General features: G+C 40.9%; 5 protein-coding genes, 1 non-coding gene and 1 pseudogene across 7 annotated transcripts in view; 3 read left to right on the top strand and 4 right to left on the bottom strand.

Annotated features, from left to right (window-relative positions):
• Positions 1-10,292: 10,292 nt before the first annotated feature.
• On the bottom strand, positions 10,293-11,581 carry OOEP (oocyte expressed protein). The gene is made up of 3 exons (XM_032410138.1): positions 11,344-11,581; positions 10,940-11,119; positions 10,293-10,582 (listed from the first exon to the last, which is right to left on the bottom strand). Exons 1-3 carry the CDS (start codon positions 11,531-11,533, stop codon positions 10,482-10,484), a joined length of 471 nt encoding a protein of 156 aa, XP_032266029.1. The 5' UTR covers positions 11,534-11,581; the 3' UTR covers positions 10,293-10,481.
• A 25,819-nt stretch (positions 11,582-37,400) lies between these two features.
• DDX43 (DEAD-box helicase 43) lies at positions 37,401-52,955 on the top strand. Its single transcript, XM_032409254.1, has 16 exons — positions 37,401-37,650; positions 39,699-39,754; positions 41,375-41,504; positions 42,690-42,818; positions 43,947-44,028; positions 44,966-45,122; positions 45,556-45,674; positions 46,309-46,416; positions 46,799-46,940; positions 47,730-47,830; positions 49,274-49,361; positions 50,573-50,700; positions 50,902-51,011; positions 51,508-51,646; positions 52,156-52,243; positions 52,839-52,955. The coding sequence occupies exons 1-16, from the start codon at positions 37,401-37,403 to the stop codon at positions 52,953-52,955; spliced, it is 1,944 nt and encodes a 647-aa protein (XP_032265145.1).
• Positions 52,956-64,461: 11,506 nt separating this feature from the next.
• LOC116635760 lies at positions 64,462-66,198 on the bottom strand (annotated as a pseudogene).
• A 1,544-nt stretch (positions 66,199-67,742) lies between these two features.
• Positions 67,743-93,360, bottom strand: CGAS (cyclic GMP-AMP synthase). Its single transcript, XM_032409461.1, has 5 exons — positions 92,591-93,360; positions 84,642-84,861; positions 79,310-79,552; positions 69,406-69,508; positions 67,743-68,601 (listed from the first exon to the last, which is right to left on the bottom strand). Exons 1-5 carry the CDS (start codon positions 93,239-93,241, stop codon positions 68,250-68,252), a joined length of 1,569 nt encoding a protein of 522 aa, XP_032265352.1. The 5' UTR covers positions 93,242-93,360; the 3' UTR covers positions 67,743-68,249.
• LOC116635925 lies at positions 84,452-84,554 on the top strand. Its single transcript, XR_004300236.1, has one exon. It is a non-coding gene; the product is annotated as a small nucleolar RNA U13 (small nucleolar RNA).
• Positions 93,361-98,974: 5,614 nt separating the features above from the next.
• On the top strand, positions 98,975-126,474 carry MTO1 (mitochondrial tRNA translation optimization 1). 2 transcript variants are annotated; one of them, XM_032409459.1, is made up of 12 exons: positions 98,975-99,282; positions 104,549-104,748; positions 104,833-104,950; positions 111,278-111,567; positions 113,655-113,767; positions 113,855-114,045; positions 114,276-114,406; positions 115,583-115,787; positions 115,869-116,040; positions 121,202-121,320; positions 124,970-125,130; positions 126,101-126,474. In XM_032409459.1, exons 1-12 carry the CDS (start codon positions 99,066-99,068, stop codon positions 126,260-126,262), a joined length of 2,079 nt encoding a protein of 692 aa, XP_032265350.1. In that variant the 5' UTR covers positions 98,975-99,065; the 3' UTR covers positions 126,263-126,474. The 2 variants fall into 2 exon arrangements, with proteins under 2 accessions (XP_032265350.1, XP_032265351.1); XM_032409460.1 differs by having other exon boundaries at positions 99,189-99,330.
• Positions 126,475-142,165: 15,691 nt separating this feature from the next.
• Positions 142,166-143,554, bottom strand: part of EEF1A1 (eukaryotic translation elongation factor 1 alpha 1) — a 3,573-nt gene continuing 2,184 nt past the window's right edge. The window contains exons 5-8 of the mRNA XM_032409458.1: positions 143,352-143,502; positions 143,002-143,258; positions 142,681-142,915; positions 142,166-142,588 (exon numbers count right to left, since the gene is read on the bottom strand). Of these exons, the coding sequence (XP_032265349.1) occupies positions 142,464-142,588; positions 142,681-142,915; positions 143,002-143,258; positions 143,352-143,502 (768 nt within the window). The 3' untranslated portion in view covers positions 142,166-142,463. The remainder of the gene's footprint in view (positions 142,589-142,680; positions 142,916-143,001; positions 143,259-143,351; positions 143,503-143,554) is intronic.

The following is a 143,554-nucleotide window of genomic DNA, read 5'->3' as shown; positions in this document are numbered from 1 at the left end:
ATAAGCACTTAGAAATAAAATGCAAAGCTGAATTTATAAGTTTATTAACTATTTTTAGAAGAAGCAAAGAAAAGCCTAGGTAGAGTGAACTTCAATCATTTAAGACTCAAAAACAATGCAGACTCAGTTTCAGTTGAAGTCACATCAGAGTAGAACGAAGACTCGATGTTGACTCTTTCCCCCTCTAAGTAGTACCCATAGGACCACAACGTCAGATTTTCTCCTTTACAAGAAAGATTACTGGCAGCAGATACAAGCCATAGGAGTCTATGACTATTCTGAAACTGAGACAAAAATATCCTATACATACACACAGAGACTTGTCTGAGATGATTTTGTGAAAGAAGAAAATGGTAAGATGGAGATTAGAACCAAGAAAAGAAGGGAGGTTGAACTTGAAATAAAAGCATTTAGGTGTGATGACACTTATGTAAAATTCTCTATGCATATCAGGGCGCCTGGGTGGCTCATTCGTTAAGTGTCTGCCTTCAGCTCAGGTCATGATCCCAGGGTCCTGGGATGGAGCCCCACATCGGGCTCCCTGCTCTGCGGGAAGTCTGCTTCTCCCTCTCCCAGTCCCCCTGCTTGTGTTCCCTCTCTCGCTGTGTCTCTCTCTGTCAAATAAATAAAATCTTTAAAAAAAAATTCTCTCTGCATATCAAGTGTTGGATTTTTAAAAAATCTATTATTTAATCCAGAAGGGCAATATCAGAGTAAATAAAGAACAAATGTTCAATTAAAAAAAGGAAGGGGGCGCCTGGGTGGCTCAGTCGTTAAGCGTCTGCCTTCGGCTCAGGTCATGATCCCAGGGTCCTGAGATCGAGCCCCGAATCGGGCTCCCTGCTCTGCGGGGAAGCCTGCTTCTCCCTCTCCCACTCCCCCTGCTTGTGTTCCCTCTCTCGCTGTGTCTCTCTCTGTCAAATAAATAAAACCTTTAAAAAAAAAAAAAAAAGGAAGAACCCTATTAGACTCCTCTCAAAGCAGGGCGTGAAGCAGTGCCACCTGAGTTTTCACCCAGTTTAAGGTTCCCAGAGCTCCCTATCTGCTCTTTTCAACCTATTCTCTTACAGGAAAACACTTTTAACAGTTTCACTAGTACTTTTACATAACTGCACATACTTTTTTTTTTCTTTCAGCAACTTGATTTTCCTCAGTAAGTGTACACTTTAATTTAACCCCTTCCTTGCTACTGGTTGATTAGTTTCCCAAATTTCTCAATTACAAACTGCTGCACTGACTTTCTACTTGTGTCTTCATGTCTATGTTGAAATATTTTTTTAAGATTTTATTTATTTGATAGAGACAGTGAGTGAGAGCACGAGTGGGAGTGGGGGGAGAGTGGAGGCAGAAGGAGAAAAGCAGCAGACTCCGGGCCCCACGTGAGGCTTGATCCCAGTACCCTGAGATCACGACCTGGGATGAAGGCAGACACTTAACCAACTGAGTCACCTAGGCTCCCTTATGTTGGAATATTCCTACAGAAATCTTTGTAGAAATAGAATTGCTGGGTTAAAGAATGAGCACTTCTAAAATTGAGATCATTCACTTGATCTCAGTTCAGGTCTTGATCTTGATCTTATTTATTTATAAATAAAATTAAATTGTTATATTGCCAAACTGCCCTACAAAATGACCATACCAATTTATTTTCCCACTACAAGCTATGAAGTTATTTTCACTATATTTACCCAAATTTAATGTTACCAATCTATTTTATGTACACACGTGTCACTTTTCTATTTTTTTCAATACCTATCCCACTGTTTTAACTATGTAACTTTATAGAATGTTTTAATATTTGAAAGGACAAGCTTACTCTCATTGTTCAATTTGCAGTCTTGGTCATTTGTTTTCCAGATGAAGCAACTTATTTATATTTTAATTTTAGTTAATATATAGGGCAATGTTGGTTTCAGAATTCAGTGATTCGTTACTTACATAAAACATCCAGTGCTCATCCCAGCAAGTGCCCTCCTTAATACCCATCACCCATCTAGCCCATCCCCCATCTCCACCACCTCCCTCCCAACCCTCAACCTTCAGTTTGTTCTCTATCATTAAGAGTCTCTCTCTCTTTTTCCTTCCCCCCCCTCATATGTTTATCAGTTTTGTTTCTTAAATTCCACATGTGAGTGAGATCATATGGTATTTGTGTTTCTCTGACTGACGTAGTCTGTTTAGCATAACACACTCTAGCTTCATCGATGTTGTTGCAAATGGCAAGATTTCAGTCTGATGGCTGGGTAATAGTCCATTCTGTATATATACCACATCTTCTTTATCCATTCATCTGTCAGTGGACATTGGGCTCTCTCCATAGTTTGGCTGTTGTTGATAATGTTGCTATAAACATTGGAGTGCATGTAGCCCTTCAAATCTGTATTTTTGTATCCTTTGGGTAAATACCTAGTAGTGCAATTGCAGGATCATAGGTAGTTCTATTTTTAACTTTTTGAGGAAACTCCATACTGTTTTCCAGAGTGGCTGCACCAGCTTGCATTCCCACCAACAGTGCAAGAGGGTTCCCCTTTTTCTGCATCCTCACCAATACCTGTTGTTTCTTGTGTTGTTAATTTTAGCCATTCTGACACATGTGAGGTGATATCTCATTGTAGATTTTATTTGCATTTTCCTGATGATGAGTGATGTTAAGCATCTTTTCATGTGTCTGTTGGCCATTTGTATGTATGTCTTCTTTGGAGAAATGTCTGTTCATGTCTTCTGCCCATTTCTTGACTGGATTATTTGTTTTTGGGGTATTGAGTTTGAGAAGTTCTTTACAGATTTTGGATACAAACCCTTTATCAGAAATGTCATTTGCAAATACCTTCTCCCATTCCGTACGCTGCCTTTTAGTTTTGTTGACTGTTTCCTTCTCTGTGAAGCTTTTTATCTTGATGAAGTCCCAACAGTTCATTTTTGCTTTTATCTCCCTTGCCTTGGGAGACGTGTCTAGTAAGAAGTTGCTATGGCCAAGGTCAAAGAGGTTGCTGCCTGTATTCTCCTCTGGGATTTTGATGGTTTCCTGTCTCACATTTAGGTCTTTCATTCGTTTCAAATTTATTTTTGTGTATGGTGTAAGAACGTGGTCCAGTTTCATCTGCATGTTGCTGTCCAGTTTTCGCTACACCATCTGTTGACGAGACTGTCTTTTTGCCATTGGATATTCTTTCCTGAAGATGAAGCAACTTACAAAAAACATAGAAAATTGGTTGAGGGAAAAGGCGTATACTTCCCAAATACTGGGTTTGTTCTATTAAGGTACACTGGAGTGCTCATTTCTTTCTTTAAACTCTATGCACATTATATTTGCATGAAAGAGTATATTTTAGGTGGTGAATTGGAAGGGAAGATCGTTTGGAAACTGAGACCCAAGGCAGTCAGTGAAAAGGTTGTCAAGGAACAAAAGCAAAACTACAGAAGTCTGGAAACAGTGACATTTGTTTGTACATTTTTGCAGGTAAACCTATTGAGGGCCAGTAAAGAGATCAGTCTGTACAGTTTTTGAATAGGCTGACTAGAGACATCAAAGAAAAAAGTTCATTGTTGATAGAATCCGTAGAAAACTTTTGAGGTTAGCTGTGGATCACACATGGTAGCCTATCGCAAGATCTTCCTGCAGCTCCACTTTAGTTAAGCCAGGTTGGCACTACTGATCAGAATCTCTCAATTTCACACTTTTGATCAAAACAATGCTTTTTTAAACATCACTAAGAGTGGGACAAACAAAACAAAACATGTGCCTCCTGATTTATCTAGTATTTTTGCTAAAAATACATAATCTAGAGCTCACATGAGGAAACATCAAAAACAAAAGCAGGATTTATAAGTGAGAGAAAGAGAAAACTGCAGACTGTCTGAGAACAGTGAATCCTGCTCACACATTTTGGGGGCAGGATAAACTGGTTGACAGCAAGTGGTTTAGCCTGGACAGTGTCTTTGAGTGAACTCACTAAGGTATAAAAGAATACAATTTCAGTTGTTTATGGATTCTCTGGAAAACCTTGAGAATTTAGCTGTGGAGCATATGAAACAGGCTATCTCTGTTATACCTGCCTATATACTTCTGTTAGTAATTTAAACTTAGTAAATATATAGCTTCACTATTTACCTCATCAGAATTTTTCACTAGACAGGCAGGAAAAACCTTATGTACAACCTTCCCAGATCCTTCTGAAGCACCTGTATAACCAGGCTTTAAGAACTCTCACCTTACAGTATCACCCCCTAAAAAAGTGGTTCTGACTATAATTGTAACTGCATTAGGTTTTTTATTTTTTAAAAGATTTTTATTTATTTGAGAGAGAGCACGAGAGAGAGCGTGTGCACACAAGCAGGGGGTAGGGACAGAGGGAGAGGGAGAAGCAGACTCCCCACTGAGCAGGGAGCCCGATGCAGGACTCAATCCCAGGACCCTGAGACCATGACCTGAGCCGAAGGCAGACACTTAACTGACTGAGCCACCCAGGCACCCCTGCATTTCTTTTTTTTTTTTTTAATTTTTTATTTTTTTAAAGATTTTATTTATTTGACAGAGAGAGACACAGCAAGAGAGGGAACACAAGCAGGGGGAGTGGGAGAGGGAGAAGCAGGCTTCCCGCTGAGCAGGGAGCCCGATGTGGGGCTCGAACCCAGGACCCTGGGATCACGACCTGAGCTGAAGGCAGATGCTTAACGACTGAGCCACCCAGGTGCCCGCCCCTGCATTTTTAGATTAATCTGAAAACTGACCACATCTATCAACACTAGGATTTTGCTATCTGAGAAGGTAGCATCTCTATTTATTCAGTCGTTATTCCTTCCTCCTTCTTTCCCTCTCCTCCAAGTGTCGTCATTGATTTTAGGCTTTGTCCTTTTTATGTTTAGTCATAGATATGTCAGTTAAAGGAATAAAGTTTCTCATTTTCTCAGAAATAAATTTTCATTAATCTGAAGTAGAATAAATTGGGATTTTATAACCCCTAAGGCAACAATAAAAATTTTTTAAAAAGTTATTTAAATGGCATATCAAAATTTATTTATATAACACAAGATGGAGGAAAAAAACAAAGACATAGGAAATAAATACCAAAATGGCAGACATAAATCCAATCATATTGATAATTATATTAAATTTAAGTAGACTAAATCCTCCAATCAAAACTCAGAGGTATTCCAACTAGAGAAGCCAGACTCAAAAGGCTACATTTTATATTATTCTATTTATACCAAATGTTCAGAGAAGGCAACTTTGCAGAGACAGAAAGTAGATTGTCTGAGGCTAGAGACAGTGATAACTGACTACAAAGGGGCAAAAGGGAATTTTCTGGAGTGAAGGAAATGTTCAAAAACTGCTCTGTGGTGATGGTGGAACAACTCACAAATTTACTAAAGAAAACTGAGTTGTCCATTCAAAATTTTATAGTATGTAAATTGTAACCATTAAGCAACTAATTTTTTTTTTAATTTAGTGCAATAGCACTAATACCCAAATTCTCCAAAATGAAAATTCTGACAGTTGACAAAGATGTAGAGCAATTCAAAATCTCATACATTGCTAGAAGGAATGTAAATTGGTTCAATCACCTTGGCAATTTGAACTTGTGCACGTCCTATAACCCAGCAATTCCAATCCTAGATATATACTCAATAGAAATGCATATATGCATGCACCAAGTCATGTATAAGAACTTTCAGAGTAGCACTCTTCATTATAAGCCTAAACAGGAAACAACCAAAATGTACACAGACAGAATAGAAAACTAAATTATGGTTTACTCATACAACACTCGTAACATGGATAAATCTTACAGTAATTCCATTTATATTTAAGTCAAAATAGTAGTTATCCCTGGGGAGGGTGCAAATGGAGGCTACTGGAGTACTGGTAGTTTCTTCTCTGGGTGCTGGCTAAATGGATGTGTTCCCTTTATATCGTCTGATGGATTTTTTCACACTTTGAATGTGTGTGTTTTTGTATGAATGCTATGTATCCATAAAATGTTTACTAAAATAATAGAAAAAAATAAAATAGAAAAATATTTGGAGTAATGGAAAGCTACTTGAAGGTAACATGGGCAGTGAGATTTTTAAGTAATTATTTTAATACTTTATATATTGCCTTATTTTTTAAAAATATTGAGCATGTAAGTACATTTACCATCAGAAAAGTCAATAATGGGACTACTGGGTGGCTCAGATGGTTAAACATCTGCCTTCGGCTCAGGTCATGATCCCAGAGTCCTGGGATGGAGTCCCACATGCATGCATGGGGCTCCTTGCTCAGTGGAGAGCCTGCTTCTCCCTCTGCCTGCTACCCCCCTGCTTGTACTCTCTCTCACAAATAAATAAATAAAATCTTAAAAAGAAAGAAAAGTCAATAATGCTGAGATGGTGTTCTGAACAAAAGATTCACAACAGCCGTGTTTCAGCTTTGAAAAGGAAAGAAAACTTTATTATTATTATAAAACCTAATAGAAACAGGAGAGGAAAGGAATCTACACATGGATGAGGGTAATAGTAGGCAATGAGTGAGAATAAGGCAAAGTTACATCAAATTGGGTACTTACAACATCCAACCTCCACAGCAAGGGAACCCGGTGGAAATAGTCAGGTTGGAGTCCCGATTGAGAGGCCTGGGCGGAGCATCCTCCCCTCAGGTGAGACTTCCAACTGACCATCCCCATAAGGGCCATATTTACAGGGCAAATAACAGGGTTTGAAATGAAACATTTGTTCACCTACGTGCAGTTTGGATCGAGCCTGCTTGGCATTTCTGGCCTAAGGCACCTCAGGGGTGATGGGACCAGGGCAGAGCCCCAGCACAGACAGACATGGGTACAGTCAAAGGGGAGGACCCAGGTGCTGGTGCTGGAGAGCCATGATCTTTGAGGATCTATGGGATGAGGATCAAATTGCATATATTAGTGGGAGAAAGTTTCTGTTGACATAGATAATGAAAGAATAACAAAGTCAAAAGAGAAAAACCAAGTTGTGGGTTTGGAGCTATCACACGTGAACAGAATAAAGCAAAAAAGTTATTTAAAAAAAGAAAAGTCAATAATGCTATTTTTATTTTGGATGTGGTACCAATAAATAGCTCTATTCTAGCAACTTGTTAGAAAAAAGTCTTGAATCATGAATAAATCTGTCCTGTTATGTATTTGTTTTTTTACCTCATCAGAGCCCCAGAATCATGAATAGAAAAAAGTCTTATCCCTTAATAGAAGAACAAATACTGTTCATTCTTTACAGTTAAGAGGTTTATTCCAATTCCTCTTAAAAAGAAATAAACACTTGGGGTGCCTGGGTGGCTCAGTCATTAAGTGGCTGCCTTCGGCTCAAGTCATGATCCCAGCATCCTGGGATCGAGCCCCGCATGGGGCTCCCTGCTCAGCGGGAGGCCTGCTTCTCCCTCTCCCACTCCCCCTGCTTGTGTTCCCTCTCTCACTGCGTCTCTCTCTGTCAAATAAATAAATAAAATTTAAAAAAAAAAAAAAAAGAAAAGAAAAACTATGATAAATGAGTCTAAATTTGGGTGTGGAAAAAAAGAGCCAGTGGGAAAGTATAAAGGATTTGGATCTTGGAATCAATGTTTTGGTTCAAATCTCACCCATCCATCCCCACATCCTAGCTCTGTGACCTTAGCAAGCTAATCATGTCCTATTTAGGTACTTGGCACAGGGCCTGGTATGGGATACAAATTCAAATAACTAGCTAATATTACCCCCAAATTCTGAAAAGTAGAATGACCGCGCTATTCTTTTTATTAAAAAGTTATGAAGGGGGACACCTGAGTGGCTCAGTTGGTTAAGCGTCTGCCTTTGGCTCAGGTCATGATCACAGGGTCCTGGGATCGAATCCTGCATTGGGCTCCCTGCTCAGGGGGTAAGCCTGCTTCTCCTTCTGCCTCTGCCCCTCCCCTGCTTGTACGCTCTCTCTCATATAAATCAAGTCCCACATCGGGCTCCTTGCTCAGCAAGGAGCCTGCTTCTCCCTCTGCCTGCCACTCCCCCTGCTTGTGCGCTTGCTCTCTCTCTCTCTCTCTGACAAATAAAATCTTTTTTTTTTTTTTAAAGATTTTATTTATTTGAGAGAGAGAGAGAGAGAAACAGCATGACAGGGGAGACGGTCAGAGGGAGAAGCAGACTTCCCGATGAGCCAGGAGCCCAATGTGGGACTCGATCCCAGGACTCTGGGATCATGACCTGAGCCACCCAGGCGCCCCCAAATAAATAAAATTTTAAAGAAAAAAGTTATGAAGGTAGTAAAAATGCTGTATCAGCACATGGTGAAAGGGAACACAGAAAAACCATACTAAATGTTGTTTTAGTTTGCTAGGGCTGCCATAACAAAGTAACAGACTGGGAGGCTGAAACAACAGATATTTATTTTCTCAAAGATATGGAGGCTGGAAGTTCAAAAATCAGGATGTCATCAGAGTTGGTTTCTTCTGAGGCCTCTCCCCTTCGCCGGCAGATGGCTGCCATCTTGCTGTCTCCTCACATGATCTTCTCCATGCACCCACCTATCTGTGTGCATATTTCCTCTTCCCATAAAGACCCCAGTCATATTTGAGAAGGGCCGACCCATAGGACCTTATTTCATTTTAATTACCTCTTTAAAGGCCTCTCCAAACACAGTCACATTCTGAGGTACTAGGGGTTAGGGTTTCAACATGTTAGTGCATATAAAGGATGAAAAACATGCAGGATAATTTAGTAATTTAATTCTGGATAATTTTTAGAAAATTAGAATGTTTTAAGCATAACCCTCTGCCTCCAAATAACAGTAAAACAATGTTCAATGGCTTTGTAGATTTCCCCCTAGAAATAACCTGTAGGAATATTTTGTCAAATTTCTGCAGAAGGAGAAAAAGCAGGAGTACCTAAGTTTAAAAGTAAGGGGTTGGGAGGAGGGGGAAATGACACAGAAAACATAATTAGTTTAACTACATAAAATGAAAATTCCTCATATATAAAAAATTTGAGAAGGAATGGGGTAGAAAATACCGGTTATAACGGACTAGTTGTTACAAAAGCTTGTACAGATAATAAAAATCCATATCTTCAAAGTTTAAAGAATATAGGAACGAATAAAGAAAAATGTAAAAGGATTTTATAAAAATGTGAAGCAAAGGGGCGCCTGGGTGGCTCAGTTGGTTGGGCGACTGCCTTCGGCTCAGGTCATGATCCCGGAGTCCTGGGATCGAGTCCCACATCGGGCTCCCGGCTCGGCGGGGAGCCTGCTTCTCCCTCTGGCCTTCTCCCCTCTCATGCTGTTTCTCTCTCCCTCTCTCAAATTAATAAATAAATAAATAAAATCTTTTAATAAAAAAAAATGTGAAGCAAAATAGGAAAATGTTCAATATCACTTGTAATCAAAGCAGCACATTTTAAAAGACTTGTACAGGGCACCTGGGTGGCTCAGTTGGTTAAGCCTCCGGGTTAATTTCGGGTCGTGATCTCAGGGTAGTGGGATCCAGCCCCAATTCTGTCTCTGCACAACTCAAGTCTCCTTGGGATTCATTCTCTCTCCCTCTGCACCCGCCTACCTGTGCACACACTCTAAACAAATAAATAAGTAAAATCTTTAAAATTAAAAGACTTGTTCATGTGTGTTTACAACCCTTGCAAACAGAATCTATTATGTATAGGGGTGAAGAAACTTCATGAGTTAAATCAATTCCAACTCTGTGCTGAAGCCATAGAGCTCTTGACAACCTCTGTCCCAAGAATCCTGCTTCCTGAAAGTGGAGACAGCAAGAGGTTGGGGCTGTTTTGCACAAATTAGTCATAGCATGGTAATGAGTAATGGAAAAACAGCCCAGTTCATGCAGGGCACCTGTGCAGGCCTCAGAGGAAAATGAGACAGCTGGCTTGGTGGCAGGATGCCTTCCAACACCCAAGCTGCCAAGGACCCTGCCTGCTCTCTGGTGAATCACAATGCTAACAGAATAAATAACTGATTGCCTCAGCTTTCGTGTTGGAGCACCCACCCATGTGCAGGGAGGAAGCCTCCACTCCAAGAAGAAAATTCACACTAGGTGCTACCCAGAGGCCAAACCACCAACTTCAAAGTGAGAGCCTCAGAGGAGAAACACTGGCATTACCTATGAGCTTATTAGAAATGCAAATTCATGGGCCTGTGCTTGAGGGCCTGACTCTGGCCATAAAATCATAAAAGGGTTAGTAGATTCAAAATGATAGAGGCAAAGGAAAAAACAAAAATAAAACCACTACCTATCAGCCTTTTACCCAGCCCTCACATCAAGGCATGAATGAACAGAATCAATCTTTTATATATTTGCTTAATTTTAAGTGATCAAAGATCTTTATGCCATTGGACAAAAAGGAAATTCATTTACTAGAATGGCACTACAAACTCACTTTTGCATCAAAATAATCAAAGCACTACCCATCAAGACACAGGAAAAAAAAGAATGCAGAGATTTATGGATACTTGCTTCTCTCCAACTTTAGTAGTAGAAGCAGGACTGTTTCTCACAATGCTCCTGAAAATACTGATGCAACAGGATGCTGGGGGGCCTGGGGACCTGATGCACCCGCCTTCAAGAACTCCTCAAGTTGTTTCATCTTCTCAGCTGGATAAGGAAAAATGCTTTCTGTTCCAAACTACTCCATCATTGAAAGGAGTGAGGGAGGAGGGGAGGGGCTAGCAGCATCACTTCTCAGGTGGAGGCTCTGAACCTGAGATCTGGAAACAGTGGTGAAACCAAGCTGAGGCTGCATGGGCAGTGAATGTGTGAGATCTGTTTACATTGCCAAGGTCCCACTTGGGACTCCTCTTACAAAGGGTTGCCCAGGGGCTGCATGCAGAACACTGCAGTTAGAAAACTGCAAAAAGTTTTGGTAAGGTAATAAAGGCTGATAGAAAGCCCGGTACAGCCAGGTGGTTCACTGGTGGCTCCCTCCACATGCAGGTTTTTAGAGACCCTCACCTCGGGCACGATGTTTCTGGTGCCAGGATGCCAGGCTCAGGAGCACGCTCTTCACCCGATTTTGTACACGGGGCCGTCCGAAGATGGTGATTTCAACCAAATCCCCAGAGTTAACTATGTCCACCGTCAGCAGGACTTGGCTCATCCACTCCATTTCTGGAATTATGGCTCGGTCTGGGCCTAAACAGGAAAAGAGAGACCCTGAGGGGAAGCATGGTCGAAGGGGAGTAGGAGCTAAATTTGAAGGGAATTTTGGCCGGAGAAGGGAAGAGCTGGAAGGTGGGCATCGTGGCGTCAAAGGTGGCCTGCAAATCGGGCAGAGACTGTTGAGAGTTGCTCTGCGGGGTTTCTCTCCTCTTGGACTGGAGGGGAGTCATACCACCAGCACCCCTGGGGTGGCTCACCGAAGATCGAGTCAGCCAGCCATGCCTCCAGGTAAAACACCAGCGGGTCTCTCAGTTCCTGCACAGGAAACCACCACGGCCGGGTGCGAATCCGCGGTGGTGGAAGTGGTGACCTGAGCAGCCTGTCCAGGGACTGGGCGGGCGTCCATTCGTCCCCCTGGGCCTTAGCAGCACCTACGTCGTCGACCATGCTAGGTCCCGCAGCCCAAGCAGAGCAACGTCCAGGGAGCGCCGGCGGAACTCCAGCGAGGCGCGAAGCCTGTGCCCCCTTTTACGGTTTCCGGCCAGCCCCGCCTCTTCCTGCGACTCCTCGCCGTCCGTTCCGGGTGAGTCGACCCAATTGACGCTGGGCGCCCTTCCCTGCTGGCGCTGGGGCGCCAGCCACCCGGGCTTCGTCCCGGATCCTGAACTAGCATTTATTTGAGTTTCAGCCGGCTCTCAGAGGCTATCCGTGATCATCTCCGCTGAGCCAGGTGGCACTTAGCCTCAAAGGTCCCTGCCCCAGCACACAGCTGATTGCCAGCGTGGTTTGGATTGGAGGCCTCGTTGACCCGGACTCACTTTCCGTGCCTGGGTTAAGGTTTCTGCGCCACCTTCCAGAGGTGGGTGGATCAGGCTGAGGGCAGGCTCCTCGAATCTACATTTTCTTCCTTCTGCTCCGTTGTCTCCCAACTCTCCGTTTGGTTAGTACTTCAAAATCCTTCAAGCAAGTGTGTCGTGTTTTAAAATATAAACGTCAGAGGTGGTCATTATAGAACACGTAGGGACTCTAGACAAATCCCGTTTATTTCCAACATCCTAAAACAACTAGTGTTGATGCACATATCTTCTCAATGTTATTAATTTTAGTTAAAACTGTAAATTAGGAAAGATTTCACACATTCAAAAAGTTATATAACCAATACCTATGTGACAACCCCACTATCGCCCCATTTAACAAGATGTTAACATTTTCCCACATTTGCCTCGCTTCTCTCTTCTTTAAAATAGATAGCACTTAAAGCATCTTTCCTTTCCTTCCCCACAGGAAATCATTGTCCTGAAGCTGGTGTGTATTATCCCATGCATGTTCTTCTACTTTTTCTAGTGCATTTCTAGAAATCTTGTTTGGTAGTTGTTCTAGAATAGATAGCATATGCTGTGCAAACTATTTTGTTCTTACAATTAGCAATGGTGTGTTTGTTTTAAAAATCTTTTTAATGGAAAATTTTGATCATTTACAGAAGGCTGATAGTATTAATATCCTGAATTCCCTCATCCACGTCATCTAGGCTTCGAAGGTTATCAGATAATCTCTATAAGAGGAGATATTGACTCTAACTTAAGTGGATATTTTTATTTCTTCAATTTAATTTTAAAAATCAACATAATATATGCACATTGCAAAACAAAAGTTCTCAAGGATATAAAATAATATATGAAAGTTCTCCCTTTCAAGTATTCTCCCTCACTCTCTTAGTAATCTTTTCCCAATTGTATGTATTGTGAATGTCTTCTTCTAGTTTAAATTGTTTTTTCACGTTAAGGAGTCTTTTGTTAAATAAAATTTTTAATTTCAATATAGTCAAGACTTGTAAGTCTTTATAGTAAGTGCATTCTGTGTCTTGCTTAAGAAATCCTTCTCTGGGGGCGCCTGGGTGGCTGAGTCGTTAAGCGTCTGCCTTTGGCTCAGGTCATGATCCCAGGGTCCTGGGATCAAGCCCATCGTTGGGCTCCCTGCTCAGCGGGAAGCCTGCTCCTCCCTCTCCCACTCCCCCTGCTTGTGTTCCTGCTCTATCTCTCCCTCTCTGTCAAATAAATAAATAAAATATTTAAAAAAAGAAAGAAAGAAATCCTTCTCTGCCCTGAGGTCTAAAGACACTCCTATACTTTTTACTAAGAATTCTGAAGTTTCTAGGTATGTAAATCCTTGAACCATCTGGGGTTAATTTTTTAAACTTTGGCATAAGGGATATAATTTCATCATTTCATAAATTGATAATTTTTTCCTTCAGCCATTCTCTTGAGGATGCATCCAACCTGAGGCCACTTCAAATGATCTTGAAATTTTTCAGACTCCTACATATAACATGAGTTAGCCACAAGGCTGGTTTGTAGTGATTAATTATTAGATCAAGAGAAAGGCAAGATCTAGACATGTTCCTTTGCCATTCCCATCTAGATGGCAAAGTTTATTTCTGATTTAGTTTTATTTTGGAAGTATAGCTATTAGGGGTCTTAGCTTTATGCAGAAACTCTATATTAAGTTTCGTACATCTAGCAAGCCCTGAGTTTTATTTGCTGACCTCATGCCAGCTTCAAACGGAATTTTTTGAAATTTAGCGAATCTGCCAAGATGAATCACTCTATTACCTCCAAGGTAATTTAACTTTGACAGGGACAGGGCATGATTTGAATACTGCTCCAATATTTTCTAGCTCTGGGGCTGAGTGCAAGTTATTTAAGCTCTCTGCACCCCATAAAGTAAAAAAATACTACCCAGAAGACGTCAGCAGACCACATGCTTTTACTTTCTTTGCTTAGCCCTGGAGGAACCAGTCTGAGGACCTTTGGGTTCAGACAATAAAGTATGTGAGTGAATTGATTCTCATTGAGAAACTTCACTCTTCATAACTTCACTTCTTGTAATCTTCAATCTTAAGAAATCTCTGTACAATGAAAAACATTACAAAGCCTAATGAAAACATAACACTGATTTTTTGCATCAAATAACATCAAAATATAGGTCACAGAGAGGAAAAATGGTTAAAATGAGGAAAATAAACTAGTAAAGAGATATTTAACAAATCACAAACAAGGAGCAATCATGCAGAAAAAGAATATAATAAAGGCCTAATAGTTCTGAATATAGGACAGTTTTCTAATGTTTAGGAGCATTTACAAACAGTAATTATATACCAGTTCCCTCGGATGGATGGATAGCTGGATAGATAAGGAGACATTATACCACACTACTAAATAATATTCAAATAAAGTAAGAAATGAAAATCATCACTGATAGGCTATTTAGAATATAAGACTAATTTAAAAGTACATTTCAAAAACATTATGGAAAATGTACATTCAGAAAAATCTAGTTTTCAGTCCCCTCTTGTTAATCCTGTCTTCTCCTCCCCAACAACTATTATTCATTTTTTGGATTATCCTTCCATTGCAACAAATGTAGATACAAGTATTTGGGAATTTTTGCTTTTTACTTTTTTGTAATATTACATGTATTTTATTGTACTCCTTTCCCACCAACTTTTTACTTTGAAAAAACGTATGGGAAACCTATGGGAAAATTTTAAGAATATTAAATTTACATTCTATACTTTTCAGTTTCACTAACATTTTCTTTCATTTATCTTATCTCTACCTTCATATAGTTTTTCATGAACTATTTGTAAGTTGCAAACACCATGACACTCTACCCCAAGTATTTCAACATTATCTCCTAAGAACAAAGACATTCTCCTACATAACCATATAAAAATTATTCAATCCAGGAAATATAACATTGATTCAATACTGTTGTCTAATATACAGTCCAATTTCAATGTCCCCAATTTTTCCAATAATGTACTTTATAGTTAATTTTAAAAAATCTACAGTCCAATCAAGGAGCATGCACTGCATTTACTTATCATGTCTCTAGTCTCTTTTTTTTTTTTAAGATTTTTTATTTATTTATTTGAGAGAGAGAGAATGAGAGACAGAGAGCATGAGAGGGAGGAGGGTCAGAGGGAGAAGCAGACTCCCTGCCGAGCAGGGAGCCCGATGCGGGACTCGATCCCGGGACTCCAGGATCATGACCTGAGCCGAAGGCAGTCGCTTAACCAACTGAGCCACCCAGGCGCCCGATGTCTCTAGTCTCTTAATCTAGAATCACTCTCTGTTGTTTAATTTAATCTTTAATGACACTGACATTTTAAAAATATTTTAAATTTTGTATTGTGAAAAATTCTAAACATATACAAAAGTATATCTGGCCATTGTTCATTTATATATTCAGTCTCTCAATTCCCACTTTTGGCCATTCTTTCATTTTTTTTTTTTTTAAGATTTTATTTATTTATTTGACAGACACAGCGAGAGAGGGAGCACAAGCAGGGGGAGTGGGAGAGGAGAAGCATGCTTCCCGAGGAGCAGGGAGCCCAATGCAGGGCTCGATCCCAGGACCCTGGGATCATGACCTGAGCCGAAGGCAGACGCTTAACGACTGAGCCACCCAGGTGCCCTCTTTCATTTTTTTTAAAGATTTTTTTTTTTTTTTTTTTGAGAGAGCATGAGTGGGGGGAGGATCAGAGGGAGAGGGAGAAGCAGACTCCCCGCTGAGCAAGGAGCCCGATGCAGGATCATGACCTGAGCCGAAGGCAGACACTTAACCAACTGAGCCACCCAGGCACCCCATTCTCTCATTTTTGAGGGGCTGACCAGTTCAGAGAAAACTAGAGATCACTGTTTGGAAAGCCTTCCGTTGTCTTCATAATCAACTGTATTGCAAGATCTTGTTGCCTTTTTTGTTCAGGGATCATCTTGGAGATCATCTGGTGAGAGAGTGTGTAGAAGCACAGGACCCTGGTAGAATGTGTCAAAAGAAAATTCAGAAAACTTTACATGGGACAAATATTTTGAGTGGGAAACAAACTGTTGGAAAATAGGGAGACTTCCAAACCAAAAGTAGCTTGAAACTCGGTTTATAAAGCATGAATGAAGTACCTTGTTTTGTGTTATGATTGGCTACTAGAAACATACATTCCTTTTAGGATAGTAGTACTACATAAGCTTACCTGTTTGTACCTGATTAGCTAGGAAGCTACCAGGTTATCTGACATGAAAAAAAAGCTTAGGTTTTGTTTCAGGGAAATCAGGATAGTTTTAAGTTTTGGTGACGTGACGATGAGATGTAGAGGTATATTTAAACTGTGGCCTCCTTTAACAAACGCAATATATCTGCAGGGCCATTATGACAAAAACAAGAACAATTAGTGATCCCTATGAAATACTTTGGAATCAGGAATCCTAATTGTCCCACCCAGGCCAAGAGAATGGATCCTGTAGACCATGAGCTTGTCCGGATCCTTCATGCAAAATTACATGAAATGACTTTTTGCAGTTAGTGATAACCTAGGGAAGGAGGCTGTCAGGAGCTCAGCTTAGCAGGGAGTGAGAACTGAGCTGCCAGGTGACGGAGTAGCCAATTAAAGCCACAAGCCAAAAATGAAAGAGTTAAACCTTTAGTCACTTACTGCAATTGTATGAGCAAGAGGCTAGAAGCAGAGGAAGCGCTGCCTCTCTCTGTTCCATTTTCTCTCCCAGAGTGTGGTCAGTACATAAACACGGACATAGGTGTCTCACAGTTGAGGGAAAACAAAAAGCTCTGGCAGTTTTATGGATCCTGAGGTGGTGGGGGCAGAGGAGGAGGGGAAGAAGGAAGGGCTCAGGGTGGGAAAGTACTAGCTACTGAGTCAGAGGGGGGAAAAATTTCTTCATGGTTTCCTCCTCCTTCCTCTCACTTCCCCTTCAACTCCTACTGAAAAAGATCTCTGACCAAGACCTTGGATAGAGACCTAGGAATGTAAATATTCAAAAGAGCTTGATGGGTCTGGAAGGGCCCGAGTCCTTGACTGCAACTCACTGCAGAGACTGCAATGCATTGGCTGCACATTCTCAGAAAGGAATCTTTTATCAGTTGACTTCTTTCGGTGGAATATATTCTCCTCTTCCTGGGAGGTAAATTTCTTGACAGTCTGCATGCCCAAAAATGTTTTAACATTCTCCATCTGTTCATAGTTTGGTTGGGTTATATTCTGAATTTTAAATAATTTTCCTTTACAATTTTTAAGGCAATTCTGCATTGTCTTCTGGCCTCTAACACTGCTAGAGAACTGAGATGCCATTCTGGTTTTCATTCCTTTTTATAGGATTATCTTTTTGAGCAGGTTTTGGTCCACAGCAAAATTGAGCTGTGAGTTCCCATATACCACCTTCCACCTTCACACAACACAGCATCCCCACGAGCAACATCTTGCATTGTTAACATTTGTTAACCATCAGTGACCCTACAACGACATATCACCCAAAGTCCATGGTTTACATTAGTGTTCACTCTTGTACATCCTATGGGTTTTAACAAATGTATGATATCCACCATTACAATATTACACAGAATAGGTTCCATTCTTTTTGCATGTCATTTTCTTTTCTGTCTCTGTCTGTAGGTGTTTTGGACCTTTTCTTTGTCCTTTAGTGTCCTGATGAAGTGTAATTTTTTCTGTGTAATTTTCTTTTATCCATTGTGTTGATCAGTCAGTGTGCCTTCAGTGTGCCTTCTCTTTCAGTTCTGGGAAGTTTTTTGAACTTTTTTTTTTTTAAGATTTTATTTATTTGAGAGAGAGAAAGAGAGCATGAGCAGGGGAGGCACAGAGGGAGAGGGAGAAGCAGGCTCCCCGCTGAGCAGGGAGCCCAATGCGGGGCTAAGTCCCACTACCCTGAGATCATGACCTGAGCAAAAGTTAGACACTTTAACCGACTGAGCCACCCAGGCACCCCTTTTCGAACTATTTCTTTGACAATTTCCTCCTCAACATTTTCTCTATTATTTCCTGAAACCTGTTAATTGATTGCTACATTTTATAATGGATCTTCTAGACTCTTCCCATATTTTTCTTACACTTTCTTTCCTATTTGACAAACCTCTTTTAGTCTTTGAATATTCTTTTTATAATCTGTTCTTATTTCATGAATTTAATGTCTTCTCTAATCTTTCAGATGATATTAATGCCTTTTCAAGTTTTCTTCTGTTTACTACATTGTTTCTGTTTTCAGATTTCTTTTTATCTTTTTCTCTTTCATATTAGAGATTTTCTTGGAACATTGCTCATTATGTATGGTTGTTCCTGTTTAAAAAACCTGACTGGCAGCTTTATGATCAGGGGTTTACTCAAGGGCTTCATTGTAAAATAAGCTGTCTCAATAGTTTGTAAACTTTAACTACAACAAAATCACCTAGAGGGCAAGTTAAAACACACATTACTGCCCCACCACCAACTCCTTATCTCCAGAGTGGGGTAGTTGTTTCTAAGGCTTGCTCCTCACATAGGAAACTCAGTGGGCAAGTCCTTCCTCCTCAGTATCAGGGTTTTGTGTTTGCGTTTTCTTGAACTAATCAATTTCACCTGAGAGGAGTTATCCACGTTTCTGCCTGGAAGGTGCAAACCTGTGTCCCAGGATTATGTGAGTCAAATAGGGACAGAGGAGTTGTATTAAACTCCTTATTTGCTTTTGCACCTCTTTACTCTTCTAGCATCTGTTGGCCCAGAGTCCAGAACCTTTCTGGATCTATACCAATCTCAAATACGCCTTCAATCAGTGTCGGGAACAGAATGCTAGAAGGAGGGCAATGCTTCTGCCCCTTATACAGACTTTAAACTAATTCTTCTTCCCTCATCCTCACTTTGAGAGGTACTTTGTGTCTCTCATTTCTGAGGCAGACTGAGATTCTACAGAAAAAAACAGCCTTTTTCAAGGCTTCGTTTGAAGAAGAAGGAGGGGGAGGGGGAGGGGGAGGAGGAAGAGGAAGGAGAAGAAAAAGAAGGTTAGCTTAGTATGAGAAAGAAAGTCTGCCCTGCCAATTAGCAGGCCAAGAGGACAGGCACTGATAAAGCGAGCTGCCGAGTTAACAACAGTGTTTCTCCCAAAGACATGCTGCACACATAAATTCATAAATTGTCATAATGATCTCCCCTCCCTCCTTTGAATGACTACTGCATTCTTACTAAATCAGAAACTTTGTTTTTGGGATGCCTGGGTGGCTCGGTCACTTAGGCTTAGGCGTCTGCCTTCAGCTCAGGTCATGATCTCAGGGTCCTGGGATCGAGCCCCACATCAGGCTCCCTGCTTAGCCGGGGAGTCTGCTTCTCCCTCTGCCTGCAGCTCCCCCTGCTTGTGCTCTGTCTCTCTCTCTGACATAAATAAATAAAATCTTTAAAAAAACAAACAAAAAAGAAACTTTGTTTTCTGAGATTATAGACTCAGAAACTTTGCCATTTGAAATCTGGTAAGTTAACAATGGAACATCCGACTCTTGCCTGGAGAAACTACTTCACTTTGACAGAGAAGCAGCCTTGATTTACAACTCAGCTGCAGAGTTTCAGTTAAGGGGTTACTGGATACAACATTCTAGGTGTATCTCAATTTTGTAGTTTCCAAGGAAATAGGACTCCACAGTTAAGATCTGATGTTGACCTTACACCCACATTCCAAAGCAACAGTTTTATTTAAAGATCAGCTATACTTCATTCTTCCCCAAAATCCTACAAAAAGAAAAAAAAAATTTTTTGTTGGTGAGATGCACCATGGTTTTCTGTTATGCACTGTTCCTCACAGGAATGAGTCAATAAAACTGGCTTTGTCAGACTACAGGTTTGTCCCCAACGGCCTTATACTGACTAGTATTTGGACTAGGATAATTTGGAGGGTCTGCTGAGGTTTGCCTGAGATCCTCACTGCCACAGACCGGAAACCTCCCCTCCACTCCGTAATAACGTATAACTCCAAGACCGAGGCCCTTATGTTTCACTTCCTGAGGACTTTCTTTCCCCAACTGTGTATTTGTTGTTTCTCCCTGATTCTGGACTCTTGATTATCTATTTAGCACTTCGATATCAAATTTATCTAGTGAGATTTGGGGCATCCTCTGGTGAAGTATGGCTTTCAACTTCATCTCCCTTCAATGTGCTTTACTACCATCTTGTATGTTGTCTCTCTATATTTCTTCAGTCTTGTCTGTGCATGAGAAATTAGTTTGGGAAAGAGCTTCTGTCAGTGTTCTGCCTCCTAGAAGGATGCTGATTTCTCGGGCCAGCAGCTGGGGTGGCATACCAGAACTAAAATGAGCTAAGTGAGGTGCCTAGGATGCCGAATTTAAGGAGGCAATCATCTTAGGGTCATGTAAGTGCAGTGACAATGTAGTTTTTTCCTAACTGATCAAATTTAAATTTTTCCAAGTGAGAGGAAAAGAGAGGGAGAGAAAGGAAGAGAGTAGTTTCAGATACATATGAAGTTATCATTGAAAAAGCCCAATTATCTTTTGTACTTTGTTCATCAGGAATAATCATAGTATATTTTATGATATAAATCTAAATCAAAAGGTCCTAGAGGTTTGTCAGTATCCTTTCTGTTCATAATATGTTGACTACAATCTTATAGGATTGTGTTACCATTACGATTCCGTTTCTTCCATTCTGATATCGCTGATTAACATAATGCCATTTTCCAGATGTATTTAGCCTTATTCTCATGGCAGAGATAAATCAACTACAGTGTTTTTTTTTTTTTAAGGTTTTATTTATTTATTTGAGAGAGAGTGAGCAAGAGAGGAGAGAACACAAGCCAGGGGAGGGGCAGAGGGAGAGGGAGGAACAGACTCCCAGCTGAGCAAGGAGCCCAATGGGGACTGGATGGACTGGACCCCCGGACACTGGGATCATGACCTGAGCCAAAGGCAAACACTTAACCGACTGAGCCACCCAGGTGCCCCAATCAACTATAGTCTTAAACCAGCCCTGGTGGGACGTTTTAAAGACATATCCAAAGAAGTTTCTAGTGATGTCCTCCTTGCTGACAACATAATCCAGTAAAAACTGTAAAAATGAAACAGAACCTGGAGCCAAAACATCAAGACCCCTTTAAACATCTCCATATGGTTTTTACTATGCTTCCTGCAGCACTAGGATTTAATGTTTAGTCATTACATGTCTATTTTTAGGACATATCAAAGCTTTTCCCAAAAAAAGTAGGGGTGTGTGTGTGTGTGTGTGTGTGTGTGTGTGAAGATGCTTGACTTTGTGTTTCCTGCCTAGGAAATCCTGAGTTCTATCTCCAGTGATAGAGACACTAGAATCATTATGAAGGGGCTTTGTAAGATACTACATTTTACTCATGATCTCCCTGTCCATCCCACCTTCACTCTTCAGGCATGATAGAGAGGATAAACAGAGGGGTGTCTGGGTGGCTCAGTCATTAAGCGTCTACCTTCGGGTCAGGTCATGATCCCAGGGTCCTGGGATCAAGCCCCGTATCAGGCTCCCTGCTCGGCGGGAGGCCTGCTTCTCCCTCTCCCACTGCCCCTGCTTGTGTTCCCTCTCTCGCTGTGTCTCTCTCTCTGTCAAATAAATAAATAAAAGTAAAAAAACTTAAAGTAAAAAGAAAGGATAAATAGAACCTTCAAACCTAAGCGAGGCAAACTTTCAGAAAATTCTAAATTTCTTTGGTATAAATTGTTAATGATAAGGACAACTCCCTTAGGAGCTCACTGATTTTCTCCCTATGAACTGATAACCAGGCTTTCCTTTGTGTCTGGAAAGACTGCCCCTAATCTCAGTGTTTACTGTATTTAGGCTAACATAACTAAATATTACAAGTACACATTGTGACAATAGGTACCAGAAGCATTTCTACAACATCCTCTCAAACAGCCACTTCACAATTTAAATCCTCTTCTAAAAGAGACATCAGAGATCCAAAGACCTTACCACACACCATTAACAACTACCACAACAGTAAAACTCCAGTGTTGATCCTTGAATCCATGTCTCAATTTAAATATATTTACCACCCTCAAATCACTGGAAGATCGGATCAGCTGGAGACCTCAAACTGGGAATTCTTAGCAATCCTTCAGAAGCAGATGATGGCATATGAGTGACCCCTTTCATCTAAAAAGGCTAGATGTGGTGACACTGATTGCAGTTCTTTGACACATTAGCAGTTTCTTTATGGAAACCACATGCCTGCTCATTTTATGAACATACCTGCATCCTGTGATTCAACAATTTTACTCCTAAGTCTACTACAACATGAGAAGTTAAAGAATACTGTATGATTCCATTTATATAAAGTTCAAAAACATGCAAGAGAAGGAAAGGTCCAAAGGACTCTGGTAATATTCTTTCATTTGATCTGGATGGTATTTACAGCAGTGCTACTTTGAAAATTCATTGAGCTTCAGCCTCGTGATTTATACATGTAAGTAGGTAAATTAAAGTTATTTTTTAAAAAGTTTAGAGATCTAGTGATCAAGTAAAATTAGCATGTAGTCAGGGTGCTTGGGTGGCTCAGTTGTTAAGCATCTGCCTTTGGCTCAGGTCATGATCCCAGGGTCCTGGGATCGAGTCCCACATCGGGCTCCTTGCTCAGCGGGAAGCCTGCTTCTCCCTCTCCCACTCCCCCTGCTTGTGTTCCCTCTCTCGCTGTCTCTCTCTGTTAAATAAATAAATAAAATCTTTAAAAAAATTTAAAACAATTAGCATGTAGTCTTAATAAATTCTGACTTATCTATAAAGTTGAAACATTATTGCACAGTTAAAACTTTATTGCACAGAGGCCAGAGAATACAGAGTTAAGTGCCTAGAACACAAGAGATAGCAGTGATCAAAAAAAGGAGAAAAGTAGACCCAGGTTTACAAACAAGATTTGGAAATCTGTCTGCTGGGTTTCAGTCTGAGTCTGAGTTCTGCCTTCAAGTATTGGACAACTTCACTCTGGATATGTAGGGTAAAAATAGCCCGTGGGAAGAGCTGAAGGCCAAAACCACACGTTGGCAAATCTGGCCATTGAAAATCATTAAAGAAAACGGGTCTTAGGGGAGGGAGGCAAGGTTGAGAAAGTGAATTCTCACTTTGTCAAAGGGTGCAGTGGTCCAGTAAAACAGCAGAATGTACTTCGAAGAAGGCTAAGGGTGAGCATGGGCTGAGGAATTTGGGGTTGCCATTGCAGACTTCTCGGTAGCCTGGGTGTTCAAGGAAAGAGACAGGGCAAATAGCACCTGAGGCCAGGGAAGGTTTTGACTTTTTTAGGGGAAAGATTTTCTTTGGCCCACCACTCAAGAGATTAATGGAAAGACTTGGGTCAAGTTGATCAGAAATAGGTGGCTCGATTAGTGCTGAAGAAAACCTGGAAGGACACCTGTAATTGTGAAGTAAAAGAAACCATCTATATGAAACGATATGCCCAATACATTTCTTAAGGGTGGGAATGTTAAGGGAATTGTATCAACTGCCTCTGTTTTCTTGATCAAGTAGTTTGTAAAATCACCTATGAGCTGGGGGGAGGGGCATGATCTTATTAGTGAGGAGTAAAAGTAACACAAACTGAAGGAAGGAAGTAATAAAGATTAAGAGTGAAAAAACTATGAAATAGAAAACAGAAAAAGTCGATAAAAAGTGGGTCCCTTTGCAAAGAAAAACAAGATTGACAAAGAATAAAATTTAAATTACTAAAATCAGGTAGGGGATGGGCTAGATGGGTGATGGGTATTAAGGAGAGCACTTGTGATGAGCACTAGGTGTTGTATGTAAGTGATGATCACTGAATTCTACCCCTGAAACCAATTACACTGTATGTTAACTGGAATTTAAATAAAAATTTGAAAAGAAAAAAATATTTAAAAAAAAATAAATTACTAAAATCAGAAATTAAAGAAGGGATGTTATCACTGACCTTACAAAAATAAAAATAATTGTAAGTGAATACTATGAACAAGTATATGCCAACAAATTAAGTGACCTGGATGAAATGGAAAAAGTCCTAGAAAACTACAAACTGCTGGGGCACCTGGCTGGCTCCGTTGGTAGAGCATGTGACTCGATCTCAGGGTCGTGAGTGTGAGCCCCACATTGGGCACAGAGATTACTTAAAAATAAATAAAATACAAACTGCTGGTACAGACTCAGGATAAACAAAATCTGTTTGGGTTTTTTTTAAGATTTTATTTATTTGTTAGAGAGAGGGAGAATGCACACAAGCAGGGGGGAGAAGCAGGCTCCCCACTGAGCAAGGACCCCAATGCAGGACTCAAGGGATCATGACCTGAGCCGAAGGCAGACGCTCAACTGACCAACTGAGGCACCCAGGCACCCCGAAATCTGAATAAACCTATAACAAGAGACCAAATTAGTAATGGAAAAAAAATAAACTTCACACAAAGAAAAGACCAAGTTCAGATTATTTTAGTAGTGAATTCTACCAAATATTTAAAAGAGAATCCATACCGACCGATACTTAAGCAAACTCTTAAAAAAAGAAAAAAAGATGAAGGAATGCTTCCCAACTCATTCTACGAGGCCAGCATTACCCTGGTACCATAATCAAAAATCTCACAAGAGGGGCGCCTGGGTGGCTCAGTCGGTTAAGCATCTGCCTTGGGCTCAGGTCATGATCCCAGGGTCCTGAGATGGAGCCCCGCATCGGGCTCCCTGCTCCGCAGGAGGCCTGCTTCTCCCTCTCCCACTCCCCCTGCTTGTGTTCCCTCTCTCACTGTGTCTCTCTCTGTCAAATAAATAAATAAAATCTTTAAAAAAAAAAAAAATCTCACAAGAAAACTACAGACCAATATACTTCATGAATATAGATGCAAACATCTTCAACAGGAAACTAGCAAATCAAATAAATCCAGCAACACTGAAAAATTATACACCACGAGCAAGTGAGATTTATCTCAAAAGTCAATTAATGTAGGGGCAACTGGTTGACTCAGTCAGAGGAGCGTGAAGCTCCTGATCTCCAGGTCTTAAGTTCAAGCCCCACATTGGAAGTAGAGATTACTTAAATAAATAAAAACATTTTTCAAAAGTCAATTAATGTAATATACAATGTTAATAGAATAAAGAACACATGATCATCTCAACAGATGCAGAAAATGTATTTGACAAAATCCAACATCCATTCATGATAAGAATACTACTAGGAATAGAAAGGAACTTCCTCAACCTAATAAAAGCCATTATCAAAAAATCCACAGCTAGCATCATATATCATAAGTAATGGTGAAACACTGATTTTTCCCCCCAAAGATCGGGAACAAGGTAATGATGGCTGCTCTGACTTTTATTTAACATTGTATTGAAAGTTCTAGCCAGTGCAATCAGGCAACAAAAAGAAAGAAAAGGCATGCATACCGGAAAAGTAAGATTGTCTTTGCTCACGAACAAAAAGATTTTGTATCGTAGGAAATCCTAAGGAATACACACACACACACTACTATAAAAAATGAGTTCAATAAGGTTACAGATGCAAGATCGATACGGACAAAAGTCAATTATATTTCTATATACTAGCAACAAACCTAAAAATGAAATTAAGAAAATTCCAGTCATAAAGAGCATTAAAAGATACTTAGGAATAAATTTAGTAAGTGCAGGACTTGTATACTGAAAACTACAAAACACTGCTTAAAGAAATTAAATATATAGGGGCGCCCTGGGTGGCTCAGGTCATGATCCCAGAGTCCTGGGATCAAGCCCCATGTTGGGCTCCCTGCTTGGTGGGAAGCCTGCTTCTCCCTCTGCCTCTGCAGCTCCCCCTGCTTGTACTTGCTCTCTCTCTCTCTAATAAAATCTTTAAAAAAATTTAAGTATCTAAATAAATGAAGGTATTTCGTGCATAGATTAGAAAACTCAAAATATGAATTTAGACCCTTACCTTAACTTAAAATATACACAAAAATTAATTTGGAAAAAGCCTGCAGACTTGAATGTAAGAGCTAAAACTATAAAAACTCTTAGAAAACATAAAAGTAAACTTTCATGACATTCGTTTAGGCAAAGATTTTTTTTTTAAGTAAGCTCTAAGCCCAACATGGGGCTCAAACTCAAAACCCTGAGATCAAGAGTCACATGCTCTACCAACTGAACCAGTCAGGCACCCCTAGGCAAAGATTTTTTTTAGACATAATACCAAAAGCAAAAGTGATAAAAAGTTGGTAAGTTGGAGTTCATCAAAATTAAACTTTGTACTTTAAAAGACACCATCAAGGGCGCCTGGGTGGCTCAGTTGGTTAAGCGACTGCCTTCGGCTCAGGTCATGATCCTGGAGTCCCGGGATCGAGTCCCGCATCAGGCTCCCTGCTCGGCAGGGAGCCTGCTTCTCTCTCTGACCCTCCCCCCTCTCATTGCTCTCTCTCTCATTCTCTCTGTCTCAAATAAATAAATAAAATCTTTAAAAAAAAAAAAAAGACACCATCAACAAAGTGAAGAGACAGGCCACACATTGGGAGAAATTACTTGCAAATCATATGTTCTACAAAGGATATATACATATATATATGTATATGTGTATATATATATGTATCTTACAACTCATTAAGACAACCAATTAGAAGTGGATAAAAGAAAAAAATGGATAAACGATATTAATAGATCTTTCACCATATTAATGGTCAATAAGCACATAAAAAGATCCTCTATATCATTAGTTATTAAGGAAAAGCAAATTAAAAGCACAAAATAGCATTACGGCACCAAGAAGGTCTATAACCAAAAAGACAATTACAGTGGCGCCTGGGTGGCTCAGTTAAATGTCTGCCTTACACTCAGGTCATGATTCTAGGGTCCTGGGATGGAGCCCCATGTCCTCGAGCTCCCTGCTTGGCGGGTGCTTCTCCCTCTCCTCCCCACTCTTGCTCTCTCTCAAATAAATAAAATCTTAAAAAGAAAAGAAAAGACAATTACAAGTATTGAGGATGTGGAGAAACTAGAACACTCATCATACACTTCTGGTGGGAATGTCAAAAGCCACCTTGGGAACGTTTGCCTGTTTCTTCATGACCATTCCCGGATATCCAAGAGAAATGAAAACAAAATCTTAAAAGCAAATGTTCATAGCATTTTCTCATGACATCCAAATGACAACAACCCAAATGTCCATTAATTAGTTAATGTATAAACAAAATGTACTATATCCATATAATGAAACACTGGTTGGCAATTAAAAGGGAGGATACTGTTGAATGCCATAGCAGGGATGAGCCCTGAAAACATTACACTAAATGAAAGAAGCCAGACACAGAAAGATAAGTATTATATGATATATAAAATCTTTTTTATATAAAAATTTTTTTTTATATAAAACCTTTATGGAGATGGAAAGATTGCCTGTGAATAGAGCTCGGAGTGACTGCAGATGGGCAGAAAGTTTCCTTTTGGTGGTAATGGAAATGTTCTAAAATTATATTACATTATATATTTCATGAAGAACTGCAGTCCAAAATATCTGTGCTAATAAGTATGTTGGCAAAACAAGAGTTATCTTCTCACTCAGTATTAAAGAAGTGCAATGTATTTTTGTGATTTTTTTTTTAATTATTTATTTAGTTATTTATTTGACAGTACGTGCGCCAGCGTGCACAAGCAGGGGGAGCGGCAGAGGGAGAGAGAGAAGCAGACTCTCCCCACTGAGCAGGGAATCCCATGTGGGGCTGGATCCCAGGACTCTGGGATCATGACCTGAGCCAAAGGCAGAAGACACTTAACCGACTGAGCCACCCAAGCACCCCTCCCCCATTTGTGATCTTTAAAACAAGTTTCTGTTAATAGCAAATGAAAGGTAACAGAATGACACCCCAAAATGACTGCAGGAGCTCAGTACGTGCCATCCCCAAATAAGCTGCTTTGATATATTTTGAGCTGTAGGTGCTTGAAAAACAGCAAATGCAGGGAGAGTCTTTCTCTGAACTCCTCTTTTCTGCCTGGAACTCAACTGGCATAAATCCCCTCTTTTCAAGGTTCCTCAACCAGGTAAGATTGATAAAAATGGACATGACACCCAGACAAACTGTCACAAATTATCGTACCTCCCATCTATTCTTCGAAGTGCCCATTCATCTTCCCTAAAAATGACTTAACTCTCCCCTAAGAGGCTTACATTCCTTCTCTTTCCCTATTAAAATTGCATTAAACCTGAATCCTAAGGGGGGGGGGGGCGGGGAGCGTTGCTTATTTTTCCCTGGATAGCTTTCTCTTGTTAATCTTTTATTACAGGGGTCTCAGCCAAGAACTCAGAAAGAGGAGAGGGCCAATTATCCCCACCAAAGCAGGACAGGCACATTCTGTGACAGAACTCCAAATTGATTCTAGGCCTCTTGGTGCCCACACTTGTGCACCCACACGGCCCACCCACCCTCACTTTGTGTTGAGGTGAGCATTCAGATTAAGGAAAGGCCCCGACATCCTAGAGTTTTCTCACCAGCAGCTAATATAGTGATCCTCATGGATTCCATCAGCTTCTTCTCTGCCTCTGAAAGGAAAAAAAATCCAACTGGATTTTTAGTAGTTCACAGGGCCACCCACAATCCTGGAACCATCATAAGTGGAACCAGAGGGAGCCTGCCCTGCTCTTTTTTCTTGGGGCTAAGTTGGGCATGTGTTGGGAACCCCTTGAGGTTAGGCGGGTACAGGGGATGCGGAGGATGACACCGATTTCTCCCCCTCCAACTAACCTCGCTAAAATCTTGAGGGCCCGAAGGATTGCGATTTCTCCATACAGAGTGGGCGGGACTCGGGCTCTAGAAAGCTCCCGAGGCCTTGCGGAAAGGCAAACTGCACTCCCCACCCAGGCCCGTGCCTGGATCCATCCCCACCCTGCCCTAGTACTCCGTCTTGCCCAGCTGCCCGGGACCCGCAGCGGTCCCTCCTATCCTCAGGCGACTCAAGGATGAGGAGTTGGCCCTCTTCTGCAGAGCATAATGGTTTAAAACTTTTCCTTGAGGGCGGTTGGAAGATGGAGATCCTAGCCGTAACCTTGGGGTCCAGAATTTGCGCTTGCAGCAGGAGCTCGGTCCATTGCTAGAAGTGTGGAATCTGGTGCCCGGGTTGTGCGCGCGGCGAGTTGGGGGCACGGAGTGGCTAGGCCCGAGCTGGCTGAGCGATAATACCAAAGGTGGCCGGAGGAGAGGGAGAGCGCCTAAGGAGGCCTGGTGGGGGGCGACCCCATCCAAGCACTCACCAAAGATCTTCTGACGCCTGCTCTAGGGGTAGGTCAAACACCACCGGCGTTGCAGGTGCTCCTCTTGAAACCAGTCGGGGAAAATGCGCAGATCGATGCGTCCAGGGCCTTACAGGTAAATCCTCCCCGCCCTCCGGGGCGAGGCCGCCGTGAGAGGCCGGAGGAAGCTGTAAGCCACAGCCCGCGGTAAACTGAGAAGCCCTGGGAGCGGCCGGGCGCGTTTCGGCGCAGTAGGCTAGGGCGGTGCTGGGGAGCCGCCCAATCCCGCAGCGGGGGGGGGGGGGGGGGGGGGCCTGCAGGCGAGATCCCGGCGCGCCCCGGGGGCCAGGATTCGCCGAGGGCGCGCCGCTGCGTCGGGTTGCGCGCTGCCGGGAGGCTTCCCCGAGGGCAGCTCAACGCACGCGCCCGCCGCCAGGGGCGGCCCTGGGGGCCCCGACGCTGGCGGCGAGGACCGGCCCGAGCGGCCCAATCTGGTGCTCTGGAAGGCTGCGGCGGCTTTCCAACCGCTGGGTTCCCCTCTGCCCACAGGCGCCGGCGGAGCGCCGCACCTTCAGCGTAAAGTAGCGTGACACAGGCAAGGCTCACAGGCTCAGTTGGGACCTCCGAAGGCAAAGTGATCGAAAGAACGGTTCGATCTGCTTTTGTTTGCTCAAATTCATTGAGAACGGGGACCAAGTCTTCTTTCTCTAGCTATTCCTAGCACAGAGTACTGCGCCTGGCACAAAATGTTTATGGAAGGAATAGAGAACTATGGATTTCAGCTCCAGCGTTGCCACTTACTGGATTTCTGGCTCTGAGCTGCTTATCGTAATTTCTTTGTCCCTCGATTTCCTCATCTATAAAATGTGAACCAATAAAAATAGTAGTACTTGTAGGATTGCTCGAGAGATTAAATTAATTGAATGCATGCAAGGAGCTCAGGACAATTTCCGGCTCATAGTATTTTCCTAATTCAATTAGCATTATACACCATGATGCACTGGCACGTTTAGGCTGTCTACGACATTAGGCCGTCAACAATAACTAGTTGCTCTGAATTCGGGAACCTGCTTTACTCCCTTTCTTTTCTCCCTTTCTACACTCCCTCCTCCACCACCACTAACTAGCTGTGTGTGACCTTGGGCAAGATGTCTAACCTCTCAGTTCCTCATTTTTCATCTGTACAACGGGGATGATAATAATAGTACCTTGATCCTAGAACTGTTTAAATGAGTTAATACATAATAAAGCCCTTAATTGTGCCAAGGAAGTAGAAAACACTCAATAATAAATATCAGCTGTTACTATCTGCATACATAAACTTGTTTTCACGTTATAAATATTTCCATTAAAAAAAGAACCTCAGGGAAAAAAACCTCAGATGTAGAATTCCTAGTTCAAAGATCACAAACTTTTTATTCTTCTTAGAGATTGCTTTTTTCTTTTGCAACTTTATTTGTATTAAACTACAAAGAATCATAGAGAAGAAAAATATTTACTATATCCAACTCCCCACCTGACACCTGCACTGTAATAGGTATCTCTCATTTAACCTACTCCCCACATTTCCCCTTCCTTAGTATTCTCCCTTTCAGTAAAGGCCACGACCATTCACCTGGTTGACTCTTCTCTTTGTGTCACATTTTACACCTATAAACAAATCCTGTCAGCTCTACCTTCAAAATATATCTGAAATAGAACTACTTTTTATGGCCTGCACTGCTAAGAAACTAGCAGTCCAAGCCATCACTATCCCTTGCCTCTGTAATAGCTTCCAAATGGTCTTACAGCTGCTTAAGTTATAACTTTTCCATGAGATCAAAATATTTCCCCTTTAACATTTATTTTCCTTACAGGGGCCGGAGTGGTCTTTTGAAAATTTGAGTTCATGTCAGTCTCCTTGTCTTTGTGGAACCGAAGAGGAAGTCCAGAAATAAAACAAACATAAACATATATACAAAATGGTATGGTATCTAATAAAATTATTATTTCAAAACAGTGACAGGGCACTGGGTATTTTGAAAACAAATTTGGATGGCTATCTGACATGCACATAAAAAATTTCCAGAAAGAGAATAAAAAATTTGCATTTTTAAAAAAGATTTATTTAGGGGTGCCTGGGTGGTTCAGTGGTTAAGCATCTGCCTTCGGCTCAGGTCATGATCCCAGACTCCTGGGATCAAGCCCCCGCATCGGGCTCCCTGCTCGGCAGGAAGCCTGCTTCTCCCTCTCCCACTCCCCCTGCTTGTGTTCTCTCTCGCTCTCGCTCTGTCTCTCTCTGTCAAATAAATAAATAAAATCTTTAAAAAAAGTTTTATCTATTTATTTGAGAGAGAGCGAGCACAAGGGCACAAGTGTGGGGAGGGGCTGAGGGAGAGAATCTTTTTTTTTTTTTAAAGATTTTATTTATTTGACAGAGAGAGCACAAGCAGAGGGAGAGAGAGGGAGAAGCAGTCTTCCTGCCGAGCAGGGAGTCCGATGTGGGACTCGATCCCAGGACCGAAGGTAGCTGCTTAACCTACTGAGCCACCCATGCGTCCTTTTTTTTTTTTTAAGATTTTATTTATTTGAGAGAGAACAAATGGGAGAGGGAGAAGCAGGGAGCCCTACTAGGGGCTTAATCCCAGGATCCTGGGATCATGACCTGAGCTGAAGGCAGACGCTTAACGACTGAGCCACCCAGGCGCCTGAGGGAGAGAATCTTCAAGCGGACTCCCTTCTGAGCACGAAGCCAACCTCACTCAGACCCATGAGATCAAGACATGAGCTGCAACCAAGAGTCAGAAGCTTAACTAACTGAGCCACCCAGGTGCCCCCCAAATTTTGCATCTTTTAAAAGGCAGTGCTGTTAGAATATATAGATCAATGTTTATATAATTTGAGGGTAAATAGAACCAGATCATAGCACCGAATGCTGTCACCAAGAACAATGATAGCTTTTTGCTGAATTAGAATGAAAGTTTCTTTTGATGGAAAAAAAAAATTCCCCTATGCCTTGCCCTACCAATGTGAAATAAAAAGACAACTTATAAACAGAGAACATACAGTATATAATAAAGAAATATATGTTTAACAACATAGGGAAGTGCCTATTTTATAAAATTTAAGGGTAAAAGTCAGACTACAAAACAACACATGGTAGGGGTCCTGGGTGGCTCAGATGGTTAAGCGCCAGCCTTGGACTCAGATCATGATCCCAACGTCCTGGGATTGAATCCAGCATCAGGCTCCTTGCTCAGTGGGGAGCCTGCTTCTCCCTCTCCCTCTGCCTGCAGCTCTGCCTGCTTGTTCTCCCTGCACCCACCCTCCCACCCCCCCAGCCCCCACCCCCCCACCCCCGCTTGCTATCTCTGTCAAATAAATAAAATCTTAAACAATTTTCCCTGGGAAAAAAATTGGGAGGAATAAATTTATATCTAGGTTATATTTTCATTTTTTTGAAATCACGTGAACACATATTAATTTTATAATCATCTTGAAGCTAAAGTTAACTATACTCACTGATGGGGAAATAGTTTTTTCTTGGTAGGGATTGCAGTTGGAACCTGAAATCCCCTTCCTTCTGGAAATGCGACCCTGGGTCCTTGAGAGGCAAACTGGTGCAGCAGAATATGCCTGGCTTTGGCATCACATCTACCCGGGTTCCCAAGCACAGTGGCTCCCTGACCTCAGTTTCTTCCTCTGTGAAATGGGGACACCCACACCACTTCACAGGAGTTTTCTAAAAATTCAATGAGAAGACGACCCTGGCTGGTTGTAGGGGTTCTACATAAGATAATGCCACCCTCCCTGACTCAGGTGACAAACCCTACAGGGTCTATTTTCCAAAATTAGGGTTCCCACTGAATTCACACCTTGATAAGTGCCTAAATTCAAGTTGAATTTGCTCATCCAGCTGCTTCCAGAGCCAAGGGAGCTGTTTGCTGCCTTCTTGCGGGATGGTAGTTCCCTGCCTGGTGGGGTGGGGATCATGGTACGTTCCTCAGATGACCGAGGGGGCCTCTAATCCCACCCCCACCGTGCCCCAGCCGTCGTTGCAACAAAAAGAGCCACCGCCGGGTAGGGACCTGGGCGGAGGCCTCTACTGGGTCGCACTGCCGGGGAAGCGGCGCCGAAGGGAGGGCGGGCCACTGAGCGCCTTCCCCGCTTGCGACCCGGGAGCTTCGACGCCCACCCGCAACCGCTGGCCGCGGGGAAAGGTCCGGGCTCGCGTTCTGAGGCTGGCGGGGTGCAGAGGAAATAGAGCTGCGGACTGGGGCTGATTCAGCTTCCGTCTCCAGAGCGGGGGCAGGCCCCCCTCTCTGCTCCAGAGCTGGTAGGCACACCCCTCCCGGAGGTAAAGGTGGGAGCGAGTGCAAACCTTTCAGTCTAAAGAAAGAAATCGCCAGCTCGAGGGGCCCTCCAGTCAAAGTCGCACTTGAATTCCGCCTTTTTATCTTTATCCGTGCCTGGAGGGGAAAAGTAGATGGTAGGCGGGACCTGAAAGCCCCACACCATCTTGATTTTCTACTTGCTTAGAGAATGTTCTAAATTCTAGTTGGGATCTAGAGTAAAAAGTTTCACTTTTTTTTTTTTTTCCCATCGCAAAAGACTTAATGTCACAGATTTTGGGGGACAGGGGATGCATTTTGCTCTAATTTAGGAATAATTTAAAATACAGAAAAGTACCTGTAATTACCATTTTAAAGTTGTTTTTTTTTTAAGATTTTATATTTATTTGACAGAGAGAGACACAGAGAGAGAGGGACCACAAGCAGGGGGAGTGGGAGAGGGAGAAGCAGGCTTCCCGCTGAGCAGGGAGCCTCGATCCCAGGACCCTGAGATCATGACCCGAGCCAAAGGCAGATGCTTAAGGACTGAGCCACCCAGGCGCCCCCCCTTTAATTACCATTTTAGTTATGCCTTTCCTCAGTACCTCTCACCAAGTGAGAAAATAGAATATTAGAATGTTAAATTATTTGTTGGTCAAGTGCCCAAGGGGCAAAAATTAGCCAATCAAATTAAAAACAAAACTAAAATGAAAAGCGTGACACAAAATTCCTCTTTTCAAAAATAAACTATTTTCATAAAGCAGTTTTAGGTTCATAGCAAAGTTGATCTGTAAGTCCACAGATTTCCTATATACTCCAACCACCTCCTCTCCCCCAACCCCCAATACACAGCCTTCCTCATCATCAACATCCGACCTCAGCATACTGGTACATTTGTTACTATGATGAAGCCACGTGGACACATCACTATCACTCAAAAGTCCACAGTTTACCTTAAGGTTCACTCCTGATGTTAGGGTAATTTTGACCTCATACAATGAGTTAGGAGGTATTCCCTCTGCTTCTATCTTCTGGAAGAGATTGTAGAGAATTGGTATAATTTCTTCCTTATATTTGGTAGAATTCACCTTTATGGGGCAGGATGAAGTGAAGGAAGTCCTTCAGAAAGTAGAACAATTCGGGGGGCGTCTGGCTGGCTCAGTTCATAGAGCATGCAACTCTTAATCTAGGGGTCGTGAGTTCAAGCCCCACATTGCATGTAGAGATTACTTAAAAAAATAAAAATAAAAAACAAAAACAAAAAAACCCCAACAAACAAAATAGAACAATACTGAAAAAAAACTTCTGCTCTGTGAAAGACACTTTTAAGAAAGTGAAAAGACAAGGGGCGCCTGGGTGGCTCAGTCAGTTAAGCAGCTCCCTTCGGCTCAGGCCGTGATGGGTCCTGGGATGGAGCCCACATCAGGCTCTCTGCTCAGCAGGAAGCCTGCTTCTCCCTCTCCCACTCCCCCTACTTGTGTTCCCTCTCTTGTTGTCTCCCTCTCTCTGTCAAATGAATAAATAAAATCTTTAAAAAAAAAAAAAAAGAGCAATAAAATAAAAAATTTCTAACCAGGCCAACAAAGAAAAAAAGAGACAAGACATAAATTACTAATATCAAAAATGAAAAAGGGGACATCACTACATATCCCAAGGACTTTAAAAAGATAATGAAGGGGTACTATGAACAACTCTATGTCCACAAATTTGACAATTTAGATGGAAGGGATCAATTCCTTGAAAGACACAATTTGCCAAAACTCATAAGAAGAAATCAACTGAATAGGAAAGAAATAAAGAAATTAAATCAACACTTAACAACTTTACAAAACAGAAAGCACCAGGCTCAGATGTGTTCACTGGTGATTTCTACAAAACATTTAAAGAAGAAGATATACCATATTGTAGCATTGTTCAAAATAGAAAAAAATTAGATATATAAAATTCCGCTCAAAGAAAGGACTGGTTAAAGAAGTGGTAGCAGGGGTGTTTGCAAAGTTTGATTTTTTTGACCTGGGTGGTGGTTACACAGGATTCATTGCATAATAATTATTTTTTTAAGTTTTATTTATTTTAGCAACCCCTAACCCAATGTGGGGCTCAAACTCATGACCGCAAGATCAAGTCGCACGCTCCCCCGACTGAGCCAACCAGGTTCCCCTCACTGGATAGTTATTTATTTATTATTTATTTATTTATTTATTTATTTTTAAAGATTTTATTTATTTGACAGAGAGAGACACAGCGAGAGAGGGAACACAAACAGGGGGAGTGGGAGAGGGAGAGGCAGGCTTCCCACAGAGCAGGGAGCCCGATGTGGGGCTCGATCCCAGGACCCTGGGATCATGACCTGAGCTGAAGGCAGACGCTTAACGACTGAGCCACCCAGGCTCCCCTGGATAGTTATTTATTAAGTTATATCTTTGTTCTATGTACTTTCTGTATGTATAATATATTTCACAATAAAAGTAGCTAAAATTAATAACATCTATGTTTAGGAATACTATGAAATACTATACAATCAGTAAGAGTATAGGGTAAACAAAAAAAAAAAAAGAGGAAGAAGAAGATATACCAATTTTCTACAATCTCTTCCAGAAAATAGAAGATAAAGGAAAACTTTCTAACTCATTAACCCCATACCAAAACCAAAGACACTGCATAATTACAGACCTCTTTCTCATGGACCTAGGTGCAAAAATCCTCAACAGAATATTAGGATTAGATTAGATTGGACTAAAATAGAATAGATTGGATTAGAAATCTAATCCAACAAAATTCCTCTCTAAAGATCATTAATACTATCCATTTCAGATTAAGGATTAGAGAATGGATATTAAATACGAGACACATTTATGTTTTTATCTATATTCTGGGTGCTTTAATAGCACTGTAATCCTATTTCTCCAGAGACGATTACATTAAAAGTTACAGTTAATCCCATGTGAGTTAACCCATTCAACCTGTATGGACCAGGTTTAGTTACGTTTTTTCTTTTCCTTTTTTTCATTCCTCAGCACAACATACTAGGTAACTTCTTTGTTTGATGGGTGAGTGAACTGAGATTTGTTTAGACAATTCAGAGATCCTAATCAAAGTAGGAGCACTCCTAGCTGGCTTACATCACTGAAATATTATGTCCAGCCACAGAGCCACCATGCAATGATAGGAGTTCTTTAAGCATTTATTAAGTTTATTTCATTAGCTCGAATACTACAGCAAACATTCAGGTCAAGTGTTGTGTGAAGCATTGAAGCAACATTTTTCAGCCCAGGGATTTTTAAGCTGTGGGTCATTTTATTTTGTGGATTACAACCAATATTTTTAAAAATGAATGTAGGTTTGGGCGCCTGGATGGCTCAGTTGGTTAAGCGACTGCCTTCCGCTCAGGCCATGATCCTGGAGTCACTGAATCGAGTCCGGCATCGGGCTCCCTGCTCGGCGGGGAGTCTGCTTCTCCCTCCGACCCTCCCCCTTCTCATGTGCTCTCTCTCAAATAAATAAAATCTTAAAAAAAAAATGAATGTAGGTTTAAGTATATCAAGTGCTGCTCTAATTGCAATAGTAAATGCAGTTTTGTCAACCTTCTGTTTCAAATTTTTTATGTATGTACTGGGTCATGTTGTAAAAGGGACTGATGTTTATGAGTCACTGAGATGGGGGTATTTGGGGTGGGAGTTCAGTAGGGCAAAGCACAAAGAGACCGGGGAGTCCCACACCTAAAAAAGAACTTAAAGCCGGCGCATTGACTCGTTCAAGGAGCGCCCACACGATAAAGAGAGTGGATTGGTCAAACCGTAAAGGTCCCGCCCACAACGCCTCATCCACCAATGGATGTGCGGCCAGGGCGGGGCGGGGCGGGGAAGGGGCGGGACGAACCTCGCGCGGGCTCCTTAAGTAGCGGCTGCGTGGATGCCCTAGTAGAAGACTCTACGACGGCACCGTGGAGTGGTGCAGAGCCAGACGGGAGCGACGTCGGACGCGCCGGATCTTCCTCACGGAACCATGTCGAAGCAAGAAGGAGGCGCCAACGCCTCCTCATGGGTCGTTGCTTCCCGGCGAAACTCGGCGGTGTCCCGTGCTCCGGAAAGGAGGCCGACGGAGGACCCGAATCGAAGAGGTCAGGAGGCCGGTAGGGGCGGCAGAGGTGGCGGCTGGAGGAACCCCTCTGGCCTCCAGCAACCTGTGGCCGCTGGCCTCCAAGAACCGCCGCTTTGCTTTGGATTGAATAACGTGTGGGTCGGCGCTGTGATCGGTGAGTGAAAGAGGATGGGTGTGCTGGGCAGGGTTGGGGCGGAGAATGGGTGGGGCCAGGGGCGGGGCCTGGGCAAGGGCATCCACGCCCCACTCTCCTCGCCTCCAATCAGCTGCCACCTAATGAGATTCAGGACTTTACTTGTGATATTCGTAAAACCTTCTGATGCCATAATTAGTCATTTAACGCACCTTTTGCTATTTCGTGGAGACGATATTTTGGGAGAACAAACTTCGATTTAGGAAATCTTTGTGATGAAAGGTCAGGTCTTTTCACAACTTATCCCAAAGGAACAACAAAGCAGTGCTGAGTACAATCTGTGTCTTTGAGCACCATTTAGAGCCATTAAAGAAGGTGTAGGATATTATAGGGTTGTTCAGAGCATTGACCATATCTTGCACTTAGTTTCTTTTATTGAATATAATTTTATCTGCTGAAAAACAGGATCTTTTTCTTAGTACATCTTGAGTCTTACAAATTCATTTTTGAAAAACAGGGCGCCTGGGTGGCTCAGTTGGTTGAGCGACTGCCTTCGGCTCAGGTCGTGATCCTGGAGTCCCGGGATCGAGTCCCGCATCGGGCTCCCTGCTCGGCAGGGAGTCTGCTTCTCCCTCTGACCCTCCCCCCTCTCATGTGCTCTCTCTCTCTCTCTCATTCTCTCTGTCTCAAATAAATAAATAAAAAAAATCTAAAAAAAAAAAAAAAAAAAAAAAACAAATTCATTTTTGAAAAACATTTAGAAACCATAGGAATAGAGATTTGCCCCATTTGTGGCCATTAAAACTGAGGATAAATTCCAACATTTTACCTATTAGGAATGGGAGCTAAAATTTTGTTTACCCTTTTTTAAACCTATTTTGAAAAACGATGACCACATTTTTTTAGGCAGCTATTAAATAGAACATTAGGAGACTAATTGCTAGACCAGCTAGAGATTCATTGTTCCCTCAAGAAGGCTCAGGCTAAAGATCTGAAGAGTGATGCACCATAAATGAAAGCCACTAGGTTTGCACTAAAAATCACACTCTCAACACTTAATTCAGCACCTGTGACAGTGCAGGCCCTGTGCTAGAGAGCACCCACTTAATGTTGGTCTGGAACCACTTTTTTTCCTTAGTGTGGTAAAAAATAAAAATTTAAGCATTATTAATTTTAGGTGTGCAGTGTGAGTACAGTACTGTTAACTATAAGAACAATGTTGTGTGACACATCTCTAGAATGTTTTCATTTTGCATGACTGAAACTACCCGTTAAACAATTCCCCATTTTCCCCTTTCCCTATCCCTGGCAAATAGCATTCTACTTTGTTTCTATGTTTGATTACATTAGACCCTCAAAGAAGGTCATGCCCTATTTGCTTTTTGTGAGTAGCTTATTTCATTTAGCATAACGTCCTCAAGGTTCATTCATGTTGCAAATGATAGAATTTCCTTTTTAAGGCTGAAATCTTCTCTAGCATATTTATACCATGTGTCTTCGTCCAATCATCTGTTGGTAGACATTTAGGTTGGTTCCACCTCATGACTATTGTGAATAATGCTGTAATGAACGTGGGAGTGTAGATGGCTCTTTGAGATAGTGGTTTTGTTTCCTTTGGATATATATCCATAAGCGGAATTGCTAAATCATATGGTAGTTGTTATTTTTAGTGTTTTGGGGAACCTCCATGCCTGCACCAATTTACATACCCACCAAGAGTACACAAGGCTTCCCTTTTCTTCACATTCTCACCAGCACTTATTTCATATATTTTTTAAGATTATTCATCTATTTGAGAGTGAGAGCAGAGTGAGAGTGCATATGAGGGGGGGGGGGGAGGGGCAGAGGGAGAAGCAGACTCCCCACTGAGTAGGGAGCCAGACAAAGGGGGGCTCGATCCCAGGACCCTGAGATCATGACTTGAGCCTGAAGGCAGGCACTTAACTGACTGAGCCACCCAGGTGCCCCGCCCCTCTTTGTGTTTTCGATAGCCATTCTACTAAGTATGAAGCAATACCCAGTTGTGATTTTGATTACAACTTTTAAAAAATTTTTATTTTTAAAAATAGGTCGTGGAGGGTCAAAAATAAAAGACATCCAAATTACAACAAACACGAAAATACAGGTAAGTGGTCTGCGATCTTAAATCCTCAAAGAGCATAGTTCATTTCTAACTCTAATTTCTGTTTAGCTGTTAACATACTATGGTAATTTAGAGAAGTCGCCAAAGCTCTTCAGACTGCTATTCTTTTCCAGGAATGGTTACATGCTGTGGTCCATTCCAGGTCTAGGTTTTGTGACTCCTGGAGGTAAAAATCTTTATAGAGATAATCTCCACTGACAAATGAGATCTTTGGGGGAATATTCATCATGCACTTCCCGACTCTCATCCCTCAAACCTTAACCTGCTCCTGTGTTCCCAAGTCTCAGCAGCAACATCATTCACCCAGTACCCAAGCCGGAAGTCTCAGATTACTTCTTCTCCTGCAACCAGTCCGTCACTGAGTCCTTTCTATTTCCTGTATTTCTTAAGGAGAATCACATCATTTGGGAGTGTTCTCCCCTAACCATCCATTCTGCTTCCAGTCTTACCCCCTCTAACCATTCTGTATTATGACCAGGGCAATAGTTCTAAAACACAAATTTTGTTCATAATTTGTTTTCTTTTCCTGCATAAAAATCTTTCATAATATCTCAGGCTCTTAAGAAGTTCAGACTTCTTAGCATGGTCCACTTGATCTGGCTCCTTTTCCTTCACTCCCTCCCCGAACTCCTCTTGAATGTCAGCAGCTGGACTCCTGCCACACTCCCTCCTATTTTAGCTGATAGAACTCCTGTCTAAGACCTCCTGCATCCCCATTCTATGTAGGTCTCTCTTTTCCATATTCTCAGCATCCGTTTCAGCCTCATTTAAGAACTTCTACAGAGTTGTCTAAACAGTGCAAATGGCAAGCTTTGAATCACCAGCCCAAGACAGCATTTGGTGTAGCAGTTTCTAGTTTTTATTGAATCAATGTGGGTATCTGAGATTATGTACATTGAAAGATGTGACTTGTAGATTCTGTCCTCCAAATGTCATCTCAGCCTTGTTGTAAGTTGCTTCCATTACCATATACATGGTGGAAGTAGAGCATCCCCTCAAGTTAAAAGTTCATGTAAGTAACCTGACAGCGCAATCAGCCGGTATTTATATAGCACATAGATTAAGCCCTACAGTTGTGTAAGATTTGCCAAAGCACTGTTTTACAGTTAAGAGGTCAGATTAACGCCTTGATCTTCTAAAACTAGTTGCTGAATTTATTCCCTAGTGGTCACGGTAGTTTTTATTTTTATTTTTTTAATTTTTTTAAGATTTTGAGAAAGTGAGGGAAAGGGTGAGGGAGAGTCTGAAGCCGACTCCACACTGAGCACAGAGCCTGGCGTGGGGCTCAATCCCACAATGGTGACATCATGACCTGAGCTGAAACCAAGAGTTGGGACGTTTAACTGACGGAGCCACCCAGGCGCCCCTGTCATGGTAGTTTTTAAATGTAGATTGTCCTGCTCCTTTTCATCCAACCAGGGGGTGAATCTCAGGATAAATTTGTTGAATGTAGAATGCCCTCAAAAATTAGAACTTAAGACACTGATTGATAGCAATACTATATTTACTTTAAATTTTTATAGTGTTTGAAGTTGAGTGATTTTTGGAGGGGGGGGCATGGTAAGGGGACTTCAGTCTCACCTATTTTTCCCCTGCATCTAGATAATAAAAGGTCACTCAGAAGAAGCGGAGGTCAGAATCTTTGGCAACAAGGTGATGCAGGCGAAGGCCAAAACAGTGATAGATAATCTTGTTAAAAAACAAGAAAATTACAATTCAAAACTCAGAACTGGTAAGTAATTTTTGCTTACTACAGCCTTGTAAAATTTGAAAAATTGCATTCAGTGTTATAAGGCATTATAGTTGATGCTTTCCTGACAACAGAGCTTCAGATTGCCATCATTAAGTCTTGTCTGTTAGGGATTTTTTTTCTTTGAAATCCCAAAATACTGTTTCCTCAAATTAAAAATGCTTAATTTCTGTGATTAAGCCTAGCAGTTTCACTTTTAGCCACAGATAGGTGAAAAAAAAAAAACTTTTAATACACTCACTATTAATGATAGAAGGATTAGTCCTGGCCTTCTGATTTTATGGTCTTCTCCCCTGGAATGTGACTGACTTTGAAAACTATCTAATTATTTAGTATTTAAAAAATCTCTGGGGTACCTGGCTTGCTCAGTCAGAGCATGAGATTCTTGATCTTCCCCAGGTCATGAGTTCAAGCCCCAGGCTGGGCATAGTTTACTTTTTAAAAATCTCAGATTTAGGGGCGCCCGGGTGGCTCAGTTGTTAAGCATTTGCCTTTGGCTCAGGTCATGATCCCAGGGTCCTGGGATTGAGCCCCGTGTCGGGCTCCCTGCTCCACGGAGAGCCTGCTTCCCTCTCTCCCACTCCCCCTGCTTGTGTTTCCTCTCTCGCTGTGTCTCTCTCTGTCAGATAGATAAATAAAATCTTAAAAAAATAAAATAAATAAAATAAATAAATCTACCCTTTAAAAAAATCTCAGTTTTAATTAAAACAACAAACCCAAAACTCAGACCTGCTTGGACTAGAGAAAAAGCCATTATTGAGTCATTTCCAGAAGCAATGTGGAAGTAAAAACAGCATGTGGGTTCAGATGGCAGCATTACCTCTTAGTGTTTCTTGGGAAAGGAACTCTAGGAAGCCTTTAAGACTCTTCATCTGTTAACCTGGGGTGACATCTGCCTCACAGGATTATTGTAAAGATTAACATGTGATTTATTAGCAAACACTAGGCTCTCATTATTTTTCTTCTCTTCAATAAATGTATTTTCCATCTCCTAAATCTGGTAACTGACAAATCTGGTATTGTCATAGCATTGTAGTACTAAAACCCACATCTTCTATTTTAAGCATTATTGTCTGTTTTTTAAACACAAAAGAATAAAGTGGTTTGGGGGAAATTTGTACAATTAGGATTTGTTTTGAAACTAATTCTGTAAAAATATTTTAACAGATATTGCATTCCAACCTTCTGTTGGAAGAGATGTAAAGACAGATAGTAATGTTACCGAGAATCAGCCATTGATTGATTGGGATCAAATTCGAGAAGATGCTTTGAAATGGGGGAAAAAAAAGTGGGAAGGTTAGTGCTATATCCTAACATTTACACGTGGTATTGATGTACCTCTTGAGGTGTTTTTTAACCTCTTGAGTTTTTTATTCTTTAAAATGTTGTCTTATTTCTAGTAATGAAATCGATTAGAAAAATGATAGTAAAATATGTGCTGCAATTAGTCTCTAGGGCAAGATTTGTTTCTATGTTGTCTGTGCTGTAATCTATGCTATAAGTGGGAAATTAAAATATTATACTTATATTTTGTCTTATTTGAGGTAACTCACAGCAGGAGTTTAATAAAATTGAAAGAAAATCGAGCATAAGGGGAAAACGAAGGCAATAAACATGCCAACCATAAGTGGTTTAACATTATTGGCTATGGTTGAGCAAAAATTGATCCTGGAGTGTCCTGGCTGATAGGGGCAAAATAAAAAGGGAAAACCATTTAATAAGAAAGAAATATGTAGTTGAGAAGAGCGGGGTTTTTTCATTTGCTTTAATTTTAAATGAGAGTCTCACCTGGAATTATTGCGGAGTGTAATGTTTCATGTCACATTCACTACTTTTCAGGGTAAATTCAGGTGCTAATTCTGGCTATCAAAGTGAGGCAGCAATACATTAAAACAGTGACAGATATTAACAATGATTAATTCAGTGGTCATTCTATCTGCATGTTGTTACCAGTGCCACCTTGACAGTACATGTAGTGGGGAGATTTGGAATGGGGGGCCAGAAAACAGATTTAAGTTTGGAGGAAGTATGCTAGGCATATAAGAAAACAAAGTAGTCTCAGGAAGTGGAATAAGAAATATTCTATTCCTAAACAGAAATGGGATGGACCTTCAAAGAAAAAAAATCAGTCTACCGTGTTTGAGAGATTCATCAGTTGGGATGATTGTAAAGCATACTTTTCTTTTATATTAAACTTAAATTCTTAAGGGTCTCTTTCTTGGGTAAAAAATGTACTCAAAAGGCAAACCAAAACAGGAGATCTCTTAGAGACTAGCATAAGCCTGACTGGCAAAGAACAACTATCTAAAACTGTAAGGTGAATTTAATAAATACTTTAGTTTGATTTCTGTTACTTTGAATAAGTTTCAATGAAATGTAAATTCTGATAATTTATCAAAGTTTTAATTTTCATCTTTGTCCCAGATTTACCACCAATTAAGAAAAACCTTTACGTGGAGTCAGAAGCAACAAGTTCAATGTCACAAGTGCAAGTAGACATTTGGAGGTGGGTAGTTTTATTGCTTTAAGTATTTGTATAGTTACTCATTAGGGAAACATTCAAAGTGATTGCATTTGAAGATTACACCTCTGGTATTCACATGAACTTGGTTGCATCCTACATGATATTTTAGAGCATTGCTATCCAATAAACCTTTCTGCAAAGATGGAAAAAGGGCAATATTTGTGTCTAATAGAGTAGTCACTATCTATATATAGCTATTGAATACTTAAAATATGGCTAGTATAATTGAGGAACTAAGTTTCCCATTTAAAATTTAAAAAAATAAAATAAAATTTTAAGACTCATGTGGTTAGTGCCCACTGTATTGGACAGCACTTTTAGAATTCTACAACTGTTGAAAATCATAAGTTGATTTGATGCATTTCTAATTCTTCAGTGCTTACTATCTGGAATTAAAGGTCCTAACAGCAACATTTTTTTTTCTATTAAAGTCAGTTATAAAACTAAGTATGGTAAAAAAAAAAAAGTATGGTATAGCAGAAAGAACAGTTATGCTAGGGTTGGGGTAGGGCTCAGACTTTGGATAAGCAACTAATGATCACCTGTCAAATGAGAATAATTCCCATTTGGCAGGATTGTTGAGGATAAGTTAAGAAAATATGTATGGAACATTGTAGAGCTTTGTGTCAGCCAAGTCTGATTTGAATCATGAAGTGTGTGATTTTCAGGCTCTATTCTTCACATTTCCATGAAATTTCATTGGCCCATTCATACAATGTAACTTTTTCCCTTTCTGATAACTATTCTGATAAAAAAAAAAAGATGGGCTCACTTCTATTTCTTATTACATTTTACTGTAGATTTACAGTTACAGTTGTAGTTGGATTTCTTGATATGATGAATTAATGCTGGCAAAAATTTCTGGCTTAGGGAATAAAGTGACCAAAGCCGCTAAGATTTGTTCTATTTTTCCTTAAAGGAAAGAAAATTATAATATAATGTGTGATGACTTGAAAGAAGGGGAGAAGCGTCGTATACCCAATCCTACTTGTAAATTTGAGGATGCTTTTCAGTGTTATCCTGAGGTTATGGAAAACATTAAAAAGGCGGGCTTTCAAAAGCCAACACCAATCCAGGTATGCTTGTTTGCTTTCTTGCTTTTTTTTTCTTTAATTCCAATATTTTACTGACAGTTTTTCCCCCCAAACAGTATCTGATTTTTTTAAAAGATTTTATTGAGAGAGTACAAGTGTGGGGGTTTGGGGGTGGGGAGGGCAGAGGGAGAAGCGGGAAGCCCACCATGGGGCTGCATCCCAGGACCCCAGGATCATGACCCGAGCCCAAGGCAGACCCTTCACGGAGCCATGCAGGCGCCACAAGATCTGATTATTAAAAGTTAAATCCCCAGGGAGGAACTCTCCCTTGTGAGCACTCCCCTAGAGCCCCCCGTACCACCAGTGCCTAGCACTCAAAATGTGTTTGTTGAAAGAAGTTTGGGCTTAGGAGAGGAGGGGGCGCTTGACTAAAAGATGCAGCTTTTAATTTTAATGTTAATCTTTTCTTTTTTAGTCGCAGTCATGGCCGATAGTTTTACAAGGTGTAGATCTTATAGGAGTAGCCCAAACTGGAACCGGGAAAACACTGTCCTACTTAATGCCCGGATTTATACACTTGGATTCACAGCCTGTGTAAGAATTTCTACAGCTGGGTTCTCTTTATAGGGGGTTAATAGATATGGATACCATAAATGCAAATTTTTTTTTTTTTTGGTCTGTTGCATTGGTCAAAAAATAATGCCAAGCCTCAGGGAAATGCACTTGTACCATGCTGGTGAGAGTATAAATTGTCAAAGCATTTTTAGGAAGCAATAGGTAGTCTTTTTTAAAGATTTTATTTATTTATTTGACAGAGACACAGTGAGAGAGGGAACACAAGCAGGGGGAGTCGGGGAGGGAGAAGCAGGCTTCCCGCTGAGCAGGGAGCCCGATGCGGGGCTCGATCCCAGGACCCTGGGACCATGACCTGAGCTGAAGGCTAAGCCGACTGAGCCCCCCAGGCACCCCACAATAGTTAGTCTTAATAGTGAATACTGGAAATGTTTGAATTATCACGTCCATTACAATTGTGTGAGAGAATGTTGGCCCTTTTAAATGAAAAGGCTGGTATCGGCCCTTGGGATTTTTTTGTGTGCAACGTTCTTCAGTATTCTGTGTTTTGTGGTGAATGCGTGTGACTTTTCACATTCATTGCTACAAATTCTGAAAGTACTGAATGAATATGCTATGTATCTGAGTCAGGTACTTTAATATTTTCTCTCTAAAGAATTAGAGGAAAGAGTGGACCCGGCATGTTAGTCCTCACACCTACGCGCGAGTTAGCACTTCAAGTGGAAGCTGAATGTTCTAAGTATTCATATAAAGGCCTCAAAAGGTAAGTCATTTCTTTGTCCATTCTTGCATCAGCTATTTAATAAGTCAGTTTTATACATTCTCCCCATTATTTTTCACATACGTAGAGAATCTGAATGGCTTAGCATGGGTCAGGCATTACCCCAGTCCAAATCAATGGTAGCCAGGGCAGTGAGGTCAAGTAACAGTGATGCAAATATGGCTCTTTATAGGACACATCACTGTGGGTTGACAGGTGTGGATAGTTCTTAGAATGGAGCAAATACTACCCAGAAGGTATCTGATACTTTCTGACTTACATACTTTTTACTCTTATTTTATACCCAAAATACTTTGGTTGGTTGGGATTTTGCGTTGTGATGGGACATTTCCTTGCCTGAACATGAACCTCTTTTTTTTTTAAGTGTGTGTATATATGGCGGTGGAGATAGAAATGGACAAATACAAGATCTGAAGAAAGGAGTAGATATTATTATTGCAACTCCTGGAAGACTGAATGATCTACAAATGAATAACTTTGTTAACCTCAGAAATGTAACCTACTTGGTAATCATGGAGTAAGGGTTTGGGATACTAGGAGGAAGAACTGAACTCTTACTAAATTCTTATTTTTTTTTCTGCACCCAACGTGGGTTTTCAAACTTACAACCCTGAGATCAAGTGTCACATGCTCTGACTGAGCCCAGCTGGGCACTCCAGAACTGAATTCTTATTAAAACAGTCCTTTAGAATGGTTGTCCATTTTATAATGTTTTCAAATCCTAGGGATATTTTGCATTCCCTCTAGTATGTTAAAATAAGGATTTTAAGAATTCTGTTTTAATGTTTTTTATAAATGTTGGAGAATATAGAGAAGTATAAAAGATTAAAATCCATGTGGTTTGTTTTTGTTTTTTTTTTAACTTTTATTTTTTTTAAGATTTATTTACTTTAGAGAGCACATGCAAGCAGGGGGAGGGGAGGGGCCGAGGGAGACAATCTCAAGAAGACTCCCACACTGAGCCTAGAGCCTATCGTGGGGCTCAGTCCCACAGCTCCAAGATCATGAGCTGAGCCAAAATCAAGAGTCAGATGCTCACACAACTGAGCCACCCAGGCACCCCTCCACGTGGATATTTTAGACACTTAACAGTTTTTCATTAGATGGATCTAGAAACTGTTAGCCAACTTAAAAAATCAAGTCAGTCTGTTACAACTCCAGATGACTTTGTCCTGAAGAAATGAAAATAGTGGCTTAAATAGGGGAAATGAGAAAAAAGTTACCTTACCATAGTATTATGTTCATAAAGAGCATACTTCCCATATCTAATGTAGCCACTATCATTTCTGATGCAGGTTTTAGATGAAGCCGACAAGATGCTAGATATGGGATTTGAACCCCAGATAATGAAGATTTTACTAGATGTGCGCCCAGACAGGCAGACTATTATGACAAGGTAGGTGTATGCCTAACTGCTAGTTTGTAAAATAGAAATCAGTGGACTGGACTCCACCTTTTTTTTTATTTCCCCAGAGGATTTTAGAGCATTACCTGAAGGTATCTTGAGATCCTCAGGTGAAAGACACGTCATCACTTAGTATAGCAACTCGGTGTAACTGTAACAATGATTATTGGGTTTCCTAAGTTACAGATAGAGATTTTTTTTTTTGTAACAGATTTTTAAAAAAATTTATTTGCCAGAATGAGAGTGAGCAAGAGAGTACAAGCAGGGGGAGCTGCAGAGGGAGAGGGAGAAGCAGGCTCCAGCTGAGCAGGGAGCCCGATGGGGGGCTCAAACCCAAGACCTTGGGATCATACCCTGAGCTGAAGGCTTAACCGCTTAACTGACTGAGCCACCCAGGCACCCCACAGAGATTTCTATACAAACTTAAGGGGGACCTCTCCCTCAAGGGGAGATTGTGTTTTGTAGTGGTGGCCTCACATTTGAATGATCACCTGCCCTTAGAGATAAACCTTTGACTGAGTACCTTTTTGCCCAAGATAAAACTGAGAAACAATGATTGTTATTTAAATGCAGAGTGATCTATAGACTATTGTCTCCTGGGCTTATATATCCTACATGTCATTAACATAAAAAAGAATAGTATATAATTGGGGAAATAACATTAAATTTCCTCATTTGTTTTCTTTTTAATACCACCCTCATTTGTTTTTTTACTAATCTTTCCATTATTGTAATTACTGTGAAAGTGTAAAGGTAGGTGATTACTTTCATAATATATATGGATGAAGAAACACTTGAATTTACATGTCCTTTCATCAGTACACTTAATATGCTTTTATTTCACATAAGCATTTGATTTTTTGCCTGCTGACAATGCTGACCAAAAATAGTAGGGATTTTTTTGGTTTTTCTTTTATGAAGGCCAAGAAAAAACTAATCTAACCCTTGAATTCATTTTAGATTAGAATTTAGGTTAGAATTTAAGGTATAGATCTCCTTCACCTTTGGTTTATAAACCTGTTTTGTTTTTGTTGCATTTTTAAAGATTTTATTTATTTGACAGAGAGAGACACAGAGAGAGGGAACACAAGCAGGGGGAGTGGGAGAGGGAGAAGCAGGCTTCCTGTTGAGCAGGGAGCCCGATGCGGGGCTCGATCCCAGGACTCCTGGGATCACGACCTGAGCCGAAGGCAGATGCTTAACGACTGAGCCACCCAGGTGCCCCTAAACCTGTTTGTTAAACTTAAAGGTTTCATGTAGTAGCTTTGCTATAGTTGAGCAGTTCTTTGTGAAGTATACATTTTCTGTAAAGTCTCCCTTATTTAAAAGTACTCAATTTGTCTTTCATGGGTAATCCAGTTCATAGCATTCTTAGGGAAACTTAGTAATATTTGATTTACAAATTTTTAATTTTTATATCATGTTTATTTCCAGTGCAACATGGCCATATGCTGTCCGTCGACTTGCACAGACTTACTTGAAAGAGCCAATGATTGTATATGTTGGTACTTTGGATCTAGTGGTAAGCTTGTTTTTTATTACTATTATAAAAAATATTTATGAAAGTTTTAATTACTTTGTTTTGGCATAGCTACTCTGCCCCCTCCCTAATTATAGAGAAGACCCTAGATACATATGATTTTATTCATAAATACTTCAGTATACATTAAGACTAACTTTAACATAATTACCGTACTGTTATCTCACATCTAAAATTTTAATAATCCCTTAATACCATCAAATATTCATTCCTTGTTCCTATTTTCCTGATATCTCATTTTATTTAATCCTGTTAAAATCAGGTTCTTCGGGTGCCTGGGTGGCTCAGTTGTTGGGGCATCTGCCTTCAGCTCAGGTCAGATCCCGGGGTCCTGGGATCGAGCCCCGCATCGGGCTCCCTGCTCAAGGAAGCCTGCTTCTCCCTCTCCCACTCCCCGTGCTTGTGTTCCCTCTCTCGCTGTGTCTCTGTCAAATAAATAAAATCTTAAAAAAAAAAAATCAGGTTCTAAAAGGGCAACATAGATGCATGTATGTAATTCTGGTGTTCTCTTTTGGTGAAGTCATGATGGATCATTGGGTCCAGATGTCAGTAATTATACAACTTATGAAGGTCTCTATTATGTATCTCCTCCATTACAAAGTTATCTGGCCTTTCACTTAATTGAAATCAACCTTTCAATTAATCATTATTGGAAAAAATGACCTTTTACTTAATCACCAGTAATAGTGATAGGTCATTGCCTAAGTTCATTTCATTAAATTTCATGAAAAGTGAGGATAGATGTCATTCTTTACTTTCATTGAATGCTATTAAAACCTATTTTATCTCTGGGTTAAAAAGTTGTATCAGTGATATTATGAAAATTTGCGTTAAGTTGTCAAAATCATAAATGGGAACTCTTGTGTCCTAAGCTAATCATCTTCCTTTATTGAAAGGACTGTACCCAAATTCATGATGAAATTTTGGCCTTACTTCAGTTTTCTTTTCCAACAATAGTAACCAATTACTTTTAACACACTGCCAAGCATTCGTTTCCAACTCCGCTTCGGTGAATGAGCAAGAAGTGAAAGGCTGAGCTACGAATCTTTGAGTAGAGGTCATCTTGCAAGGACCTGCCTCTTTCTTGTTAGCAGTTTATTAAAACTTAACCAGGGATAGAAATAGATGTATTCTGAGCCAATGTGTAGGGTTTGCCTATCAATTTTGATGTACTGTGATCTTTATTCCTTTAGGCAGTAAGTACCGTGAAACAAAACGTAATTGTCACCACCGAAGAAGAGAAACGCTCTCATATCCAAACTTTTCTAGAAAGCATGTCTCCCAGAGACAAAGTCATAGTGTTTGTCAGCAGAAAAGCTGTGTAGGTATTTTTTTCTTTTACATCCTTAAATCATCAAATTGATTTGTTTAACATTCGCTCTGTTTGCATACTAATTTCAAAAGGGGTATGTATGTCTTATAGTATGTTAATCCGGTCTTTTGCTAATAGAAGTAAAACTAGTGGATTGATAGTGATATTAGAAGAAGCACTTCAGATCACTGACTTCATCTTTTGCTTCAGTGCTGACCACCTATCAAGCGACCTGATTCTGCGACATGTATCAGTGGAATCCCTTCACGGTAATAGGGAGCAGAGTGACCGAGAGAGGGCATTAGAAAACTTTAAAACAGGTACATTTATACAAGTAGTATTGGTTGCTGTTAAAGGGTACAAGGCCTGGGCATGGCTGAGTGACAACACCTTTTCATGGAGCCTATTTGTAAGATCTGTCCTCAGCTTGCAGATCCCAAAACTATACTTGTTAGAACTTTGAATATTAATCAGATCTCCAGAACTATCCAAACTCAAAGAGCAAATATTTAGACCTGGATATCAAGGTAATTTGCAATGGGGGTTATTTTCTTTAATTTACCTGAGAGGCATAGATCTTTGTGACATGGTTCAGATGATTCAGGGATTGGTTGCTGAGCCAGGGTGTATATTGTGTTGTAACTCACCAGCAGTTTAAAAGGCTAGAAATGTCCCTTTCTCATTTTCACTCTCTGAAGTGTTTTAATACTAAAAGTAATAATGGCTCACCTAGATAGTGGGGGAAAATTATACTTTTCTGCTATGTCTTGGGTTGGTTTATGCCAGAATGTATATTCTTTTGGTTTTATTCTTTAGGTAAAGTAAGAATATTGATTGCCACCGACTTAGCATCTCGGGGTCTTGACGTCCTTGATATCACACACGTCTATAATTATGATTTCCCCCGGAACATCGAAGAATACGTGCACAGAGTAGGGCGCACTGGAAGAGCAGGGTAAGTCAGCATAGTCTACCTCTGAAAGAAGCCAACTATCATAACTCCCTTCACAGACTATTCTTAGCTAGAAAACGTTTTTTTTTCCTATTGCTCATGAATTGTCTGTGACACCCGCTTTGCTCCTTTATCCCTGTCTTAATTGGCCTGTTGCAGATTCAGCCAGACCCCTCTGATTAGCTGCAGCTGTTTCTTAGTCCACTCTGCTTTCTCTCTGCAGAGTCACACGGAGCGATGCCCAGTGGTTCCTCTATTGTCCCCGTGTAAGAGGGCCTTTCTCATTGAGAGCACTACTATCAAATCCCCTGCAAACACGCTGTTTAAACAGCTCCAGATTATTGAGATTCTAAATAGCTGTTTAAGTGATGCTAACTTCTAATACATAATAACATATTTGGGCTTAAAAGTTGAGGTTTGGCTATTTTTAGTGTTTTGCTAATGAATCATGAGTATAAATCAAAAATCAAATTAACATATGAATTCCTTCCCCCCACCCCACCCTTTTGTAGGAGAACTGGGATATCTATTACTCTCCTCACTAGAAATGACTGGAGGGTTGCTGGAGAGTTAATTAATATTCTGGAAAGAGCGCGACAGGTGATTATACAACTCAGAACTCTACCTTGTATCACTTTTCTAAAGTTCAAATAATTTCATTGACTCCAAGTACCGGGGCTTACTGTGTGTCAGGGAAGACAGATGTTAAGCATGTTATGAGGGCCGTAGCGTGACAAAGACAAGGAGCTGTAATACAGAATTGGGGAACCCAATCTAATGGGGGTAAGCATCAGTGGAAATAGTACTGTGGAAGAAGCCGGTGGAGTGGAGGTTGGGAGAATTGTACAAGAATGGGATGCACGTTCCAGCTGGGGAACACATTCAGGCCCTGGGGACAGAATGCCACAGAACGTGGCACCAGTTAAGGCATGTTCAGGGCACTGGGAAGCAACTGAAGGGCCATACATATGAGCAGGGAGTGGTAGCATCAGGGAAGTTTAAGATCAGTCTGGTTTTCGAGCTTGAAGATAGATTTCAGAGTTTAACATGCAAGGAAATAGACTTCATTGTTGGAAAGATGTCATGGAATTGGGAAGGTTCTGTGACTGAGATTTGGAGGTATTTTAGCATATTGTAGAAAAGCTGTTACTCTGAAAGAAAAATCTCATTCCTAATAACACATTTAATGTTTCAGAGTATCCCAGAGGATCTTGTGGCAATGGCCAAGAGGTACGAGGTGAATAAACTGAAAAAAGAAATGGAGAAAAAATTGGGGAAACCCCAAAGAAAACCCCAGAAGTTTTATTATTAATGCCCTTATTGAAAAGTGGTACCAGCCTCCTGAGAGGAGGTAAATAACACTTTCAAATTTTGGACTTTTGGGGCGCCTGGGTGGCTCAGTTGGTTGGGCGACTGCCTTCAGCTCAGGTCATGATCCTGGAGTCCCAGGATCGAGTCCCACATCAGGCTCCCCGCTCAGCGGGAAGCCTGCTTCTCCCTCCCTCACTCCTGCTTGTGTTCCTTCTCTCGCTATGTCTCATAAATAAAATCTTTAAAAAAAAACTGCAATGAGATTGCCTCACACACGTTAGGATGGCTCCTATAGAATAGCTACTATGAAACAATGGGTTTTGGCAAGGATGTGGAGAAATTGGAAGCCTCTTGCTCTGTTGGTGGGAATGTAGGGGTGCATCTACTATGCAAAATATAGCAGTTGCTCAAAAAATTAAATATAATCCAGGCACTCCACTTCTGAGTATAAATCCAAAAGAACTAAAAGCAGGGTCCCTAAGATATTCGTATATCCATGGTCGTGGCATCTTTATTCATAATAGCCAACAGGTGAAGGCACACCAGGCATGAATGAATGGATAAACAGATGGGCCTATCAAGGGGAATTCTGACCCAAGGTACAACATGGGTGAACCTTAAGGCCACTATACTGAGTAAAATAAGCCCATCAAGGACAAATACTGTGTAATTCCACTTACCTGAGGTACCTAGAGTAATCAATTCACAGAAGTAGAATGGTGGTTTTTAGGAGCCAGTGAAAGGGGGAATATGGGGAGATATTTAATGGGTATAGATTTTCAGTTTTGTAAGATGAAAAACTAATGGAGGTTGGTTGTGGAACAATGAATATACTGGATACCAAACTATATTTAAATGGTCAGGATGGCAATTTTTTTTTATTATGTTAATCACCATACATTACATCATTAGTTTTTGAAGGATGGCAAATTTTATGTGAATTTTATCACAGTTTAAAATTCAAAGGCCTGGGAACAACAATTGACATTTTTTTCTTTTTCAGATCTCAAGATATATGGAAGTATGGGAAACATGCTGGCACTATGAAGAAATAAGTGATTCTTAAAATAATAGTGTTTAAAAATGTAGAATTCAGTATTTTATACTTTCTTTAATAAAATCAAAAGTATTTAAACTTGAGTTAAATTTTTTTTCATGGATATTAAGGAATGTAGCATTTTTTCACTTTTTACTATCCTTATTTAAGAATGTAAATTTTATCTCCTGTAATGTTGTTATATTAAGGTCAGTCTTAAGAGTTGAAAGCCTGTTCAGATGTCATGGCAGTGAAAGATACCATTAACAAATAAATGTTTTTTTATGATAAAAAGATAAGATGATCACTGTCTTTTTGAATAGCCCTTTAATTTTGTTAATAGTATTTTATTTGGGAGTACTTTTCTTAAGGGATTACGTTTCACCTACTTCTAAATGAAACAATAAAAGGATTTCATTAGACAAATAGGCAACGGCTCTTAAGTTGCAGCCCATAGGCTAAAATAAATACTAGGAAAATCTCATTTTCATGAAAGCTTCTTTGACTAATCGCGTTCTCCAACTTCAGTTTTGAGTAGTTTTCTGTTCTATACATGATAGTTACTTGTATTAACACTTAATATTTATATAGCTATTTGTATATAATTGATTAGGGCTTCACCTCATCTTACACAATAATAGCTTCCTGGCATAGGGATAGGAAGATTAATAAGAACAGAAAGGAAAAAGGAAAAGTAGAAATGAATCAAAATGGAGTTCAGTGAAAACGAACAGCTGATTCTTAAAGCTGACTGATGAATTAAGTTTCTAGTAAGTCTGAATGGGGAGAGAACAGCTCTCCTGCTCTAGCTACCTTTAGAGATCTAGAGGCATAAAATTGTAAAGGCCATGTATAACCCTATATCAAAAAATTCACCAGCTTGACTATATTTTCCTAAGTCACCAAAAATAACCCAAGTAGTTAAGCTGACTAGACAAACATGAATGGTAATCAAGGGCCTTCAAGAGGGTTAAATCTTGTGCAGAACATTAAAAAGGATGAGTCTTGGGGTGCCTGGGTGGCTCAGTCGTTAGGCGTCTGCCTTCGGCTCAGGTCATGATCCCAGGGTCCTGGGATCGAGTCCCGCATCAGGCTCCCTGCTTGGCAGGAAGCCTGCTTCTCCCTCTCCCACTCCCCCTGCTTGTGTTCCCTCTCCTGCTGTCTCTGTCAGATAAATAAAATCTTTAAAAAAAAAAAAAGGATGAGTCTTCAAATCATTCTATAAAGCTAGCATAACTGATACCAAAACTGAGAAATAGCATTATCTCAAGCCATTCTCAATGCTGTGCATAAATCTCTAGAAAATAACTGCAGTCTGAATGCTGCAATGGAATAAAATGTACACGCTAGAAAGGATGAGGCAGTTCTATGCATACAGATAGAATGATCTCAAAGTGAAAAATGTTTTATTAGACTATATGTACACACAGAAGCATATTCTTAGAAGGATATGTAAGAAGTATTAGTAATTGCCTCTGGGAAGGCAAATGTATGTCTGAGTAATTGGACAATTGATACTTTTCATTGCTCTTAGGTACTTTTTGAGTTGTTTTTGGCATTTGCATGTATCACCTGTCAGAAAAAACTGAATAGTAATGAAATATGTTCATAATAGTGCAAACATCTATCAAAGTGTGTAAGAACTAATTTTTTTAATAAAAATTATAAACAAGCATTAAAATAAGTAAAAAATGGCTAATATTAATATGGGTTATAGACAGGTTTTCAGCAAAGGTGGCCTAGGCTAATAGCTAAACTGTCCTTACCAAAATGCAGGATTATATATAAAGTCTTTTTTTTTTTTTTAAAGATTTTATTTATTTATTTGAGAGAGAGAGAATGAGAGAGAGAGAGAGAGCACATGAGAGAGGGGAAGGTCAGAGGGAGAAGCAGACTCCCCGCTGAGCAGGGAGCCCGATATGGGACTCGATCCAAGGACTCGATCCAAGGACTCCAGGGACTCCAGGATCATGACCTGAGCCGAAGGCAGTCGCTTAACCAACTGAGCCACCCAGGCGCCCTATATATAAAGTCTTAAATACAGGGTTTCTTTTCGAGGTGATGAAAGTATCCTGGAATTACATAGAGGTGATTGGGTTTTTTTTGTTTTTTAAGATTTTGTCAGCACAAGTGGGGGAGCGGCAGGTAGAGGGAGAAGCAGGCTTCCCGCTGAGCAAGGAGCCCGATGCAGGGCTCGATCTCAGGACCCTGGGATCATGACCCGAGCCAAAGGCAGATGCTTAAGGACTGAGCCACCCAGGTGTCCCCATAGAGGTGATTGTTTAACACCACTGACTAGACAAACATGAATGGTAATCAAGGGCCTTCAAGAGGGTTAAATCTTGTGCAGAACATTAAAAAGGATGAGTCTTGGGGTGCCTGGGTGGCTCAGTCGTTAGGCGTCTGCCTTCGGCTCAGGTCATGATCCCAGGGTCCTGGGATCGAGTCCCGCATCAGGCTCCCTGCTTATTAGTATATTTGAATATACTAATAACCACTGAATTACACCTTAAATGGGTGAATTTTATGTTAGTGAATTATATTTCAAAAGAGCTCTTTATTTTTTTCAGAGTGGGAATGGAGGTGAGGGGCAGAGATTTTTTTTTTTTTTTAGGGAGTGGGGAGGGAGGGAGGAGGGAAAAGGAAAGAAAGAATCTTTTTCTTTTTTATAATTTTTTTTTAAGATTTTATTTATTTATTTGACAGAGAGACAGAGAGAGAGGGAACACAAGCAGGGGGAGTGGGAGAGGGAGAAGCAGGCTTCCCGCTGAGCAGGGAGCCTGATGCAGGGCTCGATCCCAGGATCCCGGGATCATGACCTGAGCCGAAGGCAGACGCTTAACGACTGAGCCACCCAGGTGCCCCTCTTTCTCTTTTTTAAAGATTTATTAGAATGTAATGAGCAGGGGTGCCTGGGTGGCTCAGTTGGTTAAGCGACTGCCTTTGGCTCAGGTTATGATCCCGGAGTCCTGGGATCGAGTCCCACATCGAGTCCCACATCGGGCTCCCAGCTCAGCGGGGAGCCTGCTTCTCCCTCTGACCCTCTCCCCTCTCATGCTGTTTCTCTCTCTCGCTCTCTAAAAAAAAAAAAGTGCCATGAGCACTGAACTCTACCTCTAAAACTAATAATACACTATATGTTAATTAATTGAATTTAAATTTTAAAAAGATGTAAGAGCTTTTAAAAGCAAAGCACAAAATTTTAAAAAAAGATTTATTAGAGAGAGAGTGAGTGACTGTGGGGCAGGGTGGGGGGAGGAGGGAAGGATGGCAGAGAGAAACCCAAGCCGACTCCGCCCTGAGTGCAGATCCTGAAAAGGTCCTCAATCCCACAGCCCATGAGATCATGACCTGAGCTGAAGTCAAGAGTCAGACGCTTAACCCACTGAGCCACCCAGGTGCCCATAGAGGTCTTATTTTATAAGTCTCCTTAAAAACAGAAGAGCTAGTAGGATAGTAAGGAACTTACTTTATAAGTCTCGTGAAAAGCCAAAAAGCTGGTAGGATAGTAAGGAACTCAAGAGCGTGAAGCAGAGCACCAGCAACTCCAAACCTCTTTTGGATTTGATGAGGTTTGATGACCCTATTCTGCTAGATCAGTGGGGAGGGAGGCTCAGTGACAACTTCTTAGGCTAAACTAAATGTACATACTCAATACCACCAACCACCCTACTTAGCATGAGACTCAGGAGCATATGTGAGGAATCTCAGCTTGCCAGCAAAGCACTGTTTGGTATTCATGGGAAGAGCCCTTGCAGAAGTCCATATGACCAGCCTGGAGCTAGGATCACTGGCACTCCCAGATGACAGTTCAGGGGCAAGAGACTAGATCCACCTTGGTGGGTCTGAGGTCCATTTACCTCTAGTAAAAACTTCACAGGCATAGATTCCCATACTGAAAAACTGAATTTTTACTTTGGTGACAAAAAATCAAGGACCAAGGTCAACTAGAGGTGAAGAATTTAAGACTCTCCTCACATTAAATGAGGACACCAACGGGCTATTACCTTAAGTTAAGGTAAACCAAAAGGAAACCCACTTCCAACTTTCTGCAAACAAGATGGCCTTGGCACTAGGAGAATAGGAGTCAAAATGAAAAGTAAAAAATGACGTTGAGAATTGTAGCCCTGATTACACAGACGTGAAGACTAAGTTCATATCGCCTGGGTGATCTAAGAAGGCTCTAGATGTAATCTTTTTTTTTTTTTTAAGATTTTATTTATATATAGAGAGAGAGTGTGTGTGCATGTGCGCACATTAGCAGGGGGAGGGGCAGAAGGAGAGGGAGAGAGAGAATCTCAAGCAGACTGTGCAGCTCAACCAGTTGAGCCACCCAGGCACCCCTTTAATCAGATTTTATAAATTAGAAACAACACGATTTTTCCTTAAACTCCACAGTCTTAGTTTTTCAGGGACAGAGAGAATTTGTAGCGATGACATCAACTGCATGTCATTTGGCTGCTCCTGACGCTGCAAGGCTAAGAGGATTTCTACCTCACTAGCCACTGAGGACAAGAATTCTTTAGTTGTGCTCCAGAAGCATCTGAGCCCCGGCAAGGGGGCTTGCTTGCAGGGTCTGACAAAGCATGACGTGTTGCACAGGTAGCCCAGGATTCCCAAGCCTTGTAAAGGCTTTCATTAGTGCCCACCAGGCCTGTGCCAGTTCATCAAGTACCCTAACCAAGCACACACTCATCTTCCCTGACTTTCTGCTACCCACTAGCCCTGCCATACTCCTCTTAGCCTACTTCCATGACCCTATAAATGTCAAAAGGTGCACCAGCCTGGAGTATGGCAGAAGTTGTAGTGGGACAGCCTTTGAGACCATATTAATGAGTATTGATAAAAGAAAGCAGAGGGGGATGGAGTTAAGATGGTGGAGGACTTGGGGGACCCTAAGTTTGTCTTGTCCCTGGAATACAACCAGATAGTTATCAAATCGTTCTGAACACCCGAGAAATCAATTGGAGGTCTGAGAAAACAAATACTGCAAGTCTACAGGTCGAAAAGCAACCCTTTTGGAAGGTAGGAGATGCAGAGACTTGAATCAGGTGTGATATAGCTGAGGGGATACAGCAGTGGGGAGGGAGCCTGCTTAAGGAAGCTATGGCAAAGTATTAATAAGCAGCAGAGCACAAAGTCAGAACTTTTAGAAGGCTACTACAGTGAGGGTGTGCCTGGCTTAAAGGCGCTCTGGTGGTGAAGCAGGGCAGAATCCCAGGTGTAATAGCTTGATCTGAGGATCCCCTGGGTCTCAAGAAGAAGGGGTGGTGCCTAAGCAATGCAGTTACCAGGCATAAGCGTGGGGGAGCTGGCTGAGAATAGCGAGTCTAGGTGCCGGCTTTCTGTTCTGTGTTGCCATGAACTGCGAACCGCTGTGTGGTCATGCCACCGTTCTCCTGGGATGGGTCCAGCCAAAGGTAGAAGCGTGGTGAGACTCCCTCCCCTCCGGGACGAACAGCGGAGTCCCTAAAATTTGGAGGTTTTAACTCAGTCCCGGGCCTGAGATAAAAAAGCTCAGATGCACGCAGGGTGAGCACAAGAGTTCTGACGGAAACCGGGAAGACAAGAGTGATTGATTGCTCTTCTGTGAGGGCTCATTGAAAAGTGGGGTCCCGAATTTTCCGCTCTGGGGCTATAGAGCTGGGCGCTGCCATATTCATCCGGTGCATCATTACTAAAAGCCTTCAGGGAGCAAAACAGCACCACCTAGTGGAGTCCGGCGCTGCTTACACCAAGCCCAGCCACCCTGTGCACTGGAGGCGCATTTCCACTAGGGCAAGTCCACCTGAGAATCAGTGCAAGAGACCCCTCCCCCCAGAAGACCAGCACAAACAACTCGCTCACATCAAGTTTACTGGTCACAGAGGGCTGCAAAGCTTCAGCAATAGGGGAAAATAGTATCTAGCATCTTTGTACTTTTATTCTTTAGTTTTTTATTATTTTTCAGTTACTTCCTTATTTTTTTCAATTTTTTATTCTTTTAAAATTTTTATATATACTTTATATATATTTTCTCAATTTTTTGTTTTCTTTCAATGTATTTTATTTTATATATACATATATTTTTCTTTCTTTCTTATTTTGGGATCTAGTTCATTTTAATAAGTAAACCAAAACACACCCGGGATTTAGGTTTTTTTTGTTTTGTTGTTGTTGCTATTGTTTTTTTTTTTGTTTTTTTTTTTAAAGATTTTATTTATTTATTAGACAGAGAGAGACAAAGCGAGAGAAGGAACACAAGCAGGGGGAGTGGGAGAGGGAGAAGCAGGCTTCCCGTGGAGCAGGGAGCCTGATGTGGGGCTCGATCCCAGGACCCTGGGATCATGACCTGAGCCGAAGGCAGACGCTTAACGACCTGAGCCACCCAGGTGCCCCTTGTTTTGTTTTGTTTGTTTGTTTTCCTCTTTCTTCTTTTCTGGACAAAATGACAAGATGGAAAAATTCAACCCAAAAAAAAGAACAGGAAGTAGTACTCACAGTCAGGGATTAATTGATTGATTGATTGATAGATATTTATTTTTATTTTTTACTTATTTATTTTTAAATTTGTCTTTTTTTAAAATAACGACATTATTTATTTATTTGCCAGAGAGAGAAAGAAAGAGAGAGGCAGGCAGAGGGAGAAGCAGGCTCCCCACTGAGCAAGGAAGCTGACGTGGGGCTTGATCCCAGGACCCTAGGATGATGACCTGAGCCAAGGCAGATGCTTAATGACTGAGCCACCCAGGCGTCCCTCACAGCCAGGGATTTAATCAATATGGATATAAGTAAGATGTCTGAACTAGAATTTAAAACAATGATTATAAAGATACTAGCTGGGCTTGAAAAAGCATAGAAGACACTAGAGAATCCCTTAGTACTGAGATAAAAGAACTAAAATCTATTCAGGCTGAAATTAAAAATGCTGTAACTGAGATGCAGTCCCAAGTGGAGGCCATAAAAACAAGGACAAATGAAGCAGAAGAGTGAATCAGTGATATAGAACATAAAATTATGGAAAATAATGAAGCTAAAAAGAAGAGGAAAAGAAAACTATCAGATCACAAAGGTAGACTTAGGGAACTCAGCTATTCCATAAAGCAAAATAATATCCAGGTAACAGGAGTCACAAAAGAAGAAGAGCGGGAAATAGGGGCAGAAGGTTTATTTGAACAAATTATAGCTGAGAACTTCCCTAAGCTGGGGAAGGAAACAGGCATTCAAGTCCAAGAGGCACAGAGCACTCCCCTCAAAATCAACAAAAATAGGTCAACACCACGATATATTATAGTGAAACTTGCAAATTACAAAGAGAAAGAGAAAATTCTGAAAGCAGCGTGGGACTAGTGGTCCTTAACCTACAAGGGTAGATGCATAAGGCTGGCAGCAGACCTGTCCACAGAGACCTAGCAGGCCAGAAAGGATTGGCATGATGTATTCAAGGTGCTAAATGGGAAAAGTATGCAGCCAAGAATACTTTATCCAGCAAGGCTGTCATTCAGAATAGAAGGAAAGATAAAGAGGTTCCAAGAAAAAACAAAAACTAAATGAATTTGTGAATACTAAACCAGCCATGCAAGAAAGACCCTTTGAGTGGAAAGAAAGACCAAAAGTCAAAAAGACTAGAAAGGACCAGAGATAATCTACAGGAACAGCAACTTTACAGGTAATACAATGGCACTAACTGCGTATCTTTCAATAATGACTCTGAATGTAAATGGACTACATGCTCCAATCAAAAGACATGGGGCATCAGAATGGATAAAAAAAATAAGACCTATTGATATGCTGCTTACAAGAGACTCATTTTAGACCCAAAAACACCTCCAGATTGAAAATGAGGGCATGGAGAACCATTTATCATGCCAATGGACATCAAAAAAAAGCTGGGATAGCAATCCTTATATCAGACAAACTAGATTTTAAACCAAGACCATAATAAGAAATGAAGAAGGACACTATATCATAATAAAGGGGTCTATCCAACAAGAAGATCTAACAATTGTAAATATTTATGTCCCTAACTTGGGAGGAGCCAAATATATAAATCAATTAATAAAAAAACTAAAGAAACTCACTGATAATAATACAATAATAGTAGGGGACTTTAACACCCCACTCAGCAGGAATGGACAGATCACCTAAATAGAAGATCAACAAGGAAGTAAGGGCTTTGAATGACACATTGGACTAGATGGACTTAACAGATATATTCAGAGCATTTCATCCTAAAGCAGAATACACATTCTTGGAGTGCACATGGAACATTCTCTAGAACAGATCACATACTGGGTCACAAATCAGGCCTCAACCAGTACAAAAAGACTGAGATCATACCATACATGTTTTCAGACCACAATGCTATGAAACTTGAAGTCAACCATAAGAAAAAATTTGGAAGGACCACAAACACATCATGGAGGTTAAAGAACAGCCTACTGGGGTGCCTGGGTGGCTCAGTTGATTAAGTGTCTGCCTTCAGCTCAGGTCATGATCCCAGCGTCCTAGGATCAAGCCCCATGTTGGACTTCCTGCTCAGTGGGGAGCCTGCTTCTCCCTCTCCCTCTGCCCCTCCTCCTGCTTGTACTCTTTCTCTCACTCTCTCAAATAAAATCTTTTAAAAAAAAAAAAACAAAAAAACAGCCTACTAAAGAATGAATGGGTCAACCAGGAAATTAAAGAATTAAAAAAATACATGGAAGCAAAAGAAAATGAAAATATGATAGTCCAAAACCTTTGGGATGCAGCAAAGATGGTCCTAAAAGGAAGTATATAGCAATACAGGCCTTCCTCAAGAAGCAAGAAACAAATGGCCAACAGACACATGAAAAGATGCTTAACATCATTCATCATCAGGGAAATACAAATCAAAACCACAGTGAGATACCACCTCATAGCAGTAAGAATGGCTAAAATTAATAAGTCAGGAAAGGACAGATGTTGGCGGGGATGCGGAGAAAGGGAAACCCTCTTACACTGTTGGTGGGAATGCAAGCTGGTGCAGCCACTCTGGAAATGAGTATGGAGTTTCCTCAAAAAGTTAAAAATAGAACTACCCTATGACCCAGCAATTGCACTACTAGGTATTTATCCAAAGGAGACAAACATAGTGATCTGAAGGGGCACCTGCACCCCAGTGTTTATAGCAGCAATGTCCACAATGGCCAAACTATGGAAAGAGCCCAGATGTCCATCGACAGATGAATGGTTAAAGAAGATGTGGTATATATATATTCATTGGAATATTATGCAGCCATCAAAAAAACCGAAATCTTACCATTTACAATGACATGGATGGAACTAGAGGGTATTATGCTAAGTGAAATAAGTCAATCAGAGAAAGACAAACACCATACGATTTCACTCATATGTGGAATTTAAAAAACAAAAGACAGGAACATAGGGGAAGGGAAGGAAAAATAAAATAAGATAAAAAACAGAGAGAGAGACAAACCATAAGAGACTCTTAACTATAGGGAACAAACTGAAGGGTGCTGGAGGGGAGGGGAGTGGAGGGATGGGGTAACTGGGTGATGGGCATGAAGGAGGGCACGTGATGTAATGAGCATGCGTGTTATATGCAACTGATGAATCACTAAATTCTACCCCTGGAACTAATAATACACTATATGTTAACTAAATTGAATTTAAATTCTAAAAGAGGGGGGGCAGGGTTCCCCCAGAGACAATGAGACAACATCCCCTTCCCCTCCCGGCCCGCCCCGCCCACGTCTGCTCCTAGCACATCGTTAGGCAGTGTTCTCGTGTGAGAGGACCCTAGGGAAGCTAAAAGTTAAAACTGCTACCCACTCTTGCCACTTCCTGGCAGGTGAAAAGCACCTCCTAGCACGTCACAAGTGTAGCTGCAGAACACTAGCGGGACTAGGACTAGGACTGCTCGACCCTGTTTCCCCCCCAAGAGCAGAGTAGGCTCTGTGCACTTTACTTTGTAAGAAAGAGACGTGAGCGACAAGTGAGGCCCCTCCTGCCACAGCCTCCTTCCCTGCCCCGTGCAGGTGTCCAGGGCACTCTCTTTGCCCCCAAGTGGCCAGTGCTCCACCAGCCTGGCACCGAACGGAACATCTCAACAGAAGAACACAGTTATAAAAACACAGTTTCTCCTAGTAAACGCTTATAGTCTGAGACCCAACCAAGGCTTCCCTCCCTCCTTCAAAAGTGTCCAGCTTCTTCCTCACAGATCGAACTCTCCCCAGTCCGTGAATTCTCTCCTGGACCATCTACAGAACCTAAGAGGGAAGCCAAGGCTCTTTACTAGACACTGGACAGCAGTGTGGCCAGGCCAGGCGAGACCCATTTCCCGAGCTGGCTGTTGTGGCTGCACGAGGCCTCGGAGGACAGGCCTCCCGTAGCAACAGCAGGTGTACAGGTAACAAGGCCAGGGGAGGGGACCCCAAGTGTCTTCTCCACAGGGAGGGGGCGCTATGTACAGGGTGGGGGCGGGGATAGCCAGGTACACCCCCCTGCCATCTCATTTAACCAAAAGATCAAACTCAGCAGCTCCAAACTCAGCATTCATGGACGCAGCCCATTCATCTGGCTCTGATTTCAGGATCTCCGGCATCTTCTTCTTTCCGTTCTCTTTCACGGCTGGTGGGGGAATTCCTGGGAGTTGTATCTGGGGCCCAGGGCTTCCCAGGGACCCTGGGGACTTCGGTTAACTTTGAACACACCACAGGTGAGACTCTGGCCAAGTCTTTGGACCCCAGCAGCCCCTCGAAACCAAAGCAAGACAGACCGGCAGCCTGGGGCGGAGGTGGAGACACAGCCAAGGGTCTCCAGCAGGCTGGAGGACCGCCTGCACAGAGACGGACATTTCCAAGTCTCTGGCGCCCAGGTCTTCTTCCCTGGAGTCGGACTCAACATTCAGGGGGTACAGCACAGGAGTGGTGGTGGGGGTGACGTGGATATTACATGTCTGGAAGAGATCCTCCCTAGCAGGCTCCTTGCTAGGAAGATTGGTTTCCTTCTCCAAGAAAAAAGCAATCCTGGGACTCCTTTGAGGCATGTGGACAGTATGGACCACAATCTTCAATCTGTTTTTTTTTTTTTTAAGTTTTATTTATTTATGTAATCTTTACACCCAACGTGGGATTAGAACTCACAGCCCCAAGATTAAGAGCCACACGTTCTTCCGACTGAGCCAGCCAGGCACCCCTTAAAACGATGGGCTTTCTAACTAGAGCCACATGGGGTGCCTTGGCCAGATTTCAGGAAGGGTACTCGATCAGGGCCTGATTTCTGCTGGGACCTCCACAGAGACTGAGTAGGAATGGGGCCCTGGCCCTGGAGCACTGGGCAGCCCCTCTGGACCACATTCACCTCTTAGACACATAAGCCTTGGTCTCCGTCTTGGCCATCACTGGGGCTCACACCAACCCAGAGGCCCGATGGAGACCCTACATGACTTATTTTTATAAAGTAGTCCCCAGTTCTTTTCCCCTTTATTTTTCTTTTCTCCTTTATTTTTCTTTTCTTTTCTTTTCTTTTTTAAATATTTTATTTATTTGACAGAGAGAGACACAGCGAGAGAGGGAACACAAGCTGGGGGAGTGGGAGAGGGAGAAGCAGGCTTCCCGCAGAGCAGGAAGCCCGATGTGGGGCTCGATCCCAGAACCCTGGGATCACGACCCGAGCCGAAGGCAGACGCTTAACGACTGAGCCACCCAGGCGCCCCTAGCCATTTCTTTTTTTAAAGATTTACTTATTTGAGAGAGAGAGAGAGAGCAAGCCTGAGCAGGGGGAGGGGCAGAGGGAGAGAATTCCAAGCAGACTCCCTGCTAAGTGTGGAGCCTGCCCCAGGGCCCGATCTCATGACCCTGAGACCACAACCCGAGTCAAAATCAAGAGTCCGACACTTCTTAACTGACTGAGCCACCTAGGTGCCCCTTAGCCATTTCTAAATAACATGCTTATATTGCATTTTCTTGGTTTTTCAAATTTGCTATTATCCACTCATCTCCCACTGTAAGAGAGAGAATTCAGCTCATTCATACTTGTGATGGTTATACTCTTAGGGTGGTTCCATGACTCTCACCCTCCTGGGATTTGTATCTAGGTAATAAAAACACAAACATGTAACTCAAGTTAGTAACCTAACTCAAAGAGAAGTCTTGCCTTTGCTGTTGGCTTCTGGCAGGTAATCACTAGGCCCTTGGAACATGCCAGAAAGTCTAACAAAGTGATTTATGGCGGGGCTTTGAGTCATGACGCCCAGAGTGGTTGGACTCTGAGGTTAGACATGTAGGCAGTCAACCACTGAGCTCCAATAAAAATGCTGGACACAGACTCAGATGAGCTTCCCTGGTTGGCAATATGCCACGTGTATTGTTATATGCCAACGCAAGAGAATAATGCATCCATGACCCCATAGGGAAGGGAGAACAGAAGCTCTGTTTGGTCTCTGCTCTATGTGCTCTTCCCTTGGCTAATTTTAACCTGCATCTTTACCCTGTAATGAATTGTAACCAGTAACCAGGAGTATAACTGTTTCAGCGAGTTCAGAGTCCTTCCAGCGAATTATCAAACCTAAGAGTGCTTGTGGGAATCTCCTGAAACTGCAATTGGTGTCAGAAGTGAGGCTGCTCTTGTGGGAGTTGTTTTTCCCCTAACTGTGTAGTTGCCTAAACTGGCACAACCCTCCTGAATGAGTTCCCTCCCCTGGAATATGTGTGGGACCTGTGACTTGCTTCCAACCAATTAAATATGGTAAAGGACATGGAGGGTACACGATTATGGGCATGCAATTATGTTAAATAAGACCGTAGCACGGCCTCGTGCTGGAGTCTCTCCCTCCCTTGAGCTCTGAAGTGACCTGCCACGTTGCGTGGGCTGCCAGTGCTGGGAGGCTGGCATGGCAAGGAACCCAAGGCAGTTCCTAGCAGCTAAGGACAACCTCTGGCTGCCAGTCAGGAAGAAACTGAAGTCCTCGGTCTTACAAACGTGTGGACCTAAATACTGCCAGCGAAGGTGGATCGTTCTCAGCCAAGCCTCCGACGAGACTGCAGCCCCAGCTGACACCTTGATGGTAGCCTCGTGAGACCCTGTGCAGAGCCTGCCCAGGACCTTGACCCAGACACACTGAGAAAATAAATGTGTGTTGTTTGAAACCACTAAGTTTGTGGTAACTTGTTATGCAGCAATAGCAAACTACAGAATCCAACCCCTGTACCCCACTGTCACCATACAAGCACTCAGCCTGTTCCCTTATCCTCCCCAAATAACTCATCATAATTCTGATAAGACTAAGAGTCAATGGTTATATTACTTTGACTTCATATATAAATACAGCTGAGCAATATTCTCAAATCAGAACTTTTCTTGCACGCATTCGTTTTTCCTCTGGAATTAAAAAGTTTGGACTTTTTTGTTTTTTGTCTAGTTTTCTATTATTTAGCATTCACTGTCCCCAAAACTCTCCTCCAAATGTCTAACTGTTCTCTTAGTATGTTTAAGTAGGTTGTTAAACAAGATGTATAAAGTGCACAAACTATGAAGGAGAAGACTGATAAATTCAACTACATTAAAATTTTAAAACCTGGTTTACTGGGGCGCCTGGGCGGCTCAGTTGTTAAGTGTCTGCCTTCGGCTCAGGTCATGATCCCAGGGTCCTGGGATCGAGCCCCGCATCGGGCTCCCTGCTCAGGGAAGCCTGCTTCTCCCTCTCCCACTCCCCCTGCTTGTGTTCCCTCTTTCGCTGTGTCTCTCTCTGTCAAATAAATAAATAAAATCTTTAAAAGAAAAGCACCCTGGTTTACTAAAAGACACCAAAAATGGTAAAGACATGCCACACGTTATTCATTATGTAGGCAAGCAACAAAGCATAAATATCCAAAGTATATGAAGAACTTCTACAAAACAATGAGAAAACAATACAATAGCCAATAATAAAATGTACAAAATACACAAGTAGGAAAAAGTTAACGAACAGCAGCTGCCTCTAAGTTGAATGCTGCCTGAGCAGAGGAGAAAGGGCAATTCCATCCGTTCCTTTAAGTGTTGTATGCATGTACTGCCTTTTCAGAAATACCTATAAAAGTGTTATGAGGCATAGTAGGCCCTCAATTATTGTTTGACATGAATGAATGAGGGGCTCCCCGCTGAGCAGAGAGCCAGACAGGGGGCTCGATCCCGGGACCCCAGGATCATGACCTGAGCCGAAGGCAGCCACTTAACTGACTGAGCCACCCAGGCGCCCCTCAGACATTCCAATTATTATAAAGTCACTCTAAATTCTTGATTCTTTTTAAAAATATAATTTCAAAATTCATGAAAAACTGGAAATCCATTGTTTCTTTCATATTCAATTTGCTGTGATAGAAATTCTTTACTTATTTTGTCAATTTGGTCCCGAGAGAACAGATTGAATCCAGGAATGAAATAATGCTTGAGTTGTTCAATCCTGAGGCACTCAAGAAAGTACGTCACGCAGTTATCAAAGCAGAGCTCGAGGTTTCTGGTGTGCCACTGACTGTCTTGCGGGTCCTGGGTACAGACATGAAAGAAGGCAGTTTTCACATGGTAGGAGCAGAATTTATCAAGTTCCTTTCGGTGTCCAAACTTTATTTTCAATTGTTCTAAGAGATACTTCATTAGTTTTAAGCAATCTTTCCTATTGAATAAAAAAAGAAAACCACTTATTATTTATTTTTAAAAGATTTTATTATTATAAAAAGCCACCCGAGGGCACCTGCGTGGCTCAGTTGGTTAAGCGACTGCCTTCGGCTCAGGTCATGATCCTGGAGTCCCAGGATCGAGTCCCGCATCAGGCTCCCTGCTCGGCAGGGAGTCTGCTTCTCCCTCTGACCCTCCTCCCTCTCATGCTCTCTGTCTCTCATTCTCTCTCTCGCAAATAAATAAAAATCTTAAAAAAAAAAAAAAAAAAGCCACCCGAATACGAAGACACATCCAATTGTTGTGGCTAGCCATGGTGAGTGTTCATATCCTCTCACCCTGTCATACTTTCTACAACTATCTGATCTAGGTTCAGGAATATGCTCTCGCCTTGCCTTCTAACAACGCTATTTCCTTGGGCTCTTGGATCTGGCTTCCCTGGTTTCATGCTCATCCCCTGGATAATACTCCAGGGTCAATCCAGACACGCACTGCCCCCAGGACTCAACTCAGCAATGATCATCTTCAGGTTAGAGATATGAAATCAGTAAAGAATTAAATGTTCAGGGGCGCCCGGGTGGCTCAGTTGGTTAAGTGTCTGCCTTCGGCTCAGGTCATGATCCCAGGGTCCTGGGATCAAGCCCCGTGTCGGGTTCCCTGTTCAGTGGGGAGTCGGCTTCTCCCTCTCCTTCTGCTCCTCCCCCTGCTCGTGCTCTCCCTCTCAAACAAATAAATAAAATCTTTAAAAAAAGAATTAAATGTTCCATAGACGATCTACCATTTAACAAAACAAGGAAGTTACCTGCAACATTTTACTCCATCAGTTTCACAGCACGTTTTAGAATGTCCATGACTTTTCAAAAGGTCCTTTTCAATGTGAGAGAAGGACAGCCGCCATGTTTCTTCTTAATTTCCAAAAGAAAAATAGAAAAGCACTTTACCAAAAACATTCATATATAAACAACACAATACTGAAGTGATTTCCTTCATTAAAATATCACTCTGGAAGATTTCTAGGGGGAGACAGACCAAAAGAAGTGAATAGATAAATAATGTAATTACATATTGAAACAAGTGACTTGAGGGCGCCTGGGTAGCTGTTCTGTATGGATACATGTTTTTGTGATTTGTCCTGCATAACCAACCACCTGGATGTGCATCAACACAGGCAGGCTAAGGAATGTTGTTTGTGAGACTCGTGCTCTGTGAATAACCTTGGGAGCCTAATTGTTTAAACTATATTATCTGGCCTCCACATCAGAACCGACCCTTCTGTTCTGGACGCCAAGACCTACAAATCTTGTCTCACATCCCCTTCTGCTCCAGGCTGGGCTGGCCCCCCCAGAATGGAATCTGGGAAGGGAAGCAGATACACGTAGCCCAGCTCCTTGAAAATACAGAAACATGATCACATGGAAATGCAGCTCACTCCAAACCATGTAGGCGAACAAATGTTTCATTTCAAACCCTGTTATTTGCCCTGTAAATATGGCCCTTATGGGGATGGTCAGTTGGAAGTCTCACCTGAGGGGAGGATGCTCCGCCCAGGCCTCTCAATCGGGACTCCAACCTGACTGTTTCCATCGGGTTCCCTTGTTGTTGAGGTTGGATGTTGTAAGTACCCAATTTGATGTAACTTTGCCTTATTCTCACTCATTGCCTACTATTACCTTCATCCATGTGTAGATTCCTTTCCTCTCCTGTTTCTATTAGGTTTTATAATAATAATAAAATTTTCTTTCCTTTTCAAAGCTGAAACACGGCTGTTGTGAATCTTTTGTTCAGAACACCATCTCAGCATTATTGATTTTCTTTCTTTTTTTTTTAAGATTTTATTTATTTATTTGTCAAAGAGAGAGAGTACAAGTGGGGGGCGGGGGTAGCAGGCTCCCTGCTGAGCAAGGGCCCCATGCATGCATGTGGGACTCCATCCCAGGACTCTGGGATCATGACCTGAGCTGAAGGCAGATGTTTAACCATCTGAGCCACCCCGGGCCTCTCAATTAGGACTCTAGCCTGTTTCCACCAGATTCCCCAGCTGATGAGGTTGGCTGCTGTAAGTACCTGATTTGATGTAATTTCGCCTTCTTTTCTTTTCTTTTTTTTTTAAAGATTTTATTTATTTATTTGAGAGAGAGAGAGCACAAGAGGGGGGAGGGTCAGAGGAAGAAGCAGACTCCCTGCTAAGCAGGGAGCCCGATGTGGGACTCGATCCCGGGACTCCAGGATCATGACCTGAGCCGAAGGCAGTTGCTTAACCAACTGAGCCACCCAGACACCCCGTTGCCTTATTTTCATTTATTGCCTACTATTACCTTCATCTATGTGTAGATTCCTTTCCTCTCCTGTTTCTATTAGGTTTTGTTTTGTTTTTCATAAGATTTTATTTATTTGACAGAGAGACACAGCGAGAGAGGGAACACAAGCAGGGGGAGTGGGAGAGGGAGAAGCAGGCTTCCCGCGGAGCAGGGAGCCCGATGTAGGGCTCGATCCCAGGACCCTGGGATCATGACCTGAGCCGAAGGCAGACACTTAACGACTGAGCCACCCAGGCGCCCCTCTATTAGGTTTTATAATAATAAAGTTTTCTTTCCTTTTCGGAACCAAAACACAGCAGTTGTGAATCTTCTGTGCAGAACAGTGGTTTAGTCTGTTAAGTGTCTGAGTCACGATTTCGCCTCAGGTCATGATCTCCTGGGCTGTGGGATTAAGCCCCACACGGGGCTCCACACTCAGTGGAGAGTCTGCTTGAGAGTCTCTCTCTCCCTCGGCCTCTCCCCCAACTCTCTCTCTAAAATAAATAAATAAATCTTTAAAAAAATAAAATAAAACAAGTGATCTGAAGCAGACAATGGGCTGAGATAGGAAAAAATGGTGGGGAACGGCAGGGAGCTATTAATATAGTTAGCCATAATAAGATGTAGTACCTTTTATATATTGTTAAGTTCAGTTTTTTAAATATTTTGTTTCAATAATAATTTAAATCAATTGATTCAAATTTTTTGTTCATTGTTTTTATACCATCCTTGCAAGTTTTGGTATTCATGTAAAATGAACAAGGAAACATTTCCTTTTTTTCTATTCCTTGGGAGATTTTATATAAGAATAAAATGATTTCTGACCCTTCTCCCCAAGTTTACCATGGCTAGCTCTTTGACATTCTGACTGTTCTATTATCTAGTTGGTTTTATACCAGAAGTATATGATTGGTTTATAATTTAAAAATCAATCAATATACTCTGTATCATTAACAGAATACAGGAGAAACATATGATCATCTCAATCAAAGCAGGAAATGCAGCTAATAAAACTTAACATTCATTCATAATTTAAATAAAAAACATCTCTCAGTAATTTAAATCTGGATGGAAACTTGATAACAAAAGGTAGATTTATTTATTTATTTATTTATTTTTAAAGATTTTATTTATTTATTTGAGAGAGAGAGAGAGAGCATGAGGGGGGGAGGGCCAGAGGGAGAAGCAGACTCCTCGCAGAGCAAGGAGCCCGATGCGGGACTCGATCCAGGGACTCCAGGATCATGACCTGAGCCGAAGGCAGTCGCCCAACCAACTGAGCCACCCAGGCGCCCCAAAAGGTAGATTTAAAAAAACATAGCAACATAGGGGCACCTGGGTGGCTCAGTCGTTAAGCATCTGCCTTTGGCTCAGGTCATGATCCTGAGGTCCTGGGATCGAGCCCTGCATCGGGCTCCCTGCTCAGCGGGAAGCCTGCTTCTCCCTCTCCCACTCCCCCTGCTTGTGTTCCAGCTCTCGCTGTCTCTCTCTCTCTGTCAAATAAATAAATAAAATCTTTAAAAAAATAAATAAAAATAAAAAAAGTAGCAACGTAACATAAGGTAAAAAGTTGAGGTTTTTCCTTTGAAATTGGGAAGGCAGAGTGTTAGTTATCCCCATTTCCATTCAACATGGCCTGGTTATGCTAAGAAGCACAGTGAGGGAAGAAAAAACAGGGACATAGCATTGGAAAGGGAGAAACAAAGCTATTATTATTGATAGATGATATAATTGGGTATGTAGAAAATACAAAAGAAGCTGCGTGTCAGGTAAGTGTAAGTTCAATATATTCTTCAATCTACTTTTGGTTTAAAACTTTTCATAATAGGGAGCCTGGGTGGCTCAGTCGGTTAAGCGTCTGTCTTCTGCTCGGGTCATAATCCCGGGGTCCTGGGATCGAGCCCCGCATTGGGCTCCCTGCTCAGCGGGGAGCCTGCTTCTCCCTCCCCTGCCCACTCATGCTCTCTCGCCATCTCTGTTGCTATCTCTGTCTCTCTCTCAAATAAATAAAATCTTTAAAAAAAATTAAAAAAAACTTTTCATAATAAAAATTTACAAGTGCCTATGAGTAAATCTAACAAAATACATATATAACTTTTTAAAAGATTTACTTATTTATTTGAGAGAGAGAGAGAGAGAGAGTTGGGGGAGGAACAGAGGGAGAGAATCCTCAAGCAGACTCCCGCTGAGCATGGAGCCCGACACCAGGCTCAATCTCGGGACCCATGAGATCATGACCTGAGCCAAAATCAAGAGTGAGACGCTTAACAGACTGAGCCACCCAGGTGTCCCCAAAATACATACAAAACCTCTATGGAAGATTCTAAAACTTCACTGAGAAGTTTTAGAGGAAATCTTAATAAATGGAGATGTGCACCTGTACATGGATTGGAAGACTCATTATTGTAAATATATCAAGTCTCCCCAAATTTACCTATAGATTCAACGTACTCTCAATCAAAATTCCAAAAAAACATTTCTGTGGAACCTGACAACAGGATACCAAAATTTTTATGAAAATACAAAGGCTCAAGAATATCTAAAACAGGGACACCTGGGTGGCTCAGTCGGTTAAGCGTCTGCCTTTAGCTCAGGTCATGATCCCGGGGTCCTGGGATCACGTCCCGCATCAGGCTCCTTGCTCAGTGGGGAGCCTGCTTCTCCCTTTGCCTGCCACCCCCCTGCTTGTGCTCTCTCTCTCTGACAAATAAATAAATAAAATCTTTAAAAAAAAAAAGAATATCTAAAACACTCTTAAAGAAGGACAAAGTGGGAGAACCTGCCCTCCCAGATACCAAGACTTACAAAGCTACATTATGTATGACAATACGGTATAGCACAAGGAGAGACAAAGGTTTTAATGTGATAGAATAGTTTAGTAATAGCTACACAATATATAGACAAGGAACATATGGAGATGATAGCACTGAGCTAGGTGTACTCATGGCTACTGTATACACCCATTTATGAAATCCACTTATGTCATTTTAGAAAAGGAAAAACTATAGAGATCAGTGGTTTCCAGAGGTTTGGGATGGGGAGGGTTGGAAAAATGAAACACAGGGGGCTTTTTAAAGCAGTGAAGCTATTATTTAAGGGTAGATAAATGATACAATGCATCTGTCAAAACCAGAAGAACTCTATAGCACTGTGAACCTTAAGGTACGAAAACTTTATTTTTTTTTACGAAAACTTTATTTTTTTTTAAGATTTTATTTATTTATTTGACAGAGACTGAGAGAGCACAAGCAGGGGGAGCAGCAGACAGAGGGAGAAGCAGGCTCCCCGGCGCCGGGCTCGATCCCGGGACCCCGGGATCATGACCTGAGCTGAAGGCAGCTGCTTAACCGACTGAGCCACCCAGACATTCCAAGGTATGAAAACTTCAGTCACTGGGAGGTCAAGTAAGCCCAGGAAATAATGCAGACTGGCAAAAGGGACTCTTTTAAACAGCCTCCCTGAAGGGGAGGGGTGGTGGTGGAAGCAAAAGGCGCTGACCTAAGTGACTTTGGAAATGTGTTCTCTAAGACTGAAAACAAAAGAAACTATACATAAGCACTGTACTCCAGTTGGTTTTGCTTCCCACAGGAAAATGGGTTTCATTCTGAATGTAATCGGTTTACGTTCTGAAACAACTACACATATATACTATATACTGGAACTGAACAATTAAGTAAATAGGTGACAGATGCTGGGAGCCAGGTTTTTCACTGTCGGAATGAGAAGTGACTGATAAATAGCAAGGAGAGAAGTTTAGAATGATCCATGTGGTAATAGATTATAATTAGAGACATCGGTATGTACTCATGTATAACTTAATATAAAATATAAATACAGATGAGGGGCGCCTGGGTGGCTCAGTTGGTTAAGCGGCTGCCTTCGGCTCAGGTCATGATCCCAGGGTCCTGGGATCGAGCCCTGCATCGGGCTCCCTGCTCAGCAGAGAGCCTGCTTCTTCCTCTCCCTCTGCCTGCCGCTCTGCCTACTTATGCTCTCTATCTCTCTGTCAAATAAATAAATTTAAAAAAAAATCTTAAAAAAATATATATATATAAATAAATATAGGTGATTACATAGAAATATTTATAGACATGTGCATACACTGGGGTTACAATACGTACACATAGCTCCTCGCTCTTGTAGCTGAGAGCAATGACACCTTAGTAGCAGAGTACACAGAACACCCAGATCTTGGTTTCTAGTACATTTCCCAATAAAAGGGTCCAGGGCTTCTTGGAGAAATGGCTGATTCTAAGACTGAAGCTGGAAATACACAAGATGAGTCTGGAGCATCTTGTAGTGCCAGAAAGTAAGTTAGTGCTGAAAACAAAATCAACCTCCACCCCCAACAATGGGGTGTATGTCAAGGGATACAGGAGCCAACTGAAAGAACTCTCAAAGGCAAAAGCTAGAACAATTTAGGGGCGTCTGGGTGGCTCTGGTGGTTAAGTGGCTGCCTTCAGCTCAGGTCATGACCTTGGGGTCCTGGGATGGAGCTCCACATCAGGCTCTCTGCTTAGCGGGGAGTCTGCTTCTCCCTCTCTCTCTCTCAAGTAAATAAATAAAATCTTAAAAAAAAAAAGGGTAGAACAACTTAAGCAAGAATATAAAGCAGTACTGGGTTACAGCTCAACATAAAAAACAAATATCCATGAGTCCTTACTGATATGACTGATTGAGTAAATAAATAAATGGGGGAGAAGAGACAATCTCCCATGCAGAAGAATTCCAAATAATTTATGTAAATATTCTGCTCTAAAAAGATGGAGCATAACTCCCCAATCCTTAAGTGTGAACTGTGCACAGTGACTTCCTTCCAAATACAACAGTCTGAAAAAGGGTAGAAGGATTAACAGTGGAGAAACCTGACAAATGCTACCTCAGCCAGATGACCAAGGTCAACGACAGCAGTGCTGAGTCATGCTCATGGCATGTACCCTTGATAGGATATGATGAGAATGGCATTACCACTGTGGTCCTCTGCCCCAAAACCCAGAACTCCACTTTAATTATAAGAAGAACATCAGACACATATCACATGAGGGACATTCTACAAAAGACCTGACTGGTACTCCTCCAAACCATCAAGGGCATCAAAAATAAGGACACACTGAGAAACCGTTACAGTGAAGAGGAGCCTGAGGAGATGCAATGACTAAATGTAATGTGGCGTCCTGGATGGGATCCTGGGACGGGAAAAGGGACATTAGGTAAAAACTAAGGAAATCCGAGTAAAGTATGGACTTTAGTTAATAATACTATTATCAGTATTTGTTCATTAATTGTGACAACGTAGCATATTAATGTAACGTGTTAATAGTAAGGAAATAAGTACGGGGTATATGGGAACTCCATACGATCTTTTCAATTTTTCTGCAAATCTATAACTATTTTAAAGTTAAAAGTTTATTTTAAAAAACTGTATTATCATTTCTCACTTTTTGTATTATTGGCAAAAATTTCAAAGTTTAACGAGGGTTGTTGCTAAGACTGAGGGTGCAATCGGTCCTCTCGTACATTGGTGTGGGAATGCAAATTGTGTGATCCCTGTGGAGGCGATTCTGGCAATGTCTAGCAAAATTACGTATGGATTTACTCCTTGACTGGCTGTGAAGACAGACTGAAAAAATGAATGGGTGCTACCTCCATTCAGAGCCACAGCTTTATATTCAAGATATCTTACTAAGTGATAAAAGGAAGGTGTACTTTTTATCTTAAAATATACGCATATATGTATTTACTTACACGAAAGGTAAATCAAAAACAAGAGCGTTTCCAACCAGGGAAGGAGAGAAGAATGAAGAGTGAGCATGAATGACAGCTGTGCTTCTCTAAGAATACCTTTGTCTGTAGCTTGGACATTGGAACCATGTGAATGCCTTATAAATTTATGAGACAAAATTAAATCAAAATTGAAAATCCAACATCTAAAATTTAAAACCATAATGAGGGGCGCCTGGGTGGCTCAGTGGGTTAAGCGTCTGCCTTCGGCTCAGGTCATGATCCCAGGGTCCTGGGATCAAGCTCCGCATCAGACTCCCTGTTCAGCGGGAAGCCTGCTTCTCCCTCTCCCTCTGCTCCCCTGATCTTGCTCTCTCTCTCTCTCAAATAAATAAATAAAATTTTATTTAAGAAAAACCATAATGAAACAAACAAACATAACTATTTTGAGTTGGGTAGCTTAACCACCTGGAGAAATTTTTTAAAGTGGATTTAAGCTTGATATTTTGACTGTCTTTTTATCTTCAGAACAAAAGAACTACAGATAAATCTTAAACTGTTTTTTTTAAATTATACTCTTGATAATGATGCTGGTATTATTTTGAAATATGTAGAAATATTTTTAAAATTTTTAATTAATCAAATGATTTCTATTTTTAAAAATATAGCTTGTGAGACCAGAAAATTTATAGTAAAATGTTTGGAAAGAGAAAAACTAAAATAGGTGTTATACATGCCTGCAATGTAGTATAAGTACTTTCACTGCTAATATGCCCCTCTGTTCAGTCATTTGGATACAGAGATGGCGGGGGGGGGGGGGGGCTTGCCTGAATACAGATAACCTAGAATGATAGGAGAACAGCCAAAGGTAACAGAGAGCAAATATAGGCTGAGCACCCATCACCAGCCTCCACTTTCATCTTAATGCAAGGACGTGAAGAACTACCCAATCACACTGGCCTCTGTATGGCCACAGGGCCTCTGAAGGACTCTCTCATCCCTAATCTGATTTATCTCCCAGTCTTGCCCAGGGCAGTCAGTGGTAGACTAACAAGCTGGTGGTATGGGTCCTGTTAAGATTTCTGCATTACATACAGTGAGGGTTTCTTGGGATAGCCATTCTAGAAATTATTCAGTGGTGGCAACCCCTTTGCAGAAAGCTATGTTCCTTTTCTAAAATTATGAATAATGATATTTGTAATTCTCTCTTAACAGAAAATGGCTCCTATATATGTGCAATATAAAAAGTTATGATGTGTCTACAAAACACAAGCCATCAAACTAAGCATGATTGACTAATTCCAGGATTTGTTCAGCAATACTAATTTGTAACTTGGTTCCTACGTTTCATGGTGTCCTCCAATATCCCTGGAATCGAGCTGTAGTAGGTACCAAAAGTCCTTAATTTATGAGAGAAAAATAAAATAATCAGCTAAACTGATTTTAGCTGTTGTATCTGTAGACTAACTCAGAACGTGAATGTTACCCAAGAGCACCACTTGAAAACCTGTCCTCAGCGGTCAGGCAGAGTACGCAGGTGAGAAGACCAACTGCAGCTGAAGCTGCAAAGATCTGCTAGCTGCATGGGGCACAGAGGAAGGGGAAGAAGAAAGAAAGGAGTATGGCTGGGAACGAGAATCTAGGCTCTGATGATAACATTAATTATAACTGCCTGTACTAAACTAGAGATTTTACACACACTGTCTCATTTTTATCTTCCCAGAAACTTTTTTTCTTTTCTTTTCTTTTTTTTATTTTATTTTATTTATTCATTTGAGAGAGAAAGAAAGCGAGAGCGCGGGGGAGGGACAGAGGGAGAGGGAGAGAGAGACTCCTCAAGCAGACTCCCCACTGAGCTCGGAGCTGGATCCCAGGACCCTGAGATCATGACCTGAGCTGAAACCAGGAGTCAGCCACTTAACCAACTGAGCCACCCAGGCGTGCCCCCACCCCCAAAAACTTTCAAGTAGCTTTGATTAAACCAGTACAGAGATGAGCAAACAGGTTTAGAGAGGCTTGATTAACTAGCCCAAGATCACACATCTAGTAGAAGAAGAAGCCTCAGGATTCAGATCCAGGGTAGTCTGACTCCAAGGCCAGTACTGCCCTTCTCTATTGAAAACAAACAAGCAAAAAATAACATTCAAATGTGGGTTAGAAGACATTTGAAATCTGAGTATTTGATATTACTACTACAACTATGCCTTTTTCAATTCCATTCCTCACCAAACTCCCATCTTATAGTCTATTTAGCTTCATGGCTCTTGATAAGCCAATAGCACTAGTTACTGTTTTAGTATATAATATTAACAACCCTTGGGGTGCCTGGCTGGCTCAGTGGTTAGAGCCTGTGACTCTTGATCTTGGGGTAGTGAGTTCAAGCCCCATGTTGGGCATAGAGCTTACTTTTTATTTTTTTTAAGATTTTATTAGTTATTTGAGAGAGAAAGAGAGAAAGAGCACGAGCAGGGGGAAGGGCAGAAGGACAAGCAGACTTTCCACTGAGCGGGGAGCCCAATGTGGGGCTTAATCCCAGGACCCTGGGATCATGACCCGAGCTGAAGGCAGACACTCAACTGACTGAGCCACCCAGGTGCCCCCATAGAGCTTACTTTAAAAAGAAAAAAGAAAAAAAAAAGGGCAGACCATTCTTTCATGTCTTTAAGTTAACCTTCCCATTCAAGATACCTTGAAAACCATTTCCTTCCTTTGCATGCTTGGGTACCAGGTAAAATGGCTGTCGTCTTAAATTGGTTTTAACTTTTGTCCCAAGCCACTGACTGACGGGCAGTCCTTCCTGGGTGCTAGCAGGCCAGCTGCTTTTTGACTCCAAAGCCAGGATTATATCCACAGATATTTCTTTAGGTTTTCTAATAAGAAGTGTTACAGCAGGGCTCCCCCTCTTCTTCCTCTGCATAATGACATCTGTATCTGTTTAAACGCATAAAAGGGGAAGACAGCATTTATCAATCCAATTTTCTGCGAAAATAATATATCCGTCATTGGAGATCTCTAAAGTGCTAAGTGTAAGGTGAAGTGAGTTCTAAAGTAGAAACTGACCCCAAAAGCAGAGTGTTTTTCCCCATTTAACCAATATTTATCAATACCTACCATAGGGAAGCATTGTCAAAATTCTGTCTGGTATAAATGATGAGGAGCCCCTGAAGACTTTGAGCTTTGGGAGTATTGTGATTAAATTTTCACTTAAATGTATGGAGGGAAGCCTGGGGAAAAGAGCAGATGAGTGGCAGGGAGGAGACAGGCAATCGAGAAGACCACAGCAACGGTCCAACCCAGAGGGTGTGTGCGTGTGGCACCACAGAGGCGGGGGCATGAAGACAGGGAGCAATCCATGTTCCCTGCGGCATTATTCACAACAGCCAAGACATGCAACAACCTATGTGTCAATGCATGGATGAACGGATACAGAAACTATGGTAACCATACACAATGGAATACCATTCAGCCTTAACTCAGAATATCCTGCCATCTGTGACAACATGGATGGATCTGGAGGACATTATACTAAGTGAAATAAGCTAGATGCAGAAAGGCAAATACTGCATGACCTCACTTTTATGTGGAATCTAAAAAAGCAGAATACATAGGAGCAGAGGGTAGGATGGTAGTTACCGGGGGTGGGGAGGTGAGGGAAATGGGGGGATGTTAGTCAAAGGGCACAGAGTTACAGTTATGTAGGATGAGTAAGTATAGAAATCTAATGTATAGCATGATGACTGTCATTAACACTACTACACTGAACACTGGAAGTGAGCTCAGAGAGTAGATTTTTGGTACTCTCACCACACACACAAAAGGCAACTATGAGAGAAGGTATGTTAATTTGCTTGACTGTGGTAATCACTTCACTACATATATGTATATCAGAACAGCATGTTGTACACCTTAAATACAGCTGACCCTGGAACAAGATGGGTTTGAAATGTGCAGGTCCACTTAAATGCAGATTTTTCTGGTAAATATAGTACAGTCCTGTAAACATATTTTCTCTTCCTTATGATTTTCTAAGTTTTTAAATTCCAGTTAGTTAACATGCAGTGTAATATTAGTTTCAGGTGTACAATATAGTTATTCAACACTTCCATACAACACCCTGTGCTCATCATGACAAGTGCATTCCTTAATCCCCATCACCTGTTTAATCCATCCCTCCCCCCACCTCTCTTCTGTAACCATCAGTTTGTTCTCTGTAGCTAAGAGTCTGTTTCTTTTTGTCCCTTTGCTCCTTATTTTGTTCTTTAAATTCCACACATGAGTGTGATCATATGATATTTGTCTTTCTCTGACGGACTTATTTCCCTTAGCATTATACTCTCTAGCTCAATCCATGTGATTGCAAATGGCAAGATTTCATTCTTTTTTATGGCTAAATAATATCGCATTGTATATATAAATAAATATATATACACTTATAATAATATACATTATATATATATACACACACACACACGCACCACATCTTTACCCATTCATCAATCAATAGACACTTGGGCTGCTTCCATATCTTGGCTACTGTATATAATACCTCTATAAACATAGGGGTGCATGCATCCCTTTGAATTAGTGTTCTTGTATTCTTTGGGTAAATACCCAGTAGTGTGATTGCTGAATTATAGGGTAGTTCTATTTCTAACTTTTTGAGGAACCTCCATATTGTTTTCCAGAGTGGCCATACCAGTTTGTATTCCCACCAACAGTGCACAAGAGTTCCTTTTTCTCCACATCCTTGCCAACACTTGTTGTTTCTTGTGTTTTTGATTTCAGCCATTTTGACAGGTGTGAGGGGATCTCTTACTGTAGTTTTGATTTGCATTTCTCTGACGTTGTCATGATAAACATCTTTTCATGTATCTCTTGGCCATCTGCATGTCTTCTTTGGAGAAATATTGTTCATGTCTTCTGCCCATTTTTTAATTGGATTATTTGTCTTTTTTGGTGTTGAGTTTAATAAGTTCTTTATAGATCTTGGATACTAACCTTTATTGGATATGTCATTTGCAAATCTCTTCTCCCATTCAGTAGATTGTCTTTTAGTTCTGTTGATTGTTTCCTTTGCTGTGCAGAAACTTTTTATTTTGATGTAGTCATTCCTTATGATTTTAACATTTTTTTCTCTAGTTTACTTTATTGTAAGAATATAGTATATAATACATAGAACATACAAAATTTGTGTTAATCAACTGTTTGTTATCCGTGGGGCTTCCAGTCAACAGGAGGCTCTTAATGGTTAAGTTTTGTTAAGTTATACACAGATTTTCAACTATGTGGGGAGGTTGGTGCCCCTAACTACCCTGTTGTTCAAGGAACAACTGTACAGTTTTTATTTTTTTTTAAAAGACACAAGTAGCAGAAATGAGAACAATTAAAGAGGTCCAAATCAACAAAACTGGTAGATGGACTGAATCTGTAAGGTAAGAAAGAAGGTAAAAGTCTAAAATGCCATCCCAGGATTTTGACCTGGGAAATGGTTGATGTTGATTTGATTCTTCAATATGGAATAATCAGAAGGAAGAAAGATTGGGCTGAGATGCACTTCATTTTAGACATACTGAGCTCTAGGTGTGTGGAAGATACCCAAGTGAAGATGGCCATAGGATAGGTGGCTGTAGTGGCCAGAAATTTGGGAAAGGAGTATAGAGGAGAGATACTGGCTTTGGTATTGGGAGGTGTACAAGCAGTAGCTAAAGACCACTCCCAGATAAGACTTCTGGAAGGGACCACAGTGAGAGAGAAGATAGGGGACAAAGGAGAAAATCCTAGAGAACGCCCTCATTTTCTTATTACTAAATTGGCAAAACCCACTTCTTACCCATGATATCCTTCTACCCTCCTATTCCTAGTAAGAAGTGTCCATCTAGGGGCGCCTGGGTGGCTCAGTCGTTAGGCGTCTGCCTTCGGCTCCGGTCATGATCCCGGGGTCCTGGGATTGAGCCCCATATCGGGCTCCCTGCTCGGTGGGAAGCCTGCTTCTCCCTCTCCCACTCCCCCTGCTTGTGTTCCCTCTCTCACTGTGTCTCTCTCTGTCAAATAAATAAAATCTTTAGGAAAAAAAAAAAAGTGTCCATCTACCTTTCAAAGGCCACCCCTGCACATGGTGTCTGGATTCCTTCCTTCTCACCTTCTTAAGCAGCTTGTTTCTTCAATTGTTCCCTCTCTCGTCATCAGTGGCTGCCCCCTCCCTACTGGATCATTCCTATCTGTATACAAAGGGTTCCAGTATTTCTCATTCTAAAATATACCTCTCTCTTGACCCCACCCTGCCTCTTCCCCACACTGACCCATCTTTCTGTGTCCTTTACAGCTGAGACTTTGTGAAGATATGCCTACAATACATGCTGTCTTTACTGCTTCCCTGCCCTTTGTCTCTTGTGTGCTCAGGACCCCACTGGAACTGCTAAGTCAAAGTTACCAAAAAACCCCACAAAACTGAAGACCAAATCCAATAGTTTCTGGACATCAGTAGCACTCTATACACTGACCGCTCATTCTGAAAAACACTTAGTCTCCTTATGCTCCTTCTCTTCTTCCCGACCCCTAATGGGATCCTCTTCTTACCACTCTACTTAACACTACAACTCCCCCTCCCCCATCCTATCCCCAACACTCTTGATCCCTCTCACTTTGCTATACTTTTTCATCATAAAACTTACTACTTTCTAGTATATAAGATAATTATGGTTTCCATTTGTTATTAATTGTATGTCTGCCCTTATATAACTATAAGGTACAGAAGGGTGAAGGTCTTCATCTCTTTATTCATTACTGTATCCCAAACACCTAGAACATCTGGCACATTAGATGATCGATGGATATTGATTCATGAATAAATGAATCAACCCTCTCTGCCTACGTGGTCTCATCCATTGTCAATGCCATTTATATGTTTACATATAGCGCAAACATATCCTCTGAACTTCAAACCCATATCCAATAACAGACTTGACATACTCACTTCAGTGTATCACAGGAATCTCTAACTTAAAATATCCAAAGCCAAACTCCTCTAATTCATACCTCAAAATACATTCCTCTTCAGTTTTTCCCATCTTAGAAAATGGTACAATCAATCCACAGAGGTGCTCAGTCAGCAGACTGGAGGCCTTCTTTAATTCAGTCCTTTCTCTCCACCCCTACAGTTAATCCAGAAGTAAGCACTGCTACAAGCTTGGATATGTCTGCTTCTCTCCATCCCCACCTCCATGTAAGCCACCACTATCTTTCACCTGAATTACTTCAATATTTTCCTTTTTCTTTCCTTTTCCTTATTTGTCTTTTTAGAATATATTCTCCAGAGAAGCCAGAGTAAACTTCTAAAAATACAAAGCCAATCATTATTCCTTAATTAAAACCTGAATGAACATGAAATCAATCTGAATTCATTTCCAGGATCTACAAGTCCTTGCACAGTCTGGCCCCTGGCCACCTTTTCAACTTCATTTCATGTCACTCTTCCCCTTGTCCACATAGGCCTCTTTTTGTTCCTTGAGCTTGCCAAGCTCTTTTCCGCCTTGGGGTCTTACTCCACCCCAATTGCTACTACTTCTCCCAGTTCATTCCCTTCAGAGCACGCAGTGCAATTTGTGTTTACAAGCTTCAAGAGGCGATCCCAGTGATTTTATGCAACCACATGTACCCAGTGGCATAAGGCAGCTGTCCAGTGAATATTCAATGGAGACCAAAATAGAACTAATCAACATTTAGGAAGAATGCCAAGAAATTCCAGTAAACTAAAATCAGGAGCGAAGAGTTGTTTCTAGGACGTAGTGATCAACAGTCTGCTGCAGAGAGGTCAAGAAAGATCAGAAGAGGATCCTTTTGTAGTTCATAAGTGTGAGGATCGGGTATTCACGTTGTTGTGTGACATACGCCTCCCTCAACCCTGTTAGGACCTCAGCACTTTACCTGTCTGATGTGGAAAGAAAAAGATCAGGAGAGGAGTGTACATTGGCAATTAATAGGGATGATTAGAACTTTAAGAATCAAAAGTCAAAAATCTTACCTTGAATGTTTTTAATTTCTTCCTTAATGATCTTCCTAAACTTGAACAGCATCTTAGAAGCTGATAATATTTCGTCTTCTAAAAACTGACTCAGAGGATTTCCTTTGGGATTTCTTTTGAACTTCACAAAGTAATAAGCACCACTGTTGCAATATTCTTCTGGCTGAATTCTGGGGACCTCCAGTTTGAACATTATATCAAATTCATTAGGAGCAGAAATCTAAGAAATAGTAAAAATAGCACTGAAATGTCGGTTTGTGAATATTTTCCAAGCAACTGAAATTTTTTTCTTGAAATGTTCACTTAACACCCTACTTTGAAAAGCAAGATTCCTGGGGCGCCTGGGTGGCTCAGTCGTTAAGTGTCTGCCTTTGGCTCAGGTCATGATCCCAGGGTCCTGGGATTGAGGCCTGCATTGGGCTCCTTGCTCCGCTGGAAGCCTGCTTCCCCCTCTCCCACACCCCTCTTCCACTGCCCCTCTCCCACTCCCCCCCCACTCCCCTGTCTCCCATTCCCCTGTCTCCCACTCCCCTGTCTCCCACTCCCCCTGCTTGTGTTCCCTCTCTTGCTGTGTCTCTCTGTCAAACAAATAAATAAAATCTTAAAAAAGAAAAAATAAAATAAAATCTGGGATCGAGCCCCATATCGGGCTCCCTGCTCTGCGGGAAGCCTGCTTCTTCCTCTCCCACTCCCCCTGCTTGTGTTCCCTCTCTGTGTTTCTCTGTCAAATAAATGGATAAAATCTTAAAAAAAAAATTAATAAAATTAAAAACCAATAAGGTGCTATCTTTTATGTCACAAGATACTGCAGCCACCCTCCTGTCACAATGGTCTAAAACAATGTGTGTAGTCATGGCTGGCTAGTTGAGCAAAGGCCATCTTGTTAGAGCTGCTGGTCACCCAAATAACTGTGAGTGCCAAGTCATGAACTACATTAGTGTCTTTGAACCACAGCATTTTAGGAGCTTCAAAGAATCATTTTCATCCTCACAATAATAATATATGAATCAGCAATCAAAAATGATTATTTTTCTTATATTAAAAATAGCACAGGGCACCTGAGTGGCTCAGTAGGTTAAGCAACTGCCTTCAGCTCAGGTCATGATACCGGGATCCTGGGATCGAGTCCCACATCGGGCTCCCCCTGCTCTCTGGGGAGCCTGCTTCTCCCTCTGTCTCTGCCTGCCACTTCCCCTCCTTGTGCTCTCTTTCTCTCTCTGTCAAATAAATAAAATCTTTAAAAATAAATAAATATTAAAAATAGCACAAATCTTTCATTAGTCAGGAGCATGCTTCAAAGTACAGCTATTGGACTGTACTGTTCAACAGGGTAGCTAGTAGCTATATATGTCTACTGACCGTATGAAATGTGGCTAGTCCAAATTGAGATGTACTGTGCTGTATATTGAATTGTGTCCTCCCAAAATTCATATATTGAAGCCCTAACCCCAAAAGTGACTGTATTTGGAGACAGGGCTTTTAGATGGTTAAATGAGATCATGAGGGCAGGGTGCTAATCTGATAGGACTGGCGGGAGGAGAAGGAGGTGGAGGAAGAGGAAGAGAAGGAGAAGAAGGGAGATCCCTTTCTCTCTGCCCACATGCACTGAGGAATAAAGTGAGGATACAAGGAAAAGGTGGCTGTCTACAAGCAAGGAAGAGAGTCCTCATCCAAACCTAACCATGCTGGCACTATGACCTTGGACTTTCAGCCTCCAGAACTCTGAGGAAATAAATTTGTGTTGTTTAAGCCACCCAGTTTATAGTGTTTTTGTTATGGCAGCCTGAGCTGACTAGGGTATACTATGAGAGTCGAACACTTGGGAGTGACGTCAGTGGGAATGAAGTAAGAGCCTCTGAAAATTCACTCTTCCACATAAGCAACAAGAACATGGACCAGATTAGTCAATTCAACTTTTTCAGATCTGTATATTAACCAAGAGCTTGCAACAATCCAAGGAGGATTTATTCCAGAAAAGTGGCTGAATCCCAATAGGAACTGTGAGCTTTGTGGGCACTGCCCTATTCTCACCCCCAGAGCACAGAAGGTTCTCATTCCCATTCCCTCTCAGAAACCCTCCACTGAGAGTAGCTACTATTCTGACTTCTTACACCATAGATTAGGCTCACCTGTTTGGAAACACCATATAAACTGAATCATATAAAATGTATTCTATTACATCTGACTTCTTTTGTTTAACATTACGTTTGTGAGATTCATCCATATTGTTATGTGTATTGGTAGTTTGTTCTTTTTCATCTTATGCAGTATTCTACTGGATTGATGAAATATATCAGAATACATTTACTTATTTTGTTATTGAGTATTTGGGTTAACAGTCAAAACTGTTCTGAGCACTCTTATATATGCCTTTTGGTGGACATAAGCACTCATTTCTATTGTGTATGTACCTAGGAGTACAACTGCTGGACCACAAAATAAGCATATCTTTAACTTTAGAAGAAACTGTCAATTTTCTAAAGAGGTTATACCAACCTATCCTCTCTTCATCAAGTAAGGGTGTTTCAGTTGCTCCACATCTTCTCCTAAGATGGAATTGTCAAGCCTTTTAAAATTTTAGCCATTCTAGTGGATAGATGTGTGGTAGAATCTCATCATGATTTTAATTTACATTTTCCTGATGATTAATGATGTTGAACACGTTTATTGTTATTTGGATTATATACTAAAGCATCTATTCAAGTCTTTGCCCAATGTTAAATTGGTTTGTCTTTTTCTTATTGATTTGTACTAGTCCTTTGTCAAATATACATATTGAGAGTAACTTCTTCCAGGCTGTGGCTTGCTTTTCATTCTCTCAACGGTGAGAAGAAATTCAATTCTAATGAAGTCCAATTTATCTATTTTTATGGTTAGCAATCTTAGTGTCCTATTTAAGAAATATTTGTACATCCCATTGTTATGAAGATACTCTTCTATGCTTTCTTTTAGGAGCTTTGTTGTTTTACCCTTCATCTTTAGGTCTATTTTATATCTTGAATTAATTTTTGTGTATGACGTGTGGTAGGTGGGTGTCACAGATATCCAATTGATCCAGTATCGATATTGAAAAAACCATCCTTTCTCCCACTGAATTACACTATTGCATATATTTTGTACTGAATTGAATTATATATGCAGGTCTGTCTCTGGACTTCCTACACAATTGGCTTACTTGTCTATCATTGCACCAATAATAACTGCTTAATTAGTGTAGCTTTATAGTAAGTCTTGCTCTTTGATAGGGTAAGTCCTCCAACATTTTCTCCTTTAGAATTGCCTTTTATTCTAGGTTCTTTGCATTTCATTTCATTTCATTTTCTTTTTTTTTTTTTTTAAAGATTTTATTTATTTATTTGACAGAGAGAGAGACAGCGAGAGAGGGAACACAAGCAGGGGGAGTGGGAAAGGGAGAAGCATGCATGGGACTCGATCCCAGGACCCTGAGATCATGACCTGAGCCGAAGGCAGTCGCTTAACCAACTGAGCCACCCAGGTGCCCCTTTCATTTCATTTCATTTTCATTTCTTTTCTTTTCATTTTTTTTAAGTAGTCTTCATGCCCAGCATGGAGCCCAACATGGGGCTTGGACTCAAGACCCTGAGATCAAGACCTGAGCTGAGATCAAGAGTCAGATGCTTAACCGACTGAGCCACTGAGGCAACCCCCCTTTACATTTTCATGTAAATCTTATAATTAGCTTGTCAATTTAAACAAAAAATTGATGGGATTTTGACTGAATTGCACTGAATCTATATAGATCAACTTGAGGAAAACTGAACATGATATAGATTTCCATTTATTTAGTCCATTTTCAAATTTACTCAGCAATGTTTTGAAATTTTTATCATCTTTAGCAAGATTTATTCCTAAATATTTGATGTTCTTGATGCTATTGTAAATGGCATTTTTACATTTCATTTACACTTTTTTGTTTTTAATATGTTGAAGTACTTTGGTTTTTGTTTACTGACTTTGTATCCAGCAATCCTGCTAAATCCACTGATAACAGTTGAACAACACAGATTTGAATTGGGTGGGTCCACTTATACATGGTTGTTTTTTTTACAGTACAGTATTATAAATGTATTGTGTCTTCCTTATGATTTTCTTAATAACATTTTCTTTTTCTTATTACTTTATTGTAAAATACAGTATGTAATACATATAACAGACAAAGTATGTGTTACTGTTACTGTTCATCAAAAAGTCAGTCAACACTAGGCTCTTAGTAGTTAAGGTTTTGGGGAGTCAAAAGTTATATGCAGGAAGCCTGGATGGCTCAGTCCATGAAGGCTTCGGCTGGGATCATGATCCCAGGGTCCTGGGATCGAGCCCCACGTAGGGCACCCTGCTCAGCAGGGAGCCTGCTTCTCCCTCTCGTTCTGTCTACTGCTCCCCCTGCTTGTGCTCTCTCTTTCTCTGACAAATAAATAAATAAAATCTTTTAAAAATTAAAAAAAAGTTATATGCAGATTTTTGACTGCATGGATGGGGAAGGGTTGGTGCCCCTAGTCCCTGTGTTGTTCAAAGGCCAACTGTATTTCTAATAGTTTGTATAAAAATTCAATCAAGTCATCTGCATAAATAGGTTTTATTATTCCTTTTCTGATCTTACGCATTTTGTTTCTTTTTCCTGCCTTGTTACATGGGCTCTGTGTATTCCTTTACCTCCTCTTTTTTTGTTCAACATTATGATCATAAGATTCATTCACATTGTTGCATGTGGCTGTAGTTTCTTTCTTTTCTTTACTGGTTAATGTACTACTGGCTAAAATCACTACAATTACTCGATTTCTATTTAACCTTCCACTTAGCCCAAACTATATGATTGGTAAATTGCAAAGAGACAAAAAGAACATTATGGAATGGCAATTACACAGAGAATTTCTATAAGAAATCTTCCAAATTTTCACCTAGAACTTGACAATATTACAATAAAATACATGAATAAAAATGTGTCAATGTGGAACTAAGTAAATAAATTATTGAGAGGTGTGTCTATCCTTTTTATCAGTTACAAAGAGTTTGGAATCTAATTTTGAAATCCAAGTGTATACATAACAGAAGAAAATACACCAAAATGATAACAGTGAATAAAATAAACAGGAATAATATTGCTCTTCTATATGCTTTTCCTAACTTTCCAGGGACATCAACATGGAAAAGGGGCGAATATGGGAAAGGGTGAGAAAAGTGGTGGGGGGTGGGTAGCTGTGGGAGTCTGCTAGAAGATTAACTGCTGGAGCCAGGCAGTGAATCAACTCTACAATAAAAATGTATCAGTTTTAAAAATCAATATATGTTTTAAGTAAAACAAATTTCATTCAATTTCTTCCATCAGTGTATGATTTTAAAAAAGAGGGGCACCTGGCTGGCTCAGTCAGAAGAGAACATGACTCTTCAACTCAGGGTTGTAATTCAAGCCACACTTTGGGTGTGGAGACTACTTATGTAAGTTAAACTTTTTTTTTTTTAAGATTTTATTTATTTATTTATTTGACAGAGAGACACAGCGAGAGAGGAAACACAAGCAGGGGGAGTGGGAGAGGGAGAAGCAGGCTCCCCGCTGATCAGGGAGCCCGATGCGGGGCTCAATCCCAGGACCCTGAGATCATGACCTGAGCCGAAGGCAGACTCTTAACAACTGAGCCACCCAGGCGCCCCAATTAAACTTTTTTAAAAGTAAAAAATAAAAATAAAAAGAAGACTGGTTCTCGGGCACCTGGCCTGGCTCAGTCAATAGAGTATGCCCCCACTCTTTATCTCAGGGTCCTGAGTTCAAGCTCCACTTTGGATGTGGAGCTTACTTAAAAAAAAAAAAAAAAAGGGGACTGGTTCTGACTGGAAACTTCTTTAAACATCTTATTGTTCCTTCCAAATGACTGCACTGAATGATATTTATGTAATAAGAATCATACTTAAGCCAGACAATCTAATGAAAATTTTGCTCACTTGGCTTTCAAAATACTTTAGATGGAATTATATAGTCTTCAGTGCTAAAAAAGTTTAAGATTCAAAGACTGATACATACACTGTCTTTTTGGCAATAAATAAATATCACTGAGTCCACACCAATGAAATGGGGGGCTGTTTAGGCTACAATTTATGTAAAACATTCTGTGACAATAGAGTTTACAATCCAGGTGGCAAGCCAAAAGAAAAATATATGAAAGGTGGGCGCCTGGGTGGCTCAGATGGTTAAGCATCTGCCTTCGGCTCAGGTCATGATCCCAGGGTCCTGGGATCGAGTCCGGCATCAGGCTCCCTGCTAGGCAGGGAGCCTGCTTCTCCCTCTGCCTCTCTCTCTCTCTCTGACTCTCATGAATAAATAAATAAAACATTAAAAAATATATATATATGAAAGGTTTAATTTCCACTGAAAGCTACCAGGCTAAATGCTTATCATGGGAATGAAATCTGAATCTGCTACCCTGAGAAAGCAGAGGTCTTGAGAGAAATCACTCATCCTTTCTTCTTGAGCACATTCATTCATTTGAATACTTGCTATGTGTTAAGGCTTAGAAATACAAAGATGCATAATACTTGGCCTGCTATCTTAAGAGTTTATAATTCTAAAAACCTAAATCTAGAGTTTAACAATCATTTACTTCTGAAGGAGAGCAGTTAATTGAATAAAGCCAATATGTAACATAAAATAAACTACGATCACCTAAATGCTATCAGCCTGTATTTCTGTTCATGCTACACCCAAAATTTTACAGATCTACTGGAGGTGCTCAGCCCAGCCCTGAAAAAAACTGACAGATTAGGTGAAAACACAACTAAAGAAATCTGCCACTGGGGGCGCCCGGGCAGCTCAGATGGTTAAGCGTCTGTCCAGCTCAGATAATGTTCTCAGGGCTCTGGGATCCGGCGGGCTCCCTGCTCAGCGGGAAGTCGGCTTCTCCCTCTACCCCCACCGCCTCTTTCCCTCCCCCCACCCCCGGTTGTGCGCGCGCGCTCGATCTCTCTCTCTCTCATGAATAAATAAAATCTTTTTTTTAAGATTTTATTTATTTGACAGAGAGACACAGCGAGAGAGGGAACACAAGCAGGGGAAGTGGGACAGGGAGAAGCAGGCTTCCCCGCGGAGCAGGGAGCCCGATGCGGGGCTCGATCCCAGGACGCTGGGATCTTAACCTGAGCCGAAGGCAGACGCTTAACGACTGAGCCACCCAGGCGCCCCGAATAAATAAAATCTTAACAACAACAACAACAAAAAAGGCCACCACTGGTCAGGAAAGAATCTTCAGTCAGGAACCTGCTCCTAAATCTTCAATTCATACTGGAATGAAGACTTTAATAACTCAGCCACACACAAACAAACGGAGCCGTGGAATACATACCCTAAAACAATCACACTGTATGTGTATTTAGGAGGAACACTTTTTAGGGTCTGTAGGAGATTTTTTCTTAATTTTTTTTAAAAAATCACCCACTGTGAGGTTCCCAAGACATCTGTATAAGAAACTGGGGAAAGAGGAAGTCCGCAGGGGCTGGGGGTACTGACTGAAGATGTTCTTCCTATAGAGTTTTTCCCATAGGAAAAATGTTCCTAGATACACTAATTTTGTGGGATTTTTCGCACTTAATTATCCAAGTCAGAACTTGACTAGGGCACACCAAGTATAGCACTGTTACAGAAACTCCATACAAATCTGCTTGCATGAATGAATCGATACACTTGAATTCCCCCCAACAGTAGTGTCTTGACAGTAGTTGGCAACCAATATTGGTTAGCTGTATGTTCGTTGGATGTATAGATGGATAAACGAACAACTGATCCTCTTTTTGGTTGGAACTATGTCACAGGCCAAGAGAACAAGAGCCTGAGTTACTTCCGAAGGGAAGTGAGGGACCGCGCGACCCGCGGGAGTTGGGACTATCGGGCAGGCTGGGGACAGGGGCAAGGGAGTCAGCGGGAGGAGAGGCGCGGGGCAGCTCACCTTCACGTGCTCGTAGTAACTTCCGGTGCGCAGCAGGGAGACACCTTTGAACTCGGACTCACAGCTCTGCAATCTCCGCAGCAGGTGGTCCACAACCCTGTTCACAATCTCCGCCGCCACTGAGATTTCCTGGCGCCTCAGCCTCAACTTTTCCAGCACCGCTCGGGGCTTCCAGGCGCCAGGCGCCGCCCCCCTCTGCCTCAGACTCGACGCTGGCAGCAGCTGCCCGAGGCCGGAGACCTCCGTGGGCTCTGGCAAGTCTCTCTGCTCCTGAGCTGCGCGCGCGTCCCTCCCGCGGCGAGATCCAGTCCTGAGAAGGTGCGGCCCCGGAGCCGCAGGAGACGCCAGCTTCTCCGCCGGAACCACCAGCCCCTCCACCACGTCTTCAGCGCCCAGAGGCGCCTTTTTGGCGCGGACACTCCGCGCGCGCGCCTGTGGTCTCTCCGTGGAGCCCGGGGCACTATTCTTCCGCCGGGATCCAGATGCTCTGACTGGGTCGCACTTCTGTGCTTTGGGCCCGGCGGCCCCAAGGGCGGCCGGAGGTCCGCTGGGCTCCGCCCGGGGATCCTTCTCTCCTTGCGCCAGAACCTTGGGGGCAGCGGCTCCGGCCTTCGAAGCTGTCCGCGTGGCATTTTTGCGCCGGGGATCCATGGCTGGCGCTCTCTATTCCCCGAAAGAAGAAAGACTTGGCTTGGGGGAAGGCCACGGGAGGAGGAGCCGGCAGTGGCAGCGGGAAATGAAACTTAAATATCTGGCGGGAACGCAGGGACCGCGGTCGGGGAGCAGGCGCCCAGGCGGAACGCTGGGAAGTCACGGGGAGCCACGACCCGGCCGCCAAGGGGCGGGCCGCCCACGGTGCCCGAGAGATGCTAACTTTCTCACCCTCCGGTGCACGTGACGTCGCCGGGCGGGGAAGCACACTGAATTCAACCAGAGGGCAGCAGAGAACACTCTCAAGGAGCTTTGAAAGCTTTAACAGATTTGCGGGCATTCAGCCTAAAAGAATTTTGGGAAACTACGGAGCTTCTCCCACGTTGAAGTTGACAGAGAAAAAAAAATTTTTTTAAGACTTTATTTGGGTGGCTCAGTCGTTAAGCGTCTGCCTTCCCCTGGGGTCATGATCTCAGGGTCCTGGGATGGAGCCCCGCATCGGGCTCCCTGCTCAGTGGGAAGCCTGCTTCTCCCTCTCCCTCTCCCCCTGCTTGTGTTCCTTCTCTCGCTGTGTCTCTGTCAAATACATAAAAATATTTTTTAAAAAAGACTTTATTTATTTGAGAGCGAGAGAGAGAGAGAGAGCAGGGGGAGGGGCAGAGGGAGAGAGAGAGAGAAGCGGACTCCCTGCTGAGCAGGGAGCCCCATGCAGGGCTCAATCCCAGGCTGAGACCATTACCTGAGCCTAAGGCACATGCTTAACTGACTTGAGCCACCCAGGCGCCCTGACAGAGAAATTTTTTAAGTGTAAGTTTAAGTAAGGGTACTTTTTTAATTAACGAGAAATAGAAAATGTCCAACTTTTACAAGGTGGAAATGAAATGAGGACTGACTGCAATTGGAATAAAGATTTCATTTTATTTGACTTTGTAAAAAGCACATACAGTCTTAAATTGTGTAGAAGTTTTTTTTTTTTTAAGATTTAAAAAACATTATATACTTATTTGTCAGAAAGAGAGCACAAGCAGGGGGTGCAGCTAGCAGAGGGAGATGGAGAAGCAGTCTCCCACTGAGCAAGAAGCCCGATGCAGGGACTCAATCCCCGGACCTTGGAATCATGACCTGAGCCAAAGGCAGTTGCTTAACTGACTGAGCCACCCAGGCGTCCCTGTGTAGAAGTTCTTATCTGTGAGTTTTATCCATTGGTTCTCAAAAGCCCATCAAAAAATGGCACTTATATTTTAAATAATTCATGCTGTTTTGGCCCTTGTGATTCCAGAGTTCTCCATATAGGCTTTCAAATATCTATTTCTAAAGCCAATCCCTTTACAGAAATACATATTAGACAGGAAACCCCTGGGTTTAGATGCCTTGATTACTGTTTTTAAAAACCATCCTAACCATTTTTAGGTGTACAGTCCAGTGACATTAAATAATTAATATTGTTGTGCAACCATCACCACCATCCATCTCCCCAGCTCTTCATCTTGTAAAACTGAAACTCTACCCATTAAACAATAACTCCCCATTCCCTCCCTCTCCCTTGGCAACCACCCTTCTACTTTCTCTATGAATTTGACTACTCTAGGTACCTCATGTAAGTGGAATGATATATTTGTCCTTTTGTGACTGCTTATTTCATTTAAGATAATGTCCTCAAGGTTTATCCATATTGTAGCATATGTCAGCCTTCCTTTTCTTTCTTTTCTTCTTTTTTTTTTTTTAAGATTTTATTTATTTGTTTGAGAGAGAGAGACACAGCGAGAGAGGGAACACAAGCAGGGGGAGTGGGAGAGGGAGAAGCAGGCCCCCCGCGGAGCAGGGAGCCCGATGTGGGGCCCGATCCCAGGACCCCGGGATCATGACCTGAGCCGAAGGCAGACGCTTAACGACTGAGCCACCCAGGCGCCCTTTTAAGATTTATTTATTTATTTGAGAGAGAATGAGCAAGCATGGGGGGGTTGGGCAGAGGGAGAGAGAGAGAGAGAATCCTCAAGCTGACTCCTCACAGAGCACCAAGCCTGTCTTGGGGATTGATCCCAAGACCCTGAGATCATAACCTGAGCTGAAATCAAGAGTCAGCTGCCCAACCAACTGAGCCACCCAGGTGCCCCTGTCAGCCTTCCTTTTTAAGACTCGATATTTTGGGGTGCCTGGGTGGCTCAGTCGTTGGGCGTCTGCCTTCGGCTCAGGTCATGATCCCAGGGTCCTGGGATCGAGCCCCGCATCGGGCTCCCTGCTCTGCAAGAAGCCTCCTTCTCCCTCTCCCACTCCCCCTGCTTGTGTTCCCTCTCTCGCTGTGTCTCTCTCTGTCAAATAAATAAAATCTTCAAAAAAAAAAAAAGACTCGATATTTCTACTGAAAGTATATAGCACATTTTGATAGCCATTCATCTGTCAATGGACAAAATGCCTTGATTACTCTTTTAAAAAGGTTTTCCTAAAACCAATATTTTGATATATCCTCTTTGATACAAAGGTTGTTTTTTGTTTTTTAACACCCCAGGGCAATGAGCCCTAGTTTGAAATGTGATGTGAGAAATCTGTATTTTTTTTTTTTTTTTTGTAAAATGGAAGGAGGACTATTGTGTAGTCAGGCTTGTTCTCAAGCAAACCAATTTCAGGGAAAAGTAAATACAAAGGAAAAGTTTATACAAAGGATCTAAGGGGAGACTATGCCTAGTTGTTCAAACAACAGCAAGTATGGCTGGAGCTTGTGAAGTTTGAGATGTTGTGTCAGATATCAACTTATTGCTTCTCAGACAAGGACTTAATACACCCCTCAATATATGCTGTCTGATAAACAACAGAATTCCTTTAAGCAGTTCTTTCAAAGTGCCCACTATGTTAACCTTTCTCAATAGAGGTTGCAGAAGGACTATGTAGGAGGAAGAGGTTTCCTGCAATTTCCAACATAGTGGAAGGAGTGGAAGGGGATTGCACGGCAAAGGTCAGACTCGTAGATGTGAGAACATCTAGTAGGGCCTACCCCAACTGTAGGCCCAGAAAGTGATCCCTCTGGGACCTTGCCACCTTGGCCCAGCCATAACCCATCTACAACTTACTAGACAGGGAAATCAAATTCCTGCCCGGCCTGTGGTCCAGAAGGTCAAACACCAAGAAGTTGATCCTTCTACAAGCTTTGTGTGCAGCCTGCCTGTGGCCGAGGACGTCCACAGAGAGCCGCTGTTCTCTTTGCAAGCCCCCTCTGTTATGTAGCCCATACTCTCTGAAGGCCTTCTGCACTTGAGATCTGAACCCCTTTTGAATTTATTCTTACTTGGATACTCTCCCTCAGCCCTAGGGTACCATATATAGTTTCTTTATATGTTATTTCTTTTATTATAGTTATTCTTTTTTTTTTTTTTTAGAGTGAAGTATTTGTTTGTTTAAGTAACCTCTACCCCCAACATGGGGCTTGAACTCACAACCCCAAGATCAAGAGTTGCATACTCTTACCAACTGAGCCAGCCAGGTACCCCAATATAGTTAATTATTCTTTTTTTTTTTTTTTAAAGATTTTATTTATTTGACAGAGCGAGACACAGCGAGAGAGGGAACACAAGCAGGGGGAGTGGGAGAGGGAGAAGCAGGCTTCTGCAGGGAGCCTGATGTGGGGCTCGATCCCAGGACCCTGGGACCATGACCTGAGCCGAAGGCAGACGCTTAACGACTGAGCCACCCAGGCGCCCCAATAGTTAATTATTCTTATATTAAATATCTACAATATGATTCTTTTTTTCTTTTTAAGATTTTATTTATTTAATTGAGACAGAGAGTGAGAGAGAGAAAGCATGAGACGGGGGAAGGTCAGAGGGAGAAGCAGACTCCCCGCTGAGTGGGGAGCCCTATGTGGGACTCGATCCTGGGACTCTGGGATCATGACCTGAGGTGAAGGCAAAGGCTTAACCAACTGAGCCACCCAGGTGTCCTACTATGTGATTCCATATTCTGACTGGACCCAGACTGCTACAGAGTTAGTACTGGGAGTGGTCCCAGGAGATAGAGGCCTAAAGATGGGATTTGGGAATTGGTTTTGTTGTGCACTTGGGCTTGAGCACTCAAGGAGGAGGAACCAGAAAAATGAGAAGTAGTAGCCAGAAAAAATAGCAGGAAAACCAGAATAGCTTGATGATGTCTTGGAAGACAGGTAAACAAAGTGTATCAAGAAAGGGCTGTGAAGGGAAAAAAGCATTCACATATAAAGTGTCCATCTTCTTGACATTTATACTTAAAACTTAATTAAAAATCCAGTCTTGGCTACAGTATAATGAAATAGTCTTACACTGTTAATGCAACCTGACACAAAGCTTTCAGAAAGCTAATTTAGCCGTTATCAAAAATATAAACATTGAGGAATCCTTTTACCCAGTATCTTCATTTATAGAAAGAGTCCCATAAATTTAAAAAGAGATATATGTACAAGGATGATGATAATATAAAAAAATTAGAAACAATCCAAATGCCCAGTAATTGGGAGTTGATTAAATAAATTACAGCTAAAATGTAATAGATTCATATACATATGGCACAGAGTAAAAAATACATTGTTAAAAAAAGGAGCAAACTGGGGTGCCTGGGTGGCTCAGTCATTTGAGCATGGGACTCTTGGTTTCAGCTCAGGTCATGATCTCAGGGTTGTGAGATCCAGCTCCACACTCAGCAGGAAGTCGGCTTGAGGATTTTCTCCCTCTCCCCCCGCCCCTCCCCCCATGCATGCATGTTCTCTTTCTCAAATAAGTAAATCTTAAAAAAAAAAAAAGCAAACTGAAAAATAATATAATCAGTGTTATATGTGCAAAATAATAGTAGCATGAGTAGTTGTATAAAAAAAACTAGGAGGCGGCATACCTGAGTGGCTCAGTCCGTTAAGCATTTGCCTTCGGCTCAGGTCATGATCCCAGGCTCCTGGGATCCAGTCCTGCATCAGGCTCCTTGCTCAACAGGGAGCCTGCTTTTCCCTTAGCCGCTTCTCCCTCTGCCTGCAATCCCCTGCTTGTGCTCTCTCTCTCTCTCTCTCTGACAAATAAATAAAATCCTTAAAAAAACACAAACAAACAAAAAAAACCTAGGAAACATTAGAAAAAAAATGCTGACAATAATTACAGAGGTGGGGATCAGGAGGGCTGACGAAGTTATAGCTTCTTTAAGTCTCAAAGTTTTCCATTTCTATTTGATAGATTTTAATAATCATTTGACTAAAACTACCACATGGGTTGTTTCACTAACCAGTTAAAGGTTTCCTCTCTAAGGAAGGCTTTAAAAATGTCCCCCCCCACAAAAAAAAAGTCAATTTCCAAAGGCTGGACATTTAATCTTCAACCATTTGATTCCCCTAATTGGCCATCATGAATCTTTCATCCACAAATATATTTTAACTGCTTTCAAATCTCCTCCTATTCAGAGGCTAGTCTTTATAAACAAACAGAAGTCCAGGTGATAGTTTACCAGAAAATTCAAAGACTCTTATAAGGCAAAGTGATTAAAATCATTGTCTGTAGGTGACCAACTGGAGATTAGGGCTGCCAATCGCCGAAAAGGACAGAAAATGTCCAAGCAGGAGCCATCAATTCACAGCCATATGTAATCAGAGGCCTCCAGGGACCATGAAACAAGGTTCACACCAGCTGGGCCACCTGCACAGTTACCCGGTCTCGCTTCTCCAATAAAGTCGCGCCAAAGCCCCAATCAGCGCTGACGCTGGACGTAAACTGCTGCGCTGTGACATCAGAACAAAGATGGCTGCGCCCTGAAGCCTTTCCTTCCTATCCTGTTTTTGCGCCTAGTTCGTGTCAGGTTCAGGGTCAGACTCTTTTCTACAGCTATGTTTTCTCTCCGAGGTTGTGGTCTCTGTGTCGCGGCTTCCCTCAGCAAAAAGCACCTTCCCTTGGCCCGGTTCCTCGGCGACAGCGCGGCGCCCGTGGCTGCGAACTTTGACGTGGTAGTCATTGGCGGAGGACATGCCGGGACCGAGGCAGCCGCCGCTGCTGCTCGCTGCGGCTCCCGGACTCTGCTACTCACCCACCGCGTGGACACGATCGGTGAGGAGTTCGGGTAGCGTGGAGCTTGGCGTAGGACGCAAGCTGCCAGTAAGCCCCTTCACCGCTTCCCGGTGGCCTGATGCGGGCAGCCTCTCCTCTCCCCAAGCTAGTGAGAATCCTAGTGTCTGTGGTTTTATCCTAATTTGAGTTTCACAGATCAGGTAGCCCTGGCCCAGAACCCTGGATTAGGCTGTTACGTGGACCATGTATTGTGCTGCTGCTGACAGAAGTAGTTGAGGGAGTTGGGGTCCGTGCCTTGGGAAAGGGGGAAACTAAGAAAAGAAGCTGATAGCTTCTTACTTCATTGTTGTCATTTACCCTTTACTAGCTTGTTGCTTTGGAAATGGAGTGAATTAACATTTATTAGGAATTACTTGTTAAACGACTGTTGTGTTTTTCTCGAGATTTTGTGAAGCCCTTTTGAAGAACGATGCTACTTTTTATTGCATTCTATATCTCTACTTGGTGTTTGTTCCCTAATTTTGTACTCAGGAACTGGCAGTGCTTTTTCCCACTTAATAGGCAATGGGTGGACGGCTATAATTTAAAGCAAGACCTCTCTCTAGCACCATAATAGATGCTAGCTAAAACATCATCTTGTAAATCATGCAAACCTATGTTTTTTTCCTCCTGCATTTAGCTCAGGAGTGAACAGTAGAAATATTAACTGTTTTGCAAAAATTGTGAATAAATCACATATTTGATACTGAAATACTTTTTAAGAATTACCATTCAGCTTGTAACTGTGGAGAAATATACACTGTTAACAGTGATTCTTTTGGGGGGGGGGATTTGATTTTTTTTTAAAAGGTTTTATTTATTTATTTGACAGAGACACAGCAAGAGAGAGAACACAAGCAAGGGGAGTGGGAGAGGGAGAAGCAGGCTTCTGGCCCTGGGATCATGACCTGAGCCCAAGGCAGACGCTTAATGACTGAGCCACCTAGGCGACCCTGGGGGTGATTTGATTACCCAAAAGATTACACTTTGTTTATTATACATTTCAGTGTTGTTTACATTAAAAAAAAAAAAGACTGGCTACTACTTTTCGATAATAACTTAAAAATTTAATGAAAAAAGTATTATTGAACTAAGGTCATTAAATGTAAGTAATGTAGTTCTGTGAGGGATAAAGGGATACTTACCAAAATCCATATTCATATTATTCTACCAACACAGTTCAATCCGTTTTCTTTTTAAATAAATGCATTTCAGAGGTAATAACTCTTATAGATGAGCTTAGTAAGTGACAATTTTGTTTTGAATCAAAATCTCATTTGTATGGTAATTTAATATAGTGGAGTATCTTAAATATTTCTACGTGGCCTCAGAAAGATAGCTTTGACTTAGAAGGTTCAGTGGACCTAAGAATGCAAAAGGCAAGAATTGTCCTGTTGTGATTTAGTCATTATCCTGTACCAATAATGAAATGAGAGGCGGAAAGTCTTTTATTTTCTACTAACCTGGAAAATAATGGTTTTTTGCCAACTATTTTTGCATTTCACAATGAAAGAGAAAAGCCTTGTGCACCTGTTTGTTCTGTGTCTTATTACCTATGCATTTCATGGAAATGTTCAACATTAAAGAGATTGTTTGACATTCTGAATTTCAATCCAGGCTTCAATGAGTTCTAGCTGTGTGACCTTGGACAAGGGACAATTTATTTAACCCTCAGTTTCTTTCTCTATGAAGTAGAAATAACAGTACCAACTTCAGTTTGCTGTAAAGTTTAAATCAGAAAATACATGCAAATAATCTGAAACAGTGCCTGACCCATTAAGTGGTTCAGCTGTTAAACTATTTTTTTACCATAAGCTTTTCCACATAGCCAACTTAAATTTTTTAGTAGAGTGAAAAATGGACTGATTTATACATTTTTATTACCATTGCCAACCCCAAGTACCACACTTGGGATGTTAGTAGTCTCTACCTAAGAACACAGATGACAAATAGACTTTCCTGTTCCAACTCCACGTGATTGGGAATGAAGGATAGTTTCCTGGAGTTCTATGTAGAGAAAGATCTTGAGGGCTAAGCAAAAGAAAAGTGGCATGTTCAACTTTTATGCCTGTAAGGAGAGGGGCTCAACATTAATAAATATATTTGAGAAAAGGTTTTCAGCAGTTTAAAAAGACAAGGATTTCTTTGCATGTAACTTTCACAAGTGTAAATTTTACAAATAGGTATATAATGTACAGTAATTCAATAAAGGGCCTGCTTCTCCTACCTGCTGCTCTCCCGCTTGTGCTTGCTCACGCTCTCTCTCTCTGATAAATAAATAAGTAAGTAAGTAAGTAAAACAACATGGAGTAATGGGAACAGTGGTGAGTTGGAAAGTATATCCTCATCCAGTGTTTTGTTTGTTTTTAATAAAAGCTTCATGTATACCAAGCAAAACATCACCAGCAAATCACTGAGTTATGAGCTCTGATCTAAAAGTATCTGAGGGGTGCCTGGGTGGCTCAGTCGTTGAGCATCTGCCTTTGGCTCAGATCATGGCCCCAGGGTCTGGGATCGAGCTCTGCATCGGGTTCCCTGCTCCGCAGGAAGCCTGCTTCTCCCTTTCCCACTCCCCCTGCTTGTGTTCCCTCTCTCGCTGTGTCTCTCTGTCAAATAAATAAAATCTAAAAAATAAATAAATAAAAGTATCTGAAATGTATCCTGTCTAAAGATTGGAAGAGGATTACTTAAGAGTGATACAGAGTAATAGAAAAAAAATCATACTTGGTGATATTTCACATTTCTAATTGCTGTTTTGATTATTCATTAATAATTCAGATATTTCAAGTGTGATTACGTTATTGTGGGTTTTTTTTTTCTCTAAACAAAAAAGGTCTTTGTCTGAAACATTTATAGTTGATACAATGTCTGGAAGAGAAGGAAGTGTGTAGAGCTATAAAAGATGTAAGATTGGACCTGAATCGATACCTGGGAATTCATTATACTATTCTTTCTTACTCTTTAATAAAATAGCTTAACATTGGGTCACCTGGGTAGCTCTGTCAGTTAAGCATCTGACTCTTGGTTCAGCTCAGGTAATGATCTCATGGGTTGTGGGATAGACCCCACATGGGACTCTGCACTCCAGGGAGTCTACTTGAAGATTCTCTCCCTCTGCCCCTCCCCCAACTCATGCTTCCTCTCTCTGTCTCTCAAATAAATAAATCTTTAGGGACACCTGGGTGGCTTAGTCGGTTAAGCGTCTGCTTTCGACTCAGGTCATGATCCCAGGGTCCTGGGATCGAGTCCCACATTGGGCTCTCTACTCAGCAGGGAGCCTGCTTCTCCCTCTGCCTGCCATTCCCCCTGCTTGTACTCTCTCTCTCTGACAAATAAATAAAATCTTAAAAAATATATAAATCTTTAAGAAAGAAATAGCTTCACGTTTGTATGTGAAATATGTTGAATTAGAAACTCAGGAATGCAAGTTGGATGCTTTCATATAAATTCAATGATAGGATATTCACTGTGTTTATCGATTTTATGCAATGTATGGAGCACTTTTCTAAGATATTCATGTAGGGATACTTATGTCAATAGTAATATTTTACATGTGAGAAAGTCATATAAAAGTTTTTAAATGTTGCTGCTAATGGAAAATTATTTATGATTAAAATTTTTTAAAGCCAATTCAAAGAAATGATGTGATTTTTGAAGAAGTGGAAAGCAGAAGCAGAGAGTATTTCACACTGAGAAATGTTTTACACTGGGAAATAAAACAATTATTAGTAAATGTTATTTATTGCTTATTCTGTGCCAGACACTGTGCTAATTGCTTTGTGTACATTCTCCCATTTGCAAGTAACAAATCCTTATTATTCGATTAATTTAAACAAAAAGGAGAATTTATTTTTTTTAAACTTATTTATTTATTTGAGAGAGAGAGAAAGAAAGTGAGTGGGGGGAGGGACAGAGGGAGAGAGACTCTCAAGCAGACTCCCTGCTGAGCACAGAGCCTGATATGGGGCTCAATCTCAACGACCCTGAGATCATGACTTGAGCCAAATCAAGAGTCAGACCCTTAACCAATTGAGCCCACCCAGCTGCCCCAAGAATTTATTTTTTAATAAGAAATTTGCAGGTAGGTCAGTTTTAGGGTTGGTTAATTCAGCAGCCCACAATGTCTAAGGACTCATTCCTTGAATATCTCCATTACGCCATTCTTGAATTGTCTTCAAGCTAGCTATCCTTACGATTACAAAATGGCTATAATAGTTCCAGGTGTCACATCCAGATATGACAACTTCAACCTAAGAAGGGTTTTTTTTCCCTCCTTGTATCTCTTTGAAGAGGAAAAACAACCCATTTTTAGAGACCCCCTCCCCAACAGATCACCCCTCGTGACTTATTTCCCATCCCTAACCCAGACAGTGGCAAGTAGAAACAGGATTACCATGATTACTTAGATCAATAAAGATTTATTCCTACTGAGTTCAAGTCACACTCCCAGAACACAAAGCCTCCTAGGCGAGTGTTTGCCTAAATAAAATTGTGATTCTGTATCAAAGGAAGGGGGGAAATAATCTGCAGCTGTCATTCTTGTTTTTACAGTAGGGAAACTGAGGTAGAGAAAATTAGATAACTTGACAAAATGACAGAGCTTGTAAGTGGTAGATCTAGGAATTGAGCCAGGTTCTTCTCACTCATTCCTGACCCATGCTTCTAATCACAGCACGATTCAGCCTCCTTATGGAGACTATAAAAACTTGCAGAGGGCTTGGTGGTGGCTGTGGTGGACCTACAGCTGTTGACATAGCTTTCCTATCCCTCCACCTCCCATAAAAACCTTTGAGATAACCACATGAGTTTAGACCTCCAAATAAGACTAGGGGAGTTTAAAGAGAAGGTATAAAATATGGTTTCTACTCTCAGGAAGCTTATAATTTAATTATTTTTATGAAATAAGCAAAAAGAAAACAGCAGATGACATTTATGGAAGACAATTGATGATAACAGTGAATCAGAGCCAAGGGACTTCTTAAAAGTATGCTTGATTTGGGGAACGTTTTAAAGGAAAAGGCAACCTAATGAACCAGTAAAAATATGTGTCAAGGAAAAGATTCAAAAGAAACTACAGTCAATGTTTTGTCTCCCAAGATGCCCTGAATGACTCTTACATCCCATTGGGATTTTCTAATTTTCTCTCCGGCGATTGCTTCAATTGTATTACATGAGATGATTCTAATCACTTGTACAGACATTTCCCTATTAAACACGCGCTACGTACGGGGTGTTCATATATTTATTTTATGTCTGTTCTCCTTAGGTCAGATGTCCTGTAATCCTTCCTTTGGTGGCATTGGCAAGGGACATTTAATGAGGGAAGTTGATGCCTTGGATGGCCTGTGTTCTCGAATCTGTGACCAATCTGGTGTACATTACAAAGTATTAAACCGGCGTAAGGGACCGGCTGTTTGGGGTCTGAGAGCTCAAATTGATAGGAAACTTTATAAGCAGAACATGCAGGTAAGGATGGGGCAGGAAAACAGGAGAGACTGTAGTGATTATTTATTTAACTGTTAGGTTTCAACCTGTGTTCTCTTTTGACAGAAAGAAATCCTAAATACACCGCTGCTTACTGTTCAGGAGGGAGCTGTAGAAGACCTTATTCTTACAGAACCAGAGCCTGAGCACACTGGGAAATGCCGTGTCAGTGGTGTGGTTTTAGGTGTGTACTGGTTATAGATGATAATAACAGTATCAGACTCCATGTGAAAAATTAATTTTAGAGCAGAATGGAGATGTTTTGCTTATTCTAGGAAATTGTTGTGTTTTCTCTTCATGGAAAAGGAAGACTGCATAAAAAATTATTTTCCTCCTTTCATCTGGATCTTCATGAAGCTCAGTCAAATTCTGGGCTCCTTTATACCATCTTAGTGTAGTACTTTATAACCTACATAAATGTGTTTTTCTCCTGGTCCTTCTGTTGTAATTTTTATTTTTCCTAGTCCTGACTTTAAGTTTTTAAATTTATATTATACAATGTTATATATATATTTTTTATTTAAAGGAGTTATGGATTAATTTTTTTAGAGAGGGGGAGGGGCACCGGGAGAGGAAGAAAGAATCTTAAGCAGGCTCCATGCCCAGTGCAGAGCCCAACGTGGGGCTTGATCTCACGACCCTGAGATCATGACCTGGGCCGGAATCAAGAGTCAGACGCTTAACCAACTGAGCCACCCAAGCGCCCCATGAATTAATTTTTTAATCAAAATAATACATGCACGTAACTTTTGCAAAAATCAAATGGAATTTAAAAGTTCATATGAAAAACAGTTATCTCTTTATAGACTTAACCACTTCAGTTTCACTTTTGATATGTACTTACATATTTCTAAGTAATATGCTTATATTTGTACTCCCTAAATTATCAGTATTAGACATTATTAATTTTTTATAGTAGCTCTCTTTAATCCCCTACTTTCATTCTCTCTATCCTTCTTTTTTTTTTTAAGATTTTATTTATTCATTTGAGAGAGAGACAGAGCATAAGCAAGGGAAAAGGCAGAAGGAGAGAGAGAAGCAGACTTCCCGCTGAGCTGGGAGCCCGACATGAGGCTTGATCCCAGGACCTAGAGATCGTGACCTGAGCCACAGGCAGACTCCCAACCATCCGAGCCACCCAGGCACCCTTCTCTCTATCCTTTTAATGTAATTATGCTATCAATTTTGACTGATGGTATTTATATTATTATGATTATATTGTTATATATTATGATTAAATATTGTTCACTACAGATCCAAGTAGTGTGCTATGTTTGTTTCCTTTCATAGACCTCTTTTCTTTGCCTTTGGTTAATATTTGCTTTATTTTTAATTTGCTTATTTTACTTATGGACTTGTTCAGCTTTTTCATTAGGGAAAAAAAACTGTCGGGGCGCCTGGGTGGCTCAGTCGTTAGGCATCTGCCTTCGGCTCAGGTCATGATCCCAGGGTCCTGGGATCAAGCCCAGCATGGGGCTCCCTGGTCGGCGGGAAGCCTGCTTCTCCCTCTCCCACTTTCCCTGCTTGTGTTCCCTCTCTCGCTATGTCTCTCTCTGTCAGATAAATAAATAAAATCTTAAAAAAAAAAAAAAAAGGAAAACTGCCATTTTCTCAATAGTCAAGTAATCTGTCAATTCTGCTTTTTCTTTGATACCTCCTTCCCAGAGACATCAACTTCCTCAATCCCCCCCCCCGCCCCCCGCAGGCAATCTGCTATAATCAGGACAATTGCTCTCTAGGACCTCTGCACAAATGTTATTTTGAGCCTTCCTTTTACTACTATGCTGTGTTATATCATCCCATGTTTCTTGAGACTTCAGTCTTGTTCTTTCTTATTGCCTCATTTTGCTGGAGTATATTTTCCAGTAGCTTCCTAAGAAAAGAGGCAAGGAAGGCGGTTTTTTTGTGTTTAAGCATATCTCAAAATGTCTCCCCTTACTTGACTCTTAATTTGTCTGAGAATAAAATTTTAGTTAAAATTTTTTTTCTGAGAATTTTGACGGTCTTGTTCCATTATCTTTTAGCTTCCAGTTTTGCTATTAAAAAGCTCAGTGTATATTTGGGTCACCTGGCTAGCTCAGTCAGAGCATGCGATTCTTGATCTTGGGGTTGTGAGTTTGAGCCCTATATTGGGTATAGAGATTGCTTAAAAATAAAATCTTTAGGGGCACCTGGGTGGCTCAGATGGTTTAAGTGTCTGCCTTCTGCTTGGGTCATGATCCCGGGGTCCTGGGATCGAGCCCTGCCTTGAGCTCCCTGCTCGGCAGGGAGCCTGCTTCTCCCTCTCCTTCTGCTGCTTCCTCTGCTTGGGCTCTCTTGCTCTCTCTTTCGAATAAATAAATAAAAACTAAAAAATAAATAAAATCTTTAAACAAAAAAATTTAAAAAAATAAATAAGATAAAATTTTTTAAAAAAAACAGATGAACATATGTGGTGGGGGAAGGAGAGAGGGAAACAAACCGCAAGAGACTCTTAACCATACAGTACAAACTGAGGGTTGGATGGAGGGAGGTGGGTGGGGGATAGGCTAGATGGGTGATGACTATTAAAGAGGACACTTGTGATGAGCACTGGGTGTTATATGCAAGTGATGAATCACTGAATTCTACTCCTGAAACCAATATTGCATTGTATGTTAACTAACTAAAATTTACATAAAAATTTTTTTACATCAGTATGGACTAGAAAAAATAAAATAAAATCTTTAAAAAAGAAAAAAAGCTTGGGGTGCCTGGGTGGTTCAGCTGGTTAAGTGTCTGACTCTTGATCTCAGTTCAGGCCTTGATCTCAGGGTTGTGAGTTCAAAGCCCCACATTGGGCTCTATGCTGGGTGTGGAGCCTAATAAAAAACAAACAAAAACCAACAATAAAAAAAAGCTCAATGCATATTTACATTTTTTTGTATATGAAAGGTTTTTTCCTTTCTAAAAGCGGGGATCTTGTGTTTGTCTTTGGTGTTCTGAAATTTGAAAGTAGTGTCCCTTAGTCTGCTCTTTGTTCATTCATTATGGTGGGATACTAAGTGTTCCCTTTTAATCTGGTAATCTGTCCTTGATCTGCATATTTTCTTCTAGTATTTCTCCATGCTTTCTTTCTGTAACTCCTGTCCCTTTCTGGATTGGTCTTCTGGGCTTCTTCTATTTTTATTTTTTTGTCATTTTGACATACTTTCTTAGAAGACTTCCTTAAATTTACTGTCCGAATCCTTGTAATGAATTTTTCTAAATTTGACCGTATTTTCATTTATAGAGTGTCCTTTTTTCTGATTGTTTCTTAGCATCTTGTTTTGTTTCTGAACTTAATATCTTCTTTAATCCACATAAGGATTTTAATTATCGATTTTTGAAGTTTCCTTTGATCTATGTGGTGTTTTCTCCAGATTCTTTATTCTGTTTATTTGGCTGCTTATTTTCATGTACATGGCCTTCCTCAAGTGTCTGGGGAACCTCAGCTGTCAGGTTTTTATTTTTATTTCTTTTTATTGTTATTTATTTTTTAAAAGATTTATTTATTTATTTTAGAGAGAAAAAGAGAGCAGAAGCAAGAGAGGGAAAGGGAGAGAGACTCTCAAGCAGACTCAACACTGAACACAGAGTCTGACGTGGGGCTTGATCTCGGGACCCTTAGATCACATCCTGAGCTGAAACCAAGAGTCAGATGCTTAACCGACTGTACCACCCAGGAGCCCCTAGGCTCTCAGATTTTTAAATGAGACAGTAAAACACTGGAAGATTTGCATGTGCACAGTTAAATTTTATTTCTTGCCCTACTCTATAATCTGGTGATTAGGGGTTGGACTGGCCTTTTTGTTGGTGAGCTACCAAACATCAATGACTGATTTAGTAAAAGAATCAGTCTTCTGCCAAGGGGGCTAATATGGCTGCCTGCTGGCATTCTGGGAACAAAATGGTAAGAGGACTGTGATAGAAAATCTCATCATTTAAAATACAGTTCTTGACTTAATTCCCCTGTTTTGAAAGTAATTTATATTATAGATTTATTAATTTTTTTGAATGGGGAATACATATACATGGTAAACTATTTATTTATTTATTTTTAAGATTTTATTTATTTGACACAGAGAGAGACAGAGAGTGCGTGAGAGAGGGAACACAAGCAGGGGGAGTGGGAGAGGGAGAAGCAGGCTTCCCGCTGAGCAGGGAGCCCGATGCGGGGCTGGATCCCAGGACCCTGGGATCATGACCTGAGCCGAAGGCAGACACTTAACGACTGAGCCAGCCAGGTGCCCCACATGGTAAACAGTTTAAAGGGGACAAAAGAATGTGTAGTGAAAAGTGGTCTCTTTCTCATCTTGTCCCCCAGCCAATCAGTTTTCTTCCTCAGGAACATTTCTAGTTTCTTGTGTAGTCTCTCCATCTGTATATATACGTATTTTCATGCATATGGATATATTTGTATTTTATCACATAGCAATAGCATATTATCCACACTGTTCTGTACTGTTGTTTTTTTTTAACCACTTAATCTGTGTCTTTGCTTTTGGGAGCTATTTCTTAAGTTTTGTTTTGTTTTAAAGATTTTATTTATTTTTTTGACAGAGGGAGAGACATCAAGAGAGGGAACACAAGCAGGGGGAGCGGGAGAGGGAGAAGCAGGCTTCCTGCCGAGCAGGGAGCCTGATGTGGGACTCGATCCCAGGACCCTGGGATCATGACCTGAGCCGAAGGCAGACGCTTAACTGACTGAGCCACCCAGGCGCCCTTAAGTTTGTGTTTTTGTTCTGGTGATTACTTTAGTAACTGATTTTATATAATGTGCTTTATCTTCTCTTTCTTCTGTCAGTGTTTACTGGCTTTCCTCTCTGAATAGTTACTGAATTAGTTTTATTTTCATTTCCTTTTCTCTCCCCTTCCTCCTTTTCTCTCCAGATTTAATGATTATATTGTTTTTCTTAGTGCAGCCCTTTATACCTTTGATTTGTTTATACTTCTGTTACTTAATTTAATAACTTTAAATGCTATTTTTTGGGGCACCTGGGTGGCTCAGTTGGTTAAGTGACTGCCTTTGGCTTGGGTCGTGATCCCAGGGTCCTGGGATCGAGCCCCACATCGGGCTCCCTGCTCAGTGGGGAGCCTGCTTCTCCTGCCTGCTGTTCCCCTTGCTTGTGTTCTCTTTCTCTCTCTCTCTCTGTCAAATAAATAAAAAATTTTAAATTACTTTTTGACCTTGTTTATATTTTATAGGCACAACAATACAGTTTTTTATTGTGGCAAAATGTACATAACTTAAAATTTGCCATTTTGGGGGCGCCTGGGTGGCTCAGTCGTTAGGCGTCTGCCTTTGGCTCGGGTCATGATCCCAGGGTCCTGGGATCGAGTTCCACATCAGGCTCCCTGCTCCGCGGGAAGCCTGCTTCTCCCTCTCCACTCCCCCTGCTTCTGTTCCCTGTCTCACTGTGTCTCTCTCTGTCAAATAAATAAAATGTTTAAAAAAAATTTTTTGCCATTTTTTGCCATTTTTAAGTGTACAATTCAGTACCATTAGGTACATTCACAATGTTGTGCAACTGTTACCACCACCCATTTCCAGAACTACTTGATCATCCTAAACTGAAACTCTACCCACTAAACAGTAACTCCCCATTACCCAAAGATTAAGCCTAACATTTTCCTGTAAGATAGGTCTGTCTACACACAAAACCTTTATATAGAGACTTAACTATTTATCTCGTTTTCAGCCCCAACCTTTGTTCCTACATTCCTCAGTTCTCATTCTCAGTTCTCCAGTTTGCAGGCTTTGAGGGCAAATTATTTCATTCTCATTGGTACGTTCTCCTCATATTCTTGAGTTACATCCTTCTCCCCTCTGCTGGATTAGTTATTGCTCTTCCATCTGCTTTCTGTCTTCTGAAAATATTTTGAGAGTCCTCATCTTTTGACAAGTTCTCTCCCATTACTTGTCCTTTTGGGTTTATACCTTTTTTTGCCCCTTTATTTCATCTTCTTGGAGTTTTAGGAGGGAGAAGAAATCATGTGAGGGGGGTGCCTGGGTGGCTCAGTCGTTAAGCGTCTGCCTTCAGCTCAGGTCATGATACCAGAGTGCTGGGATCGAGCCCCACATCGGGCTTCCTGCTCAGTGGGAAGCCTGCTTCTCCCTCTCCCACTCCCCCTGCTGGTGTTCCTTCTCTTGCTGTGTGTCTCTCTCTGTCAAATAAATAAATAAAATCTTTAAAAAAGAAAAGAGATCATGTGAGGTAGTCTGTCATATTTAACCAGGAGTCTAAAATTAATTTTAAAAATTAACTGAGACTACCTTTTCAGTACTGACATGATTTTAGGAACATGTGAATTAGTTTTTATATGTTACTGTGTTCTCTCTCCCAGCAGTCTTGGATTCTTGGTATTAATAACATACAGTCTTCTAACTTATTTAAAATTCTTTCTCAAGTTTCTAAAGACAGATTTTCTCTGTAGTTCTAATGTAAAATGGTCACATTTCAATTAGATCCATGGTAACAGGTCACAATTTTTACTCTTTCTTATCCTTTAGCGGATGGAAGCACAGTACATGCAGAGAGTGTGGTTCTGACTACTGGGACGTTCCTGAGAGGCGTGATTGTAATTGGACTGGAGACGCATCCGGCAGGGCGTTTAGGGGATCAGCCTTCCATTGGGTTGGCTCAGACTCTGGAGAAGTTGGGGTTTGTGGTGGGAAGATTGAAGACTGGGACTCCACCCCGAATTGCCAAAGAGTCGGTTAATTTCAGCATTCTAAACAAGCAGACACCAGATAATCCATCCATACCATTCAGTTTTATCAATGAGACAGTGTGGATTAAGGTAAGATAATTTATGAAAACTTAACTTTACAGTTGATGGTGGCTATTCACAGCAGCATATAGCCTAACTCTCCCTCCATCCCTCTCTTCCTCTCTTCCTTCCTTCCTTCCTTCCCTCCCTCTTCCTTCTTTCTCTTTTCTGCCCTTCCTCCCTTCATTCCTTCACAATTCACCTTACATTCCTACTACTTAGGGTGCAAAAAAGTGATGTTTAACAGGATTAGCTAATTTGGCTAATTGGGTGTTTCCCCATAAGTTCTTAAGTTTCGTTACTTCAGTAATCTTGCCAATTTAAACTTTTTTGAAACAATTGCAGACATACATAAATACTGCAAGACCATTAAAACAAACTCTTGTAAACCATTGAAATTCACCCACTGTTAATATTTTACTATATTTATCTCTCTATATAGAAATATAGAGATATATGTATATATTTAATCTATAAAACAGTAATATAGACATTTATCCTTATTCTTTTCTTTTTCCAGAACATTTGAGAGTAAGTTGTAGAGACCATGACCCTTTACTTTTAAATATTTGAGTATGGATTTCAACTAAGCACAGAGACGTGCTCTTATATTACCTCATTGCAGTAATGAAATTCGGGGAATTTAACATTGATACAGTGCTGTTATCTAATATATAGTTCATAGTCAGATTTTGCTGATTGTTCCAATATTGTTCTTTATAGCAACCTTTTTTTTTTTTTCCAATCCAGGAAAAAAATATAGTATTTAATTGTCATTTCTCTTTGATATGGAACAGTTCCTCAGTCTTTCATGATACTGGTATTTTTGTTTTTTTGTTTTTTTAAGATTTTATTTCTATTTATTTGAGAGAAAGAGAGGGAAAGAGCACCAGCAGAGGGAGAGGGAGAAGCAGGCTTCCCGCCGAGCAGGGAGCCCAATGTGGGGCTCTATCCCAGGACCCTGGGATCATGACCTGAGCCAAAGGCAGACTTTTAACCATCTGAGCCACCCAGGCGCCCCGATACTGGTATTTTTGAAGAGTACAGTCTACTTTTGCCTACCTTTGGAATTATACAAAAAAAAAAGGTATATTGTGTGTTTAGAATTGAGGACTAATAATTGATGGTCCTAGTTCTTGGTGAGTGTTATCATGATAAGTGGCTCCAAATATTCTGTGATCTTGAGCAAGTCACTCTTGTATTTTTGTATTGGTAAAATGTAAATTGTGATGCTACTTTCTTAGTGTGTATATTTTTAAACTGTTTATTATAAAATTTCAAGTTTATGGAAAGTAGAAAAAAATAGCATAATGAATCTCTGTGTCCATCACCCAGCTTCAACAAGTAACATTTTCTGGCATTCTTGTTTCATCTTTTCTTAACACTTTCTTCTTGTGAAGTTTTTCTTTTTTTTTAAGATTTTATTTATTTGTCAGAGAGAGAGAGCGCGCACAAGCAGGGGGAGTGGCAGGCAGAGGGAGAAGCAGGTGCTTCACTGAGCTGGGAGCCCAATATGGGACTCGATCCCAGGATCCTGGGATCATGACCTGAGCTGAAGGCAGACACTTACCGACTGAGCCACCCAGGCATCCCGACTTCTTGTGAAATCTTAAAGCCACAGTCCCAAATATCACATCATTTCACTTATAAATACTTTGGTATATGTCTTTAACAGATGAGAACTTTGTAAAAAACCAACCACAATACCATTATCACACCCAGAAAATAAGGACCAAATAAGGGCCACACATTGAGTTGGATGATATGCCTTATAACAACAGTTCCCCTCCTTTTTGACATTTATATGTGGAAGAAACTGAGTCATCTGTTCTCTAGAATTTCTAGGATTTCCCACATTCTAGATTTCTCCCTTCTGGTGCCTTAAATATTTTCTTCCATTTTCTATGTTTTTTGTAAACTGGTAGATCTACAGTCTTGTTTAAATTAGGTTCATCTTCTGGGTTGTTTTTGGCAAGAATACTTCATTAGTAGTACTCAGCATTATGCATAGGTTTAATGTCTATAAAAGTAAGTGCATATCATGTGTGTAATTTATTTGAGTAAAAGACAGACTAGTAAAGAAGCAAAGATTGTTATAAGTAGTTCCTATATTTTAGCCAGAAGATCAGCTGCCATGTTACTTGACTCACACCAACCCTAGAGTGGATGAGATTGTCCTTGAGAACCTTCACCTTAATAGTCACATTAAGGAAACTACAAGAGGACCCAGGTAAGGACAAAACATCGCTTTAAGGAATGCTGTCAACCCTCTTTTGTTTGCTTCATTAAATTTTTAAATTTAATTGTCCTGTTCCAGATACTGTCCATCCATTGAATCAAAGGTTTTGCGTTTTCCAAACCGTCTACATCAGGTTTGGCTGGAACCTGAAGGAATGGATTCTGACCTCATCTACCCCCAAGGGTTATCTGTGACACTACCAGCTGAATTACAAGAGAAAATGATCACATGCATCAAAGGCTTGGAGAAAGCTAAAATGATTCAGCCAGGTAAAGAGAATCACAGCTGCCTTTCCATATGAGCTCAGCATTGCTTTAGCAGTGAGGAGGTCTTAGCTACAGTTAGAGTTGCCTAGAGCCTCAGAAGACAAAGCCCAACATCTGTGCATTTAAAATATTCTTTGTTTTTCAAGAGCATTTAATGATAATATTTGCATCTCTAGTTTGAGACAAATCCAGCTCAGTTTTTACTTATTTTGTATCATTTATTCTTCGGTCAGGCTATGGTGTTCAGTATGATTACTTAGACCCCCGTCAGATCGCTCCTTCTCTTGAGACTCATTTGGTGCAACGGCTGTTCTTTGCTGGCCAGATAAATGGCACTACTGGTTATGAGGAAGCTGCAGCTCAAGTAAGTGGTTGTTCAAATGTTACTATAAACAGAAAAGGGCAGGAAAAGAACTGGTGTTCCTCCTTTTAATTTCTGTTGTGATAACTATATAGGTCTTAGATACAACTCATAAACTGTAATGGAAGACTTATTTCTATTTCAGGGTATACAAGGATGGCTACTATATACAAGAGAATTTAAAAAACACCTGTGGGTTATGTTTTGTTTTGTTTTTGTTTTTAATGTTTTTATTTGCATGTAGTTGGCCCACAATGTTACATTAGTTTCAAGTGTACAGCTGAGTGATTTGACAAGTTTATACATTCTGCTGTGTTCACCACAAATGTAGCTACTGTCCGTCTGTCCCGTTGCAGCCCTACTACAGTATCATTGACTGTATTCCTTATGCTGTGCTAAACACTTGTGGTTTTAATTCTCTTTTCTGAGCTCCTAGGTCTGATATCATATTTGATTAGATTTACTGTATTTAGAAATTTTTTAAAAGATTTTTTTTTTTTTATTTGCCAGAGAAAAAGAGCACAAGCAGGGGTGAGAGGCAAGTAGAGGGAGAAGCAGGTTCCTTGCCAAGCAAGGAGCCAGACATGGGACTCAGTCCCAGGACCCTGGGATCATAACCTGAGCCAAAGGCAGACGCTCAACCAGCTAAGCCACCTAGGCATCCCTATTTTGAAAAATTTTTTTTAAGATTTTATTTTTAAGTAATCTCTACACCCAAAGTGGGGCTCACACTTAATAACCCCGAGATCAAGAGTTGCATTCTCTACTGACTGAGCTAGCCAGGCACCCCTGAATTGTTTTGAAAAAGAAAATTTAGTTCTTTCAACATAACTTTATTGCAAATTATCATATTCCTTTTAAGTGAGAAGTTGTGTTATTTTTACTTGTAAGTGGGAAAAGGCTAGAAGAGTTTTATGGGTGGATTTTAAAAAACATATTAGCCCACCTAAAGCTTATCAGGAATGTTAAATATTTTTGAAAACAATGAAACACAGCATTCTAAAGCAGCACATTACCTGTCTTGTTTTTGAATATGTATCACATTTTCTCTGTCTATTCTCTCTCTTCTGGGCAGTGCCTGCTTTCTTAATACCCGACGCTGTTTTTTCCAGGTAGTGTTCTAAGGTAGCTCTTTTTTCAGTTCATAATGGCCTTTTAAACATTTCAGTCCTCTCGTAGGGTGTGATAGCTGGAATCAATGCAAGTCTTCGGGTCAAACGGAAGCCTCCTTTTGTCGTCAGCCGAACAGAAGGCTACATAGGAGTCTTGATTGATGACCTCACCACACTGGGCACCAACGAACCCTACCGCATGTTTACAAGCCGAGCAGAGTTCCGTCTGTCACTGCGCCCTGATAATGCCGACAGCAGGCTCACGTTCCGAGGTAACTCTTCACTGGTTTACTTCACCAGGTTTACTCTTCCTTAAAACCTCTCTTACTATATTCTTTCCCTCCCTCTTCTAGGGTATAAGGAAGTTGGCTGTGTGTCCCAACAACGATATGAAAGAGCTTCTTGGATGAAGTCTTCTTTGGAAGAAGGCATTTCTGTGCTAAAATCCATTGAGTTTTCAAGTTCTAAATGGAAAAAATTAATTCCAGAGGCTTCTATAAGTATTGGTAAAAGTCTGCCTCTCAGGTATGCACTTTTAGTATAGACTTTTCTCACTCTTCACAGAAAAGTGAGATTGTTTCAGAGAGACATTACTTGTGGGTTCCCTTTTTAATTTCTTTTTTATTTTTTGGATTCCGTATTTTAAATGAATTTAGCTTACTTTTGGCTTCTTTTCAAAATCCTTTAAATGTAACTCAACTCTTTATTCAGGATTAAAAATATATATGATTCTAAATTATTATTATTTTTTTATATAATATTTCTGAGGCTCCCATTGAGTTCTTCTGGCTTTCCTAAGATTTAGAGGGTACAAACCAAGAAATACTGTTAATCCGCCTTCTTTTATAAGTATGGAGTAATTGGAAACCTCCTTTTTTTTAACTTATTTATTTATTTTGGAAAAAAAGAGAGAGAGGGTGTGTGTGCATGTGAGGGTGGGGAGGGGCAAAGGGAGAGAATCTCAAGCAGACTCTGCACTGAGTGTGGAGCCCGACTCAGGGCTCAGTTTCACGATCCTGAGATCATGACCTGAGCCTAAACGAAGAGTAGGACACCCAATCGACTGAGCCACCAAGGCACCCCAAAAACCGCTTTGATTAAACAGAGTATTTTAAATTCTGTGGACTTACTGGCAGAGTTCCTTGCTACATGTTAGGGGTTTTTTTGTCCTTGCTTTTATCATTCTGGTTAAATGGACTCTGAATCTAAAGGACATAAATATAGAGCTTTGCTTCATAGATACGTTCCTAAGGACCTTGCATAGTTCAAAATCTGCATATCTCACCACTCATTTTTCCCATTTAAAAAAATGTAAGCTAATTCAGGTGGGGAGGTGCCCAGAAGGCATAAATCTTAAAATCATTGTAGCTTAGAAGCAAATATGGTGGCATTGATTTTGCAGCTGTGTCTCCAATATATTTTTCTTTTATATTTTTCCTTTTTTTTTTTTTAAAACCCTGTTTTCCTTGTGCGGGATTTTGTGGACTTAAAGGGTGTACCCGTTTTAATGCTGCTTTTTATTATCTCTAATCTTCCAATGCTCTCTCCTTGACTAACAGCCTGGCAAAATGAGTCCTTGTTTGACTTTAATCTCATCATGGTGTCTTATCATTTATAACTTCTATTCCCAAGTTTTCATTTTCACAGGAATTTCCCAAAGCACTGACACTACTGTTAGAGGATATTAAGCAGATTTTTTTAATTATAGTAACAGTAAGTGTTAAAGAATCTGCATAGAGGCGCCTGGGTGGCTCAGTCGTTAAGCGTCTGCCTTCAGCTCAGGTCATGATACCAGGGTCCTGGGATCGAGCCCTGCATCGGGCTCCCTGCTCTGCGGGAAGCCTGCTTCTCCCTCTCCCACACCCCCTGCTTGTGTTCCTGCTCTCACTGTGTCTGTCAAATAAATAAATAAAATCTTTAAAAAAAAAAAGAACCTGCATAGTAGTCACCCAGACCAGGAAATCTTATTCACAGGAGTGACAGCCTGATTGACAAATGAGGACGGTGGATATATTTACCAGCTAAGTGGCACTGGGAGATGGCAATAGTATATAGTTTATAATCTACTCAGTATTCCAGGTGTTTGTTTAAATTTAGGAAGGCTCGCATTATTTCAGACTCTGTGAAAGAATTTATATATTTCAAATTTATATAACTAGAATTTGCATTAAATGTAACTGATGTGTATGAGGTAACATTGCCAGTGGGGTAATTGATTGTTTTTAACAGTCTAAAAAGCTAATCGATGAATAAAAATATGAATGAAAAGGCTAGCAGTTTTACATTTTTATCAAACTAATCCCAAGAGTGATTTTATTAAGGTGATTAAAAAAATAATAATTTAGCCAAATGCTTTTTTAAAAAATTCAGGTATCTTTCCCTTCGGGAGAAACCAGGGTCCCAGTCACCATATTTTATTTCAGCAGAATAGTTACAGTCTAGCATTCAGACTCCCTAAATGAATTCACTTTATCAATGCCTAGATATGTAAAGCTAGAAAGATAAAAAATTGGTCAAAATACATTTATTGCATTTACTGTGTACATGTCAGGCTCTGTGCTAAGCACTCAGAAGTTGAACCAGACTTTGAACAGGCATTTTAACGGAAGAGATACATAAGTAACTGCATACACATTTCCTGTCAGGATTATAGGGAAGTACACTGATGTGTTAGATTTTCTCTTGTGTTCTGTTGAGGTGTGCTAACTTGTCCTCTCTGTGCCAGAGCTCTGAACTCTGAGATTTAGGCTTGATTCAAAGCAGGTCTTGAAGTTTGGACCTGAGAACAGTTCCAAGGCTTGTAAATAAATTATTTTTAAAAAAATGTTTAAGTTGGATGGTCAAGGTCTTCTCTTTGAGGTCGTCACCATCATGCTAGATTCCAAGATAATGCTTTTTTTGGTTAGTCATTAGGTGTGTTCCAGTATGTTCTGTAGTTTATTTCTTTTTAAGATTTTATTTATTTGAGAGAGAGAGAGAGAGTACACACGCATGAGCCAGGGGTGGGGCAGAGAAGTAGACCCCCTGTTGAGCAGGGAGCCCAACGTGAGACTCGATCCCAAGACCCTGGGATCATGACCTAAGCTGAAGGCAGACGCTTAACCTTAACTGAGCCACCCAGGCACCCTGTTCTGTAGTTTAAAGGACAACCCAGCCATTTCTCTCTTGGCGCTTAAGGAAGGTTTCATTATAGCTTGAGATGAGGCCTCTGTAATTAATTAGTTGACCTAATTTGTCTCTTGAATCACAGCAAAACTTCCCAGAATTTCTGGACATTCCTAGAGCAGGTGGTCTGAGGAAGAAATGAGTCAAGCATCCTCAAAGGGTGATAATGCATGACTGGTAATTAACAGTAAAGAAGGTTGGTTGGGAGGTCTGGGAAGACTTGGCAACCCTGGATGGACAGATCTGGCTTTCTGTTGACTTGATAATTAATTTAATTGATTTTGGGTGGACAGAATTTATCAAAAACATAATCTACTAGAGGGATAGATCAAAATTAGTAAATAGAAGTAAAACGAATTGAGGCAGTAAATATGGGGAAATCATACAGATCAGTGAGTCTTGTGAGAACCAAACAAAATGACAAGGAAACTGCAGGATATTTCCCAGTCTTGGGACCACAGGAATGAGGTGAGCCAAGGGCAGTACCATAGTTCAACTAAGTAGAACCAAGGTCTTGACAACAGTGGAACTCATTATGTACCACTTTTAGTTACCCTGGCAATAACCTTTTTTTTTCCCCCCGTTAATTTTTTTTTATTGTGTTATGTTAATCACCATATATTACATCATTAGTTTTTGATGTAGTGTTCCATGATTCATTGTTCATGTATAACACCCAGTGCTCCATTCAGTACGTGCCCTCTTTAATACCCATCACCAGGCTAACCCATCCCCCCACCCCTCCCCTCTAGAACCCTCAGTTTGTTTCTCAGAGTCCATCGTCTCTCATGGTTCATCTCCCCCACTGATTTCCCCCCCTTCATTTCACCCTTCCTACTATCTTTTTTTTTTTTTTTTAACACATAATGTATTATTTGTTTCAGAGGTACAGGTCTGTGATTCAACAGTCTTACACAATTCACAGTGCTCACCATAGCACATACCCTCCCCAGTGTCTATCACTCAGCCACCCCATCCCTCCTGCCCCCTACCACTCCAGCAACCCTCAGTTTGTTTCCTGAGATTAAGAATTCCTCATATCAGTGAGGTCATATAATACATGTCTTTCTCTGATTGACTTATTTCGCTCAGCATAATACCCTCCACTTCCATCCACGTCGTTGCAAATGGCAAGATTTCATTCCTTTTGATGGCTGCATAATATTCCATGGTATATATATACCACATCTTCTTTATCCATTCATCTGTCGATGGACATCTTGGCTCTTTCCATAGTTTGGCTATTGTGGACATTGCTGCTATAAACATCGGGGTGCACGTACCCCTGCTGATCACCACATTTGTATCTTTGGGGTAAATGCCCAATAGTGCAATTGCTGGGTCGTAGGGCAGCTCTATTTTCTCAACTTTTTGAGGAACCTCCATACTGTTTTCCAGAGTGGCTGCACCAGCTTGCGTTCCCACCAACAGTGTAGGAGGGTTCTCCTTTTAAATAAGTTATAACCAAAAAAGTCACATGTAAATGATGTCAGTAATAATTAACAGAGCAACAACTGGTGTGGTTCACTTCACCTTAGGGAATGATTAGGGGGTGGGGATGGCTGAGAACAAGAAGGAATCTGAGATCAGTACAAAAGGGATTAAACTGTCCAAAGGAGCACCAGAACTTCTGGAGATGAAACATACCTAAAGTTTCTCTCTCTAGTTGGATCTTAACAGGTGTCAATGAGTCAGTCAAGTTATTGCAAATCTCATCTGACCTACCTGTCAGCATTTATACTGAGGCATGTTCTTTTGGTGAGCCATGTAGGTTGCCTGGGAATTTTAGCAATTGTCTCTATTAGCTGCATGTATTGATTGCTCTCCTCTCCCCTTGCTTTGGCTCAGGAGGCCTTAGCCTAACCAGAGTAGTGGAAGTAGAACTGAGAATTAGCTCCTTGAAGTTCCCAATCAGTAAAAATTGAAATGGAGATTATACTAAATTAGAAAATAACTGACTGGAAGAATACATAGGAACCCTTGACCATCATTTTCATCAGTTTGTTTTGCAGAACCTTAAAACATACAGGGAGGGGCCTCTTGTTCTTATTTGGGGAGTTCTGCAAAAGCAAGAAAGAGATCTTCAGGTGGTTTTGAGCATGCAAGAGGATGACTCCTTCACAGGACATGGGGCTTAACATGATTTAGATGTAAATTCTTAAGGAATTCAAACCCTTGTTATCAGAGGATATTTTGTCCTTACAAGAAAGGGAGGACAAAAGGATTATAGTAATGCAACCTTTACCAACAACTTATTTCTCATAATAAAGGAGAGGAGTTGGGGAGAATTACAAACTAGTCTTATTGAGGTTCTCCTGTGTTGCAAATCTACTGCATTTGCTGACTGTGCTTGGAAAGAATTAGGAGTATATCTTTTGATATTAGTATTAATTCTGAGATTTGGCATTATTTCTAAGGAATCTTCTTCTTAATCTGGCTTATATGATACAGACCCCTATGTTTTGTTTTGGGTTTGTTTTTTTTTTACCCCTATGCTAATGAAACTTTTGTATATTTGCAGAGCTCTAGATGTTCTGAAGTACGAAGAAGTTGACATGAAGTTGTTAGCCAAGGCTATTCCAGAGCCCTTGAAGAAGTACATTAAATGTAGAGAGCTAGCTGAAAGACTGAAAATAGAAGGTAGAAAATAATTTTTTACTTACATGCCTATACATTCTCTTTTCCATTTGTGCAAATTATGAATGGATAGCAGATTCATTGAGAAAGAGCTCTATGTTAAGAGGAGCTATTATTACCATAGAACCAGCATAGTCTTAGGCTCTGTGCTATTCAGAGTGGGGTTCCCAGGCTAGCAGCATTGCAACACATGGGGGCTTGTTAGGATTACAGAATTTCACAGTCTTCCTCAGACCCACTGAATAAGCATCTTCATTTTAACAAGAACCCTAGGTAATTTGTGAGCACATTTCAAGTTTTGGGAAATGCTATAAGGTTTACCAAAAATAACCCCCCAAAACCAAAAAAACACAAAACTTTTTTTCCTTAAACTTTCTTTTACATTTTCCTCATCTAGTGTTCTAGCGATGAGAAAAATAATACTGTCTTTGGCTTTAACAATATACCGGCATAGGGGCACCTGGGTGGCTCAGTCGGTTGAGCATCTGACTCTTGTTTTCAGCTCAGGTCATGATCTCAGGGTGGTGAGATCGACCCGTGTCAGGCTCTGCACTCAGCGAGGAGTCTGCTTCAGATTCTTTCTCCCTCTTCCTCTCCCTCCAGCTCTCTCTCTCCTCTCAAATGAATAAAATCTTAACAACAACAACAACAACAACAACAATATACCGGAATACTCTACCATGAAAATACTTATTTTGTATCAGGCAAATCTGAGCCTGCCCCTGGTACATTGTAACATATATCGTGCTCTCATACTCTTGGTCAGTGTACTGACCATCAATGCTACAGATGACTTTGTAGTTGTACTCTATTTTTTTTAAGTTTTTCATTATGAAAAATTTCACACATAAAAAATAATATCAGCTTCTGCAGTTTGATAGATGTTTTTTTCCTGGAGTGGCAAATTATGTGGAGAAAAAGGCAGGGAACAGAAAGAGCTGGGGAGAAGGGTAGGAAAAGTTGGATAATGATGTTTTGTTCAAACGGAAAAGGACTTTAAATTCCTTAGAGACCAGCCAAGGTTGTAAGAATGCTGCATTCCTTCTAGCAATGGCATTTTCTTTCAGTTCCAGAGAGATCTATCACTTTGCTATCCTTTGGCTATACATACAGGGTGACCCAAGTGCTACCTATCACCCACCATGCAAGTTAACAGAAGTCTAGCACCAAAGGGAAACTCAACAAAACTCTAGAATCATTATTCCAAATGACCAAACACTATACTTATACTAATGTATAAGAAATAATGTTGACAGGGATGCCTGGGTGGTTCAGTCAGTTAAGTGTCTACCTTTGACTCAGGTCATGATCCTAGGGTCCTGGGATCGAGTCCCTCATTGGGCTCCTTGCTCAGCAGGGAGCCTGCTTCTCCCTCTGCCTGCTGCTCCCCCTGCTTGTGCTCTCTCTCTCTGACAAATAAATAAAATCTTAAAAAAAAAAAAAAAGAAAGAATGTTGACCTTTTATTTCAACATCATAATTTCTCTATTGAGTAAAAATTACTTATTGAACATTCAGGCTGTTATCAGTGATTCTCAAATCAGTACATGGACTCCCCCCACCAGATAGCAAGTTTCTTTCTTTTTTTTTTTTTTTTAAGATTTTATTTATTTGACAGAGACATAGCGAGAGAGGGAACACAAGCAGGGCGGGGTGGGAGAGGGAGAAGCAGGCTGTCCGCTGAGCAGGGAGCCCGATGCGGGGCTCAATCCCAGGACCCTGGGATCATGTACCTGAGCCAAAGGCAGATGCTTAATGACTGAGCCACCCAGGCACCCCAAATAGCAAGTTTCTTGATGGCAGAAATCAACTTCGCATTCTTCTTTGTATTCTCTCTCAGGTTTTGTTATATATATATTTGGAAGTTTAAATAAATATACCTTTAAATATATATTATCTCTCATTTATATTCCATGATCCTCTATGGGGTCTATTTATGAGTCATACAATTATATTATAGTTTTTTGTGCTAATTTGTCATATTATAATTTGTATTAAGCCCTTTACATGCAGTATTTTGTTTGGTATTTAGAATTGTTCTGTGAAGGATAGGTATTAACATTATTGTCTTAATTTTACATTAAGTGGTAACTTGCCCAAGATCACACAATTGGTGAGTGGCAGAGCTGGAATTTGAACCTAGCTTGTCTAACTGTGAGGCCTGTGCACTTCACAACTTTTTGTTGCCATAAAGACCATCAGAAGTCATCTGAGTCAGCCCTTACAATTTCTAGAGATGGGGCACCTGGATGGCTCAGTCAAGTGTCCATCTCTTGGTTTCAGCTCAGGTCTCGATCTCAGGGTTGTGAGTTCAAGCCCCACATTGGGCTCCACGCTGGGTGTGGAGCCTACTCACAAAAAACAACAACAACAACAAAAAGGTAAAAAGAAGCTAAGGCCCAGAATGATAATGACCTGCCCATAGTCAGAGGATAATTCATTGGTAGAGCCAGGCTTCGAGCTGAGATTTTCTGCTAGTCAAGTAACAGAAGCAAATGTTACCAAAACCTTTAGGGAAGACTGGCTTTCTTGAACAGAATACAGTAACCACCTCAATTTAGATTTTAAAACAGGTTTTAAGTTTATTTTTCTAAGAACAGAATGCTATACAAAATAATTGCTAAATTATCCTAACTTCACTTCTGAATAAAACCTTAAATTATGTATTACATCTAAAAATCTCTACTTTTGAAAATTATAGCTTTAGGGGCGCCTGGGTGGCTCAGTCGTTAGGCGTCTGCCTTCGGCTCAGGTCATGATCCCAGGGTCCTGGGATTGAGCCCTGCATCAGGCTCCCTGCTTGGCAGGAAGCCTGCTTTGACCTCTCCCACTCCCCCTGCTTGTGTTCCCTCTCTCGCTCTCTCTCTGTCAAATAAATAAATAAAATCTTTTTAAAAATTTTTAAAAAATAAATGAATAAAAATTATAGCTTTATATGGACATAATTCTGAAAACCATTTTCTTAAAGAAACAGCTGATCTTTAGGCCCTAACGTTCCAAACCACAGCCTTTTGAGGGTTTGCACTGAGAGGGAAAATTTGCACTGAGAGGAAAAGCAGTATCTTAATTTTCCAGATTTTTTAAATTTCTGAGTATCTCTACATCCAACGTGGAGCTTGAACTCACAACCCTGAGATCAAGAATCACGTGCTGTACTGACTGATCCAGGAAGGAGCCCCTTAATTTTCCAGATTTTTTTTCTTAAAGATTTTATTTACTTGACAGAGAGGGAGAGTGGGAGAGCATAAGCACTGGGGAGCGGCAGGGGAGAGGAAGAAGCAGGCTCCCCACCGAGCAGGGACCCTGACTTGGAGCTCGATCCCAGGACCCTGGGATCATGACCTGAGCCAAAGGCAGACACTTAGCCAACTGAACCACCCAGGTGCCCCAATTTTCCAGATTTTTGAAATGAAAAGGACATGCAGTAAACTATCAAACAGAATGCTATATTGGTATGCAAGATACTCCCTCTCTCATTTAGCCTCAACTTCCTCATCTACAAAAGGGAACACTTAACCCCATTTATCTCCTGGTGTTAGGAAAAGTGTTGAATGACATAATATATACAAAAGTTTTTTGTAAATTGTAAAAAGCTATAAAAACACAAGTAAATATACTCTGAGTGTCATAACATAATTAATTCTGTTCACCAGCCATTTATGAATCAGTGCTGTTCCATCAGCAACAACAAATAAACGAAGTTCAGCAAGATGAAGCGCTCCAACTGCCAAAAGACCTGGATTATTTAACCCTCAGAGATGTGTCTTTGTCTTACGAAGTTCGAGAGAAGCTACATTTCAGTCGCCCAGAAACGGTAAGAAACCAGGCAGTGGAGCAGGTTATAAAGAGCTGGTGCTTTAATTTTTTAAACCTGGATTTACAGCGGTCACATAATTAATGTTTTAGTTCATCATAAAAAATCTAACCTCTTATTTTCATAATTATATCTCTTTGTATGACAGATGTTGGTTTGTTTTTCAGAGACAAAAAAACTTAGTCTAAATAAATAACTAGAAGAATTGAGTTGATTAAAATTATTCTCTAGTCCCAACTATGTGCTAAACCACAGTGCAAACTAGTATAATGCATGACATAAAAGAAAGCACATTAGGTTAATACATGTGAGTGGTTTTCAAATCACCGCTTGGTTCCCTCCCTAGGAGTTCCATAGTGTTGGCTTAGAAGCTACTAGGAGGAAGAAGGGAGCAAAAAAAAAAAGGTCCCTCACCCCATGCTTCTGTCTAAGTGTGTGTGTATGTGTGTCTGTAAATGTCTGTAAACAAATTAAAAATTTTATTATATGGCATATAGTATTGGACTTCTAATAACAAATATTTAAAGACTAATAGGCTATATTTATCCCTTCTGAGATGCCCATTTAACATTTCTGCAACTGAGTTGTATCTTAAAAATGGATGGTGTATCATAGTAATGGACAGTGGCTTTTTTTAGTGGTGATTCATATAATAAAAGGCATTTAACAAAAATATAACCTGTAAAATTTTTTGAAAAAAATTATTTTTAAAGGGAAGAGTGATTCCGTCAATATAACATGACCTTTGACAAGTCGCTTTAACTTCTTTGAGCCTCATTTTCCCTAATTTGTAAAATGAAGGTATTAATAATAATCACATTCCCTTTATCTACTTTATAGTTATTTTGAAGATACATTAAGATAAGTTCTGAAAATATTTTATAAACTATAATATACAGATTATTAGGAGCAAAATAGATTTGATTTGATTTGATATAGCTCACTTATGTTTTATGGTTTTAATTCTTAGATTGGGGCTGCTAGTCGTATACCTGGAGTGACACCTGCTGCCATCATCAATCTGCTTCGATTTGTGAAGACCACTCAGCAAAGACAGATGGCTATGAATGAATTGCCCAAAGCTGATCAGTCCTTATGTGATACAGAAAGCCTTGAAGAGAGCCAGTTATAGCTTTATATTCATAGAAGACTTTTAAGTAGTACAAGAGTATAGATAGGATATAAGAAGTATTTATATTTAGCACCTATTAAAATAATAAAATAAACTTACTAGGTTATTATGGATTTGTCACTAATTTATGAAGAGGGCAGAGATTATAACTGTGCTTTTTTTTTTTTTAAGATTTTATTTATTTGATAGAGAGAGACATAGCGAGAGAGAACACAAGCAGGGGGAGTGGCAGAGGGAGAAGCAGGCTTCCCGCTGAGCAGGGAGCCCGATGTGGGGCTCGATCCCAGGACCCTGGGATCGTGACCTGAGCCGAAGGCAGACGCTTAATGACTGAGCCACCCAGGCGTACCATAACTGTGCTTTTTTATGTATCTGAAAAAAGTTATAAAGTCTTGATTTATATTCTTTCTCTTAGGTGCTCTAATACAGTGAGCCTATTAATATAACTGCAGTGTTCATCAGGGAGATAATAGTGGACCCACAACTAAACCTGAAGAAAAATCTCAGCTTGCAGATTTACCTACTCATAAGGACCTTGTCCATTAAATGTTACCAAAGTGAAAGTTTTTTTTTTTTTTAAGATTTGATTTATTTGACAGAGACACAGCGAGAGAGGGAACACAAGCAGGGGGTGTGGGAGAGGGAGAAGCAGGCTTCCCGTCGAGCAGGGAGCCCGATGTGGGGCTTGATTCCAGGACCCCAGGATCATGACCCGAGTCGAAGGCAGACGCTTAACAACTGAGCCACCCAGGCGCCCCCAAAGTGAAAGTCTTATGTTCAAAACTGTTTTGAAAGTTAGTAGTCTTTTGCTTGGTTAATGAGGCAATTTCAAAGCCCTCAAATTCTTAGGGCTACAAATTTTAAACTATACAAAATCACCTAGAATCATTCAGCTGATTTCTAGCATTGGAATATAGTATGTAGGGTGAAAGTTGACTTTTGAGATTCCTATACTTCTGCAGGAAATCCTCACCAGTAATTATCTTTTTTTTCTCACCAGTAATTATCTTTGAACATTAATGAAAACCCTGTAAAATAGAAAGGTTGGAAATGATCATACTTTCCTATGATCCACAATACAGAAAATTTTTTGGCAACCTGGTTAAGGGAGAATAAAGGTAAATTTTATATCATACAATATTTTCTTACGAAACTGTTATGGCCATGATTTCTAAACAATAAAGACAAATCCATAGTAACTGGTGACTAGTGTTTCCCTGTTTTAAGTCAGAAGTGACAGAAAAATTGAAATGATGCTGGCTCTCCTCTTCCTCTTCAGTACTTCGATTCTATGTTGTCACAAAGTTTAGGGTGGGATGACCACCTGGGTCCTTTGGCTGGCTGGTTCACCTTAACCTTTCTGTATAGACTAGAGGATGAATACAGACAAGTGGGTCAGAGAGCCTTCCTTGTTCCTGGAAATGCCAACTCGGATCTCTGGTTGGTCATTAAGGAGAAGTTCCCATGTCAGCTTCAGGCCAAAGCAGATACTTAAGACCATACCAGGGGCCCTGAAGTCACTCTGGAAACAGATCTATGTGTTAAGCCTGATTATGGGTCAGAGGCAGCCAAAAAGCTCGTTGCTATAATCAGATATGGCTACTTGGATGTAGCTCAGTTTTCATGGATTTGTTTCATCTAATTTTAGTCTTTCCATTAAAGTAGTCAGTATCAGTAGCAAGTAAAAAGTATTTGTAATGCTGGATCATTTAGCAATGTTGAATTCTTTTTGATACTTGATTTAGTAATTTCAAAAAGTGGTAACTTTTACTTTAGTTATGGCTATTCCTAGACAGAATTCTTACTACAGAGGCAATATTGATTACAATACTATATTACATTTTAAAAAGGCCATTTTGCACTACCTGTTTAGCACCGGAAGGGAAATCACTGTTTTAAAACTTTTTTCTGGTTAGGGGACACCTGGGTGGCTCAGTCGGTTAAGTGCCTGCCCAGCATCCTGGGATCGAGTCCCACATCAGGCTTCTTGCTCAGCAGGGAGCCTGCTTCTCCTCTGCCTGCCACTCCCCCTGCTTGTGCTCTCTCTCTCTGACAAATAAATAAAATCTTTAAAAAAAAACAAAAAAAAACTTTTTCTGGTTAAATACAAGAGTAAAAGCAGTGGTGCTTTTGGGGTGCTTAATGATTGAAATTTATCTTGAGGAAATATAAAGTTCTTAAATGCTTTGGAAGGTTCTTGATGGCTGTAATTTGGGCCTAGTTGACAGTACACATATTAAGAAATTTAAGTTTTATAATGTGATTCCAGTATAATAGTAACTGACTCACTGAAAAATGATGGAAAACATTTGTTTTAGGTTCTGCCTTTTGGTTTAGGATCTTTAAATCTATAATTTAAAATGTGTTAACTTTTACAAAATTACCTTGCTTAAAAAGAGTGTTCCAAAACAGCTTACTTACCTTCTCGTTCTGCTGGCCAGAATGCTATAGACCATCATGCTCTAGGAAAAAATGTACTTCATAGAAATCTCCCCCAATGGGGTGCCTGGGTGGCTCAGTCGGTTAAGTGTCTGTCTTCAGCTCAGGTCATGATCTCAGGGTTCTGGGATCGAGCCCTGCATCAGGCTCCCTGCTGAATAGGGAGTCTGCTTCTCTCTCTCGCTCTGTCCCTCCCCCCCCAACCCTGCTTGTGCTCTCTCTCAAAGAAATAAAATCTTAAAAAAAAAATCTCCCCCAACAATGACAATAGTCAGCCTCCAACAGAAGTTGGCCACACTTGTGATTTCCTCTACCCACCACAGACCACACTGCCTGGTAGTTAGAAAAACTAGGTACTAAAGTTCATTTCAACAGGAACACCAAAATAAAAAAGAGGAAAGAGCTAAGGAGCACAAAGCATTTGTAAAATCATCGGTTCAGGGAGAGAGAAGGGAGGACTGAAGATTGGAACTTTCGCTAAATTAAGCTGTTACAACCTTGAACTGTGAAGTTACCTCCTGTAGCCAGAGTTTGGATTTTATTATTTTTAAAAATATTTGGTCATTTTTTAGTTTCAACCTAGATTAGAATAGCCATGGCTTTTTCACTTCAGAAATTTCAACTCCTAGAAGAATACCCTGTCCAGAAGTGGTGTGAAATACTAGGAAGTCACCAACAGAGACTAGATCATTCTGAGCTGGCAGAGCTGCTTATCCTGGAGGGCGCACAGTGAAAATAACCTGTTCCTCTTAGGCTCCCTCTTTACAATACTTTTATTATTGCACTTCTTTCATTCTACCTTAATTTTTAATATCTGTCTTACCTTAATCTCTTAACAAAATATAAACCTCTTGAATGCTTGCAATGTCATAGTTGTAGGGACTCAGGGCGTGCTTTCTGAATGAATGAGTATTACTAAAGGCAATAGATGACAAAACTAAAACTTAAGTGAATAATTAAATGGGATAAAAATATTTGACACAAATATTAAGAACTATATACTTTTCTGATTGCCTTTGTCTCCATAACTCTTATATCTTCATATTGTCTTCGGCTTCATTTCCTCCCTATCTTCCTGTACTATCTCTGTTTTTCTGCTCCTAATATGAAATTGAAGTTTATTTTTATGACACTCATTTTATTTATGAAATAGATTTTTAGTATTTCCTAAGGTAAGAACCAGGTGAAAGAAACAATCAAGAGAATGAAAAGGCAATTCACATAATGGAAGAAAAAACCATGTATCTAATAACAGGTTAATATCCAGAATATATAAAAGACTCCTACAACTCAACAGCAACAACAAAAAACCCCAAACAACCCAATTAAAAAATGGGCAAAGAGCTTGACTAGATATTTCTCGCATAAGATATACAAATGACCAATAACCACATGAAAAGATGCTCAGCATCACTAGTCCTCAAAAAAATGCAAATCAAGACCACAATGAGATGCCATCTCACACCTATTAGGATGGCTATTATTAGATAAACAGAAAACAAATGTTGGCAAGACTGTGGAGAAATTGGAACCCTTATGCACTGTTGGTAGAAAAGTAAATTGGTACAGCTGCTATGGAAAACAGTATGACAGCTACCTCCACCAAAATTAAAAAAAACTACTGTATGATCCAGCAATTCCACACCTAGGTATATACCCAGAAGAATTGAAAGCAGGGTCATAAAGACCCTGTTCAAGGGTCATGTTCATAGTAGCATTATTCACAATAGTTAAAAGGTGGAAGCAACCTAAGTGTCCATCAACAGATGCATGGGATAAGTAAAATGTATATAAATACAGTGAAATACTTTTCAGCCTTAAAAAGAAAGGAAATTCTGACACATGTTACAACATGGATGAACCTAGAGGACATTATGCTAAGTGAAATAACCCAGTCAAAAAAGCACAATATTCTAGGATTCCACTTATTTTTTTTTAAAGATTTTATTTATTTATTTGAGAGAGATTGGACCAGAGAAAGCACAAGCAGGGGGAGCAGCAGAGGAAGAAACAGACTCCCTGCTCAGCAGGGAGTCTGACACAGGACTCAATCCCAGGACCCTGGGATCATGACCTGAGCCGAAGGCAGACACTTAACCAACTAAGCCACCCAGACACCCCTAGGATTCCACTTATATGTGGTACCTAGAGTAGTCAGATTCTCCTAAAGACAAAGGAGAGTGGTGATTGGTGGGGTGGGGTGGGGGGAGAGGGAGGAATATGGAGTTATTGTTTAATGGGTACAGAGTTTCAGTTTTTGCAAGATGGGAGTTTCTGAAGAAGGATGGTAATGGTTGCACAACTGTGAATGTACTTAATGCCACTATACACTTAAAAATGATTAAGATGGTGAATTTTTGTTGTGTATATTTTACAATTTTTTTAAAAGCTAAATGGATTTGTGTATGTATCTCAGCTCTAAAACCTATTTACTGATCATTTACCCCCTACTTATTTCTGAAAATATACTTGAGACATTTTAAAGCGAAGAAAATTAAGGATCAGCTGAGGAAAAGGCAGATCACACTTAAATATTAAATTCCAGCTCTGAGCCTCCTGTCAATGGTATAGTTCTGTCTCATCAAGGAGACCAAGAAAAGGGGCACCTGGGTGGCTCAGTTGGTTAAGCAGCTGCCTTCGGCTCAGGTCATGATCCCAGGGTCCCCGGGATCGAGCCCCGCATCGGGCTCCCTGCTCAGCGGGGAGCCTGCTTCTCCCTCTCCTTCTGCCTGCCTCTCTGCCTACTTGTTCTATCTCTCTGTCAAATAAATAAAATAAAAAAATCTTAAAAAAAAAAAAAGACCAAGAAAAAATGTTTTCCTATTACTAAAATCTAAGAGATGGGCGCCTGGGTGGCTCAGTCAGTTAGGCGTCTGCCTTTAGTTCAGGTCATGATCTTGAGGTCCCAAAATCGAGCCCTGCATCGGTCTCCCTACTCAGTGGGGAGTCTGCTTCTCTCTCTCTCTGAGCTCCCCCCCCCCCCACCCGCCTCCTCCCTCCCTCTCTCCAAAAAAAAAAAATTAAATCTTAAAAAAAAAAAAAAAGTCAGCTTTGGGCACGCTTGAATGCCTCTCTAGACAAGTATAGGTTGACACCCTATGCTCTTATGCCCTAGGGAAAGGATGCATTTATTTTGATCTAGAACCTCATTTTGACAGTCACTGACTTCTAAATCAACGTTCTCAAACTGCTAGCTGCAATTCATTAGCAAGCTATGAAAATTTTTGTCATAGGTAATAAAAATACTATTCTCTGACACTTTTGTTTCAGTACTTCACATACAAATTATATTTCACCAATTTTAGGACTTATTTTTTTCCTTTTATCATCTCTAAATTGTTGTATGTTCTATAGTCAATAGAATCTTAAAAATTGGCAGCATTTGGGGCGCCTGGGTGGCTCAGTGGTTAAGCGTCTGCCTTCGGCTCAGGTCACGATCCCAGGGTCCTGGTATTGAGCCCCGCATCGGGCTCCCTGCTCGGCGGGAAGCCTGCTTCTCCCTCTCCCACTCCCCCTGCTTGTGTTCCCTCTCTCACTGTGTCTCTCTCTGTCAAATAAATAAATAAAATCTTTTTTTTAATAAATAAAATCTTTAAAAAAAAAATTGGCAGCATTTGTGACTTCCAACTGAAAACATCTTAGATGCAATGAAATACTGTGTTATACTGTGTTGCAATAGAAAATATATTTCTTACTATGGATCCTAGTCAAAAAGGTTTGAAAAAGACCAATCTGTGAATAACAGCACTACTCCCTACTGGGAAAGCCCCAATATATTAGGATTTTTTTTAAGATTTTATTTATTCATTTGAGGGAGGGAGGGAGAAAGAGAGAGATAGCGTGTGTGCACAAGCAGGGGGAGAGGTAGAGAGGGAGAAGCAGACTCCCTGCTGAACTGGGAGCCCAACATGGGGCTCATTCCCAGGATCTGGAGAGTATGACCTGAGAGAAAGGCAGATGTTCAACCATCTGAGCCACCCAGGCACCCCTATATTAGGATTCTTTAACGTGTGTATTTCTCAAAGTAGGAAAAACTTATCGATCTCTCCCTATGCTATAGCATGGCTAGGTGATATGATTAAAGTATAATTGCAAGTTGCTGTTGGGCATGGACCTCAGCTATTCCGACTTCACAATACCTTTCTGCCACTTTCAGTGACTTTTTTTCCTCCTAAGGACCAGAAGTCCTCCACTAGATGATGTTTCTCCAGCTCTCCTCCTAAACAATCTCCTTCTCTGGGCTTAACCTTCAATTCCCTCCCACTCCCACACTTTGTAGCCTATCTCATGCTAAGCATTTATGGAGTTGCCATGCTTAATGAACCATTACAGCACTCAATCTAAGTGTTACCTCAGAGTTTAGAGGCTATAGGGGAATTCAGAATGTGATTTTCACTCTGAACAGCATTCTCTGCAGATTTACAATACTCTTCATGTACTTGAAGACAATAATACTTTTCTAGTGTTTGCTAGGCTAAACAACTACTTTTCAAATCCAGTGCCTCATAATTCAAATTTAGTCTTTATGTTGGTTGCTCTTTGAATTCTCTTTCAGAGTTGGTCTACACTATTTAAAACACAACAATCAAAATTTAAAACATGTTAAGAAACATAAAAAATGGACTGTGTAGGGGCGCCTGGGTGGCTCAGTCACTGGGTGTCTGCCTTCGGGATCGAGCCCCGCATCGGGCTCCCTGCTCGGCGGGAAGTCTGCTTCTCCCTCTCCCACTCCCCCTGCTTGTGTTCCCTCTCTCGCTGTGCCTCTGTCTGTCAAATAAACAAATAAAATCTTAAAAAAAAAAAAGGACCATCTAAACTTAAAAGGAAACGTTCTAGACTGTATGTAAGACAACACCAGCACACAGGCCATGTTTCAAGCAACGAAAAGGAAACTTACTGAATTTTCTGTATTTCCAGCTTCACACAGAACCTAAAGGTGGGAGGGAGGGCAGTTTAACAAATTTCAGAGACAGATATCAGAGCTTTGAAGAAAAACATTCACCAACAGTTACATAGAATATGAGAAACTGAGTTCCAAGAGATGCATTCTCTAACCTCAATATAAAGATTTAGCTACAGGGGTGCCTGTGTGGCTCAATCAGTTAAGAGTCCGACTCTTGGGGCGCCTGGGTGGCTCAGTTGGTTAAGCGTCTGCTTTCAGCTCAGGTCATGATCCCAGGCTCCTGGGATGAGTTCCGCATTGGGCTCCCTGCTCAGCGGGGAACCTGCTTCTCCTCTGCCTCTGCCTCTCTCTCTCTGTCTCTCATGAATAAATAAAATCTTTAAAAAAAGAAAAGAGTCCGACTCTTGGTTTTGGCTGAGGTCGTGATCTCTCTGGGTCGTGCCCTCCAGGCTAAGTGGGGAGTCTGCTGGAGATGATCTCCCTCTCCCTTTGCTCCTCCCCTGGCTCACGCAGTCTCTCTCCCTCAAATAAAATCTTAAAAAAAAAAAAAAAAGATTTAGCTATAAGAAAATGTTCCCTCTACCCAACTGAATAAAAATCACCTCATTTCTTGTTAGACATTTACTGAGTTGCCAGCTCTACACAGATCTTGAGGAGGCTCAAGAGAGATGTCCAAAGGGTCAATCAAGTCTTGACAATAGCTAAAGAGAAGGGCTGCAGGTCAAGTCTCGGTCACGCCCTTCCTTTGTTGCAATGATCCAGTTGCACCCCTTATACTAAAATGGTTACAGCCCAAGCCTCAGAAAATGTTGCAGATGCTCTCATCAGAAAGCTGAGAGAGGGAGGCCTGGGTGCCTCAGTTGGTTAAGCATCTGCCTTTGGCTCAGGTCATGATCCCAGGGTCCTGGGATTGAGTCCTGCACTGGGCTCCTTGCTCAGCGGGGAGCCTGCTTCTCCCTCTGCCTGCTGCTCTCTCACTCTCTCTCTGACAAATAAATAAAATCTCTAAAAAAAAAAATTAAAAAAAAAAAGTTTGAGAGAACCACTTCCTCAGTTTGGGTGGCTCCAGACAACCCAGGAACTCAAAACTCAAATTGCTTATGTGGCAACCCTACAGTTTATCACACCACCAACTTAGAATATTCCCCTAATCACATGATTTTACTAAAAATTTAACCAAGTCATTCAACGTCTAGAAACCACATTTGCAGGATCATACCATAAAATCTTCTCGTCTTAGCTGCCAATTATCCTCTTTAGAATATTCTAAAAATGAAACTACCTACTTTTGACTTACGTCAATTTTCTTTCTTTTTTTAAAAGATTATTTATTTATTTATTTGACAGAGAGAGACACAGCGAGAAAGGGAACACAAGCAGGGGGAGTGGGAGAGGGAGAAGCAGGCTTCCCGCTAAGCAGGGAGCCAGATGTGGGCCTTGATCCCAGGACCCTGGGATCATGACCTGGGCTGAAGGCAGACACTTAACAACTGAGCCACCCAGGCGCCCCTTACGTCTATTTTCAAATCTAATCTGCTTTATGCAAACAATAACCTACTAGACAACGTCTCAAAAGAGATTGTGTTACAGGGAATATCCAGACTGCATATGTTGCTATTTTGATCACTTCTGGATGTAAATTTTGACAAAAGCTAGAACAACTCAAACTCTTTCAGGTAAATCATGATTAGTTAAGAAATTTAAATTCCTAGGGGCGCCTGGGTGGCTCAGTCGTTAAGCATCTGCCTTCGGCTCAGGTCGTGATCCCAGGGTCCTGGGTTCGTGCCCCACATCGGGCTCCCTGCTCAGCAGGAAGCCTGCTTCTCCCTCTCCCACTCCCCCTGCTGTGTTCCCTCTCTCGCTGTGTCTCTCTCTGTCAAATAAATAAATAAAATATTAAAAAAAACAAAACAAAAAAAAGAAATTTAAATTCCTAGTACAGATTTTACTCCCACCTTGACTGACCTTAAGTGGCACAGCAATTATTTTTGTCTGCTGAAAAAGGGAAAGGAAATTTAAAGCTATTACCTATTTCACCTTGCTTTTACCAAGCATTTCCCAAATTTTTCATCATGATTATCTTGTGATCAAAATGGTGAAATATGACCTGGATTATTAAATATTAGGTGAATTTGCAATTGGCTGGACCATCATAATCAAAGAACAGTTCTATAGTGCAATACCTCAGGTCTGTTTCTGGAGCTAGTTTGTTTAGTATTTATCAATAATTTACGTAAAACTTACAGAAATACATTATAAATATCAGATGTATAAATAACAAAGTCCATATTTTTATTTAACATGCTAGATAGCAGGTTCCAGATTCAAAATTACCTCAAGATGAGATACAGCGGAGATAAATATAAACTCCCAACATTTGAGTTTTTAAAAGTAACCAAAACAGGGCGCCTGGGTGGCTCAGTTGGTTAAGCGACTGCCTTCGGCTCAGGTCATGATCCTGGAGTCCCGGGATCGAGTCCCACATCGGGCTCCCGGCTCGGCAGGAAGCCTGCTTCTCCCTTTCCCACTCCCCCTGCTTGTGTTCCCTCTCTCGCTGTCTCTCTCTGTCAAATAAATAAATAAAATCTTTAAAAAAAAAAAAAAAAAAAAGTAACCAAAACAGTGGTGCCTTGGATTGGATCCTGAAACAGAAAAAGGCCATTAAAAAAAATTGATGAGGGACGCCTGGGTGGCTCAGATGGTTAAGCCACTGCCTTCGGCTCAGGTCATGATCCTGGAGTCCCGGAATCGAGTCCCGCATCGGACTCCCTGCTCGGCGGGGAGTCTGCTTCTCCCTCTGACCCTCCCCCTTCTCATGCTCTCTCTCAAATAAATAAATAAAATCTTTAAAAAAATAAAAAATAAAAAAATAAAAGCCATAAACTGGGGGAAAAAAAAAAAGCTATAAACTAGAAAGGAGAATGGTATGGAAAGAATCTAGAAACCATGTGACCTAAGGTTAAGAAACAGCTGTTAAGTGTTTAGCTCAGAGTGACTAAAGGGTATTAATTGGGGACACCTGGTTGGCTCAGTTGGAGGAGCATGTGACTTTTGATCTCAGGGTCATGTTCGAGCCCCACGTTGGGTGTAGAGATTACTTAAAATTTTTTTTAAAAAAGGGCATCTTAAATTAGTGGTTCCTGTAAATAGAATGAAATAGTTCAATTATCCTAGATAAGAGCCTAACTATATTAAAAGTTACCATCAAGGAAATATAATGAATTAAGAAAAAAAAAATCCTCAGCAATAGGATGATTTAGGAGCCACCCTCTATACCTGTCTGCCATCCCTAATGAGGGTGTACTTGCCCTCCTAAGAAAGCTGTTATGAGGTCTCTGCCCTCCAATATATGATATACACAGCGATGACATAATCAAGTGAAGATTTCAATGAATATACTTCAAAGTTGATTTGAGATTTAAAAAGCCTTTTAGATTCTTTAGAAGTTTTCTGATTCTATGTCTATTTAACGGTTATGAGGCTAAAATATAGACATTTAAATGTCTAAGAAATAGGGGCGCCTGGGTGGCTCAGTCAGTTAAGTGTCTGCCTTCGGCTCAGGTCATGATCCCGGGGTCCTGGGATTGAGCCCTGCATCAGGGAGCCTGCTTCTCCCTCTCCCTCTGCCCGCAGCTCCCCCTGCTTGGGCTTGCACTCTGTCAAGTAAATAAAATCTTAAAAAAAAAAAAAAAATGTCTAAGAAGTAATGTTTTCAGGGGCGCCTGCCTTCGGCTCAGGTCATGATCCCAGGGTCCTGGGATAGAGCCCCGCATCGGGCTCCCTGCTCCGCGGGAAGCCAGCTTCTCCCTCTCCCACTCCCCCTGCTTGTGTTCCCTCTCTCGCTGTGCCTCTGTCAAATGAATAAATAAAATCTTAAAAAAAAAAAAGTAATGTTTTCATATGCTCCAATAACTCCTACTTGTCCTTCAGATCTCCATTATTCCTGACAAGTACCTTCTCTAGCCAATCCAAATTGTGTCCCTTTTACTCTTCTCCCTCATAGTATCTTTTTTTTTTTTTTTTTAAGATTTTATTTGACAGAGAGAGAACACAAGCAGGGAGAGTGGGAGAGGGAGAAGCAGGCTTCCCTGAGCAGGGAGCCCAATGCGGGGCTCGATCCCAGGACCCTGGGATCATGACCCGAGGTGAAGGCAGATGTTTAACCGACTGAGCCACCCAGACACCCCTCATAGTATCCCTTTCTTCATAACATCATCACAACTCAGAATTACTTTATGCTAATCTCTACCTCCCCCACTGGATTATAAACTCAAAGGGGAAGACCTGTCCATTTTGTTCACAACTCTATCCCCAGTGCCTAGAATAATATGACTTTTGTAGGCACACACACAAAAAATCCTTCACTGATCTATAGAATCTAACACTTTTCTTCCTTAAAAAAATTAACCACAGCAAAATAAAACTAAAAACTTCACTTAAGAAATTGATTACTAATGGTTTAGTCACTTTGGAAAAGTTTAGCAGTTTCCTATAAGAGGCATACATTTGCCATACAATCCAGTGATCTCATTGGTAGGTATTTACACAAGATGAAAACCTATAGTCATACAAAACCTACATGTGAATGTTTAAAGTGGCTCAATTCATAATCTTCCAAAACTGGAAACTAAATGTCCCCCAGCTGGGAATGGATAAACTGTCCCATTAAAAAGCAACCGATTACAGGGGCGCCTGGGTGACTCAGTTAAGTGCCCAACTCTTGACTTCAGCTCGGGTCATGAGGCTTGGTGCTCGGCAGAGTCTGCTCGAGATTCTCTCTCCCTCTCTCTGCCCCCTCCCCCAGCTCGTGCCCACACACTCTCAAATGAATCTTCCAGAAGAAGAGATTACAGATATATGTGAAAGAGATTAATCAAATTCATCATGCTGAGTGAAAAAAAAAAAAAAGGCCTATATACTGTATGACTCATGTATGACATTGCTGCCAAAACAAAATTATAGGGACAGAAAATAGATCAGTGGTTACCAAGACTTACAGAGGAGTGGGTTTACTACAAAGAGGCACGGGGTAATTTCGGTGGGGGAGGGTGGGGAGGGAGATGGTGGAACTATTCTATACCTTGATTGTGGTAAACTATACATCTGTCAAAACTTAAAATTAAGGGTGCTTGGGTGGCTCAGTTGGTTAAACCATCTGCCTTTGGCTCAGATCATGATCTCAGGGTCCTGGGATCAAGCTCCAGGTTGGGTCAGGGCTCAGTGGGGAGTCTGCTTGTCCCTTTGCCCCTCCCCCTGCTCTCTCAAATAAAAATTTTCTTTTTATTTATTTGACAGAGAGCGAGAGAGCACAAGCAGGGGGAACAGTATTGGGAGAAGCAGACTCCGCACTGAGTAGGGAAACCGATGTGGGGCTCCATCCCAGGACCCTGGGATCATGACCTGAGCTGAAGGCAGACACTTAACCATCTGATCTGAGCCACCCAGGCGCCCCTCAAATAAAATCTTAAAAAAAAATTACAAAATTGTGTAAATGGGTGAATTTTAACTGTATGTAAATACCTTAATTAAGAAAGTAAGGAAAAACCTTTAAATTGCTTAGTAAAAGCTTCCTAATATTTTTTGCTTACTTGGGAAGTAACTGTAACATTAACTTAGCATTATCTTTGTTATCATGAGGTCTCTCCCACAGAAACCAGAGCTCTAAACTCTTAAGATACCCATGGGCCCCTTTAAGGGCAGTCCAAAGTCAATACCATTTTCCTTATTTCACTTTTTGCTAGTGACTGATGGACATCACATTTAGGTCCTATCTGTTTAGAAAACAAAAGGACAAAAATCATACGGTCCCTCCCAAAGATTTCCACTGGATCAGGGGTCAACTACCTTTCAGGAAACATGTAGCAGTTTCAAGAAATCAAGAAAATTCCTAGAGACTTGCAAATAATGGAGGCGACTTTGATACCACCTAGATGAAAAAGAACCTATGGGTTGGTAGTGAAAAAAGACATTATGATAAAACAGATCAGGAAAGCTTCAGGAAGGTAAACAAAGAAAGGGGGAAACAGGTCTTACTCCTCTCATCCAAAACATCATGCACTGCTCCCTTGCAGGACCTAGATCTCACTGTTCACTCCCTGGAGGCTGCAGGTTGTTAACTCCAGAATGATATCTTAACTTTCAATTGACTGAATCTATTTCTGCAGCATTTTGTGGTAACAAATGAACTAAACATTTGAGTACCAATCTAAAGCATATGTAAAGCCACATTAACACACAAGAAATTAGTTGTCACCCTTTTTCTAGAGTTGCCCATTTCAGGTATTGCGACTACTATGGCCACAAAAAGTTTGTTTTGGGTTGAGCTCCATGCTCAACTCAGCAGAAAAGGTTAACAAGGTAAATCAATTTAAATACACATAAAACAGTTTTTGTAATATTCATCAGAGTTTTTACACCCCATGTAACTAAACTCTACTTAAAATCAAGGACTCTGCACCATTTGTACAGCCAATAACCATTACTGGGCAGAATGCTCCTGGGAAGTAAAATGACCAAGTGTTAGAGGTATACAATTGAGTTCTGATCTGGCTGAAAACTTATTTTTGACTGCCTATTCTGGACATTGGATGAATAACCAGAATAATCATAAAAAAAAATCAGATATGCCCTACTGACAATCTGTTTTAACTCCTGAACCAGAAAGCCTTTCCTGTTTCATATTCTGTAATCACACCAGAATTCCTGGGACAAATTTCAACAAGCTCCCATCTGAGATTCCTTACAAACATGGATAATTTAACAGCTTGCCAATTTAAAACATGAAGGTCAAACACTAGTTTGAAGCATTCTGGTCTTATAAAAACACTAATTTTACTCAATTCAAACACAAAATGCAGTTAGTATATAAAACTCAGCAGAGGGGCCCCTGGGTGGGTCAGTCAAGCAACTGCCTTTGGCTCAGGTCATCATCCTGGAGTCCCAGGATCGAGTCCCACATCAGGCTCCCTGCCCAGTAGAGTCTGTTTCTCCCTCTACCCCCTCTCATGCAGTCTCTCAAATAAGTAAAAAAAAAAAAAAACTCAGAACTGAAGTACAAATGCTATTATTCTTAAGTTCAGGTTTCAAACTAATTTGTAGTGAACACCAGTAGGTGGTGCTCAAACCAGACAATGGCACATCCGTATTGGATTCTATGGAGTTAAGCATCCCAACTAGCCAAACTGAAGCTTTTCTGGACACTATCCCACTCTCCTGCCTACCCTTCCCCTTAGTGGGAGCAATTTTCTGCAGTTTTGAGTTCTAGGAGGTGGAACAAATCCCTTACAGTTAACATTACAGTTCAAAACTTTTTATACCAGCTACCATTTATTGATCTATTTTTAAGAACCTTACCTAGATCATCTTCTCTAACTCTAAACAGTAAGCACGTTTGTTCAAAGAAGTGAAAAATCTTGGAAGTTGTGGACAAAATCTTTTATTAGTTTTACAGACCTCATCAGTGCCCCTGGTAGTACCGTTATGACCATTTTACCTAACTTAGAACTAAATGAGAAAATTTTTTCAACTGCAGTCCTTTCTCACCTATGGATTATTTCCCTTAGCACTGTTCACCTTATAAAATAGGACACATCCTGTTACTTTTTGCCTGATAAACTTCTTTCGTAAGCAAAAGCCTATTCAGGGAATTAATGTTCAAATGGTCAAGATTATCAAATGCACCAGTGTTTTGAGATATTTGCCAGCTATCCAAAGCCAAGAATTAGATGGTTGACGCCCAAATACTGTTGATTTACCAAACACTGAATTCTTTAAGTTCTAAAATTAATTTTTAAAGAGCTCTTCGCTTTTCATCCTGTTCAACTGTCATCTTTCAATATTCCCTATTGTTAGTTTTTGGAGTGACACTTAGCAAGACCTCCAAAACATTTCCAAACTAGTAAAGCTTACTCTACACTCCACTCCAAAATGGGTGCTCGCATTATTTCCCATCGCACCTCTTCAAACCTTGGTTAATAATCTCCAGTGCATAATGATGACTCTTCACCCAACCTTGCTCTTTAAAGATGAAAATTCCTATTGGGAAGTGGGTTTCTAGTTCTTAAGGGACAGTAAACTTCCAGTAGACTTTCTTCTCCTACAACCTAGATACAATTAACTCTACCATTAAGTAAAACATTACTGAATGCCTGTTTCAGGGTACTTTAAACTATGTATTTATGTGACAAAGCATTCCAGTAACTGGGAAACTAAGTGTGACAATATATCAAGTTTACTCCATGGGATATAATACAAGTCTTATATGCAACAGACTTTGGTATTACAGAATTTAACCTGTTTTGTAACTATCTTGTGGTGTTACTCTTTGCTTATCTGTTCTGTGTTGCACCAACAGACCCCTTTTCCCCATAGCTTTTTACTATTACTTAAAGAGTTTCTTTCCCTTAGACAAGGTAAAAATGTTCAGATTCCCACCCATGAAAAAAACGTTAACCCAAATTTAAGTTTCAGCGTTATTTTAACATTAGAAACAGGGTCTGCACAACACTTTTACCTGAATAGTACTATACAAGGTTACAGTGTTGACCAAAAGAAGACACAGGTTTCTCATTAAACTTTTGTTTTAATGGGTCTCAAAATTCTGTGACAGATTTTTGGTCAAGTTGTTTCCATTAAAAAGTACTGATTTTAAAAACTAATAACTTAAAACTGCCACACACACACAAAAAAAAACAAATGGTCCACAAAACATTCTCCTTTCCTTCTGAAGGTTTTACGATGCATTGTTATCATTAACCAGTCTTTTACTATTAAACTTAAATGGCCAATTGACACAAACAGTTCTGAGACCGTTCTTCCACCACTGATTAAGACTGGGGTGGCAGGTATTGGGGATAATATTCATTTAGCCTTCTGAGCTTTCTGGGCAGACTTGGTGACCTTGCCAGCTCCAGCTGCTTTCTTGTCCACTGCTTTGATGACACCCACAGCAACCGTCTGTCTCATGTCACGAACAGCAAAACGGCCTATTAAAACAAATTTTAGACCATCAGAAACTCTCCACACAAGCAGTATTTTCCAGCTTGTAATTTCCTAATACACTCAAAGTCATCCTTACCCAGAGGAGGATAGTCAGAGAAGCTCTCAACACACATAGGCTTGCCAGGAACCATATCAACAATGGCAGCATCACCAGATTTCAAGAACTTGGGACCATCTTCCAGCTTTTTTCCAGAACGACGATCTATCTTCTCCTTCAGCTCAGCAAACTTGCAAGCAATGTGAGCTGTGTGACAATCCAGCACAGGTGCATATCCAGCACTGATTTGGCCTGGATGGTTCAGGATAATCACCTTGGAGGAAAGATTTGCATTTAATAAATCTCTAAAGGCAAGATTCTGGCAGTTGAGTTGAGAACACTGCCACTTTAAAGTGTTACCTGAGCTGTGAAGCCAGCTGCTTCCATTGGTGGGTCATTTTTGCTGTCACCAGCCACATTGCCACGACGAACATCTTTGACAGATACGTTCTTCACATTGAAGCCCACATTGTCCCCAGGAAGAGCCTCACTCAAAGCTTCATGGTGCATTTCAACAGACTTTACTTCAGTTGTAACATTGACTGGAGCAAAGGTGACCACCATGCCAGGTTTAAGAACACCAGTCTCGACTCGGCCCACAGGGACAGTACCAATACCTAAAATATTTACAAGTGTGGTGTCAAATACCTCATGTGAAGAAAGTACTGCAACCCATACAAATTACATTCTGATAGTAATGTTCAACTTACCACCAATTTTGTAGACGTCCTGGAGAGGCAGACGCAAGGGCTTGTCAGTTGGACGAGTTGGTGGCAGAATGCAATCCAGAGCTTCAAGCAGTGTGGTTCCACTGGCATTCCCATCTTTACGGGTGACTTTCCATCCCTTGAACCAAGGCATCTAAAACAAGATTGTCCATTAGCATTCCTCAAACGGTTGTCATTTAGTGTCA

This window comes from Phoca vitulina, unplaced genomic scaffold (genome assembly GCF_004348235.1).
Source record: "Phoca vitulina isolate PV1807 unplaced genomic scaffold, GSC_HSeal_1.0 scaffold11, whole genome shotgun sequence".
NCBI classification, from domain to species: Eukaryota; Metazoa; Chordata; class Mammalia; order Carnivora; family Phocidae; genus Phoca; species Phoca vitulina.
This window is presented reverse-complemented; position numbering and strand designations above follow the sequence as displayed.

What these genes read in the sequence shown, in the direction of transcription:
- OOEP (XM_032410138.1), bottom strand. Translation starts at nt 11,533, where the DNA reads ATGGTCGACGACGTAGGTGCTGCTAAGGCCCAGGGGGACGAATGGACG. An exon ending in GCTGGCTGACTCGATCTTCG is followed by an intron (nt 11,120 to 11,343) that starts GTGAGCCACCCC and finishes TTTCCTGTTTAG; the next exon opens with GCCCAGACCGAGCCATAATT. An exon ending in CCAGAAACATCGTGCCCGAG is followed by an intron (nt 10,583 to 10,939) that starts GTGAGGGTCTCT and finishes TTCCTTATCCAG; the next exon opens with CTGAGAAGATGAAACAACTT.
- CGAS (XM_032409461.1), bottom strand. Translation starts at nt 93,241, where the DNA reads ATGGATCCCCGGCGCAAAAATGCCACGCGGACAGCTTCGAAGGCCGGA. An exon ending in GTTACTACGAGCACGTGAAG is followed by an intron (nt 84,862 to 92,590) that starts GTGAGCTGCCCC and finishes ACTATTTCTTAG; the next exon opens with ATTTCTGCTCCTAATGAATT. An exon ending in AGAAATTAAAAACATTCAAG is followed by an intron (nt 79,553 to 84,641) that starts GTAAGATTTTTG and finishes GCGTTTAAACAG; the next exon opens with ATACAGATGTCATTATGCAG.
- DDX43 (XM_032409254.1), top strand. Translation starts at nt 37,401, where the DNA reads ATGTCGAAGCAAGAAGGAGGCGCCAACGCCTCCTCATGGGTCGTTGCT. An exon ending in TTGGTACTTTGGATCTAGTG is followed by an intron (nt 49,362 to 50,572) that starts GTAAGCTTGTTT and finishes TTATTCCTTTAG; the next exon opens with GCAGTAAGTACCGTGAAACA. An exon ending in ATTAGAAAACTTTAAAACAG is followed by an intron (nt 51,012 to 51,507) that starts GTACATTTATAC and finishes TTTATTCTTTAG; the next exon opens with GTAAAGTAAGAATATTGATT.
- MTO1 (XM_032409459.1), top strand. Translation starts at nt 99,066, where the DNA reads ATGTTTTCTCTCCGAGGTTGTGGTCTCTGTGTCGCGGCTTCCCTCAGC. An exon ending in GGTAAAAGTCTGCCTCTCAG is followed by an intron (nt 116,041 to 121,201) that starts GTATGCACTTTT and finishes GTATATTTGCAG; the next exon opens with AGCTCTAGATGTTCTGAAGT. An exon ending in ATTTCAGTCGCCCAGAAACG is followed by an intron (nt 125,131 to 126,100) that starts GTAAGAAACCAG and finishes TTTAATTCTTAG; the next exon opens with ATTGGGGCTGCTAGTCGTAT.